This window comes from Gobius niger, assembly GCF_951799975.1.
Source record: "Gobius niger genome assembly, chromosome: 1".
Classification (NCBI taxonomy): domain Eukaryota; kingdom Metazoa; phylum Chordata; class Actinopteri; order Gobiiformes; family Gobiidae; genus Gobius; species Gobius niger.
The window spans coordinates 2,239,607-2,372,991 of record NC_136852.1 but is presented as its reverse complement, the minus strand read 5'-3'; the positions used below and the strand labels follow the sequence as shown (position 1 = coordinate 2,372,991).

At 43.3% G+C, this 133,385-nt stretch overlaps 3 protein-coding genes and 1 long non-coding RNA gene across 4 annotated transcripts; 1 reads left to right on the top strand and 3 right to left on the bottom strand.

The window, feature by feature from the left end:
* Positions 1 to 18,478: 18,478 nt before the first annotated feature.
* LOC306979360 (interferon-induced protein 44-like) lies at positions 18,479 to 109,586 on the top strand (the record flags this gene model as incomplete). The annotated part of the gene is made up of 8 exons (XM_079578264.1): positions 18,479 to 18,558; positions 19,505 to 19,534; positions 19,615 to 19,660; positions 21,219 to 21,420; positions 26,262 to 26,411; positions 26,481 to 26,649; positions 27,077 to 27,177; positions 109,413 to 109,586. The coding sequence occupies exons 1-8, from the start codon at positions 18,516 to 18,518 to the stop codon at positions 109,584 to 109,586; spliced, it is 915 nt and encodes a 304-aa protein (XP_079434390.1). The 5' UTR covers positions 18,479 to 18,515.
* Positions 37,282 to 39,623, bottom strand: LOC306977220. Its single transcript, XR_013793816.1, has 3 exons — positions 39,565 to 39,623; positions 37,440 to 37,545; positions 37,282 to 37,365 (listed from the first exon to the last, which is right to left on the bottom strand). It is a non-coding gene; the product is annotated as an uncharacterized lncRNA (long non-coding RNA).
* LOC306969165 (alpha-1-inhibitor 3-like) lies at positions 39,895 to 60,306 on the bottom strand (the record flags this gene model as incomplete). The annotated part of the gene is made up of 32 exons (XM_079564765.1): positions 60,223 to 60,306; positions 59,769 to 59,955; positions 59,015 to 59,171; positions 58,895 to 58,947; positions 58,654 to 58,674; positions 58,423 to 58,588; positions 57,458 to 57,542; positions 57,153 to 57,279; positions 56,392 to 56,506; positions 56,217 to 56,326; positions 55,730 to 55,885; positions 52,410 to 52,634; positions 52,108 to 52,165; positions 51,467 to 51,612; positions 51,255 to 51,404; positions 50,383 to 50,523; positions 49,291 to 49,411; positions 46,677 to 46,806; positions 46,248 to 46,473; positions 46,058 to 46,184; positions 45,874 to 45,995; positions 45,748 to 45,799; positions 45,139 to 45,222; positions 44,317 to 44,493; positions 44,073 to 44,148; positions 43,795 to 43,951; positions 41,302 to 41,376; positions 41,054 to 41,216; positions 40,589 to 40,770; positions 40,299 to 40,523; positions 40,105 to 40,217; positions 39,895 to 39,982 (listed from the first exon to the last, which is right to left on the bottom strand). Coding segments are annotated over exons 1-32 (4,092 nt in total), but the record flags the coding sequence as incomplete, so codon positions are not given.
* Positions 61,148 to 84,035, bottom strand: LOC306969154 (alpha-1-inhibitor 3-like; the record flags this gene model as incomplete). The annotated part of the gene is made up of 35 exons (XM_079564754.1): positions 61,148 to 61,229; positions 61,301 to 61,406; positions 63,101 to 63,169; positions 63,322 to 63,412; positions 63,535 to 63,647; positions 63,729 to 63,953; positions 64,013 to 64,194; positions 64,478 to 64,640; positions 64,726 to 64,800; positions 65,257 to 65,413; positions 65,535 to 65,610; positions 66,526 to 66,702; positions 67,248 to 67,331; positions 67,857 to 67,908; positions 67,983 to 68,104; positions 68,167 to 68,293; positions 68,357 to 68,582; positions 68,785 to 68,953; positions 70,042 to 70,162; positions 70,620 to 70,775; positions 72,136 to 72,285; positions 72,348 to 72,493; positions 72,967 to 73,024; positions 73,307 to 73,531; positions 76,184 to 76,342; positions 76,940 to 77,049; positions 77,201 to 77,315; positions 77,999 to 78,116; positions 78,240 to 78,324; positions 78,863 to 79,028; positions 79,096 to 79,116; positions 80,612 to 80,664; positions 80,732 to 80,888; positions 81,821 to 82,007; positions 83,959 to 84,035. The coding sequence occupies 35 exons, from the start codon at positions 84,033 to 84,035 to the stop codon at positions 61,171 to 61,173; spliced, it is 4,377 nt and encodes a 1,458-aa protein (XP_079420880.1). The 3' UTR covers positions 61,148 to 61,170.
* Positions 109,587 to 133,385: the final 23,799 nt, after the last annotated feature.

Below are 133,385 nucleotides of genomic sequence, written 5' to 3'. Positions count from 1 at the left end.
CGAGTGCAGATGGGACAGAACACCATCACCACGTCACAGCGGTCTGGGGCTTCACACTCGTCTGCCTGAATCCTCTGCAGGATTTGAGCTTCAGCTCCAAACGTTTTACCGGCAACAACACAGAAAACCTTCACTTTAGAAGATTTGGTATTTCCTGAAAGAAACAACAACATCAGCTCTACAGACGAACTCTCAGCTGAGGAGCAGGAGAGAGACTTTACCTTTAGGCTGGAGCTGTTCCTTTAATGCTTTAAACTCACGGATTATAGCTCTGAGGTGATCATTCATTTGAGACGAGGGAGGAAGATTCAACAGAAAAGTAGAAGCTGTCGCAGAAAAAGAAGATGATATTATATGAAGATATTAGCCCCTTAACTCGCACCTGAACCGAGCACATTTTCTCCAGTTTGGCTTTACCCCAATCCAAAAACTTCTGAAAAAAAGCTGTGAAAATAGAGACAGAACTGAGACGAAAACAAGGATGTGGCAAAAAAGTGACAAAAATTACAAAAAAAACAAACAAAAAATTACAAAAAATTACAAAAATGAGTTGGATAACCCTTCAAAAAAATAATCTGATGACGTGAGGAAAAAGATCCATTCAGATGAGTTTTGTAGATCTTAGCTTATATAACTATTGTCCATCTATAACTATTATAGATGGACATTACCCTTAAAGGTAACACTTTACATTACGGGCCGGTAAGTCCGTGGTACTTGCAGTGTAATTACAGTGGTTAGTACTAGTATTTACAGTGATAATTCTAGGTTATTATTGTGGTACTAAAATTCATAATTACTAGTCATTAGGGTTAGGGAGACACAGAGTTACCACTGTATCTCTCATTACTAAGAGATACAGTGGTAACTCTTAGTAATGAAGGTCATACTTCTATGTACTTTGATGCTTTAAGTGATAGTTTCTTGTAGTTTAAGTGATTGATCTATGATACTTACTGGTAACTCAAGAATACTACAGCAGCAATTCATAGGTAGTAAATGTGGTACTTCTACAAACAGAAGTAATTTCTAGGATTGTGTGACTATAAAACAACATAAAACAGCATTAGGGAAAACAAGAAGTACAACCTTCATTACTAAGAGTTACCACTGTTTCTAGAAGTACATCCATCCATCCATGGTCATTATCGGGAAAATAAGCACCGACAGGGCGAACCGGTCGGTGCTTATTTTCCCGATAATGACCATGGATGGATGGATGCACTTCTAGAAACAGTGGTAACTCGTTCTATACATTATCCCGCTTATTATACGGCCATTTGCCAACTGAACACACACAACATAAACTGTACACTTTTATGAAGGTCGAAAGGTTTAGTAGTTCCCAAAAGTTTGTGCGTTGCTCTGCAACGTTTGGCTAGACTAGAAGCAGCAAGGCTAGCAGCTAGCCTAGCTACTTAGCTGAAGGCGCAGTTGGAGGAATGATGGTGAATCTCTGGGTAAGTTGAAAGTCAGACTCACTAACTTCACGAGCGATTCCCCGACTTCTCTCTCAGTGACGGGACAGATAGTGTCGCTACTACGTACGAGCGGAGTGATATGAAAGCACCAACTCCGTTGCCATTGGCAGCGTCATTATTTTTCTCAGAGGTCCTTTATCAGAAAATAATGACCGGGAGAACGTTGGGAAATCCCATTCAAATCAACGGAGCTTCTACTTACGTTGTGAAGAGCCGGATAATAAGTACCTAGAATCACCACTGTAAGTACCAAGGACTTACCGGCCCGTAATGTAAAGTTTTACCCAATTGGAATATTTGTCCATTAATTTCATCAAATGTTCATGTTCCACCTGATGATGTCATAAGGTGGGACGGCTCTTCAGACATCTCCACTGGACTGACTCTCAGGCCCAGTTCTACAGCGGTGGAAAACCATCAGCGGCATCACAGTGTTCTTTAGTGACAAGAATTTCTACTTGAACCTCCTCCTCACCCGAAATCTTTATCATTTCAGCGTATAAATAGATTCATTTCTGGAAAAATCTTGGTGACACCAGTTTTTCAAAACTGCTTCTTTATGTGCAGCATGTTAAAGAGGGGGTGTTATGCTTTTTTCAGTCCCATAGCACCAGTCTATATCACACTACAATGATGACAAACCTTCTGTTGGTCTGTAAATGCAGTAAATTAGAATAACTGCCTTGTATAAAATGTCTCTCTCAAAATGGCTGCAGTGAATGTCTTGAAATAGGCCTCTGTCTCTTTAAGAACCTCTGAGCCTTCAGACACGCCCCCTCCACACGCTGTCTGTGGCATCAGTGGGGAGGGGGTTCTGCTGAGGAGCAGTGGTTGGTTACTCGGCTGGTGACGAAAGCTCGGAGGCGTCTCCAGGAGGTGGGGGCGTTCCTAGGAGGACTCAGGCAAACCTATCCCTAAAATGGCCGCCATCAGAGTTTTTACAGATTACTCAAAAATACGTGAATGTGCCAAGGCAACACTTCAGGCATGTTTTTAATGAGGGAGTGACATAATAACATGATGTAAAGCTTGACAAAGTCAATTTTGCATAATACCCCCCCTTTAACGTCTTTAGTCTGAATGATGCCTGCTGGTCAGTCCAAACCTACTCTTATACAGCTCCTCATTCAGTTCTTTCAGAGCTTCGAGAAGTTCCTCCGTTTCTTTCTGAAACACAGAATCACAACCTGAAGCTAACTCTTTGATCAGTTTCATACGGACACAAAATGAATACAGTAGAGACTCACAGACCTTCACATCATCAGAGGCAAAACCATCAGCAGGAGGAGGATCTGAGGGAGAGACACAGGTTAGTGCATTAGTTCTGTCTGCACATCTGGAGTCATGTGACCTGCTGGACAACATTTCACATTCTAAACTGTCTTCTCCTCAAACATAGACATTTCTCCAGGCTGCATTAGCACTCTGGCCAGCAGAGGGCATTGCAAATGTGGTATGTTCACTACAAAAAGTAAATATCAAGCATTGGCTTAACCCCTTAACTCCCGCCTGAACCGAGCACATTTTCTCCAGTTTGGCTTTACCCAAATCCAAAAGCTTCTGGAGAAAAGGTGTGAAAATAGCAACAAAAAAGTGACGAAAAATTGATGAAAAAGTGGCAAAAATGTCACAAAAATGTGACAAAAAACTACAAAAAATGGACAAAAAAATGATAAAAAATTGACGAAAAAAAGAGGAAAAAAAATGTGACAAAAAATGTCAAAAAAATGACAAAAATGTGATAAAAAATGGACAAAAGTTACAAAAATGAGTTGAACACCCAACAAAAAAATGATGGGAAAAAAATCAGATGACGTGAGGAAAAAGATCCTCTCGGTTCAGGCGGGAGTTAAGAGGTTAAAGCAGTACTAAGTAACTCTTGCCCCTAGAGGCCATAAGCGCAACTGCCGGTGTAGTAGCAAGTTACGATTTTTTAGCTTATTAATTGTCTTGGAGAGTAAATACTACGCTGACAGGAAAGGCGAAGGGAGAGAGGGTTACTGTGCATCCAATTATACAATGGAAATATTTTTTTTCACTCAAACTTGGCTGTAAATACTGTTTAAAGTGACGTTAGCTCGCAGTTAGCTTTGCCTGTTAGCCCGTTAGCCTGTTAGCTTCTTCTTTGTGATTCCATTAGTGTGTATTGGTGACTCCGGTCCGGTGGCAGCCAAGTTGCAAACGTGGTTTTCTGGCCAGAGACACCAGGGGGAGATGAAAGACCCTCCAATCATCCCATAAACACCTGTATTACCCCCACAGGGACGACGGAAAGGATTTATTAAGGTAAACACGTTACTTAGTGCTGCTTTAAATGACTTGAATTGAGGAAATGTGTCTTGTTTTGAGCGGTTTTCACTCATTCAGACCTTTTTCCTGATCTGACCAAGATTATTTTGCTTGTTTGAGGACATTTCAGACCAGCTCTAGGGTAAATCTCGCTTGAAATAAGAAAGTAAAATTGCCAATGGGACAAGACCATTTTTCGTACCCCATTGGCAGAGAAACGTACTTGAAATAAAGGCGAAATGTATTGAAACGAGTCAGAAACATCTCAGAACAAGTGAAATAATCGAGGTGAAATGCCCAACTAAATCTTAACTAGTCAAAACAACTAAAATTTGGATTATTACGCTCAAATTGATTCATCTAAACTAATCTAGTACTTTTTGCAGTGTTCTGTGTTACTTCTGCTGGGCCAGTGAGGGGCAGGTGCTCAGCCAAGACAAAAAGGGCACCCTCCCTCCACCCGTCGGGGGGGATAAGCACAATACAATTCCCTCATGATGTGAACACTGAACAAGATAGTCCTACCTCGTCCTGAGTCCATCATGAGGCTCTGCACTTATGATGCACTATATACACTTCAAACATATACATGGTTTGCCCAATGCCCGTGCGATGGGCCTGGTCTCTCTGCAGTGCCTGGGCCAGGACTACAACGGCCAAAGGGATGATGGGAAATGAAGTGTGGTCAACACATGCGCTGACAGCTGATTCACTGCAAAAAGTGGATTCTAAGTAAAAAATGTCTTACTTTAAGAAATAAGTTCTTATTTTTTCCCTAAAAAGTAATAATGTTTTGTGGAGCAAAGTTTTCTTGAGAAAAAAAAATCTTGTTTTAGGAAATAAAATCTGGCCATTTCTTGTTCAGATATATTTGCTAAAAACTTGCTAATTTTTCTTGTAACAAGAAAGAAAAACTTTTTGAATCTTCTTCAGTTTTAGACAAAGAATATTTTTTCTTATTTTTAAGAAAAACTAAGATCACAGCAACGCTTAATTTAAGAACTGATTCTCACAGACAGATAATACATTCCATTCTTTAAAGTGGGCGGCTCGGTGGCACAGCGGTTAGAGCCTCAGCTTCTCAGCTTTTGTCATTAACGAAAAAATGACAAAAATGTGACAAAAAAAAGACAAAAAAGTTACATAATTGAGTTGAATACCCAACAAAAAAATGATGAAAAAAAATCTGCTGACGTGAGGAAAAAGATCCTCTCGGTTCAGGCGGGAGTGAAGAGGTTAAGTTGAATTACAGAAATGAATGCACTTTTTAAGGCTATTCTAATTGTCCCTGTTTCACCTGTAACTCTCAGGGAGTTGTTTTGCTGTCGTGTTGTGTTCAGCACAACTGAAGGAATTTCTGAAGGTGCCTTCACAGAGGAATTAGTGGAAGTGGGAAGAACAAGGGAGTAGGAATTGGTTTTGGAAAGGGTGAAACTGAAACATGTCTTACCTTGTGAAGCTTCACCCGGGCAGGACCTGGAGTCTGACCTGAGTTCTGCTTCGTTTCCATCCTCTTGGTCTGCAGTGGCCATTCCAACTAAACATTCACATGTGTTTGAATCAGTATTAAAGATGAAGACGTTTAGTGATCAGCATCGACACACGTGACCAACACGTCCACTGTGTCATTTTGTATGCAACAGCGAGCAGCAGGGGGCGCCGGCTGAACAAGAGCAACACCACTTATGTATCGCACACCGATCCCGTCGGTGCTGCTGGGCTCGAAGGCCCGGCTTCTACTTACGTTGTGAAGAGCCGTATAATAAGTACCTAGAATCACCACTGTAAGTACCAAGGACTTACCGGCCCGTAATGTAAAGTTTTACCCAATTAGAATATTTGTCCATTAATTTCATCAAATGTTCATGTTCCACCTGATGATGTCATAAGGTGGGACCGCTCTTCAGACATCTCCACTGGACTGACTCTCAGGCCAGTTCTACAGCGGTGGAAAACCATCAGCGGCATCACAGTGTTCTTTAGTGACAAGAATTTCTACTTGAACCTCCTCCTCACCCGAAATCTTGATCTCTTATCATTTCAGCGTATAAATAGATTCATTTCTTGAAAAATCTTGGCGACACCAGTTTTTCAAAACTGCTTCTTAATGTGCAGCATGTTAAAGAGGGGGTATTCTGCTTTCTTCAGTCCCATAGCACCAGTCTATATCACACTACAATGACCAAACCTTCTGTTGGTCTGTAAATGCAGTAAATTAGAATAACTGCCTTGTTTAAAATGTCTCTCTCAAAATGGCTGTAGTGAATGTCTTGAAATAGGCCTCTGTCTCTTTAAGAACCTCTGAGCCTTTAGACACGCCCCCTCCACACGCTGTCTGTGGCATCAGTGGGGAGGGGGTTCTGCTGAGGAGCAGTGGTTGGTTACTCGGCTGGTGACCAAAGCTCGGAGGCGTCTCCAGGAGGTGGGGGCGTTCCTAGGAGGACTCAGGCAAACCTATCCCTAAAATGGCCGCCATCAGAGTTTTTACAGATTACTCAAAAATACGTGAATGTGCCAAGGCAACACTTCAGGCATGTTTTTAATGAGGGAGTGACAGAATAACATGATGGAAAGCTTGACAAAGTCAATTTTGCATAATACCCCCGCTTTAGTCTGAATGATGCCTGCTGGTCAGTCCAAACCTACTCTTATACACCTCCTCATTCTGTTCTTTCAGAGCTTCGAGAAGTTCCTCCGTTTCTTTCTGAAACACAGAATCACAACCTGAAGCTAACTCTTTGATCAGTTTCATACAGACACATAATGAATACAGGAGAGACTCACAGACCTTCACATCATCAGAGGCAAAACCATCAGCAGGAGGAGGATCTGAGGGAGAGACACAGGTTAGTGCATTAGTTCTGTCTGCACATCTGGAGTCATGTGACCTGCTGGACAACATTTCACATTCTAAACTGTCTTCTCCTCAAACATAGACATTTCTCCAGGCTGCATTAGCACTCTGGCCAGCAGAGGGCATTGCAAATGTGGTATGTTCACTACAAAAAGTAAATATCAAGCATTGGCTTAACCCCTTAACCCCCGCCTGAACCGAGCACATTTTCTCCAGTTTGGCTTTACCCAAATCCAAAAGCTTCTGGAGAAAAGGTGTGAAAATAGCAACAAAACTGAGACAAAAACAATGATGGAAATGTGGCAAAAAAGTGACGAAAAATTGATGAAAAAGTGGCAAAAATGTCACAAAAATGTGACAAAAAACTACAAAAAATGGACAAAAAAATGATAAAAAATTGACGAAAAAAAGAGGGGAAAAAATGTGACAAAAAATGTCAAAAAAAATGGACAAAAATGTGATAAAAAATGGACAAAAGTTACAAAAATGAGTTGAATACCCAACAAAAAAAGCGCAACTGCAGGTGTCGTAACAAGTTACGATTTTTTTTACTTATTAATTGTCTTGGAGAGTAAATACTACGCTGACAGAAAAGGCAAAGGGACAGAGGGATATTGTACATCCAGTTATACAATGGAAATATTTTTTTTCACTCAAACTTGGCTGTAAATACTGTTTAAAGTGACGTTAGCTCGCAGATAGCTTTGCCCGTTAGCATGTTAGCTTCTTCTTTGTGATTCCATTAGTGTGTATTGGTGGCTCCGGTCCGGTGTCAGCCAAGTTGCAAACATGGTTTTCTGGTCAGAGACACCAGGGGGAGATGAAAGACCCTCCAATCATCCCATAAACACTTGTATTACCCCCACAGGGACGACGGAAAGGATTTATTAAGGTAAACACGTTACTTAGTACTGCTTTAAGTGACTTGAATTGAGGAAATGTGTCTTGTTTTGAGCGGTTTTCACTCATTTAGACCTTTTTCCTGATCTGACCAAGATTATTTTGCTTGTTTGAGGACATTTCAGACTTGCTCTAGGGTAAATCTCGCTTGAAATAAGAAAGTAAAATTGCCAATGGGACAAGACCATTTTTCGTACCCCATTGGCAGAGAAACGTACTTGAAATAAAGGCGAAATGTATTGAAACGAGTCAGAAACATCTCAGAACAAGTGAAATAATCGAGGTGAAATGCCCAACTAAATCTTAACTAGTCAAAACAACTAAAATTTGGATTATTACGCTCAAATTGATTCATCTAAACTAATCTAGTACTTTTTGCAGTGTTCTGTGTTACTTCTGCTGGGCCAGTGAGGGGCAGGTGCTCAGCCAAGACAAAAAGGGCACCCTCCCTCCACCCGTCGGGGGGGATAAGCACAATACAATTCCCTCATGATGTGAACACTGAACAAGATAGTCCTACCTCGTCCTGAGTCCATCATGAGGCTCTGCACTTATGATGCACTATATACACTTCAAACATATACATGGTTTGCCCAATGCCCGTGCGATGGGCCTGGTCTCTCTGCAGTGCCTGGGCCAGGACTACAACGGCCAAAGGGATGATGGGAAATGAAGTGTGGTCAACACATGCGCTGACAGCTGATTCACTGCAAAAAGTGGATTCTAAGTAAAAAATGTCTTACTTTAAGAAATAAGTTCTTATTTTTCCCCTAAAAAGTAATAATGTTTTGTGGAGCAAAGTTTTCTTGAGAAAAAAAATCTTGTTTTAGGAAATAAAATCTGGCCATTTCTTGTTCAGATATATTTGCTAAAAACTTGCTAATTTTTCTTGTAACAAGAAAGAAAAACTTTTTGAATCTTCTTCAGTTTTAGACAAAGAATATTTTTTCTTATTTTTAAGAAAAACTAAGATCACAGCAACGCTTAATTTAAGAACTGATTCTCACAGAGAGATAACACATTCCATTCTTTAAAGTGGGCGGCTCGGTGGCACAGCGGTTAGAGCCTCAGCTTCTCAGCTTTTGTCATTAACGAAAAAATGACAAAAATGTGACAAAAAAAAGACAAAAAAGTTACATAATTGAGTTGAATACCCAACAAAAAAATGATGAAAAAAAATCTGCTGACGTGAGGAAAAAGATCCTCTCGGTTCAGGCGGGAGTGAAGAGGTTAAGTTGAATTACAGAAATGAATGCACTTTTTAAGGCTATTCTAATTGTCCCTGTTTCACCTGTAACTCTCAGGGAGTTGTTTTGCTGTCGTGTTGTGTTCAGCACAACTGAAGGAATTTCTGAAGGTGCCTTCACAGAGGAATTAGTGGAAGTGGGAAGAACAAGGGAGTAGGAATTGGTTTTGGAAAGGGTGAAACTGAAACATGTCTTACCTTGTGAAGCTTCACCCGGGCAGGACCTGGAGTCTGACCTGAGTTCTGCTTCGTTTCCATCCTCTTGGTCTGCAGTGGCCATTCCAACTAAACATTCACATGTGTTTGAATCAGTATTAAAGATGAAGACGTTTAGTGATCAGCATCGACACACGTGACCAACACGTCCACTGTGTCATTTTGTATGCAACAGCGAGCAGCAGGGGGCGCCGGCTGAACAAGAGCAACACCACTTATGTATCGCACACCAATCCCGTCGGTGCTGCTGGGCTCGAAGGCCCGGCTTCTACTTACGTTGTGAAGAGCCGTATAATAAGTACCTAGAATCACCACTGTAAGTACCAAGGACTTACCGGCCCGTAATGTAAAGTTTTACCCAATTAGAATATTTGTCCATTAATTTCATCAAATGTTCATGTTCCACCTGATGATGTCATAAGGTGGGACCGCTCTTCAGACATCTCCACTGGACTGACTCTCAGGCCAGTTCTACAGCGGTGGAAAACCATCAGCGGCATCACAGTGTTCTTTAGTGACAAGAATTTCTACTTGAACCTCCTCCTCACCCGAAATCTTGATCTCTTATCATTTCAGCGTATAAATAGATTCATTTCTTGAAAAATCTTGGCGACACCAGTTTTTCAAAACTGCTTCTTTATGTGCAGCATGTTAAAGAGGGGGTATTCTGCTTTCTTCAGTCCCATAGCACCAGTCTATATCACACTACAATGACCAAACCTTCTGTTGGTCTGTAAATGCAGTAAATTAGAATAACTGCCTTGTATAAAATGTCTCTCTCAAAATGGCTGTAGTGAATGTCTTGAAATAGGCCTCTGTCTCTTTAAGAACCTCTGAGCCTTCAGACACGCCCCCTCCACACGCTGTCTGTGGCATCAGTGGGGAGGGGGTTCTGCTGAGGAGCAGTGGTTGGTTACTCGGCTGGTGACCAAAGCTCGGAGGCGTCTCCAGGAGGTGGGGGCGTTCCTAGGAGGACTCAGGCAAACCTATCCCTAAAATGGCCGCCATCAGAGTTTTTACAGATTACTCAAAAATACGTGAATGTGACAAGGCAACACTTCAGGCATGTTTTTAATGAGGGAGTGACAGAATAACATGATGGAAAGCTTGACAAAGTCAATTTTGCATAATACCCCCGCTTTAGTCTGAATGATGCCTGCTGGTCAGTCCAAACCTACTCTTATACACCTCCTCATTCTGTTCTTTCAGAGCTTCGAGAAGTTCCTCCGTTTCTTTCTGAAACACAGAATCACAACCTGAAGCTAACTCTTTGATCAGTTTCATACAGACACATAATGAATACAGGAGAGACTCACAGACCTTCACATCATCAGAGGCAAAACCATCAGCAGGAGGAGGATCTGAGGGAGAGACACAGGTTAGTGCATTAGTTCTGTCTGCACATCTGGAGTCATGTGACCTGCTGGACAACATTTCACATTCTAAACTGTCTTCTCCTCAAACATAGACATTTCTCCAGGCTGCATTAGCACTCTGGCCAGCAGAGGGCATTGCAAATGTGGTATGTTCACTACAAAAAGTAAATATCAAGCATTGGCTTAACCCCTTAACCCCCGCCTGAACCGAGCACATTTTCTCCAGTTTGGCTTTACCCAAATCCAAAAGCTTCTGGAGAAAAGGTGTGAAAATAGCAACAAAACTGAGACAAAAACAATGATGGAAATGTGGCAAAAAAGTGACGAAAAATTGATGAAAAAGTGGCAAAAATGTCACAAAAATGTGACAAAAAACTACAAAAAATGGACAAAAAAATGATAAAAAATTGACGAAAAAAAGAGGGGAAAAAATGTGACAAAAAATGTCAAAAAAAATGGACAAAAATGTGATAAAAAATGGACAAAAGTTACAAAAATGAGTTGAATACCCAACAAAAAAAGCGCAACTGCAGGTGTCGTAACAAGTTACGATTTTTTTTACTTATTAATTGTCTTGGAGAGTAAATACTACGCTGACAGAAAAGGCAAAGGGACAGAGGGATATTGTACATCCAGTTATACAATGGAAATATTTTTTTTCACTCAAACTTGGCTGTAAATACTGTTTAAAGTGACGTTAGCTCGCAGATAGCTTTGCCCGTTAGCATGTTAGCTTCTTCTTTGTGATTCCATTAGTGTGTATTGGTGGCTCCGGTCCGGTGTCAGCCAAGTTGCAAACATGGTTTTCTGGTCAGAGACACCAGGGGGAGATGAAAGACCCTCCAATCATCCCATAAACACTTGTATTACCCCCACAGGGACGACGGAAAGGATTTATTAAGGTAAACACGTTACTTAGTACTGCTTTAAGTGACTTGAATTGAGGAAATGTGTCTTGTTTTGAGCGGTTTTCACTCATTTAGACCTTTTTCCTGATCTGACCAAGATTATTTTGCTTGTTTGAGGACATTTCAGACTTGCTCTAGGGTAAATCTCGCTTGAAATAAGAAAGTAAAATTGCCAATGGGACAAGACCATTTTTCGTACCCCATTGGCAGAGAAACGTACTTGAAATAAAGGCGAAATGTATTGAAACGAGTCAGAAACATCTCAGAACAAGTGAAATAATCGAGGTGAAATGCCCAACTAAATCTTAACTAGTCAAAACAACTAAAATTTGGATTATTACGCTCAAATTGATTCATCTAAACTAATCTAGTACTTTTTGCAGTGTTCTGTGTTACTTCTGCTGGGCCAGTGAGGGGCAGGTGCTCAGCCAAGACAAAAAGGGCACCCTCCCTCCACCCGTCGGGGGGGATAAGCACAATACAATTCCCTCATGATGTGAACACTGAACAAGATAGTCCTACCTCGTCCTGAGTCCATCATGAGGCTCTGCACTTATGATGCACTATATACACTTCAAACATATACATGGTTTGCCCAATGCCCGTGCGATGGGCCTGGTCTCTCTGCAGTGCCTGGGCCAGGACTACAACGGCCAAAGGGATGATGGGAAATGAAGTGTGGTCAACACATGCGCTGACAGCTGATTCACTGCAAAAAGTGGATTCTAAGTAAAAAATGTCTTACTTTAAGAAATAAGTTCTTATTTTTCCCCTAAAAAGTAATAATGTTTTGTGGAGCAAAGTTTTCTTGAGAAAAAAAATCTTGTTTTAGGAAATAAAATCTGGCCATTTCTTGTTCAGATATATTTGCTAAAAACTTGCTAATTTTTCTTGTAACAAGAAAGAAAAACTTTTTGAATCTTCTTCAGTTTTAGACAAAGAATATTTTTTCTTATTTTTAAGAAAAACTAAGATCACAGCAACGCTTAATTTAAGAACTGATTCTCACAGAGAGATAACACATTCCATTCTTTAAAGTGGGCGGCTCGGTGGCACAGCGGTTAGAGCCTCAGCTTCTCAGCTTTTGTCATTAACGAAAAAATGACAAAAATGTGACAAAAAAAAGACAAAAAAGTTACATAATTGAGTTGAATACCCAACAAAAAAATGATGAAAAAAAATCTGCTGACGTGAGGAAAAAGATCCTCTCGGTTCAGGCGGGAGTGAAGAGGTTAAGTTGAATTACAGAAATGAATGCACTTTTTAAGGCTATTCTAATTGTCCCTGTTTCACCTGTAACTCTCAGGGAGTTGTTTTGCTGTCGTGTTGTGTTCAGCACAACTGAAGGAATTTCTGAAGGTGCCTTCACAGAGGAATTAGTGGAAGTGGGAAGAACAAGGGAGTAGGAATTGGTTTTGGAAAGGGTGAAACTGAAACATGTCTTACCTTGTGAAGCTTCACCCGGGCAGGACCTGGAGTCTGACCTGAGTTCTGCTTCGTTTCCATCCTCTTGGTCTGCAGTGGCCATTCCAACTAAACATTCACATGTGTTTGAATCAGTATTAAAGATGAAGACGTTTAGTGATCAGCATCGACACACGTGACCAACACGTCCACTGTGTCATTTTGTATGCAACAGCGAGCAGCAGGGGGCGCCGGCTGAACAAGAGCAACACCACTTATGTATCGCACACCAATCCCGTCGGTGCTGCTGGGCTCGAAGGCCCGGCTTCTACTTACGTTGTGAAGAGCCGTATAATAAGTACCTAGAATCACCACTGTAAGTACCAAGGACTTACCGGCCCGTAATGTAAAGTTTTACCCAATTAGAATATTTGTCCATTAATTTCATCAAATGTTCATGTTCCACCTGATGATGTCATAAGGTGGGACCGCTCTTCAGACATCTCCACTGGACTGACTCTCAGGCCAGTTCTACAGCGGTGGAAAACCATCAGCGGCATCACAGTGTTCTTTAGTGACAAGAATTTCTACTTGAACCTCCTCCTCACCCGAAATCTTGATCTCTTATCATTTCAGCGTATAAATAGATTCATTTCTTGAAAAATCTTGGCGACACCAGTTTTTCAAAACTGCTTCTTTATGTGCAGCATGTTAAAGAGGGGGTATTCTGCTTTCTTCAGTCCCATAGCACCAGTCTATATCACACTACAATGACCAAACCTTCTGTTGGTCTGTAAATGCAGTAAATTAGAATAACTGCCTTGTATAAAATGTCTCTCTCAAAATGGCTGTAGTGAATGTCTTGAAATAGGCCTCTGTCTCTTTAAGAACCTCTGAGCCTTCAGACACGCCCCCTCCACACGCTGTCTGTGGCATCAGTGGGGAGGGGGTTCTGCTGAGGAGCAGTGGTTGGTTACTCGGCTGGTGACCAAAGCTCGGAGGCGTCTCCAGGAGGTGGGGGCGTTCCTAGGAGGACTCAGGCAAACCTATCCCTAAAATGGCCGCCATCAGAGTTTTTACAGATTACTCAAAAATACGTGAATGTGACAAGGCAACACTTCAGGCATGTTTTTAATGAGGGAGTGACAGAATAACATGATGGAAAGCTTGACAAAGTCAATTTTGCATAATACCCCCGCTTTAGTCTGAATGATGCCTGCTGGTCAGTCCAAACCTACTCTTATACACCTCCTCATTCTGTTCTTTCAGAGCTTCGAGAAGTTCCTCCGTTTCTTTCTGAAACACAGAATCACAACCTGAAGCTAACTCTTTGATCAGTTTCATACGGACACATAATGAATACAGGAGAGACTCACAGACCTTCACATCATCAGAGGCAAAACCATCAGCAGGAGGAGGATCTGAGGGAGAGACACAGGTTAGTGCATTAGTTCTGTCTGCACATCTGGAGTCATGTGACCTGCTGGACAACATTTCACATTCTAAACTGTCTTCTCCTCAAACATAGACATTTCTCCAGGCTGCATTAGCACTCTGGCCAGCAGAGGGCATTGCAAATGTGGTATGTTCACTACAAAAAGTAAATATCAAGCATTGGCTTAACCCCTTAACTCCCACCTGAACCGAGCACATTTTCTCCAGTTTGGCTTTACCCAAATCCAAAAGCTTCTGGAGAAAAGGTGTGAAAATAGCAACAAAACTGAGACAAAAACAATGATGGAAATGTGGCAAAAAAGTGACGAAAAATTGATGAAAAAGTGGCAAAAATGTCACAAAAATGTGACAAAAAACTACAAAAAATGGACAAAAAAATGATAAAAAATTGACGAAAAAAAGAGGGAAAAAAATGTGACAAAAAATGTCAAAAAAAATGGACAAAAATGTGATAAAAAATGGACAAAAGTTACAAAAATGAGTTGAATACCCAACAAAAAAATGATGGGAAAAAAATCTGATGACGTGAGGAAAAAGATCCTCTCGGTTCAGGCGGGAGTTAAGAGGTTAAAGCAGTACTAAGTAACTCTTCCCCCTAGAGGCCATAAGCGCAACTGCAGGTGTCGTAACAAGTTACGATTTTTTTACTTATTAATTGTCTTGGAGAGTAAATACTACGCTGACAGAAAAGGCAAAGGGACAGAGGGTTACTGTGCATCCAGTTATACAATGGAAATATTTTTTTTCACTCAAACTTGGCTGTAAATACTGTTTAAAGTGACGTTAGCTCGCAGTTAGCTTTGCCCGTTAGCATGTTAGCTTCTTCTTTGTGATTCCATTAGTGTGTATTGGTGGCTCCGGTCCGGTGTCAGCCAAGTTGCAAACATGGTTTTCTGGTCAGAGACACCAGGGGGAGATGAAAGACCCTCCAATCATCCCATAAACACCTGTATTACCCCCACAGGGACGACGGAAAGGATTTATTAAGGTAAACACGTTACTTAGTGCTGCTTTAAATGACTTGAATTGAGGAAATGTGTCTTGTTTTGAGCGGTTTTCACTCATTTAGACCTTTTTCCTGATCTGACCAAGATTATTTTGCTTGTTTGAGGACATTTCAGACTTGCTCTAGGGTAAATCTCGCTTGAAATAAGAAAGTAAAATTGCCAATGGGACAAGACCATTTTTCGTACCCCATTGGCAGAGAAACGTACTTGAAATAAAGGTGTAAATGTATTGAAACGAGTCAGAAACATCTCAGAACAAGTGAAATAATCGAGGTGAAATGCCCAACTAAATCTTAACTAGTCAAAACAACTAAAATTTGGATTATTACGCTCAAATTGATTCATCTAAACTAATCTAGTACTTTTTGCAGTGTTCTGTGTTACTTCTGCTGGGCCAGTGAGGGGCAGGTGCTCAGCCAAGACAAAAAGGGCACCCTCCCTCCACCCGTCGGGGGGGATAAGCACAATACAATTCCCTCATGATGTGAACACTGAACAAGATAGTCCTACCTCGTCCTGAGTCCATCATGAGGCTCTGCACTTATGATGCACTATATACACTTCAAACATATACATGGTTTGCCCAATGCCCGTGCGATGGGCCTGGTCTCTCTGCAGTGCCTGGGCCAGGACTACAACGGCCAAAGGGATGATGGGAAATGAAGTGTGGTCAACACATGCGCTGACAGCTGATTCACTGCAAAAAGTGGATTCTAAGTAAAAAATGTCTTACTTTAAGAAATAAGTTCTTATTTTTTCCCTAAAAAGTAATAATGTTTTGTGGAGCAAAGTTTTCTTGAGAAAAAAAATCTTGTTTTAGGAAATAAAATCTGGCCATTTCTTGTTCAGATATATTTGCTAAAAACTTGCTAATTTTTCTTGTAACAAGAAAGAAAAACTTTTTGAATCTTCTTCAGTTTTAGACAAAGAATATTTTTTCTTATTTTTAAGAAAAACTAAGATCACAGCAACGCTTAATTTAAGAACTGATTCTCACAGACAGATAATACATTCCATTCTTTAAAGTGGGCGGCTCGGTGGCACAGCGGTTAGAGCCTCAGCTTCTCAGCTTTTGTCATTAACGAAAAAATGACAAAAATGTGACAAAAAAAAGACAAAAAAGTGACATAATTGAGTTGAATACCCAACAAAAAAATGATGAAAAAAATCTGCTGACGTGAGGAAAAAGATCCTCTCGGTTCAGGCGGGAGTGAAGAGGTTAAGTTGAATTACAGAAATGAATGCACTTTTTAAGGCTATTCTAATTGTCCCTGTTTCACCTGTAACTCTCAGGGAGTTGTTTTGCTGTCGTGTTGTGTTCAGCACAACTGAAGGAATTTCTGAAGGTGCCTTCACAGAGGAATTAGTGGAAGTGGGAAGAACAAGGGAGTAGGAATTGGTTTTGGAAAGGGTGAAACTGAAACATGTCTTACCTTGTGAAGCTTCACCCGGGCAGGACCTGGAGTCTGACCTGAGTTCTGCTTCGTTTCCATCCTCTTGGTCTGCAGTGGCCATTCCAACTAAACATTCACATGTGTTTGAATCAGTATTAAAGATAAAGACGTTTAGTGATCAGCATCGACACACGTGACCAACACGTCCACTGTGTCATTTTGTATCATGTCGTGTCGTACAGCGAGCAGCAGGGGGCGCCGGCTGAACAAGAGCAACACCACTTATGTATCGCACACCGATCCCGTCAGTGCTGCTGGGCTCGAAGGCCCGGGCCGCCCGACTCTAACGTGTAAAGCACACGAGCCATGGCTTTTCCTCCTCGTTCATGTCCATGTAGAAGTGCAGCGCTACAGAGTTTAGTGGTTTTACCGTTGGCGTCGCTCTGTAAGAAGAGCCTCCAGTTTATATTCAGGGGTTGAGCTTGAGATGTTGCTCTATGATGCTTTAATCATTTGACTTGACATCACTAAACAAGCAAAAACATGTTTGGTGCCCAGTTATTGTTTCAAGACTATCCTTTATTATCTTGGCCAGTGACTTCCTCTTCAGTTTTCCTCTTTCTAAATCCTCACTCTCAGTTGTTAAACAGCTCAATCCTCAGCTCACTTTTCTGAATAAGAATAAATGACCTCAGTCTGTGTTGAGTTCCCTTTTTTCACTGCTGTAATGCTTGTTCACCACCAGATGGCGCCTTTTCAATGAAGCCTTCCAACACTGTGTGACACATTCAATGTCTGACACACACTTTGAGGTATAAAATCCGACTCCTTTGTTTGAATTCAAGGCTTTGCGGACTCAGTGAAAGCTTCTGATTGTTTCTCCTGCTTCTTTTTTTCTTTACCCTGACATGTGTAACCAGTTTCACTTTATTTAACAGCGTGGTACTGTAAGTCTGCAGTAATTCTGTTGCGCTAATGTCCGTTTCTGTCTGTGAATGGAGACAATGAAATTCTTTTGTAAATGGACTTTGTCCACTAGATCAAGTCTGACTTCTGTCCAAGTCACAGTTGGTAAGTCCACCTGCGGAACAGTAAAGACCCCCTGGTCCTGAACAAGACTAAAACTTTAAGAAGCTGCTTTGGGTTTAACAGATTTATTTAAGGGGGGGGGTATTATGCAAAATGGACTTTTTCAAGCTTTCCATCATGTTATTCTGTCACTCCCTCATTAAAAACATGGCTGAAGTGTTGCCTTGGCACATTCACGTATTTCTGAGTAATCTGTAAAAACTCTGATGGCGGCCATTTTAGGGATAGGTTTGCCTGAGTCCTCCTAGGAACGCCCCCACCTCCTGGAGACGCCTCCGAGCTTTCGTCACCAGCCGAGTAACCAACCACTGCTCCTCAGCAGAACCCCCTCCCCACTGATGCCACAGACAGCGTGTGGAGGGGGCGTGTCTAAAGGCTCAGAGGTTCTTAAAGAGACAGAGGCCTATTTCAAGACATTCACTACAGCCATTTTGAGAGAGACATTTTATACAAGGCAGTTATTCTAATTTACTGCATTTACAGACCAACAGAAGGTTTGTCATCATTGTAGTGCGATATAGACTGGTGCTATGGGACTGAAAAAAGCAGAATACCCCCCCTTTAAAGGCAATCTGCACCAAGGACAAAAACTAACTCTGACTTTTACTAACCTTGGTAAAAGTTGATGCCTAAGAAAGTAGCCTGAAAGTGTTGTGTACTTACCAGGAGTTGAGCTCAGAGTCAGACCTGTCTCTCCTCTGCCTCAGACACCGTTCCCTTCACCTGAAAACTCCTCTAAAGTGGGACGGCTCTACGCTCGGTGTCCACAGGGCGTGAGCTTAACACACATCAGGCTGTGACAAACACTTCCATCCTGACTGAAACAACAGAGTCGTCCTAAAGACAGGAGGGAGTCCAGCTCTGAAAGTCCAGACCAGTCTTTGAACTTGAGGCTGATGGAAGGTGTGTTCGAGGCTTTCAATTGGTTGTTCTCTAAAGGTAAGTGGGTTCAAACACTGCTTTTAGAAAATCACAACTGCTGGGTTTCAAAAGTGACTTGTTACTCCGGGTTTGAGCCTTCTGCCGCCTTGTTCTTCTTTGTTCTACGCATGCGCACCAAAGTTTAGCACCAAAGTCCATCTCTGACATGTTACAGCCGTATGAACCATCTCAGGGAGGGGTCTCCTGGTGGTTCCCAGAGTCAATAATAAACACGGTGAGGCTGCGTTTCAGTTTCATGCAGCTAAAATCTGGAACAGTCTCACGAGGATGTGAGACAGGCCTCAACTCTGACAATGTTCAAATCCAGGCTGAAAACAGTTCTTTTTACCCGAGCATATGACACTGAAAGTCTTTTATCTGCACTCTCGCCTTTTACACTGCAAAAAGTAATGAACTAGATCAGTATAAACATCTCAATTTGAGCACAATAATCTAAATTTTAGTTGTTTTGACTCGGTAAGTTGTTCTTGGGCATTTGTCCAGGATTATTTCACTTGTTCTGAGATGTTTCTGACTCGTTTCGATACATTTCGTCCTTATTTCAGGTCATTTTCTTTGCCAATGGGGTAAGAAATTGGTCTTATCTCACTGGCGATTTTACTTTCTTATTTCAAGCGAGATTTACCCTAGAACTGGTCTGAAATGTCCTCAAACAAGCAAAGCAAACTCGGTCAGATCAGAAAAAGTGTCTAAATTAGCGAAAAACGCTCAAAACAAGATACATTTCCTCAAGTCATTTAAGACAATGCTTGATATTTACTTTTTGCAGTGTACTGTAATTTATTCATTTTTATGTTGATGTTTTATTGATTTGATCTGTTTTCTTGTAATTTCATGCGATTGTGAAGCACTTTTGATAGATTAATTGATAACACACCAAGATTGCGTAAATCTGTGATTAACACGAGCAATCGCTGATGAACTCTTCTCTAACCTTTAACAGACGAGCCGCCTGCAGATACAACACCTAAAGGTAGGAACCTCTCCCTACATGAATCAGTCTCACAATACCTTCCAAACATAACGGCGTTTATCTGCTGCTTTTATCCTAAGTTGTGTCTGGTCTTTTTGGAGATCCGTGGAGGGCGATAGACTGGGGGTGAGTACAGCTGTGTCATGTATTGTTGCCTGTTGGGGGTTTTCTCATAGTGCAGCACCACAGAGGTCCAGGATGGAACGGAGCACAGAGGTTTTCTCAAACCCACAGTAGGAGTCCAGATTTCAGTTCAGTATTAGTGAGAAAAATCACCAGGTGCAGGACCAATGTTTTCAACTAAATATTGATACAGAGACAGGGAGAGGAGCAAAGTAGTTATTTTTTATTTATGGTTTATTTGGTAGGGACAGTGCAAGTTAATGAACAAGCCACACCGGATTGTAGCCTTAGGCTAATTTTCATCCGTCGTCCCCCATGCGCACTCTCAAACACACTCTCATACATCCTGGCCTATTGTACATGTTTTTAGTGGTAGGGGAAACCGGAGTACCCGGAGGAAACCTACGCAGACACGGGGAAAACATGCAAACTCCACACAGAAAGGCCCCGTCCTTGGTGGGAATCGAACCCGGACCTTCTAGCTGTGAAGCACGAGCGCTAACCGCTGTGCTACCGTGTCGCCCGTTTATTGGTAAGTTTTCTAGCATTTCTGTTAACCTCTTAACTCCCGCCTGAACCGAGAGGATCTTTTTCCTCACGTCATCAGATTTTCTTTTTCCATTATTTTTTTGTTGGGTGTTCAACTCATTTTTGTAGCTTTTTTATCACATTTTTGTCATTTTTTTGGGATTTTTTTGTCAATTTTTCAAATTTTTTTGGTCAAATTTTTATCAAATTTTTTTTTTCATTTTTTTGTCACATTTTGTTACATTTTTGTCATTTTTCGTCAATTTTTGTAACTTTTTTGTCAAATTTTGATCACATTTTTGTCATATTTTTGTAATTTTTTGGTAACTTTTTTGTCACATTTTTGTATTTTTTTTTCCACATTTTTTTTCATTTTTTCATCAATTTTTTTCATCAAATTTTTCTCATTTTTTGTCACATTTCCATCGTTGTTTTGTTGCTATTTTCACAGCTGGGGTGAAGCCAAACTGGAGAAAAGGTGCTCGGTTCAGGTGGGAGTTAAGGGGTTAAAGTGACCCTGCAAGTTGTGAAATGTGCCTATAAAGTCGTCCCTGTGAAGAATTGGGATGCTACAATAATGTTAGGAAAGTTAGGAATGAGTTATGATGACAACTACCATTGTAATATTGTGACATCCTCCTTCATTCTTTGTTAGAAAAAAAGATCAGATAAAGGGCCTTTAATATGATGACATCATCACACGACTAGTCGATTCCACTTCAACTGTTTTCACAGATAAGTCGATCTTCAAAAATCTGTAGTTGTTAAAGCCCGACTTGTGTTCATGTATATGGCAGAAAATACATCCATAATTCATTATTTGTTAAAGTAGCGGTGGAGCAGTCAGTGAAAGAGATGTTCTTTGTTTTCCCACTGGCAGCTTCGAACCTCACCCTTTGTGGGCACTGCTGATTTCCTTTTGGTGTTTTCAGGTGACAGCACAATATGGGCCATATACCACTGATCTGTAGATGGAGTTCACAACATCATCGCAGTCTAGTAAAAACATTGAAACTTCTTTCCTCTCCAACAGGACCAGAGATGATCTTCGTGAGCGTCTAAACAACTATAAACCTCCAGAAGGAGTGAGAGACCTGCGGATCCTTCTGTACGGACCAGTGGGAGCCGGGAAGTCCAGCTTCATCAACTCCATTCAAACTGCCCTCCGTGGTCAGACCGCCATCTTGGCTGCAAGCAACGCCACGGCCGACACGAGCAAAAGTTTCACGGCTGAAGTATTTCCTTTTTTATTATAATGTGGGTTGGTCTTTGGAGTTTTGTAGCCTCTTATTTATCTATTTCAAGGGTGTTAAATTAATTTTGGGTGGTGGGCCCACAGCGGGCCACATGTATCATTCAAAGAAGAACTGTCATTGTCATTTTAAAAACAACAACGACATTTCGTTGGAGCATTACAACACTTCACAGTTTATATGACGTAAACAAGAAAATACTATTGAGAAACATTTTTTAATCAGTCATTATTCATGGGGTCGGCCCATTAGTCCCGTTGAGCAGAGGTGACATTACTCTGACATCTCTTTGGTCAGAAAAACACGGGTTAGGGTGAAGGCCTGTTTTTTTCGGACAAAAGTCTAGGTCACAACCGGACGTACAACTTATTGGTCGTGCGATTTCTGGCATTTTCCAAATCGCTGTGTTTATTTTCTGTAGGTGGAGAGCATAGTTGTGTGTTCAGATCACCACACACTGACGTGCGTCACACAGAGCTGCTCGGACGAGTCACTTTGCTGACCGCGGGTTCATGCGGCTTCGTATGAAGTTTGAACTGCACATGATGTGTACGTCGTGTAAACTAACAGCTGTTGTGCTTTGTGCGGTTGATGCACTCTCGCTGAACGGGCAGTTCACCAACGACTTAAACCACATGTATAGAGGAGTAGAAGCATCGGAACATGCGTCGGCCGCACTAGAGGTTCACGTGTGACTCATACGAAGTCCTCAAGTGCAGCATATGAAAAAAACAAATTTTGTACGAAATGTAGGAAAGACATACGCAGACGTACAGTGCTCTTGCAACCTGAAATAAAGGTAAGTGCCCGTTTGTTTGTCGTGTCAAAGAACCTCTGTGGTCAGTCTCTAAGCCGGTCACATGCGCGCTCTCCGTGTGTTTTCTTTTCTTCGGCCGTAGAAGTCCGTACGGCCGGTTGTGACCATTATTCATACACTCCACACTCGGTGGGGTGTACGTACCTTTACACATTACCTGGTAAAGCTTACGGTAAGCGACTAATGTAGCCACAGCCGTCCTGGGGCAGACTGATCATATACCACATGGCTACAATGTGTTGTTTATTTTGGCTTTGCCTTAGCATATATATATATATATATATATATATATATATATATATATATATATATGTAAGGGATAATGTATAGAACGCTGGTCATTATCGGGAAAATAAGCACCGACAAAGGTCTACATTATCCCACTTATTATACGGCCATTTGCCAACTGAACACACACAACATAAACTGTACACTTTTATGAAGGTCGAAAGGTTTATTTAAAGACTTCCGCGACAAATAGTTCCCAAAAGTTTGCGTGTTGCTCTGCAACGTTTGGCTTGGCTAGAAGCAGCAAGGCTAGCAGCTAGCCTAGCTACTTAGCTGAAGGTGCAGTTGGAGGAATGATGGTGAATCTATGGGTAAGTTATAAGTCAGACTCATAATAACTTCACGAGCGATTCCCCGACTTCTCTCTCAGTGACGGGGACAGAGATAGTGTCGCTACTACGTACGAGCGGAGTGATATGAAAGCACCAACTCCGTTGCCATTGGCAGCGTCATTATTTTTCTCAGAGGTCCTTTAGCAGAAAATAATGACCGGTAGAACGTTGGGAAATCCCATTTAAATCAACGAAGCTTCTACTTACGTTGTGAAGAGCCGTATAATAACTATATATAAAAACTCTTCCTCACCCTCGGTCTCTTTCTTCCTCTTTCTTCCTCTACCAGAGGCCTGGGAGCTTGAGGGTTCTGCGCAGTATCTTTGCTGTTCCTAGAACTGCACTTTTCTGGACCGAGATGTCTGATGTATTTCCTGGGATCTGCTGGAGCCACTCCTCCAGTTTGGGGGTCACTGCCCCGAGTGCCCCAACGACCACGGGCACCACTGATGCCTTCACCCTCCAGGTTCTCTCCAGCTCTTCCCTGAGCCCCTGGTATTTCTCCAGTTTCTCGTGTTCCTTTTTCCTGATGTTGAAGTCGCTTGGTATTGCTATGTCGGTCACAACGGCTCCTCTGCTCTTTGTCACCACCACAATGTCCGGTTGGTTCATCACCATTTTGTCCGTCTGTATCTGGAAGTCCCACAGGATCTTGGCTCGGTCATTCTCCACCACCTTTGGAGGTGTTTCCCACTTTGACCTTGGGGTTTCCAGCCCATACTCTGCACAGATGTTCCTGTACACTATACCAGCCACTTGGTTATGGCGCTCCATGTAAGCTTTCCCTGCAGCATCTTACACCCTGCAGTTCTGTAAAGCTGGATTGTCTCATTGGCCTCTTTGCACAGTCTACACCTGGGGTCTTGTCTGGTGTGGTAGATCTGGGCCTCTATTGCTCTGGTGCTCAAGGCCTGCTCCTGTGCAGCCATGATGAGCCTCTGTGCTGTCCTTTAGTCCTGCTCTGTCTAGCCATTGGTAGGATTTCTGTATATCCGCCACTTCAGTTATGTTTGGGTGGTACATGCCGTGTAGGGGCTTGTCCTCCCATGACGGGACCTCCAGCACCTCATCTTCTGTTCCCCATTGTCTGAGACATTCACTGAGCACGTCATCTGTCGGAGCCTTGTCCTTGATGTACTTATGGATCTTGGATGTTTCATCCTGGATAGTGGCTCTCACACTCACTAGTCCTCGGCCTCCTTCCTTACGGCTAGCGTACAGTCTCAGGGTGCTGGATTTGGGGTGGAACCCTCCGTGCATGGTTAGGAGCTTTCACGTCTTAATATCTGTGGTCTGTATCTCATCCTTTGGCAGCTTATTATTCCTGCAGGGTATCTGATTACTGGCAGGGCGTAGCTGTTTATTGCCCGGGACTTGTTCTTGCCATTGAGCTGCTTCTTAGGACCTGCCTTACTCGTTGGAGGTTTTTTGGCCGTAGCCGCTTTCCTTGTCACCTCTTCGAGGTTGCCATTTGCTTGTGGGATTCCGAGGTACTTGTAACTGTCCTCAATGTCTGCTATTGTTCCTTCTGGGAGTGAGACCTTCTGTGTGGACTACCTTCCCTCTCTTAGTCACCATCCGGCCACACTTCTCTAGTCCGAATGACATCCCAATGTCTGCACTGTATATCCGGGTGGTATGGATCAGTGAGTCGATGTCTCGCTCATTCTTAGCTACAGCTTGATGTCATCCATGTAGAGGAGGTGACTGATGGTGGCCCCGTTCCTGAGTCGGTATCCATAGCCAGTCTTGTTGATTATTTGGCTGAGGGGGTTCAGACCTATGCAGAACAGCAGTGGGGACAGGGCGTCTCCTTGGAATATGCCACATTTGATGGAGACTTGTGCAAGTGGCTCGCCATTGGCTTCAAGGGTGGTTTTCCACAACCTCATCGAGTTTGCAATGAAGGCTCTTAGAGTCCTGTTGATGTTGTATAGCTCCAGGCATTCAATGATCCAAGTATGTGGCATTGAGTCGTAGGCTTTCTTGTAATCAATCCAGGCAGTGCTCAGGTTAGTGTGTCGGGTTCTGCAGTCTCGAGCGACTGTTCTGTCTACCAGGAGCTGGTGTTTGGCACCTCTGGTATCTTTACCGATTCCCTTCTGAGCTGTGCTCATGTATTGATCCATGTGCTTACTTATCTTAGCCGCTATGGTGCCGGACATGAGCTTCCACGTTGTGGAGAGGCAGGTTATTGGCCGATAGTTGGATGGGACTGTACCCTTTGAGGGATCCTTCAGGATCAGGATTGTGCGCCCTTCGGTTAACCATTCAGGGTGATCCCCATCCCTCAGCAGCTGGTTCATTTGTGCTGCCAAGCGCTCATGGAGAGCCGTGAGTTTCTTAAGCCAGTAGGCGTGTATCATGTCAGGGCCTGGTGCTGTCCAATTTTTCATACCTGAGGCTCTTTCTTGGACGTCTGCCACTGTGATGGTAACTGGATTCTGTTCAGGGAGGTTGCTGTGGTCCTCTCTCAGAGCCACCAGCCACTGTGCATCACTGTTGTGTGCTGCCTCCTTCTCCCATATGCCTTTCCAGTACTGTTCAGTTTCCAGCCTTGGTGGGTCTGCTCTGTTATTGTTACCCTGCCACTGAGCGTACACTTTCGCTGGTTGAGTTGCGAACAGGCGATTTACTCGTCTGGCTTCGTTGTCTCTCGTGTATCTCTTTAGGCGGCTGGCCAAGGCTTGGAGCCTTTGTTTGGCAGTTTCCAATGCTTCAGGTATGGGCATCTGGCTGTACCTTTTGGGTACTTGCTTTTTCATTGCACCTTTCAAGGCCTCTGTCAATTGACTCACTTCCCTCCATGCTGCCTTGATGTTATCCTCCAGCCTTCTTTTCCATGGTGGGTATTTCATCTCATGGTTGCTCTTACGATAGCCAAGCGTCTCTAGGATCACTGCTGCTGTGGAGTATATATATATATATATATATATATATATATATATATATATATATATATATAGATATATATAGATACAGATATATATATATATATATATATATATATATATATATATATATATATATATATATATATATATATAGATATAGATATAGATATAGATATAGATACAGATATATAGTGGCTCTGGCATTGTGGTTAGGAATGCACAATGCTCTACAAGTCGCAGGCCGGATTGAATCCTCTCATGATCTATTTGGTTTATTTGTCAGGCACACATACAAAAACATAGACAAACATAGCGCATCAACTTATTATAAAAGGTATTACTGCAATAGATACAATCCCCCCACAGAGTGTCATAAATATCCCCCCCAAATTTCTTCATGTACCTCCTGTGTACATTTTGCCAAACATGGTCACTGCTCTTACTGTTCTTGGTTTTAGCTTGTGTATAACCAGTTTACTCTCTCTCGTTCAGTTAGAGACTCACAGGATCCACAAAGTTGGTGGAGATGAATTTTTCCAGTTCGTGTTCACCGACACCATGGGGCTGGAGCCCGGGCCCGGTGGGATTCTACCTGAGGACATCAAGCTGGTGTTGGAAGGACACGTAAAAGAGGGTTACACGGTACGAGTGTCTCTCAGCACAAGAATGAACTTAACCCTGAGTTTAACGAGAAACACTGATGTTCCACAGTTCAAACCTGACTCTGCCTTGGCAACAAGTGACCTTTACTACAAAAAGGAGCCCACTCTGGAGGATCAGTTTCATCTTTTAGTCTGTGTTCTGTCGGCTGACAGTCCAGACATTGACAGGAACATTGTGAAAAAGATGAGCCAGATCAGAAGAGCAGCCAGAGACCTGAGTAAGAGATTATAGATTATAGATCTGCAGATTTATACCATGGTCTGGGTGAATACTTGATTCTGATTGGTTGGAAGGTGTCCGTTAAAAAGTTATAATGTACACCTAGCACATCAACAGTTAAATAACTGTAAAATCACGTTCTATATCACTCCACTGCAGCTGTTTGCATAGTAATAAACAATTGAGCTGAAACTATTTTCAGGTAAAACAGCTTAAAAAGTGACACTACTGAAATAAACAAATAAACAAACAGGCCCCAATGATCAGTTTCAGTTCACGGGACCATGGTATGAGCGGGATAATGCAGGATGAGGTGTCCATTATCAGAAATAAGTTATTTCTGACAATGGACACCTCATCCTTTATTATCCCTTACGTATCGTTCACACTCTGGTCCTGAAGTGTCTTTCTTTGATGATTTACAGAGATTCCTGAAATGGCCATTTTGACAAAAATCGACCTTGTTTCCAAGGAAATGGAGGAGGATTTACAGAACGTCTACAAATGCAAATATCTGCACAAAAAGGTGAAGCTTTTCTAACAGAAACACCTTCACATTTCAGCAGCTGTAACTGAACCTGATGTTCTGTGTGATTCTCTACAGATGAATGAGCTGAGTTTGTTGGTGGGAATCCCTCTGAACTGCATGTTTCCTGTGAAGAACTACAACACAGGAAACATTGAGCGCGTTCAGGACGATGACGAGCTGCTCCTGACTGCAGTGGATTACATGAAAGTTTATGGAAATGACTACATCATCAAGCGAATGCATACTGAGTGAGGATTCAGTGGGATCGTTCACGTTGTAGAATTTCATCATTTCATAAGAAGAAATGATACCGATCCAACTTTTTTCAATTTGTTTTTATTATTATTCATTCAACATAAAAGCACAAGATACACTTAATTGAGATAATAAAAACTCAAAACTCTAGTTTGACTCTTGTCTCTTATTTGACCACATTATTTCCCACATGCTAACCTGCCGGCCTGGGCTTAAGGTTTAAAGGTCAGATTTACCTTGTGCCCGACAACAACACAGGAGCTGGAGATAAACTTTGTGTTATTTGCCTGAATTATTTGTTTTCAGTCAGGGATGTAGAAGGAAATTTCGGGCCATGGGTATAAACCTTTTATTTTATTGGGCCCATAGCAAGTGTTTAACAGGATTTGAAGCAATGAACTGGCTTTTTGAGTAACCCTGATTGCTCTGGGCCTTTGGGGTAAACTGTCCGACGCCTGTTTTCAATGTTAATATTTTGACTGTGACACATAGAAAGTACTTCAATCAAAGATCGTTCAGACATTTCCAGTTGAAGGAGTTCTCACAATAGAGAAAGCATTTGGTCTATTTTTATATGTTTTGTTTGAAAGACATTCGGATCATTCCGCACCCACATGGCGTGAGATGTGACTGGCAAAACTGGCAGGATTGGATTTTTTGTCAATCACAGCCGTGGGTAAAAGGTGCCAGGCCTTTTGTATAGAACAGGAGAGGCATAGGCTTGGCTGTTAAACTAGAGCTTAAAAAAACAAAAGGAACAGGAGCTGGAGATATTTATATTTCTTAAAGTGCCCATGCTTAATGAAAATATGACTTTTACAGAAAAGTTACAACCCCGTGAGCCGCTACCTTAACGTGGCGGGTTGTTTGAGCGCCCGTATGATCCTGGAGCTCTGTTGTCTCCCAGGGCAAACAGGTCTTAGGTGACGGGTCAGACGAAGAGCAGTTCAGAAGACTCTTATGGACGTGCAACATACAAGGACCGTGATGTCGCCTGGGGTCAGGGCTCGAATGCGAGCACCTGGTGGTTGGGCCTCTGCCCATGGGCCCGGCCGAGCATAGCCCTAAGGGACGACGTGGGCCCTCCTGTGGACCCACCACCCGTAGAGGGATCCGTAGGGGTCAGTGCAGAGAGGACTGGGTGGCAGTTGAAGGCAGATGCCTCAACGACCTGGTCTGCGTGTGCAGCTTCTGGCGTTCGGGACATGGAACGTCACTTCGCTGGGGGGGGAGGAGCCTGAGCTTGACATTTTTCTGGAGTTGCCCGCGGGGAGAGACGGCGGGCTAGGATAGGTTTGCTCATAGCCCCCCAGCTCAGCCGCCACGTGTTGGAGTTCACCCCGGTGAGGGGTCGCGTCCCCCGTGGGTAACGACAGTGAGACCTGGGAGGGAGTGATTGGGAGGAACGGCCTCCCCGATCTAAACCCGAGTGGTGTTCTGTTATTGGACTTCTGTGCTAGTCACGGTCTGTCCATAACGAACACCATGTTCGAGCACAAGGGTGTCCATCCATAAGTGCACGTGGCACAAGGACACCCTAGGCAGGAGGTCGATGATCGACTTTGTAGTTGTGTCGTCTGACCTCCGGCCGCGTGTCTCGGACACTCGGGGTGGTGGTCCCTCTCTTTAAGAAGGGGGATCGGAGGGTGTGTTCCAATCACAGAGGGATCACCCTCCTCAGCCGGTAAGGTCTACTCCAGGGTGCTGGAGAGGAGGATCCGGCTGATAGTTGAACCTCGGATCCAGGAGGAACAATGCGGTTTTCGTCCTGGTCGTGGCACACTGGACCAGCTCTATCCCCTTCATCGGGTGCTCGAGGGTTCATGGGAGTTCGCCCAACCAGTCCACATGTGTTTTGTGGATCTGGAGAAAGCGTTCGACCGCGTCCCTCGTGGTGCCCTGTGGGGGGTGCTCCGGGAGTATGGGGTCCGGGGCCCTCGTGGTGCCCTGTGGGGGGTGCTCCGGGAGTATGGGGTCCGGGGCCCTCGTGGTGCCCTGTGGGGGGTGCTCCGGGAGTATGGGGTCCGGGGCCCTCGTGGTGCCCTGTGGGGGGTGCTCTGGGAGTATGGGGTCCAGGGCCCTCTGCTAAGGGCTGTCCGTTCCCTGTATTGTTCGCCTATCTACAGGTGCTCGCCATATAATTAGAATATCATGAAAAAGTTCATTTATTTCTGTAATTCAACTTAAAATGTGAAACTAATATATGATATAGACTCATGACAAAGTGACAAATGTCAATCCTTTATTTGTTATAGTTTTGCTTACAGTCCATTTTCAAAATATTCAATTTTTGTGATATTTTTCATTTGGGGTTTTTACAACCTGAGCCATAATCATCAAAATGATAATAAATAAAGGCACATTTGTCACTTTGCATGTAATGAGTCTATCATTTATTCATTTCACATTTTAAGTTGAATTGCAGAAGTAAATGCACTTTTGATATTCTAAAATCGCCTGTATGTCACTTCCTGTCAGTGTCCAATTAGGAAGTAAAACTAAAGAATGATTGGTACCATTTTTTTTTTTTTTTAGCATAATCTTATATATAATTGTGTTAATTATGTTTTAGCAAAAATGTAGTCTAATGTCAGATGCACTTTAAGCAATCCAATAGCTGATTTAAGAGGTTGTTCTGCCGCAGACAGATCCATAATAATAATGAGCCTTCACTGCTGAGGTTAGACAGTCGTTTTCTATTTTACTGCTGCATAACTTCAAAAATCATTCAGACCTTTCCCGTTAAAGGAGGAGCTTTGTTCTCTCGAAAAGCGAAAGAATCTGATCTATTTCTGTTGTCATTGTTTTAAAAATTCATGATGCGTCAGACGACAAGGCGTGACCGAACAGGCAGGTCTGGATTTACTCGTGTTGATGCAGAGCAGATCCAAAAGAACAAGACGTTTCATCTATTCACAGATGAACTTAAACACAGTCCAAAGTCACAATCTTTGCCTCGTCTTTCACATTTCATTCACCCCAAACAAAACTCAGAACGAGAGCTGGGAGCCGTTACCTCAGAACTTTAATACTAAAATATTTGTCGTCTGGAACCAGAAAGCAGAACAATAAGATTTACAATATCAGGTTCATAGCTAATGTCAAGAAATGGGGGGAAAATGGGGGGAAACTGAGGCAAAAATAAGGGAAAATGTGGTGTTTTTTTTTTATTGGGCAAAATTAGGGAAACAAATGGGAGTAATTTGGGGAATTGGGAAGATAATAGTAATAAAAAAATGAGGGGAAAAATAATAGCAAACAAAAAAATTGGAAAATATGAAAAAAAAAAAACAATGGGGGGGGGGGGGGGGGGGGGGGGCATGTATTTTGGCACCAGTAATGGAAACCCAAAAACTTTTCATAGTTGATTTGAACGTTTGTGTAAATGTATGATCATCAGCTGATCCTGAGGCTGTACACAGTTTGTTGTGTGAGAAAATGTTTGTGTATATTGTTTGGTCAGGTATTCTGCTGGACTCTGAACATTATTTGGGCTGTTTGATAATCTACAAGGTCAGTGAGTTTAATGACTTTTGATTCCAAGAACAATATGTTGGTTTGATCAAGATAACCAGATTTGTTGATAATCCTCACGGCTCTTTTTTGAAGACGAGTTAATGAAATCAGTGAACTTTCGTAATTATTTCCCCAAATCTCAGCACAATAGCTTAGATCGGGTAATACCAGTGAACAATACAATATATGAAGTGATTTATGATCTAAAAGGTACTTTGACTTCTGCATTATAGAAATGTTTCTTGATATCTTGTTCCCAATTTGTTCTATATGTAACGGGTGGTACCTCAGGGTGTCGCTGTTTCCCTTCGGGCCGGTGACGGGTTAAATAGGAAGTGGCCTGGCTGTAGCGAGGTGCTAGTTTCCGTGGGCGACCAGGAAGATTGCTGGGCTCACGCTGTGCTCACCCACGCCAGGTGTGAGGGCTGAAGTTGTTTGGTGAGTGACTTTTAGAATGTATATGTTGTGTGAGGTATGGTAGCAACAACGCTTGGTTTTTATTGTTTATTTTAATGGCAGGATCGATCAAAGCCGATTGATGACCAGCGGCGTGGGGGTTGTTGAGCAGACTGTGTGTGGGGCATTCACGACGCACAGGTAGTTTTAGATATTTTAGATATGCTTAATAATATTAAAGGTGTTTAAAGTAAGTTTGGTGTGTTTTATAATGTTCTATTTTTGTCTGTTTTTACAGTGTTGCTACCTGCTGTCCTTGTAGTTTTTTGTTTCCAGTTAGTCCGTCCCGCTGTAGCCCATGCTGGGGAGTTCATCCTGTAAGGGCGGACTAACTAGATTTTTTCAATTCTGTGTTTGTTTTGTTTTGTTTCGGGTCACTTCCCTTAAAAACCTGCATACGTCAGAGTCAGACTAGAGTTGATCCAATCGCATGTGGTGTGTTCACATTGCAGTGTTTTGCTTTGCGATTGCGGTGCCTTTTCAATATTGCATGTTCAGTTTCAATGTCGCATGTTGTTGGGTTTCCGGGGTTGCCCGCTTTATGTTATGAGTTAATTTGGATCATATCAGCGCTCTGTTGTCCAGCAGGTAAAATGGGCTGTGGTTTAACCCTACAAGAATAAATAACGTAAACCTTTCTTCTGACTCTGTTCGTTCATATTTCGGCATAGTAACATATATGACCTTTCCATCGAATTTCATCATCAATTATTACTCCAAGAAATTTGATTTTTTTCACAATTTCAATAACTGATCCATTTATTTGCAATTGTGCATTTAATTTCTTACTGCGACGACCAAATATCATTAATCTAGTTTTACTTAAATTTAGGTTGAGTTTGTTAGAATCAAACCATGATTTATTTAATTTTTAATTCTACGCTTATTACTTCTATTAGTTGATCAAGGTTATCACCAGAACAAAACATGTTGGCGTCATCTGCGAAGAGGACCATTTTCAAGCATTTTGAGACAAATCATTTATGTACAAGTTAAACAGTTTAGGGCCCAACACTGACCCCTGGGGGACACCACAAGCAACATTCAAACGCGCAGATGTATGATTACCCATCTTCACTTCAACTGTTGACGATTACACAATAACTTTTGATCCAATTTAAAGCAACTCCTCTGACACCGTATCTCTCTAATTTATTTACTAAAATATGATGATCTATAGTGTCAAAAGCTTTTGTCAAATCAATAAATAACCCGGCTAAATGTTTTTCGGAGTCAATGGAATTTGCTATGTCTTCAACTGTATCAATTATTGCCAGGGATGTCGATCGTTTTTTCCTGAAACCATATTGATTGTCAGTAATTGTGTTGTGCTTTTGTAGGAATGAGTCCAGTCTTGTGTCAAATATTTTTTCTATGATTTTTGAGAACTGTGGGAGGAGTGAGACGGGTCGGTAGTTTGTGAAGAGGTGTTTGTTACCATGTTTAAATATAGGAATAACCTTGGCTGTTTTCATGTTATTTGGAAATACACCAGATTCAAATGACGAATATATGTTAAAGGTTTTGAAATTGCAGAAATAACCCATTTGATTGTTTTCATATCTAATTCATCACATTGATACTTTTGTTTTACATTTCAAAACTGTATCAATGACCTCATTCTCATTTACACACGAGAGAAACATGGAACTCTGGTTTCTATTAATCAAAGTATAATCAGGAGTTTCAGGACAAGAGATTTTAGAGGCTGCGGACCAATGTTTACAAAGACTTTCCTCGTTAACTTTGAAATACTCAGGTACATTTTTCGGACAGGTAGCCTGATTTTTTATTATATTATTTAAAATACCCCACCAGTGTTAATTTTGTCGACTAAAATATTTAGTCTTAATTTTAGTCAAAGTGATATTTCTGACGACTAAAATTGGACTAAAACTAAATTAAAAGTTTCTCATGAGACTAAAACTATGAGTAACATGTCCAGATATTTTAGTCGACTAAAATAAGACTAAATAAAAATGAAAAGGAGAGACTAAAATCATCCAAACTTCAATTGAAAGAGCCTCAGATCATGTAAATCCTCTGCTAAAGGATCAGCTCTGAGCTTTGTTCATGTGGAGCAGCTCCATGAAGCAGAGGGACAAGATTAAATATGATTATAATGAATATTATAAATATAAGTCGACTAAATTAGTCTTAATTTTAGTCGACTAAAACTAGACTAAAATTTACAAGTTTTTTTTGACTAAATCTAGACTAAAATTAAATTACATTTAGAACTGCATGAATTAGAAAAACAAAATATCTCCAGAAATCAGGAACACTCTGGATAACGAGGAACTGAGGCCCTATGTCAAAAATCCTGACATATCCCTTTAAGGAGTTCAGTAAATCAGGCAGGATTTGAACCTCTTAACCCCCACCTGAACTGAGCACATTTCCTCCAGTTTTACCCAAATCTAAAAGCTTGTCGATAAATAAGCATCAAAATAGCAACAACAATAAGAAGAGGATGAAAACGCAACAGAAAAGTGATGAAAAAGATTTCGTAGGTCTTAGCTTTCAAATGAGCACAGTGAGTAACCTGGGTGAAGCTGAAACGGAGCTAATGTGCTCGGTTAATGTGGGGGTTAAGAGGTTAAAAACCCTCCGAACGCGCCCTGCCTCTCCCGTCTTTAGCCGCCGCCGTCTCCCACAGAGGAAATGACCATATTTGGATCACAGCCTTTCCTGCTACACGTGGACACCAAACGTGTCCGTGTTTGTGAATGAAAGAGTGTGAGAAAGACCAGGGAGCGACTCAGACATGATGGAGTCACTTCCTGGAAAACTCCGACACAAAATAAACATCACAAAGAGAGAGTTTGGTCGAGTTTCTTTATTCTGACGCTAAAAGGAGAAAACCTGCAGCGCCTCGACTGGAAGTTCTTCTTAAATTGTGTCCAAATTGTTCCTTTTCTTTTCGCAGTGTGTTACGTTTGGGGGGTGACAGAGAAGATAGAGATCATGTGACTTCAGATCATGTGACTGAGTGCTGTTTTTGTGCCTGCTGTATCTTCTATGCTACCTGTCAATAAACCGTACAATACAAACGATCTGTTTCTACATCTTTAAATCTTTAAAAGTGACAACATTTGACCCACAACTGGATATTTCTTATATTTGTGCACATTAGGGTGTCCCAGGCTATACAGGACATTTATAAATTGTAATATTGCAATAAAGTTTCACTATCCATGAAACTACACCATATTTTAGCTCATTTGGGCAACATTTCGAGGTCCCCCAAGATCACTGAAGTTTTACCATCATGACATATAAAATTGCCAATTTTTGGGCAAGAAAATCTTAATAATGGATTGAGCCAGATTAAAGTGTATGGTTTTATTTTATTGACATATTAGTAACTAAGATTTTTTCAGAGGGGATTTTGGATAAACTGTTGCTGTTATACTGTTTCAATGACTAATCACAAGTGAAAAGATCTATAAAAACTCAAATTCCGCCTGTTTTTTTGGGTTCAAATCTGAATAAATCAGGCTTGGAATTAGATATTAAAAAATCCCTCTGAAAAATCCTTCAAAATATTGTTAAATTGTTAAAAGTTTGAAGTCACTGACCAAGTGGGGCCTTTCTTCATTGCTTTTTATTTTTGTATTTCTATGTGGTTTTTTATTGTGTTCTCGTTGCTTTTCCAGCACGTTTTTGTCGCTCTTTTGTTGCTTTGCTTTAAGATGTGGGTAAAGCCAAACGAGAGAAAATGTGCTTGGTTCAGGTGGGGGTTAAGAAGTTAATAGTTATTTAGGAATAGCTTTTTCCTAGGGTTTACTGTTTAGGCCTTTAACGAGCTTGAAAAACTGACAAATTTATCCTAAACAGTAAAGAAGTTTGCTCACTGTGCACAGTATAATGTGTCTAACATTTATGTTTGTTTGCAAGAACATGGCCAAAACAATTAAGCATCACCTGGAAGTGGAAGTACAGATAAGGTCTGGTTGATCCATGCGAAACAATAAACGGAGCTCGCCTTCCATACGGTCCAGATGTTATGAAAGACTTTCTAGTTTGTATGCTGATGCTACGGTACTTTATTCTTCTAATTCAGACCCTTCTGTGCTACAAAATCAGTTGCAGCTTGATTTCAGTCGTGTTCAAAACTGGTTTTATAACAATAACCTTAAACTAAATCTGAAAAAATCATGTTGTTTGCTCTTTGGCACTCATCATAATTTACGTTCTTCTCCTGATCTACATATTCAGTTTAATAATGGCTCTACTGTTCATAAAGCTGACGCAGTAAAATATCTTGGACTGTGGCTCGATCCTGAACTCACTTTTAAACCACACATAGATTATATTATAAAGTGAACGAACGCCACTTTAAATCCTATTTTTCGTTCAGCAAATTGTTTTACGCAGGAAGTCAGAAAAAGAGTGATCACTCAGCTAGTTCTGCCCATCATTGATTATGCCGACACCATTTATCAAAACACATCTGATCTGTACCTTAAGCCACTTCATATTCTGTTTAACCCCCTGTGCAGATTTATTTTGAAATGTCCTTACAGAACCCATCATTGCATTTTGTTTGAAAATCTCAACTGGTTGCAGCCAAACAATAGACGTTTATTTTTAAATGTATTTACTTCAGCTGTCCGCAGTATCTGGAGCATTTTCTTATTCCATTTACATCCTCATATTCACTTAGAAGTACTCACTCTCTTACTTTTACTGTCCCACGTATTAATAAAGAAATAGGACGCAGAGCTTTTCAGTTCAAAGCCCCCTCTGATTGGAACAGTTCACCTTTATCCATTCGTTCTTTAACATTGTTTGGTTTATTTACCTTATTTTCTCACCTAAAAACACCTTGTTTATGTCTTCAGGTGTATTTGTAATTTTGTACTTTTACCTCATCTCTTGGAATTGTTTCCTTTTGACTATATTTCTGTTGTTGTTTTATTTTATTTTGTAAATTTTGTCTAAGTATCTTGGTGGGGTTTGGGAGGACTATAGATACAGACGGCATCTCGTCATAGAAGGGGGCGTGGCTTTGCCAAGGGGGAAAATAGAATCTTTAGAGAAACACAATTTTTCACTCTTTTTAGCCATTTTCTGGTGGAATATGAACTTATTTATCACACAAATAAAGTCGAGTGTAAATCGGGCCCATTTGGATATTTTCTCACAGCAGATTGTTCAGTAGAAGTGAAAAAACGGCAGTTGTAGCTAGCACTAGCTTACCGTTAGCATTAGTCCGATGCTAACATGTAGCATCATGTTAGCATTCTCCGTTTTTTTTATGTATTTATGGGCTGTTGAACCACTTTGCTCCTCCCCATGTCTTTGTATCTTTATTTAGTAGACACTATATTCATAATTCAGCATTTGTTACAGTAGTTTTTGAATAATTAGAGAAAATGTTCATTTTTTCAAAATTGTTTTCCCCCTTAACTGTTTTCAAAAATGACCATATATGGGCGATTCCAGAGATGCCGTCTGTATCTATGGAGCAAGTTTGTTTTGTCTGTGCGACTGTCCTTATGTGTGTTTTGTCCTGTCTGTATCCTGTCTTTTACTGTGTTTTGTTAACCGTAGCTAGTGTTTTGTGTTAATGGACCCCCTCGCAAACAAGATGGCACATCTCAAGGGGAATTCCATCAATAAACTTAAACTTTCCAAAGTGTAACCGTCACGATCTTGCGGACATGTAGTTCAGCTGAAGTGGACTATTGGGTTTATTGTGAGGCTTGTTGTTAGATTAGCAATAACAATAATACAAGACTGTTATGTCATAATCGTAAAACTTCAGTGACCTTGGGGGGATCTAAATGTTGCCCAAATGATCTAAAAGTTGGTGTGTAGTTTGATGGTGTCATAGTGAAACCTTTAGGGGGACTGCACTGACACCCTCGTGCACATTCTGTTACAAACGTGTTCAGTTCTGGTCTGTGGGAGCGGCGCAGGGCGAGGTGTACTCCGACTCCGCCCGGTCACCTGAGGGACACACAGGAACATGGATTAATGCAGGACTTTAAAGCAAAAGTACGTGCTGGCAGTTCTGGCAGTACTTGGTGAGTAGTAGTCGTATATCTTGACCACGGCAGGTTTGAGGTTTTGAACGTCCGTCTCCTTCCCCAGACGCAGACGGTACGACACGGTTTGGTCCTTGGACAACTGTGAACAGAGGAACGTGAGAAGGTCACAGCAAAAGTAAAGGAGGTCAGAGTAACGTCCGGCTCCAGAACTTTCCTAAAGGTTCTCTCCTGACGCAGGTTTAGATGAAAACACACACTCAGTTTGCAATGAGATCAAACTTTCAGTTGTTTGTCTAATGAAGCTAAAACAATATATTTTTGGACGTGATTACACTTCACCTCCTTAAAGGGATGTTTCAGGATCTCTGACATAGGGCCTCATTTCCTCGTTATCCAGAGTGTTGTTGATTTCTGGAGATATTTATTTTGTAATTCATGCAGTTCTTATATTTGAAGAGCTTTGTGGTGCAAGGCTAGTGCAAGGCTAGTGCATGTCTATGGTATCAGCTAGCCTGCATTAAAAACAGTGTAACCCGCTCCACAGAGCTCCTGAGGCAAATCACTTATAACACCAGACTAACCATATAAATGTCTGTGTCCATAGAATAATGTTTGGAATATAACTGACCTGCATCACATGAATGATCGCATTTTGAGGGACTATTTTCTAGCAGATCACTCCGCCGCGTAGCTTATACAACCACGAAGCTGATGCTGCTCAAATATAAGTTATTTTAAATGCAAAATGGTTAAAATTATTCTATGGACATAGACGTTTATATGGTTAGTCTGGTGTTATCAGTGATTTGCCTTCACAAAATTATGACTAAATATTTTAGTCGACAAAATTAACACTGATTACAAGAAACCACCGTCCTGTTTCTAAAAGGAATATCAATCAAATCAACCACAAGTGAATCTTATCTATAATATAAAACGCAAATGAAACTACCGCTTAACGAGCGCATGGCCTGCACTGCGCTGCTTTTTCTTTTTTCCTGTGGTGCCATTTCTTTTCTATTTTGCTTTCACGTATTGTGAGCCCAGAGGTACATTTTATTATAAAGCAGCTTTGAAAGCTTTGACAATTGTATTCTAAGATTATAAATACTGCCTAACAACGATCATTAAGCTATTTCATTTCAAAACCAACTTATTCTTTTGTAGATTGTTCTTGCACCGTGATGCACCAAACCGCGGGTCCTGCACCGTGAGCTGAACCCCCAATATTTACCCATAAATATTCCACTGTCTCTTGAATTCTATTTCCTGAGTTTAGTGAACATATCGTAGTGGCTCATTCTGCTGGTGCTCTGGACACCGGGCTCACTCCTTTCTGCAGCTGCAGGAGGAGGTCACTTTGCACTGCACTACACAGTCATTACAGTGGGGACAAAGGGTCAGGTCATGAGTAAACATCATCAAATATAAGACAGGAGTACGGCTGCATAAAACTCTCCAATTGCAGTTTGTTTGAAATTATTTTTAGCATTCAGTCTTTTATACATTTGTAGTGGCCATAGTTTTTGGAGTGGAATGTGCAGGGGGGGGCTTCCAGTCAAACAGTTAGGAACCACTGGTCTACTTAGTGCGGGTCTACAGCTATACTGAGTGACGGGTTACAGGGACCAGGGTGGACATTTCTTTGTAATAACTCATAATCTCATCAAATGTGGAGACTAGTTCATAATTATAAAAAAAACTACTCTTAAAAGTCATGTATTTGTGGGACAGTGCTGCCCTCTACTGTTCGGACTGAACTCTTCATCATCATTGGCCTCTGTTGAAAAGCAGGGCACAGTTACCTCATTAATGTGCATAATGTTGGTCATTAATGTGCAGGACATCATGAAAAGTATCGATATCGGAGTTAAAAAGTATAGATATCATATTGTCTGGCAATATATCGGAAAATTGATATTGTCACACCCCTGTTATATAATATATAATCCTTTGTAATAATAAAATGTATCACAGTAGTTGCACCAAAGTGGTCTATTTCAGGCCTGAACATGTAACGTTTTAATTTAGAAGGTAGTGCGGATTTACATAAAGGCTAAAATTGGGTTTTTACATTAAAACCTTAAAAAAGAGATATTACTGCAGCACTTTAAGCCCCGCCCTATTTTAAAGCTGTAAAAACACAGAGGGAACTCACCTCCCGGATGTAGATCAGAACATGGTCGTCTTTCTGCTCCACACGATCCACGAGGTCCTCGGGCTGCAGCTGCAACACAGACACAAGGATTAACAGTAGTAGTAGTAGTAGTAGTAGTAGTAGTAGTAGTAGTTGTAGCAGTAGTAGGTAGCTCCAGCAGTAGTAGTAGTAGTAGCAGCAGCAGCAGTAGTAGTAGTAGTAGTAGTAGTAGTAGTAGTAGTAGTAGTAATAGTAGTAGTAGTAGTAGTAGTAGTAGTAGTAGTAGTAGTAGTAGTAGCAGTAGTAGCAGTAGTAGTAGTAGTAGTAGTAGTAGTAGTAGTAACTCACATTGTTGAGGTCTCTTTGGTCCGGGACAAAGCCTGACAGCATCTTCACGTCCAGGATGATCATGTTGGAGCTGCTCTGTTCTCCAAAGTAACTGCAGAAAAACAACAAACGAGTTTCTGCCTGAATTATAGTTTGATACAGTGATTCTAAAACATCCCGGCCTGAGTAGAAAGTACTTCTACTGCCCCCTGCAGTAACTGTCCGTGTTCTTACTGAGCCGTGAGGTTGAGCGTCAGGACGGTGGAGTTACACTCCATGTGCGCCTCCGCCTTCACCCCCACGCTCTGCTCGTCCCGCGGCGTCGGGATGTTGTAGTGGGTCGAGATCTGAGCCAAACAGACGACTCTTTGAGGACAGGATTCACTCACTGAGACCCCCCCACATCAAAGGCCCCTCCCACCCCTCACCTGCACGGAGGCACAGGCGCTCCCCGTCACCTCCAGGCCGTACTGCCCCACAGCGCTCTCCAGTGGCCGCTCCTGGTACAGCAGCTTGTTGCTCTGGTCCACGGTGAAGGACATGGATGGGTCTGTGGCGCCGGGAGGAGCCTGCACCACCACAGAACTGGAGCCATCGGGACTGTAGACCAGAGTGGAGTACAGCGCCAGGGCCTGCAGCGCCACCACCGTGTCCTACAGAGGAATTACAGCTCATTAGCACTGCCGCTGATGCTGATGCTGAGAAAGAGAGCCGGTACCTGAGTGGACTTGAAGCCGCCGTAGGGGTTCTGTTGGCCCGTGAGCCAGCGGACGATTTTAGAGGCGTATCCCAGCTCCTCCACACCGACCTGGGGCTGCGTGAGGGTGGACAGCAGCACGTACGCGGAGGTCTCCACCGACAGGGAGGCGGAGGAGGCGGCGGACCAGTGCAGGAACCCGCCTGGAGACACAGAGGAGTGTAATACAGGCCCGAACACACCCGTACAGACGTCACAGGGTCACAATAGTTCCCTTAAGTCAAGCTTTATCTGAGCTACTGCTGTTTACCATCTTTGTAATGATTAGTGGTGATGGGCAGATGATTGTGGAGCTCTGGAAGTGACATGAGTAACAAAAATAAATGGCGTCTCCAAATGACTTCAAAATGTTTTCCAGAGATGACATGTTTCCAAAAAAGCAAGAAAAGGCTTAATATGTGAGGGACCATGATGCATCAGTCGTACCTCCCTCGTGCGCCTGTGAGTACAGCCTCTTCAGGAGCTGAGCTCGTGTCTCTGTGTCTCCGGCCAAACTGAACACGTAGGCCATGAGCGCCGTGGTGTAGACGTTCTCCATGTTCTCCGTGTGGTTCCTCAGGCAAGACAGGCTCTTCTGCAGCACCGGGTCCTACAAGAACACACAGAGGGACAGTGGTAATACGTAGATGAAGAAACAGCAGCAGTAACTGTGGTAGTGAGAGTTTATTCCTTACAGTTGTGGACACGTTCATCTCCAGGAAAGCAGCAGTGATGTAGGCGCTGAGCGCAACGTTGTCGGACACTCCTCCCTGAAAACAGCAGCAGAAGAACCAGGATTAATGAGAAGAATGTAAAGATGAGAGTTCACGAATATGGAACATGGTCATGGCAGCGATTTACGTTTTTCCCATTGGGCGCCCAGTCCAATGATCAAACAACCCAAATAAATAAAATAGATGAAAACTCCTGTTTATAGGTCGGGCGGTCTCCGTATTGAGCTGACCTTCATACGGATGTTGAAGAGTTTCTGACCTTCATACGGTTATTGAAGAGTTTCTGACCTTCATACAGTTGTTGAAGAGTTTCTGACCTTCATACGGTTGTTGAAGAGTTTCTGACCTTCATACAGTTGTTGAAGAGTTTCTGACCTTCATACAGTTGTTGAAGAGTTTCTGACCTTCATACAGTTGTTGAAGAGTTTCTGACCTTCATACAGTTGTTGAAGAGTTTCTGACCTTCATACGGTTGTTGAAGAGTTTCTGACCTTCATACGGTTGTTGAAGAGTTTCTGACCTTCATACAGTTGTTGAAGAGTTTCCTGACCTTCATACGGTTGTTGAAGAGTTTCCTGACCTTCATACGGTTGTTGAAGAGTTTCTGACCTTCATACGGTTGTTGAAGAGTTTCTGACCTTCATACGGTTGTTGAAGAGTTTCTGACCTTCATACGGTTGTTGAAGAGTTTCTGACCTTCATACGGTTGTTGAAGAGTTTCCTGACCTTCATACGGTTGTTGAAGAGTTTCCTGACCTTCATACGGTTGTTGAAGAGTTTCTGACCTTCATACGGTTGTTGAAGAGTTTCCTGACCTTCATACGGTTGTTGAAGAGTTTCTGACCTTCATACAGTTGTTGAAGAGTTTCTGACCTTCATACGGTTGTTGAAGAGTTTCTGACCTTCATACAGTTGTTGAAGAGTTTCTGACCTTCATACAGTTGTTGAAGAGTTTCCTGACCTTCATACGGTTGTTGAAGAGTTTCTGACCTTCATACAGTTGTTGAAGAGTTTCTGACCTTCATACAGTTGTTGAAGAGTTTCTGACCTTCATACAGTTGTTGAAGAGTTTCTGACCTTCATACAGTTGTTGAAGAGTTTCTGACCTTCATACAGTTGTTGAAGAGTTTCTGACCTTCATACAGTTGTTGAAGAGTTTCTGACCTTCATACAGTTGTTGAAGAGTTTCCTGACCTTCATACGGTTGTTGAAGAGTTTCTGACCTTCATACAGTTGTTGAAGAGTTTCCTGACCTTCATACGGTTGTTGAAGAGTTTCCTGACCTTCATACGGTTGTTGAAGAGTTTCTGACCTTCATACGGTTGTTGAAGAGTTTCTGACCTTCATACGGTTGTTGAAGAGTTTCTGACCTTCATACGGTTGTTGAAGAGTTTCTGACCTTCATACGGTTGTTGAAGAGTTTCCTGACCTTCATACGGTTGTTGAAGAGTTTCCTGACCTTCATACGGTTGTTGAAGAGTTTCTGACCTTCATACGGTTGTTGAAGAGTTTCCTGACCTTCATACGGTTGTTGAAGAGTTTCTGACCTTCATACGGTTGTTGAAGAGTTTCTGACCTTCATACAGTTGTTGAAGAGTTTCTGACCTTCATACAGTTGTTGAAGAGTTTCTGACCTTCATACAGTTGTTGAAGAGTTTCCTGACCTTCATACGGTTGTTGAAGAGTTTCTGACCTTCATGCGGTTGTGGAAGAGTTTCTGACCTTCATACAGTTGTTGAAGAGTTCCTGACCTTCAAACGGTTGTTGAAGAGTTTCCTGACCTTCATACAGTTGTTGAAGAGTTTCCTGACCTTCATATGGTTGTTGAAGAGTTTCCTGACCTTCATACAGTTGTTGAAGAGTTTCTGACCTTCATACGGTTGTTTAAGAGTTTCTGACCTTCATACAGTTGTTGAAGAGTTTCTGACCTTCATACGGTTGTTGAAGAGTTTCCTGACCTTCATACGGTTGTTGAAGAGTTTCCTGACCTTCATACGGTTGTTGAAGAGTTCCTGACCTTCATACGGTTGTTGAAGAGTTTCTGACCTTCATACGGTTGTTGAAGAGTTTCCTGACCTTCATACAGTTGTTGAAGAGTTTCTGACCTTCATACGGTTGTTTAAGAGTTTCTGACCTTCATACGGTTGTTGAAGAGTTTCCTGACCTTCATACGGTTGTTGAAGAGTTTCTGACCTTCATACAGTTGTTGAAGAGTTTCTGACCTTCATACAGTTGTTGAAGAGTTCCTGACCTTCATACGGTTGTTGAAGAGTTTCTGACCTTCATACGGTTGTGGAAGAGTTCCTGACCTTCATACGGTTGTTGAAGAGTTTCTGACCTTCATACGGTTGTTGAAGAGTTTCTGACCTTCATACGGTTGTTGAAGAGTTTCTGACCTTCATACGGTTGTTGAAGAGTTCCTGACCTTCATACGGTTGTTGAAGAGTTTCTGACCTTCATACGGTTGTTGAAGAGTTTCCCTGAAGGGAGGAAGCAGCCGTCCTTCCTCTGTCGGCTCTGGAGCCATCTCCGGGACTGGTCCAGCTTCTGTGGGTCGATGTAGACGAACTTGGACGCCTTAGAGAAGCACCGCAGCACGAACGTGGTCAGCCTGAAACACAGAGGAAGAGTGGTCATAGTAGGAACATAGAGCCAGTACTTAATCACTAAAAGTCGGGTTTTGCCACTGTGTGTCTCCTTCAGGCCCTGACCGGGTGGTTGAGAACCCTCACCATGTGTTTCCGTCGCCGCGGCCGAACGCGCTGTACGAGCCGTCTCTGTGCTTGTAGTTCAGCTGCCTCTGGTATCCTGCAAAGCAAAAGTCTCATAAGACCTTTTCATCTAGATTTGTTTGGCAAGTTGTTTGTGGAAACTCTCGCTGGATTTTCACGACAGAGTAATAATGTAGTGCTGTTGGCAGGAGGACATGTGGCAACAGGAGAACAGGGGAAGGAAGGGCATCAGGCTGAAGCTCACCGCTGCTGAGGAACTTGAAGGCGCGCTCCTTGACCTCTGGGCTGAGCTGCTGCGTGTCCTGCAGGTACTGGAGGATGTAGATGTTGGGGGCGAGCAGAGCCATGTTCTGCTCCCCACAGCCGTACGGCATCTGCAGCAGACCGTCCAGGTTCTTCAGGGCCCGGCCCAGAATGTCCCCTGGAGTCACAAGAGCAAAGGACACAGAGGTCTTTAAAGACAGAGGACACAGAGGTCTTTAAAGACAGAGGACACAGAGGTCTTTAAAGACAGAGGACACAGAGGTCTTTAAAGACAGAGGACACAGAGGTCTTTAAAGACAGAGGACACGGAGGTCTTTAAAGACAGAGGACACGGAGGTCTTTAAAGACAGAGGACACGGAGGTCTTTAAAGACAGAGGACACGGAGGTCTTTAAAGACAGAGGACACGGAGGTCTTTAAAGACAGAGGACACGGAGGTCTTTAAAGACAGAGGACACAGAGGTCTTTAAAGACAGAGGACATGGAGGTCTTTAAAGACAGAGGACACGGAGGTCTTTAAAGACAGAGGACACGGAGGTCTTTAAAGACAGAGGACACGGAGGTCTTTAAAGACAGAGGACAAGGAGGTCTTTAAAGACAGAGGACACAGAGGTCTTTAAAGACAGAGGACACGGAGGTCTTTAAAGACAGAGGACACGGAGGTCTTTAAAGACAGAGGACAAGGAGGTCTTTAAAGACAGAGGACACAGAGGTCTTTAAAGACAGAGGACACAGAGGTCTTTAAAGACAGAGGACACAGAGGTCTTTAAAGACAAAGTATAGTATGGAGAGTGATGTTTTACCGAGGACAGAGACAGAGGCTCGGTCTGATCCCGGGATGACGTTCGCAGGGAGAGACAGCTCCACCTGCTCCTTCAGAGTCTCCCCTGAAACAACCACAGTTTACAGGGTTAAACCAGGACTGGACAGAGACATGAAAGACATGATCAATGAATACAAGAATCCCAACATGTTTGTAGAGCTGTAAACTACAGGGTTAGCAGCTTGATTGAACACTCCCGGACCCTAAGCTCGTTTGCTTCAGACCTTGGTAGCACAAGGAAGGAGATGCTACAGACAGTACAGAGAAATACAAAGAGGAGAGCAAGACAAACGGAGGAGGAGAGGACATGCCTATGTTTATGGAAGAGCAAGGGAAGTTAAAACCTAGGTAATGAAAATAAGTCACTGTATTGTATATTAACTCAGAAAACAAGCTGCAAAAGTTGTGTGTGCCTACATTGTTACATGATGGATTTCTACCCATTTTTATCTTGGATCTTGCTCTCGGCCTGATTGGTCCTGGTGTTAAACGTTTGAACCACTGCTGCCTTTGGGATCTGCAAGTGACCATTCAAACTGCACTTTCCCCTCAGTGAACAACATTTCCCCCTAATATGAATGTGTTGGACCTTTGGGACAGAGCAGCCAGTTGTAGGTCTTCACCACCTCCGTTCCCTCAGCCTGAAACATGAAACACAGTGAGTTAAATAACGCTGTTGTTGAAGCTGGTTTCTGGTGCAGTTTGAGGCGCAGACCTTGACCCGCAGCTGTTTGGTGACCACATCCACGCGGCCTCTGTCCGGGACGCTCAGCACCTCGTTGTCGCACTGCACCTGAGACGGGACGGCCTCCGCCCTCACCGTCACGTTCACCTCACCTGCAGGAAACACACACGGTCATTGAGCTCAAACAGTCCGAATGGTAAAAGAGCGTCTGTACCGAGGGTCGTGGGGAGCATGGCCCAGCTCAGGGTCTTGGTCTCGCTCCCACAGAGGCAGGACGTGTACAGGTCTCCGGACAGAGGGGTCAGCGTGAAGTCTGAGGAGGCGGCCGGAGTCACGTGAACCTGAGGACACAAAGAAAGATGTTAAAGCAGTTTTCCCCTTCATTGGCCTGCCTGGACTCTCACCATGATGCAGGAGGAGAGGTAGTTGAAGACCGTGGCCTTCAGCTCGAAGCTCTCTCCGCGGATGATGGAGTAGGGCAGCGACAGCTCCAGGAAGAACGGCTGGAAGACGGTGAGCTGCTGACGAGGCGCGAGTCCGAACCCGTGCGGCGACAGACAGAAGGCCTCGGTCTCCCACGTGGTGATGGTGTCGGGGACGGAGAGGGCCAGGGCCGCACTGCCCGACGCCCTGAGGAACCAAGTCAGAGGTTACCATACGAGTTTAAGTTGTTTCGTGACTGTTTTTGTTCTGATGTTGCTTTAGCTGAATGTAAGTCACGCTCCTTGAAGCTCTCGAGTTCCGGAAAAGCACAGGAAGGAAATGCAAACTCCGCGCTGGGCTCCCATGTGATCCGGGGGTTGAACCTGTGACCTTCTTGTGAAAGCACTCACCCCACGTCCACCAGGTCCCAGATCCAGGTCTCGGGGAAGAAGGTCCGGACCGTCTCCAGCGGGGGAGGAGGGGGAGGGGGGGCAGGGGAGTGATAGTGCAGAGTTCGTTCGACGACCACAGATCTCTCTACTGGAAAACAGACGTCAGATCCATGTTTAAAGGTACACTACGCGACGTTTCCTGTTAAAATAAAGTGCGTATGTGACCTCTCAGTGACCCCGCGGCTGTATGGGTGGCTAGCTGTTAGCTTTGCCCCTTTACTTTCCATCCCGGTGACTGACCTGTGATGCTTCAGGATCAAACTTATTTCAGGTTTTCGGGATTGAATGTGTATGTAACCATGGATACGGGTCAATCAGCGGTGAAAACCTAAAAAACATTGATCCTGGAGCGTCCTGCAGGCTGTACAGTTGGGACGTCAGTAAAGGCGCTATGCTAAACGGTAACACTTTACATTACGGGCCGGTAAGTCTGTGGTACTTATAGTGGTAATTACTAGTAATGACAGTGGTACTTACAGTGGTAATTGCAGGATAATTACTAGGTTATTATTGTGGTACTAAAAGTCATAATTACTCGTCATTAGGGTTAGGGAGACACAGAGTTACCACTGTATCTCTTAGTAATGAGAGATACAGTGTTAACTCTTAGTAATGAAGGTCATACTTCTATGTACTTTGATGCTTTAAATCAGTGGTAGGCAACGTCAGGCCCGGGGGCCAAATCCGGCCCTCCAGCACAGAACCTCTGGCCCCCAAGATGATTTTGAGAAATATTATTGTGCAAATCAGAGATCAAATACCTGTTAAAGTTGTCTAAAAATGCGAAAAATAGTGTCAGTAATTTAAAAATGTCCTGTCAGAACAACCCGCTTGGTCATAATGTTAAACAGTGATTCTCCACAGGCGGGTTGGGACACGGAACCATTTTCAGTGGGTCGCGAGTCTATAGGGAACTTTTATTCAATATTTTCCATCTAAAAAATTGCATGGAAACACTAACTGTGCCTTCAGTTTCAGTCTTAATGGGAAATCTACTGCTTGTCCAACAAAAACCTGTGTGGAAAATACAATATTTTATACAATATATGGCTCTGCCACCTGAGAACTGTTGTAAAACATTGGCATTTGCTGGAAATAGTTCTTTACTTTAGGCTACAATGTTGAGGTTCATCCCTTGGGTGTTTTGGGAATGATGAAAATCGGCCTCCACGACGCAAACTTGTCGACCTCTGCTTTAAATGATAGTTTCAAGTAGTTTCAGTGATACATCTATGGTACTTATTGGTAATTCAAGAATACTAAAGCAGCAATTCATAGGTAGTAAATGTGGTACTTCTACAAACAGAAGTCATTTCCAGGATTTTGTGACTATAAAACAATATAAAACAGCATTAGGGAAAACACAAAGTACATCCTTCATTACTAAGAGTTACCACTGTATCTAGAAATATATAACTTGTAATTCTCACTATAGTATCCTATAAGTACCACAATACACTGCAAAAAGTAAATATCAAGCATTGGCTTAAATGACTTGAATTGAGGAAATGCCTCCTGTTTTTGTCGGTTTTCACTCATTTAGACACTTTTTCTGATCTGACCAAGTTTACTTGTTTGAGGACATTTCAGACCAGTTCTAAGGTAAATCTCGCTTGAAATAAGAAAGTAAAATTGCCAATGAGATAAGACCAATTTTCTTACCCCATTGGCAAAGAAAATGGCCTGAAATAAGGACGAAATGTATTGAAACGAGTCAGAAACATCTCAGAACAAGTGAAATAATCCAGGACAAATGACCAACAACTTCTTAACTAGTCAAAACAACTAAAATGTGGATTATTGTGCTCAAATTGAGATGTTTATACTGATCTAGTTCATTACTTTTTGCAGTGTAAGTACCTAGAATTACCAGTGTAATTACCACCATAAGTACCATTGTAAGCACCACTGTAAGCAACACTGTAAGTACCACAGTAAGAACCACAATAAGTACCTAGAATTACCAGTGTAAATGCCACCATAAGTACCACTGTAAGTACCAAGGACTTACTGACCCATAATGTAAAGTGTTACCAACTCTCTTTTTTTACACAAAAAGTTGCATAGTGCACCTTTAACAAGATTTAAACGCTTTGCTGACAGATTGGTAAGATACAGCCCAGATCAAAAGTTTAAGACTAATTGAAAAATGGCAAAAATTCACATTTAACCTGGTTGGATCTGAACAAGACACCAAGTAGAACTTCAGTGTGCAACAAGAAGAAATGGGAATTATACACACACAAAAAGAGAAAACATTTTACTGAAAACAACAAATACTCTGAACCAGTTTGCTTTTGCAGATCAAAAGTTTAAGACCACATGACTTTAAAAGGCCAAATCTGTGCAAAAATGTGGATTCAGTGTCATTTTCTGTCAGGTTTTCTCACCGTTTTCACACTTGATCAGCTGCAAAAACAGACTAACGGATTATCCGGACTGTGAGTCACTCCGGAGTTTAGGTCCCCTTTCTTCTTGTCCCAGACTGAAGCTCTACTTGGAAATTTGTTAAGATTAAAACCAGGCAAAATGTGATTTGTTTTGCCATTTTTCAACAACATAAGCAGCTTACAGATCATCTCCATCGCCACGGGGTAGAAGCTTGAATGTTGGTTGTGGTACTCTGTCCCTCTGTAGTTCACACAGGACGGAGTGCGGATGAACAGGTTGGTCGCCATTTTCAGTCCTTTTTCCTGTAAAAAAATAAAAGTAATATAGGTAATATTAGACTTGAGCGCTCTCAGCGGTTTACAAAAACATTTCACTACATGTAAACTGATTAGGACCTGGCTGGGATTGTCGCTCAGAGTCTGTTCTGAGGTGTAGCTGCATCTTGGAAGGAGCTCTTGCCTGAAAAATAACTGCTGTTTTGGGACTAACTAGTCCCTCTTTACCACTGCTATGTCCTATGGATCTTTAACTATACCCCCATGGTCTACACCAGGATCCCCCAGTATTTAAGCCTAAATCCAGCCCATACGCTTGAATAGAGGGACTATATTTGTTCCGGTGGACAATGGCTAGTCTTGGTTAGCCTGTTAGCTTGTTACAATCCGATAATAAATGATGAGAGTGGTGAATGGTAGCCGCCGCTGCGGTTGGGAAGGTGTGATGCGTAATAGGGCAGAGCACGCTTGGAGAGCCTTTGGCACAGCTGGACGTTCAGTTCCTCCACAGGTGTGGCAGGGCTGAACATCTGGGACTGCTTTACTTATTGCATGTGGGGCTAATTTTGCAAGTTTGTGATTTATTTCGTTGTGTTTGAGTTTTGGAATCGTCATCGCAAGTGGTCAAAAACACTACGTAAAATAAAGTTGTTTCTGAATTGGGTTAAATGTAATGTACATACCCTCGCTTGGGGGCGCTGTTTTAGCAAATGTCTTATATGGTCGTAATTCAGGGATAAGACAAACGACCACTTGTGTCATTTTCTGTTGGAGGACAGTCTCGCCTAAACACATTCCCAGCGCAGATTCAGCCACTCACAGGAGTTTTCTTGTCACTGCCTTTAATGCTGGGTGTTGACAGTAGTTAAAAGAACCACTGATGTGTCTTTGTAAAAGTCCCTGAGCTGCTGTAGCTCCTCCCCCTGTTGGGGAAAGCTCCTGATTGGTCAACACTCGCAAATTTCTCCGCCATAAAGGAGGATGGGAGGGCGTCTCACCTTGAGGATGCTGTAGACGTCGTTCTTGTCCCCGGATCCCCCCCGGATCCTTCTTTTGTCGCGAACTTTCACACACCCCAAATGGTCCTCCACTTGATCAGGGAAACTCTGCGCCTTCACCACCGGCAGGAGCCCGAAGAACTGCACAGGTCAGACCGGCTTTAGTCTGGGATTAGACCTATTGTAGTCCTGCTGTAGTCATGTTGTAGTGCAGTTCAGGTCATTCATCCCGTCAGTGGAAACATTGGTTTTAAACCAGGGGATCAAAGGAGGTGTTTTGTCTCAGCTGATCGTCTGATCGTTCTGTCCAAACCCGACTTAAACCTGAATCTGAACCCACTGTATCTGGAGTTTGATCGACAAAATCAGCCAAACTCTGAAACGATGTCAACAGACTGACGGGGAAAATATACAGATGGACAAACACAGAATGAGTCTTTTCTGTTTCCAAAAGCTCTTCTTTGTTTTGGCCACAACTTAAAACACGACAAACACATCAGCTCAGATGGAGAAGTCACTTTCAATCTTTCTATTTCAATGCCACAATCAAAGAAAAAAATCATGAATATTTCATTTCTTCAGAAGATTTTTTGAGCAAAGAAATGTGGTCAATTCCAGAAACACTGCAGCTAAATCTGTTTTAGACCTTAGCTGTGAGACTCTTACACAGTAAACGTTTATGAGCGATGTCATGATTTTCCAATAAATTTAGATTTAATGTCAGTTTGAATATTTAATGCTTTTTAATGACATTGAATGACTCGATTTGATCACTGCTTCTAAAGATCGCGCCAGCGACATTGAGGATGGGTCAAATGCAGAGAACAAATTTCTCTACAGAGATTAATAAAGGATAACTTAACTTAATGTACCATGTCTGCGGTCAGGGTTTTGCCTGGTTTCTGGATGAGGACGCTCTTGTCCACGGCGCTGAGTCCACACAGAGACAGAGGAGACGCCGAGACCTTCAGGGAACTGCTCTCCCCAGGCACCGAGGAGGGAGGAGAAAACTCCAGCTCCACCTGGATAACACACAAGTATAAGAACTCCTCACTCCTCCTGCCGCTCCATCCAGGACTCAGACCTTGTTACTGAAGCATTTCTCTGTTTTGAAGTCGTGGGACGCAGCGATCACACTCTCACTGGGCATCACGGCGTAGGCCACGACAGTCACTGCAGGAGCCATGTCCGGGGTCATGTCCATCCTGAACGTCAGACTCCCCTGTGTCACTGAGAGAACAGAACACACGACCTGCAGCTGAGCACTCACTCACTCAGAGTAAAGACTGTTCCTGAACATGGCTCTAGTTTTCTCAAAAGGAAATCAAACATACCTATGTCCAGTGGATTTGATAAGAAAAGGAGTTGGAGAGACACAAGGCACGTCTTTCTAACCTTTCTAACCTTTCTAACCTAACCGAGTAACGCCATAATTTTTATTGTATTTATTTGTTCATTTGGTCGAGACAGTGCATGCAATAAGATACACCTGCACCTACACCACCAACTTGAACCTTTTCTCCCTCCGCCTCCATGTTGTATTTGTTCTGCTGCTTCACGTCTCAGATGAACGACATCGCCTCATAAATCTGTGACTGTTTCTCTGTTGTTTGCAGTTTCATTACTAAAAAGTTACTGATTGTTACTTGATAAAGTCATTATAATCTAAAGGTTTGTAATTGTAATGAGTTACTGCCGGTCAGTGACGGTGCAGGGCGGTCGTACTTGTGTCCATGTAGTTGCTGGAGTATCCGTGTTTGACGATGACTCCTCTGGACAGGACCTGAGGAAGAGGAGGTTTATTCTCTTCAGTCGACACAATCACAAACACAAGTACTGCTCCCGTTACTACAACTATGTTTACAACTGCTGATGCTGCTGCATAATGAGAGATAATCACACTTTGATTGAATTGATTTCAGGTCAGCAGTTTTCTTTTATTTGTCTTAAAGCTTTCAAACATTGCCCCATTAGAAATACACTGTTTCTAATGGGGCAAAGAAACAGTGTGTTGATGGTGGTGGTACCAGGTACATGATGGTGGTGGCGCCTGTGTCCTCCCCGATGAAGGTGTACGTCAGGGTGAAGCTCTCCTCCCCCTCACAGGCCAGAGTCCGGTCCCCGCCCTGCACCTCCAGAGAGCTGGAGGTCTTCCTGTGGAGCGACGGCGGCTTGATCTCCGTGAGGTCCAGAGACGCTTCAGTGAAGTGAGGGTTTCTGTAGCTCGACACGTACTCACTGTAGAGACTCGCCTGAGAGGAAATGTACAACACATTGGGGTCAAATTATCAGTGAAACCAAAAAAACACAGTCCACAAATCCAAAGGTGCAAAAACCTCCATGACCCGGCAGGGATAAAGCAGAAGAAAATGGATGGATGGAAAAAACACTTAAAATGATCCATCCATCCATTTTCTTCCGCTTTATCCGGGGCCGGGTCGCGGGGGCAGCAGTCTCAGCAGAGATGCCCAAACTTCCCGATCCACACACACCTCCTCCAGCTGTTCTGGGGGGACCCCGAGGCGACACCAGGCCAGCTCGCAGACATAGTCCCACCACCGTGTCCTGGGTCTTCGACGAGGCCTTGTCCCACTAGGACATGCCAGGAACACCTCCCGCGGGAGGCGATCAGGAGGCATCCGGAACAGATGCCCGAGCCACATCAGCTGGCTTCTTTTGATGTGAAGGAGCAGCGACTCTACTCCGAGCTCCTCCCGGGTAACTGAGCTCCTCACCCGATCTCGAAGGGTGCGCCCAGCCACCCTGCGAAGGAAACTCATTTCGGCCGCTTGTATTCGCGATCTTGTCCTTTCGGTCATGACCCAAATCTCATGACCATAGGTGAGGGTGGGAACGTAGATCGATCGGTAAATCTAGAGCTTTGCCCCGACTCAGCTCCCTCTTCACCACGACAGACCGATACAGCGACCGCATCACTGCTGACGCCGCACCGATCCGTCTGTCGATCTCATGCTCCATCCATCCCTCACTCGTGAACAAGACCCCGAGATACTTGAACTCCTCCACTTGAGGTAAGGACTCCCCACCGACCTGTAGAGGGGAAGGAGAACCATGGCCTCAGATTTGGAGGTGCCGATCCTCATCCCGGCCGCTACACACTCGGCTGCAAAGCGCCCCAGAGCAGCTGAAGGTCCTGGTTCGTTGAAGCCAACAGAACAACATCGTCCACAAACAGCAGAGATGAGATCCTGAGGCTCCCAAACCGGACGCCCTCCGGCCCCTGGCTGCACCTAGAAACTCTGTCCATAAAAGTAATGAACAGAACCGGTGACAAAGGGCAGCCCTGGCGGAGACCAACACACACCGGGAACAGGTCTGACTTACTGCCGGCAATGCGAACCAAGCTCCTGCTGCTCATACAGGGAACGGATAGCCCTTAGCAGAGGGCCCCGGACCCCATACTCCCGGAGCACCCCCCACAGGGCACCACGAGGGACGCGGTCGAACGCCTTCTCCAGATCCACAAAACACATGTGGACTGGTTGGGTGAACTCCCACGAACCCTCGAGCACCCGATGAAGGATATAGAGCTGGTCCAGTGTGCCACGACCAGGACGAAAACCGCATTGTTCCTCCTGGATCCAAGGTTGAACTATCGGCCGGATCCTCCTCTCCATCACCCTGGAGTAGACCTTACCGGGGAGGCTAAGGAGGGTGATTCCTCTGTAATTGGAACACACCCTCCGATCCCCCTTCTTAAAGAGAGGGACCGAGGTGGTGGTCCCTCGGAGGGTGTGTCAATCCAAGGGCACTGTCCCCGACCGCCACGCGATGTTGCAGCCAAGACAGTCCTACAACATCCAGAGACTTAAGGCCACCGAGGAGCTTTCTCACCACCTCGGTGACTTCAGCCCCGGTGATGGACGAGCCCACCTTCGAGTCCTCAGCCTCTGCTTCCTCATTGGAAGACGTGACGACGGGATTGAGGAGGTCCTCGAAGTACCCCTTACACCGTCCGACAACATCCCCAGTCGAGGTCAGCAGCCCCCCACCCGCACTGTAAACAGTGTTGGTGAAGCACTGCTTCCCCCTCCTGAGGCGCCGGATGGTTTGCCAGAATCTCCTCGAGGCCGACCGATAGTCCTCCTCCATGGCTTCTCCAAACTCATCCCAGACCCGTGTTTTTGCCTCTGTGACCGCACGAGCTGCAGCACGCTTGGCCTGCCGGTACCTCTCAGCTGCCTCAGGAGTCCCACAAGCCAACAAGGCCAGGTAGGACTCCTTCTTCAGCTTGACGGCATCCCTTACTTCCGGGCGCCACCACCGGGTTCGGGGATTGCCGCCGCGACAGGCACCAGAGACCTTACGGCCACAACTACGAGCAACCGCATCGACAATGGAGGAGGAGAACAGGGTCCACTCGGACTCCATGTCCCCAGCCTCCCTCGGAATCTGGGTGAAGCTCTTCCGGAGGTAGGAGTTGAAGACCCCACTGACAGAGGGATCCGCCAGACGTTCCCAGCAGACCCTCACAACACGCTTGGGCCTGCCAGGTCTGACCGGCTTCCTCCCCTGCCAACGGATCCAGCTCACCACCAGCTCAGCCCCTCTCTTCACCCGAGTGTCCGAGACACGCGGCCGGAGATCAGACGACACAACTACAAAGTTGATCATCGACCTCCTGCCTAGGGTGTCCTGGTGCCACGTGCACTTGTGGACACCCTTGTGCTCGAACATGGTGTTCGTTATGGACAAACCGTGACTAGCACAGAAGTCCAATAACAGAACACCACTCGGGTTCAGATCGGGGAGGCCGTTCCTCCCAATCACTCCCGTCCAGGTCTCACTGTCGTTACCCACGTGGGCGTTGAAGTCCCCCAGTAGAACAATGGAGTCCCCAGTCGGAGCACCATCTAGTACCCCTCCCAGGGACGCGACCCTCTCGTTCACTGGGGTGAACTCCAACACGTGACGGCTAAGCTGGGGGCTATGAGCAAACCCACCCCAGCCCGCCGCCTCTCCCCGCGGGCAACTCCAGAAAAATGGAGAGTCCAGACTCTCTCCAGGAGTTGGGATCCGGAACCCAAGCTGTGCGTGGAGGTGAGCCCGACTATATCTAGCCGGTATCTCTCAACCTCCCGCACAAGCTCAGGCTCCTCCCCCCCCAGCGAAGTGACGTTCCAAGTCCCGAACGCCAGAAGCTGCGCATGCGGACCAGGTCGTCGAGGCACCTGCCTCTGACCCCACCCAGTCCTCTTAACATGAGATTTGCTTTAATTCTGCAGGAGGTTTGAGGGACACATTTAGCCCCAACGTTTGGAAATAACACATTGAGAATCTTGTTAAGTTTAATAAAGCGTCTGAATGAGGTGATGTTAAAGTTCACCGTGAGAGCGAAGTCTCCGGGGAAGCTGCTGGTGTTGACTTTGAACACGGCCAGTCCGTCCCCGTCGGTCCGAAGGCTCTGCAGGATTTGGTCGTCGGATTTTAGGTGAACCTCAGTGTCGGAGACCGGAGTGTCGTTGTGATGCACAGCTTTCACCTGAACACAACGCAGACACACAGACACACAGACACGCAGACACGAGACACACAAACACGCAGACAAGAGACACACAGACACGCAGACACACAAACACACAGACACGCAGACACGCAGACACACAGACACACAAACACACAAACACACACACAGACAAGAGACACACAGACACACAGACACGCAGACAAGAGACACACAGACAAGCAGACACGCAGACACACACAGAGACACAGACACGCAGTATGCATTATATTTGGTATATATACATTTTCTGAGAACAAATGTATATATTAGATTGAGCCAAGTGTGTGGAGTTGCGTGTGGTCTGTACCTTCACGTCCAGGATGTCTCCTAAGTTGTATCTCTTCGGCGCGTCCACAAACTCCACTTTCCCGATGTGATACGAGAGCTTCACCTTATGCTCCACGAGCCGCTCAACATCTGAAGGAAAAATATTGAATGAACCTGCTGAGCCGTGGTGTTCAGAGTTTGTAGATGGAGCTCACCTGTTCCTGCTTCAATCATCTTAGCTTTGATATAATATTCGTCGTTCATTCGGGAAAGAGATTCATTCTTGAACTGATCCGTCTGAACCATGAACGTGGCACAGCCTTTATCCACCTGAGAAACACCACAGGATATTGTACAACATTAGGGGAGAGTCGGGGAAAGATGAGCCACTTGTTGCTTTGGTGGTGATTGTGTAAAAGCAGTAGATTATACAGTGGCGAGAAAAAGTAAGTGCACTGTTTGGAATTTCTCACATTTATGTCTAAATTGGTCCCTAAATGTGGTCTGATCTTCATCAAAATCATGTAAACAGTGTCTGCTTAAACTATACTTTAATACAAGGGCTCACTCACAGTGGGATGCAAAAGTTTGGAACCCCTTTAACTTTTTGACATTTTGCCATACTGACCAACATCAGAAAAAATGTAACCTACATGTATAATTTTCTGTATCAGGCCAAAAATGTACTTTTCACTCAGAGTGGGGGTTATTTTACTGTAAAGGTTTTGTCTGGACAGTTCAAATCATGTAAAGATCAAATCTATAATCTTTCATAAAAATACAAATGTTTTATGGGTGGTTCACCTTACCCACTCTCCCCAATACACTGATGCAAACATATCACTCATTTTTGTACTTGCTTTTGTAAAAACAAATCTGCTAATGTCATAGCAGTAGTAGTAGTAGTAGTAGTAGCAGTAGCAGTAGCAGTAGCAGTAGCAGTAGCAGAAGTAGTAGTAGTAGTAGTTTTGTTTACCTGCTTCTGTTCTTTGTGGCACACAGGCTTTAAGTCCATCAGTCGGCGTCTGCTGGATCTTCTGGGTTCGTAAAGTCTGCACATCTGAACCTCCACTGACCCCGGCACCGACTGACCAAACGTGTATCTGCAGGAGATCAAGAAATCATCAAGAAATCATCTAGGAATCATCTAGAAATCATCAATAAATCATCAATAAATCATCAATAAATCATCAATAAATCATCAATAAATGATTAATAAATGATTGTGTTGGGAGTTTGTGTCAAAGCAAACTTCACAGATGTTTTATATGAGTGACTCACTTCGCACACACTTGGAGCTCCACCTGTTCCAGCGCGATGCTGACTTCAGCCGGAGCCTTGATTTCCACAGAGAACTTTGGGAGAACTGGAGGAGAAACAGAGCGCGGTAAAAACATTCAGAAACCGAGTCTTTCTGTTTCATCGATTATACATTTGTATCTTCATGATCGTCACTGATTAATCAAACTTTTGTATCAAGTTTTTAGTCTGAACTTCGAGCTGCTACTGAGACGGGATTGGCCGATTTAATTATTTTCAGGAAAAAAATTCCCAGTGATAAATCTGCAAATGCGTCGATGTTTCCACTAGGGATGTGACGCTTCTCGATATTATATCGAATCGCTCGACACGTCCTCTTCGATTCAATATGGAAGTCAGCATGTTTATTTAAACTCAATGTGCCATAAGTTCCATAAATGTGTTTGAAATAAACTGAAGAGAGATCACATTTAAGATCTGGTTTGATCTGGTAAACTCAGGAGGAATGAGCTGTATCAAATGTCAGAGTAATGTTCTTGTATGTGCGACGCTGACATGTTGTTATGAGGAGAGCTCTTCATGCATGTGTTACTATTAAATGCACGAGTCGAGTATAAGACGACTGAATATAGAGTCGCCACATTAGCTTCCTTTGGCTTTGACTCCTTTTGAGCCTCCATTACTGTGGAACAATGTCAGTTCAAAAAGAAAATAAGAACGTAAGCAAAACACTAAACTAAAGTCTTTTCAAAGGTCTACAGAGCTGAGCTCTTGAATATCTCGCACTAGAACCTGTTTTGATACAACACAGCAGTGAGTGAAAAAAACAAAAATAAGGTAAAAACATGTGAACTTCATGACATTTTGAAAGACGCTGCAGGTGTAGGGTCTTTTATTTACTGACATTAAAGCTAAGATGTTAAGGAGAAATGTAGTAGTAGCAGCAGTACTGTAGTACTGCAGTAGTACTGTAGTAGTATTCTCACCATATTTGTTGACCTGGAAGCCGTGTGTGGTGGTGGATCTGCCTGAGGTCACAGACACGCTGTAATCCCCCTGTCTGGCCTCTGGGGTGAGGTGGTAGGAGAGCTGCAGGATCTTCCCCTCGGAGCTGCGCTCTAACCACTGTGCCACGCGGTTGTCCAGCGGGTCCTGATTGATTATAATGAGTGATGATAATGTTCTGTCTAACACTCACTTCATTTCTGTGACTTTACCTTTATCTCAATGACGTCGTACTGAAACAGAAGCACAAATACGGTCAGATCCAACAGGAAATTCTAAATAAGGTTAATCTTGCCTCAGATTGTCCCGGGCCGGCCCTGCTGTTGTTTCTGAGTAAACATTTATTTACCAGAAATGCCCCAAATCTGGAACCGGCCCAGGCCTGTGCACTTTAGCCCGAGTCATTTCAACAGCTCCAAACATTTACTCAGACTGATAAACTGCTTCACTCACAGAACCCACGGCCGGACGCAGCCTGGAGTCCAGCGTCACCACCCGGAAATGCACTGGGGACAAAGAGAGACGGGTCAGGACACGAACCCCTGACCACGGGCTAACCACTCTGCCACTCACCCGTCTGTCCGGGCAGGTACAGCGGCTTGTCCGACTGCACGAACGTCCTCACGCCGTAGTTCCGGATCTGGATCTTTCTCGTCTCTTTCTTAATGAACCGTTTCCCCTGAACGTCCACCTCGAAGTTCTGGATGTCCGAGTTCTCCACCACCGGAGCCTGGAGAACATGATCCAACCACAGGGTTTTCTATGTGGAGCGTGTTTTGTTCTTCCTGTAGGGCTTTGTCCTCACTTTGTTGGGCTCATTAACCTCTGAACTCCCGCCTGAACCGAGAGGGTCTTTTTCCTCACGTCGTCACATTTTTTTTCCATCATTTTTTTATTGGGTGTTTTTGTAACTTTATTTGTCATTTTTTCGTCAATTTTTATCACATTTTTTGTATTTTTTCGGCAATTTTTCATCAGATTTTTGTCATTTGTTTGTTACATTTTGGTCATTTGTTTGTCAATTTTTTATCACATTTTTTTGTATTTTTTTGTCATTTTTTTGTAGTTTTTTTGTGAAATTTTTCATCACATTTTTGTAACTTTTTTGGTCATTTTTTGTCAATTTCTTGAGACATTTTTGTGACATTTTTGCCTCTTTTTCATCAATTTTTCATCACTTTTTTGTCACATTTCCATCATCGTTTTCGTCTCAGTTTTGTTGCTATTTTCACAGCTTTTTTCCAGAAGCTTTTGGACTGGGGTAAAGCCAAACTGGAGAAAAGGTGCTCGGTTCAGGTGGGAGTTAAGGGGTTGAAGGGCGTCTGACCTGGAAGGAGCTGCAGTCGTGCTTGTCCTCATCGTAAGACTGACTGTAGATGGTTTTCCTCTCTCCTCTGGACTCCAGAGTCACCGTGACCGTGAACTCCTGCTCCTCCGGCAGCTGCAGGAGGCTGACGCAGAACTGGACCTCAGTACCGGACTCCACCACCGCGGGCACCACCACCAAGAACTTCCTGCAACCACCAGCAGAGAAGAGCGTTAAGAATAGAAGAGTGATGGGATTAACGGCTCGAGTCTTTGGGAGCCGTTCAAAATATAAAACTTTGAAAACTCACAACATCTAAGACGCGATTGATAAAAGGCACAGCTGTTTTCTTTAAATCATCTAAAATTACAATGGAACTGATTGAACTTGAACTGAACTAATAAAATCTTGCGCCACAACTAATAGAGAAGCAGAAGCAGCATTTTAAGGTAAAGCTGAGAGATTTATGACTCACGGTTCTGCATTGGTCCTGAGGCTCAAAGCCGAGAACAGGAGCAGGGCCAGGGCCGCGCTGCTGCCGGGACGTCCCATCTCTGAGTGAGGCTCAGCTCCAAACGCTCTTTTCTGAACCTCGGCCCCTGAAGCCCGAGCTGACCCCGTCCCCTCTGTCCCGCCTACAGTGTCAAAAATCAATGAGCAAACACTGAAACCCTGTCAGTTCAATTCTGTTTGTTTGTAGAGCACAATTCTTACACAAGACAATTAAAAAAAACAGATTAAATCAATAAAAAATCAACATAAAAAATAATCAATTACAGTAAAAGGCAAGGGTGCAGATAAAATACTTTCAGTGTAATATTCACGGGCAAAAAGAACTGTTTTCAGCCTGGATTTGAAGATTGTCAGAGTTCAGGCCTGTCCCACATCCTCATGTTGTAGATTTCGGCTTGAGCCTCAGCGTGTTTAGTCCTGACTTTGGGAACCACCAGGAGGCCCCTCCCTGAGATGGTTCATACGGCTCTAACGTGTCAGAGATGGACTCTGGTGCAGAGCTGTTTTAAAGTCTCTCCTCTGAGCTGCTGAGAACAACCAGATTCAAAGACTTCAATCACAGCTCCAGGTCTGTTTTTGATGAGAGAACAGGAAGGAAGGAACAGGAAGAGCTGAATAGAGTTATATATGGTTTATTGTTGTTTAGAAGGAGGAGACGAATGAGCGGCTCAATAATTCCCACACACTGATTGATTCACAAAAGTAACTTTATTCACACATTTAACTCTTCATCAAACACTCGCCGGCCCGGCATCCTGAGCAGCAGAGGTCAAGATCAAGCGTAGGATTAAACCAGGTTTTATTTTGGGACCTCCCGCAGTGGTACCCAGTCTGGTTTGTCTGGCGTAGCCCTTGAGCTGTTCCTTTATTCTCCGAGTGCCCCCTACCTCGAGGATCTTTACAAACGTGTTCAGTTCTGGTCTGTGGGAGCGGCGCAGGGCGAGGTGTACTCCGACTCCGCCCGGTCACCTGAGGGACACACAGGAACATGGATTAATGCAGTACTTTAAAGCAAAAGTACGTGAGTATTCTGGCAGTACTTGGTGAGTAGTAGTCGTAGATCTTGACCACGGCAGGTTTGAGGTTTTGAACGTCCGTCTCCTTCCCCAGACGCAGAAGGTACGACACGGTTTGGTCCTTGGACAACTGTGAACAGAGGAACAGCAGGAGTAAAGGAGGAGGAGCCAAAAAACTGCTGAAGTGCAACATTCAGCTCCAGAACTCATCACTGCACCACCTTTTCTAAACTTTTATTCAGCAACTTGTTCTTCTCATGTAGCTGATGCAGGGTTTAAACGCAAACTCGCTGTATGAGTGTATTTTCGATCATGGCGGCCTCTACAGCGCTCCAGGATCAATTGTTTGATCTACAAGACCTGTGCAGACCAGCTCTCCGAGGTCCTCAGCACATCCACAACCTGAGCCTCAGCCTGGAGAAGGTCCCAGTCCTGTGGAAGACCTCCTGTGGAAGACCTCCTGTGGAAAACCTCCTGTGGAAGACCTCCTGTGTGATCCCGGTTCCTAAAACAGCGCATGGCAGGGAACCGGCCCACTACAGACCAGTCGTCTTGACCTCCTACTTGGAGCGCTGAGACGGTCATGTTCTTTGACTTCTTCAGTGCCTTCATCACCATCAGACCGGCGCTGCTGCGGGGGAAGCTGGAGGACGCGAGAGTGGATGAACATCTGGTTCAACTGGTGTGAGCACAACCACCTGTGCTTGATCACCAGTAAGACGAAGGAGATGGTGATCGACTTCAGGAGGAGGTCACGACCGCACACACCGCTGAACATCCAGGGAGAGGACACTGAGGAGGTGGACAGTTTCAAGTACCTGGGTGTTCACCTTAACAATAAGCTGGACCAAGAAGGGCCAAAGTCGCCTCCATCTTCTGAGGAGACTGAGGTCCTTCTGAGGAGACTGAGGTCCTTCTGAGGAGACTGAGGTCCTTCTGAGGAGACTGAGGTCCTTCTGAGGAGACTGAGGTCCTTCTGAGGAGACTGAGGTCCTTCTGAGGAGACTGAGGCTTCTGCTCAGGACTCTTTATGATTCTGTGGTGGCCTCTGCTCTCCACTACGCTGCCGTGTGCTGGGCCCCGGGCCGCACAGAGCGGGACAAGAACAGACTGAACAAGCTGGTCAGGAGGGCCAGCTCCGTCCTGGGCTGCTCCCTGGACTCTGTGGAGGAAGTGAGGGACAGGAGGGTCTCCTCCATCATGGACAACACCTCCCACATACTGCACGGGACTGAGCAGCTCTTTCAGTGGAAGACTGAGGCACCCTCAGGTCCTTCATCCCCACTGCCGTCAGACTGAACAACAAGACTGTGAAGTAACATGTGCAATAACCACATTGCAGAAATACACACAATAATCCTGTATTTAAATCACTTTATAAACCACTTGCTCTATGATGTAAACTTTACTGCTAATACTGACTATAACATTTTTTGTTATAGTCTGTTTACTTACTATTTACTGTTAATATTTTTTGGCCCCACAAAGTCCTTGATAGTTATTGCATAGAGGATATCACTATTTATTATTTACTCTAATCGTTTTTTCCTCACTTTTTCTGCGTATCTGCTCACCCCGAGTGTTTCTAAGAGCTGAATGTAACAAGTTCATTTCTCCAATGTGAGATCAATAAAGGCTTATCTTATCTCAGTTTAGTTTATTTGTTTATTTGAGCAGTTAAACTCTACTCAAAAGGAATGGGTCGAAGCAAGAGCTGATAAGCGCCCAGCTGCCCACCCCCAAAATCCATACAATAAAATAATACAAAAGAACATAGTGCAAAAGGAACAATTTAAAAGCTGTAAAAACACAGAGGGAACTCACCTCCCGGATGTAGATCAGAACATGGTCGTCTTTCTGCTCCACACGATCCACGAGGTCCTCGAGCTGCAGCTGCAACACAGACACAAGGATTAACAGGAGTAGTAGTAGTAGTAGTAGTAGTAGTAGCAGTAGTAGTAGTAGTAGTAGTAGTAGTAGTAGTAGTAGTAGTAGTAGTAGTACAAGTAGTAGTAGTAGTAGTCGTAGTAGTCGTAGTAACTCACATTGTTGAGGGCTCTTTGGTCCGGGACAAAGCCTGACAGCATCTTCACGTCCAGGATGATCATGTTGGAGCTGCTCTGTTCTCCAAAGTAACTGCAGGAAAACAACAAACGAGTTTCTGCCTGAATAATAGTTTGATACAGTGATTCTAAAACATCCTGGCCTGAGTAGAAAGTACTTCTACTGCCCCCTGCAGTAACTGTCCGTGTTCTTACTGAGCCGTGAGGTTGAGCGTCAGGACGGTGGAGTTACACTCCATGTGCGCCTCCGCCTTCACCCCCACGCTCTGCTCGTCCCGCGGCGTCGGGATGTTGTAGTGGGTCGAGATCTGAGCCAAACAGACGACTCTTTGAGGACAGGATTCACTCGCTGAGACCCCCCCACATCAAAGGCCCCTCCCACCCCTCACCTGCACGGAGGCACAGGCGCTCCCCGTCACCTCCAGGCCGTACTGCCCCACAGCGCTCTCCAGTGGCCGCTCCTGGTACAGCAGCTTGTTGCTCTGGTCCACGGTGAAGGACATGGATGGGTCTGTGGCGCCGGGAGGAGCCTGCACCACCACAGAACTGGAGCCATCGGGACTGTAGACCAGAGTGGAGTACAGCGCCAGGGCCTGCAGCGCCACCACCGTGTCCTACAGAGGAATTACAGCTCATTAGCACTGCCGCTGATGCTGAGAAAGAGAGCCGGTACCTGAGTGGACTTGAAGCCGCCGTAGGGGTTCTGTTGGCCCGTGAGCCAGCGGACGATCTTAGAGGCGTATCCCAGCTCCTCCACACCGACCTGGGGCTGCGTGAGGGTGGACAGCAGCACGTACGCGGAGGTCTCCACCGACAGGGAGGCGGAGGAGGCGGCGGACCAGTGCAGGAACCCGCCTGGAGACACAGAGGAGTGTAATACAGGCCCGAACACACCCGTACAGACGTCACAGGGTCACAATAGTTCCCTTAAGTCAAGCTTTATCTGAGCTACTGCTGTTTACCATCTTTGTAATGATTAGTGGTAATGGGCAGATAATTGTGGAGCTCTGGAAGTGACATGAGCAACAAAAATAAATGGCGTCTCCACATGACTTCAAAATGTTTTCCAGAGATGACATGTTTCCAAAAAAGCAAGAAAAGGCTTAATATGTGAGGGCCCATGATGCATCAGTCGTACCTCCCTCGTGCGCCTGTGAGTACAGCCTCTTCAGGAGCTGAGCTCGTGTCTCTGTGTCTCCGGCCAAACTGAACACGTAGGCCATGAGCGCCGTGGTGTAGACGTTCTCCATGTTCTCCGTGTGGTTCCTCAGGCAAGACAGGCTCTTCTGCAGCACCGGGTCCTACAGGAACACACAGAGGGACAGTGGTAATACGTAGATGAAGTAACAGCAGCAGTAACTGTGGTAGTGAGAGTTTATTCCTTACAGTTGTGGAGACGTTCATCTCCAGGAAAGCAGCAGTGATGTAGGCGCTGAGGGTGACGTTGTCGGACACTCCTCCCTGAAAACAGCAGCAGAAGAACCAGGATTAATGAGAAGAATGTCAAGATGAGAGTTCACGAATATGGAACATGGTCATGGCAGCGATTTACGCTTTTCCCATTGGGCGCCCAGTCCAATGATCAAACAACCCAAAAAAATAAAATGGATGAAAACTCCTGTTTACAGGTCGGGCGGTCTCCGTATTGAGCTGACCTTCATACAGTTGTTGAAGAGTTTCTGACCTTCATACGGTTGTTGAAGAGTTTCTGACCTTCATACGGTTGTTGAAGAGTTTCTGACCTTCATACAGTTGTTGAAGAGTTTCTGGCCTTCATACAGTTGTTGAAGAGTTTCTGACCTTCATACAGTTGTTGAAGAGTTTCCTGACCTTCATACAGTTGTTGAAGAGTTTCTGACCTTCATACAGTTGTTGAAGAGTTTCTGACCTTCATACAGTTGTTGAAGAGTTTCTGACCTTCATACGGTTGTTGAAGAGTTTCCCTGAAGGCAGGAAGCAGCCGTCCTCCCTCTGTCGGCTCTGGAGCCATCTCTGGGACTGGTCCAGCTTCTGTGGGTCGATGTAGACGAACTTGGACGCCTTAGAGAAGCACCGCAGCACGAACGTGGTCAGCCTGAAACACAGAGGAAGAGCGGTCATAGTAGGAACATAGAGCCAGTACTTAATCACTAAAAGTCGTGTTTTGCCACTGTGTGTCTCCTTCAGGCCCTGACCCGGTGGTTGAGAACCCTCACCATGTGTTTCCGTCGCCGCGGCCGAACGCGCTGTACGAGCCGTCTCTGTGCTTGTAGTTCAGCTGCCTCTGGTATCCTGCAAAACAAAAGTCTCATAAGACCTTTTCATGATAAGAAGGAGCGATGTGAGGCACAGGACTGTAGTGACAATAGTGTGAAGACAGACTCAACTAAAACTGAACAAACTGAATCCAGCACTTAAAGCTGCACCACCTGAAGTTTATTATTAAGTTTTAATTTTGAAAGTAGAAGAAGTTGAGTAAAATCTCTCAGTTTTTGCCTAAACTCGTTTCTAGTAGGGCTGCACAATTAACCTTTACCAAATCGAGGTTTGCGCTCCTGCGACGTAACTTAACCTGAGGATTTTAGAAATGTTCGCCAATCAGAATCATTGAGCCTCTTCCTTTGGCTCCTGCCAATAAAAACTCACTGCAGAAGAATCATGTTGGTCTGCTCTGCAGCCGCTTTGAACCAACTGCAAACTATTCTCACTAATAACAAACGAGTGTCCCACAACCTGCAGGGCGGATTGTTGCTGCCACTGCCTCCGCTCATCACCCTCTGCACGTACAGCATCATTGTGTTAAGGAGAGTCTAATTGTCTTTACAGACAAGATGGTTTAAATATGAGACAAATATCGTTTTGTAGCTTGTGATTCGGAGAATGCATTTATGCCGCTGAATCGGGAGAAAGTGTTTTTGTGACAACTCCCTGATGAAGCTGAAACGTAATGACTGAGACCCGTGATGTTAAACAGCAGTTTTAAAAGTTTATATGGAACTCAATGCTCACTTTCATGAAAAATAAAACATGCTGTAAATAAAATATAAGATTCGCAAATCGTGCCGTAGTTTCCAGCTCTCACAGACCCTTTGCATATCTCAATTGTTCACTTTCATAATATTAACTAATTTAGTGCAAAGGTATTTGACAGGAGGACATGTGGCAACAGGAGAACAGGGGAAGGAAGGGCATCAGGCTGAAGCTCACCGCTGCTGAGGAACTTGAAGGCGCGCTCCTTGACCTCTGGGCTGAGCTGCTGCGTGTCCTGCAGGTACTGGAGGATGTAGATGTTGGGGGCGAGCAGAGCCATGTTCTGCTCCCCACAGCCGAACGGCATCTGCAGCAGACCGTCCAGGTTCTTCAGGGCCCGGCCCAGAATGTCCCCTGGAGTCACAAGAGCAAAGGACACAGAGGTCTTTAAAGACAGAGGACACGGAGTTCTTTAAAGACAGAGGACACGGAGGTCTTTAAAGACAGAGGACACAGAGGTCTTTAAAGACAGAGGACACAGAGGTCTTTAAAGACAGAGGACACGGAGGTCTTTAAAGACAGAGGACACGGAGGTCTTTAAAGACAGAGGACACGGAGGTCTTTAAAGACAGAGGACACGGAGGTCTTTAAAGACAGAGGACACAGAGGTCTTGAAAGACAGAGGACACAGAGGTCTTTAAAGACAGAGGACACAGAGGTCTTTAAAGACAGAGGACACGGAGGTCTTTAAAGACAGAGGACACAGAGGTCTTTAAAGACAGAGGACACAGAGGTCTTTAAAGACAGAGGACACGGAGGTCTTTAAAGACAGAGGACACAGAGGTCTTTAAAGACAGAGGACACGGAGGTCTTTAAAGACAGAGGACACGGAGGTCTTTAAAGACAGAGGACACGGAGGTCTTTAAAGACAAAGTATAGTATGGAGAGTGGTGTTTTACCGAGGACAGAGACGGAGGCTCGGTCTGATCCCGGGATGACGTTCGCAGGGAGAGACAGCTCCACCTGCTCCTTCAGAGTCTCCCCTGAAACAACCACAGTTTACAGGGTTAAACCAGGACTGGACAGAGACATGAAAGACATGATCAATGAATACAAGAATCCCAACATGTTTGTAGAGCTGTAAACTACAGGGTTAGCAGCTTGATTGAACACTCCCGGACCCTAAGCTCGTTTGCTTCAGACCTTGGTAGCACAAGGAAGGAGATGCTACAGACAGTACAGAGAAATACAAAGAGGAGAGCAAGACAAACGGAGGAGGAGAGGACACGCCTATGTTTATGGAAGAGCAAGGGAAGTTAAAACCTAGGAAATGAAAATAAGTCACTGTATTGTATATTAACTCAGAAAACAAGCTGCAAAAGTTGTGTGTGCCTACATTGTTACATGATGGATTTCTATTCATTTTTATCTTGGATCTTGCTCTCGGCCTGATTGGACCTGGTGTTAAACGTTTGAACCACTGCTGCCTTTGGGATCTGCAAGTGACCATTCAAACTGCACTTTCCCCTCAGTGAACAACATTTCCCTCTAATATGAATGTGTTGGACCTTTGGGACAGAGCAGCCAGTTGTAGGTCTTCACCACCTCCGTTCCCTCAGCCTGAAACATGAAACACAGTGAGTTAAATAACGCTGTTGTGGAAGCTGGTTTCTGGTGCAGTTTGAGGCGCAGACCTTGACCCGCAGCTGTTTGGTGACCACATCCACGCGGCCTCTGTCCGGGACGCTCAGCACCTCGTTGTCGCACTGCACCTGAGACGGGACGGCCTCCGCCCTCACCGTCACGTTCACCTCACCTGCAGGAAACCCACACGGTCATTGAGCTCAAACAGTCCGAATGGTAAAAGAGCGTCTGTACCGAGGGTCGTGGGGAGCATGGCCCAGCTCAGGGTCTTGGTCTCGCTCCCACAGAGGCAGGACGTGTACAGGTCTCCGGACAGAGGGGTCAGCGTGAAGTCGGAGGAGGCGGCCGGAGTCACGTGAACCTGAGGACCCAAAGAAAGATGTTGAAGCAGTTTTCCCCTTCATTGGCCTGCCTGGACTCTCACCATGATGCAGGAGGAGAGGTAGTTGAAGACCGTGGCCTTCAGCTCGAAGCTCTCTCCGCGGATGATGGAGTAGGGCAGCGACAGCTCCAGGAAGAACGGCTGGAAGACGGTGAGCTGCTGACGAGGCGCGAGTCCGAACCCGTGCGGCGACAGACAGAAGGCCTCGGTCTCCCACGTGGTGATGGTGTCGGGGACGGAGAGGGCCAGGGCCGCACTGCCCGACGCCCTGAGGAACAAAGTCAGAGGTTACGATACGAGTTTAAGTTGTTTCGTGACTGTTTTTGTTCTGATGTTGCTTTAGCTGAATGTAAGTCACGCTCCTTGAAGCTCTCGAGATCCGGAAAGCACAGGAAGAAAATGCAAACTCCACGCTGGGCTCCCATGTGATCTGGGGGTTGAACCTGTGACCTTCTTGTGAAAGCACTCACCCCACGTCCACCAGGTCCCAGATCCAGGTCTCGGGAAAGAAGGTCCGGACCGTCTCCAGCGGGGGAGGAGGTGGTGGAGGGGGAGGATCGCCGCCAGGAATAGCCTGTGCAGCGATGCCAGGAAGAGCCTGTGGTACGAAGCTCCTTCTAACTCCAGGACTAGCAGCAACTAGAAAAGAGACGTCAGCTCTGCATGTTTAAAGGTGCACTTTTCAACTTTTTATGTTAAAAAAGTTGAGATCAGTGCGTATGTGACCTCTCAGCGACCCAGCAGCTGCATCATGATTAGCTTTGCGTCCGTGATTTTACATCTGTTTTCTAGGGTTTCTGGTTTTCGGAATTTAATGTATATGTAACCGTGGATACGGGTCAATCAGAGGTGAAAACCTAAAAAACACATTGGGCCAGATCTTGTGGCGGCGCACGGAGGGCGCAGGCTCTTGGCGAATTATTATCCGAGTGGTGGAGCGATTTACCCATTCGCCTCCGCCACTTGTGAGGGGCGTCACACGAGGAGGTGACATTCATGTCCTCGTTTACCTCGCGATGCCTTGTGTTCTTTCTTAAGCCGTCGGCTCTCACGGGTCAAACTAAAAACTTTTTTTACCCATCGTGAGCTAAACAATGTTCACGTCTCGAGAGAGAGAACGAGCAACAGCGTCCGCTGTGGCGCGGATCGGCCCAAGCTTGGCGTGAACACGAAACAAAACAAACGCACATGCAACCCCCCACCCCCCCAACATCACAAAGTGCTTCTACTGAGGCAAAATGTCACGCTCTCGTCTGGGTTTTCGGATCCTCCGGCTCCGAGCTGGGGACATTTTTACGGGTCTTCCACTTCACTTTTTTGTTCCATAGCCCTCAGGATCTTTTAAGAAATTCCAAATGCCTGTCATACTGCGATCCACCTCGAGAGCCTCTGCTTATGCAGCTCAACAACCCGACCACGATCAAAACAACACTTTGTTTTGCCTTTGCCATCTGGACAAAGTCACGACAGAAAATGGCTCTGAATCCACATGTTTGTGCAGATTTGGGATTTTAAAGTCATGTGGTCCTAAACCTTTGATCAGCTGTAAAAACAGACTATTTCAGTTTAATGTTTTCAATAATATCTTTACTCAAAACATTTTTTTTGTCTCCCTTTTCTTCTAGTTGCAGATTGATGCTCTACTTGGAAACTCGTTAAGATCTGTGACTTGTTTTTTCATTTTTCACCTGGTCTTAGACTTGATCGGGAGGGTATAAGCAACTCACCACTGGATGTCCACACAGGGTGGGTGTAGAGTACATGTAGGTGGTGGTACTCTGTCCCTCTGAAGTTCACACAGGACGGAGTGCGGAGGATCAGGTTGGTCGCCATTTTCAGTCCTTTTTCCTGTGAAGATATAAGGATTATTAATATTCATATTTGACATGCTCTCTCAGCGGTTTAACACAAGGTTTCATGGCCTCAACATCTAAGGCCTTTTTCTACTTTCATCAGGCCCAAAGCGCTTTACAGCAAGTAACCAGTCACCCATTCACTCTCTCATTCACACACCAGCGTACGCAGACACTGGAGGCAAGGAGGGTGAAGTGTCTTGCCCAAGGACACAATGACGGTGACACAATGACATCTTCAGGAGCTGGGATTCGATCCCTCGACCTTCCCATCATAAGATGACCTGCTCTACCAACTGTGCCACTGTCACCCCAAACTGATCAGAAACTGATTAGGACCTTGATGTTCATCTCCAAAAACCTTCTACTTAGCCTGCCTTCAAAAATCTAAAAACGGATAAAAGACCTTTAAGCTGCACAACAGGAGTAAAGGAGGATGGAGGGCGTCTCACCTTCAGGATGTTGTAGACGTCGTTCTTGTCCCCGGACTCTGGGTAAGGTCTCGGATACAGGACTGATCTTCTGTTTCGAACTTTCATACACCCCATATGGTCCTCCACTTCATGAGGGAAACTCCGCGCCTTCGTCACCGGCAGGAGCCCGAAGATCTGCACAGGTCAGACCGGCTTTAGTCTGGGATTAGACCTATTGTAGTCCTGCTGTAGAGGAGCTCAGGCAAACAGTTTCATCCAAGGTCATTCGTCTCTGTCAAACTAGTGCCACTACCACTAAAAACATGTACAACAGGTTCCACTCTGAGGCTAGGACTGCCCTGAAAAGAGATTCTTAATCTCAGCGGGACTTTCCTGGTTAAAGCAGTACTAAGTAACTTGTTTACCTTAATAAATCCTCCCCGTAGTCCCTGTGGGGGTAATACAAGTGTTAATGTAATGACTGGGGGGGGTCTTTCATCTCGCCCTGGTGTCTCTGGCCACAAAACCACACTTGCAGGTTTTCCTGCTCCTTTCCCGGAGCCCCAATACACACTAGTAGAATAACAGTTACTGGCCCCGAGAGGCCATAAGCGACACTGCAGGTGTTGTAGCATGTTGCGATTTTTTTCCGTATTAGTTGTCGGTGAGAGTAAATCCTACAGTGACAGGAAAGACAAAGGGACAGAGGGATATTGTTCATCCAGTTACACAATGGAAATATTTAGTTTCACTCAAACTTGGCTGTAAATACTGTTTAAGTGGTGCTAGCCTGCAGTTAGCCCGCTAGCCTGTTAGCTTCTTCTTCATGATTCTATCAGTGTGTATTGGTGGCTCCGGTCCGATGGCAGTCAAGTTGCAATTGTGTTTTTCTGGGCAGAGACACCAGGGGGCGATGACAGACCCCCCAACCATCCCATAAACACCTGTATTACCCCCAGAGGGACGACGGGAAGGATTTATTATGGCAAACGAGTTATTTAGTACTGCCTTAAATAAAGGTCAATTACAGGCAAATTTAAAAAAAATCGTGTCGACCTAAAATATCTGTTGTTTGAGTTTTCGTTACTTTTCTTCAGAAATATATATTTTAAAAACATTTCCTTTTGACGTGACTACTTTTACTTGTATTTTTGCTTGGCTACTCTACTCACCTCGGCTGTCTGTAACGGGGCAGTCACACCGTGACGATCGAGACATACGCTTCACATGCGAAGCAACTTTCCTTTGCGTTAATTCTGTTTATTCCAGTTAATTCCCGTGGAACATTTCTGGATTTTGCAACTCTGAATGAGACGCATTTCCAAGGTTGTTTGGATGGAAAAACCAGCGTGTTACTGAATTTCAGGACTAAAAGACTGAGATCCACTGGTCTATGGCTTCATGTCTAACACTTGACTTTCACTGGACGGTCAGATAAAGTGCTCAATGCTTTTCCTTCGCAGATTTTCCTCAGCAGTTCCTCATCGTCCATTACTGCCCTACGTGACCTTTTCAAACTCTCCTTTATATTCCTGCCCAAGTCCTGGTCCAGTACCTTGTCTGTGTTCAGGGTTTTGCCCGGTTTCTGGATGAGGACGCTCTTGTCCACGGCGCTGAGTCCACACAGAGACAGAGGAGACGCCGAGACCTTCAGGGAACTGCTCTCCCCAGGCACCGAGGAGGGAGGAGAAAACTCCAGCTCCACCTGGATAACACACAAGTATAAGAACTCCTCACTCCTCCTGCCGCTCCATCCAGGACTCAGACCTTGTTACTGAAGCATTTCTCTGTTTTGAAGTCGTGGGACGCAGCGATCACACTCTCACTGGGCATCACGGCGTAGGCCACGACAGTCACTGCAGGAGCCATGTCCGGGGTCATGTCCATCCTGAACGTCAGACTCCCCTGTGTCACTGAGAGAACAGAACACACGACCTGCAGCTGAGCACTCACTCACTCAGAGTAAAGACTGTTCCTGAACATGGCTCTAGTTTTCTCAAAAGGAAATCAAACATACATATGTCCAGTGGATTTGATAAGAAAAGAAGATGGAGAGACACATGGCACGTCTTTCTAACCTTTCTAACCTAAGCGAGTCACGCCATGATTTTTATTGTATTTATTTGTTCATTTGGTCGAGACAGTGCATGCAATAAGATACACCTGAACTTGAACCTTTTCTCCCTCCGCCTCCATGTTGTATTTGTTCTGCTGCTTCACGTCTCAGATGAACGACATCGCCTCATAAATCTGTGACTGTTTCTCTGTTGTTTGCAGTTTCATTACTAAAAAGTTACTGATTGTTACTTGATAAAGTCATTATAATCTAAAGGTTTGTAATTGTAATGAGTTACTGCCGGTCAGTGACGGAGCAGGGCGGTCTTACTTGTGGCCATGTAGTTGCTGGAGTATCCGTGTTTGACGATGACTCCTCTGGACAGGACCTGAGGAAGAGGAGGTTTATTCTCTTCAGTCGACACAATCACAAACACAAGAACTGCTCCCGTTACTACAACTATGTTTACAACTGCTGATGCTGCTGCATAATGAGAGATAATCACACTTTCATTTAATCGATTTCAGGTCAGCAGTTTTCTTTTATTTGTCGGTAACGCTTTATAATAAGGGTACTTGAATTCATGCATGATTCAAGTACCCTTATTATAAAGCGCTACACATTTGTCTTAAGGCTTTCAAACGAAACAGTGTGTTGATGGTGGTGGTACCAGGTACATGATGGTGGTGGCGCCTGTGTCCTCCCCGATGAAGGTGTACGTCAGGGTGAAGCTCTCCTCCCCCTCACAGGCCAGAGTCCGGTCCCCGCCCTGCACCTCCAGAGAGCTGGAGGTCTTCCTGTGGAGCGACGGCGGCTTGATCTCCGTGAGGTGCAGAGACGCTTCAGTGAAGTGAGGGTTTCTGTAGCTCGACACGTACTCACTGTAGAGACTCGCCTGAAGGGAAGAGGAATGAATGAACATGGTCCACAAATCCAGAGGTCATACCGTAGATGCAAACACCTCCATGACCCATCCATCCATTTTCTTCCGCTTCATCCGGGGCCGGGTCGCGGGGGCAGCAGTCTCAGCAGAGATGCCCAGACTTCCCGATCCACGCACGTCGCACACCTCCTCCAGCTGTTCTGGGGGACATAGTCCCACCAGCGTGTCCTGGGCCGTCGACGAGGCCTCCTCCCAATAGGACATGCCAGGAGCCGCCTCAGCTGCTCCTTTCGACAAGAAGGAGCAGCGACTCTACTCCGAGCTCCTCCAGGGTAACTGAGCTCCTCACCCGATCTCGGAGGGTGCGCCCAGCCACCCTGCGAAGGAAACTCATTTCGGCCGCTTGTATTCGCGATCTTGTCCTTTCGGTCATTACCCATATCTCATGACCATAGGTGAGGGTGGGAACGTAGATCAATCGGTAAATCGAGAGCTTTGCCCCGACTCAGCTCCCTCTTCACCACGACAGACCGATACAGCGACCGCATCACTGCTGACGCCGCACCGATCCGCCTGTCCATCTCACGCTCCATCCGTCCCTCACTGAGAACAAGACCCCGAGATACTTGAACTCCTCCACTTGAGGTAAGGACTCCCCACCGACCTGAAGAGGGGAAACCACCTTTTTCCGGTGGAGAACCATGGCCTCAGATTTGGAGGTGCTGATCCCCATCCCGGCCGCTACACACTCGGCTGCAAACCGCCCCAGTGCGTGCTGAAGGTCCTGGTTTGTTGAAGCCAACAGAACAACATCGTCCACAAACAGCAGAGATGAGACTCTGAGGCTCCCAAACCGGACGCCCTCCGGCCCCTGGCTGCGCCTAGAAATTCTGTCCATAAAAGTAATGAACAGAACCGGTGACAAAGGGCAGCCCTGTGGAGACCAACACGCACCGGGAACAGGTCTGACTTACTGCCGGCAATGCGAACCAAGCTCCTGCTGCGTCATACAGGGAACGGACAGCCCTTAATAGAGGGCCCCGGACCCCATACTCCCGGAGCACCCCCCACAGGGCACCACGAAGGACACGGTCGAACGCTTTCTCCAGATCCACAAAACACATGTGGACTGGTTGGGCGAACTCCCACGAACCCTCGAGCACCCGACGGAGGGGATAGAGCTGGTCCAGTGTGCCACGACCAGGACGAAAACCGCACTGTTCCTCCTTAATCCAAGGCTTGACTATCAGTTGGATCCTCGTCTCCAGGACCCTGGAGTAGACCTTACCGGCTGATGAGGGTGATCCCTCTGTAATTGGAGCAAACCCTCCGATCCCCCTTCTTAAAGAGAGGGACCACCACCCCGGTCTGCCAATCCAGGGGCACTGTCCCCGACCGCCAAGCGATGTTGCAGAGACGTGTCAGCCAAGACAGTCCTACAACATCCAGAGACTTAAGGCACTCAGGGCGAATCTAATCCACCCCCGGAGCCACCGAGGAGCTTTCTCACCACCTCGGTGACTTCAGCCCCGGTGATGGGCGAGCCCACCTCCGAGTCCCCAGCCTCTGCTTCCTCATCGGAAAACATGACGATGGGATTGAGGAGATCCTCAAAGTTCTCCTTCCACCGCCCGACGACATCCCCAGTCGAGGTCAGCAGCCCCCCACCCGCACTGTAAACAGTGTTGGTGAAGCACTGCTTCCCCCTCCTGAGGCGCCGGATGGTTTGCCAGAATCTCTTCGAGGCCGACCGATAGTCTTCCTCCATGGCTTCTCCAAACTCCTCCCAGACACGAGTTTTTGCCTCTGTGACCGCACGAGCTGCAGCACGCTTAGCCTGCCGGTACCTCTCAGCTGCCTCCGGAGTCCCACAAGTCAACAAGGCCAGGTAGGACTCCTTCAGCCTGATGGCATCCCTTACTTCCAGGCGCCACCACCGGGTTCGGGGATTACCGCCACAACTGCGAGCAGCCGCATCGACAATGGAGGAGGAGAACAGAGTCCACTCGGACTCCATGTCCCCAGTCTCCCTTGGAATCTGGGTGAAGCTCTTCCAGAGGTGGGAGTTGACAGAGGGATCTTCCAGACGTTCCCAACAGACCCTCACAACATGCTCGGGCCTGCCGGGTCTGAGTCCCAAGGACTCCAAGAAGGCCGGGCACTCTGGAGTCTGCACTGATGTTGGGCCTGTCGGCAGAGACAACGGTGAGAGACCTGTCCCCAACCCGAAGGCGGAGGGACGCGACCCTCTCGTTCACCGGGGTGAACTCCAACACGTGGCGGATTCCAACTCCTGGAGAGTCCAGCCTCTCTCCAGGAGTTGGAATCCGGAAAGTCTTCTGAGCTGTTCTTCTGATCCGTCACCTCGGACCTGTTTGCCATGGGAGACCCTACCAGGGGCATAAAGCCCCAGACAACAGAGCTCCATTCAGGCACTCAAACAACCCCACCACGTTAAGGTAGCAGCTCACGGGGTTGACCTCCATGACCCGGCCCGGATAAAGCGGAAGAAAAGGAATGGATGGAATAAACTCTTCCTATGAGATTTGCTTTAATTCTGCAGGAGGTTTGAGGGACACATTTAGCCCCAACGTTTGAAAATAACACATTGAGAATCTTGTGAAGTTTAATAAAGCGTCTGAATGAGGTGATGTTAAAGTTCGCCTTGAGAGTGAAGTCTCCGGGGAAGCTGCTGGTGTTGACTTTGAACACGGCCAGTCCGTCCCCGTCGGTCCGAAGGCTCTGCAGGATTTGGCCGTTGAATTTTTTGAGGTGAACCTCAGTGTCGGAGACCGGAGTGTCGTTGTGATGCACAGCTTTCACCTGAACACAACGCAGACAAGAGACACGCAGACACGCAGACATGAGACACGCAGACAAGAGACACACAGACACGCAGACACGCAGACACGCAGACAAGAGACACGCAGACACACAGACACGCAGACACGCAGACACGCAGACACGCAGACACGCAGACATGCAGACAAGAGACACGCAGACACACAGACACGCAGACACGCAGACACGCAGACACGCAGACACGCAGACACGCAGACAAGAGACACGCAGACACGCAGACACGCAGACATGCAGACAAGAGACACGCAGACACACAGACACGCAGACACGCAGACACGCAGACACGCAGACACGCAGACACGCAGACAAGAGACACGCAGACACACAGACACGCAGACACGCAGACATGCAGACACGCAGACACACAGACACACAGGGACCGATTCAAAGTGGCTCCTGATATCAATTTGAATCATTGAATAATTGTATAAAGATAAAACACCTTATGCATTAAATTTAGCCAAAAATGCAGATATTTTCAGAGACAAAATGTATATATATGTTTTCATACCACAGGTTTGTGGCATGAAAAGGTCAGTGTTTGTGTGTGGTCTGTACCTTCACGTCCAGGATGTCTCCTAAGTTGTATCTCTTTGGTGCGTCCACGAACTCCACTTTCCCGATCTGATACGAGAGCTTCACCTTATGCTCCACGAGCTGCTCAACATCTGAAGGAAAAATATAAAGAAACACAATTTTACACTTTGACAAAGAAGTTCAGGAAATTGAAAACATTAAAGCATTAAACCACAAGAATAAGTGGTTTATTTATATGAACCTGCTGGGCCGTGGTGTTCAGAGTTTGTAGATGGAGCTCACCTGTTCCTGCTTCAGTCATCTTAGCTTTGATATAATATTCATCGTTCATTTGGGAAAGAGATTCATTCTTGAACTGATCCGTCTGAACCATGAACGTGGCACAGCCTTTATCCACCTGAGAAACACCACAGGATATTGTACAACATTAGGAGAGAGTCGGGGAAAGATGAGCCACTTGTGGTGATTGTGTAAAAACAGTAGATTAACAAACACAAGCACAATTTTACTGTTTATTTTGTGGAGTCAGATGAACCATCAGATTTAAAGGTGAATCATAAAATCTTATGTTCGACATATTAACCTCTTAACTCCCACCTGAACCGAGCACATTTTCTCTAGTTTGGCTTTACCCCAATCCAAAAGCTTCTGGAAAAAAGCTGTGAAAATAGCAACAAAACTGAGACGAAAACAATGATGGAAATGTGACAAAAAAGTGACGAAAAATTAATGAAAAAGTGGCAAAAACGTCACAAAAATGTCACAAGAAATTGACCAAAATTGGCGAAAAATTGACAAAAATGTGATAAAAAATGTGACAAAAAATGAGGAAAATGTGACAAAATTGTGATTAAAAAAATGACGAAAAAATGAGAAAAATGTGACAAAAATGTGATTAAAAATTTGACAAAAATGTGACAAAAATGTGATTAAAAAAGTGATGAAAAAATGACAAAAAAGTTACAAAAATGAGTTTAATACCCAACAAAAAAATGGTGGAAAAATAATCAGATGACGTGAGGAAAAAGATCCTCTCGGTTCAGGCGGGAGTTAAGGTTTCCCATTAGTAGTTTTGTTTACCTGCTTCTGTTCTTTGTGGCACACAGGCTCCAGTCGGCGGCTGCTGTATCTGTTGGGTTCGTAAAGTCTGCACATCTGAACCTCCACTGACCCCGGCACCGACTGACCAAACGTGTATCTGCAGGAGATCAAGAAATCATCAATAAATCATCAATGAATCATCATTAAATCATTAATAAATGATTGTGTTGGGAGTTTGTGTCAAAGCAAACTTCACAGATGTTTTATATGAGTGACTCACTTCGCACACACTTGGAGCTCCACCTGTTCCAGCGCGATGCTGACTTCAGCCGGAGCCTTGATTTCCACAGAGAACTTTGGGAGAACTGGAGGAGAAACAGAGCGCGGTAAAAACATTCAGAATCCGAGTCTTTCTGTTTCATCCATTATACATTTTTATCTTCATGATCGTCACAAATGTTATTTTATTTCACCAGAGTCTGAGCTTCAAGCTGTGACTGAGGCAGGATTGGTTTGAATGATTTTCAGGAAAAAACGTCCCAATGATAAGTCTGCAAATACCGAGCCGATCGTATAAGCATTCATTTGATCGACTGAAGCAGGTCGAGACGTCCGAGATCAGATAAGAACCTTTTTCATTGTTTATCGTCTATAAAAGTGAAGAAACATCTGAATCTGTAAAAAATACTGTTGTTTTGTTCATTTCAACTTTATGGGTTTATTTAACGATGAGTCAGCATTAATTTAAGGGGAAAGATGGTATTTTACATGAAATATAAGAGATTACATTACATAGTAGTAGTAGTAGCAGTAGTACTGTAGTAATAGTAGTAGCTGTAGAAGTAGTAGTAGTCATAGAAGTAGTATTATGTAGCAGTAGTACTATAGTAGCAGTATTCTCACCGTATTTCTGGACCTGGAAGCCGTGAGTGGTGGTGGATCTGCCTGAGGTCACAGACACGCTGTAATCCCCCTGTCTGGCCTCTGGGGTGAGGTCGTAGGAGAGCTGCAGGATCTTCCCCTCGGAGCTGCGCTCTAACCACTGTGCCACGCGGTTGTCCAGCGGGTCCTGATTGATTATAATGAGTGATGATAATGTTCTGTCTAACATTCACTTCATTTCTGTCAGACTTTACCTTTATCTCAATGACGTCGTACTGAAACAGAAGCACAAACACGGTCAGATCCAACAGGAAATTATAAATACGGTTAATTCATCGATTCATTTATTTATTTGTTCATGTCATCACACAATACGTTTCTCTTACAAACATAATCTCTTACATCATCAATATGAGCTTGACTATTTAGTTTTAGAAACGTAACTTCTTTGACTCTTTTTATAAAAACTCTACAAATTGTGATTTTCACATTTTCAGTTTTGCCGATTACTGAAAATCAGATCGTTTGTTTTGTCCCAATCAGTTAAAGCTGAAATATTTATTTTTGTCTCAGATCTTGGCGTTTGGTCACATTTGAGCCCCGCCCACTCTGAGTCTCTGTGATCTGATTGGCTGCAGAGTTACACTGTAGGTCAGACACGTGAGTCTGTAAAAAGCTGAGGCCTCATTGCTCTTCAGTCACAGACTGAGAAGTGAAGAAGGAAGTCATGGAGACTCTGCTTTATGTTACCCCCGTGAAGACAGACACAGGCTGGGATGGAACATTTGGGCTTTATTCTGTAAACAGACAAAATATAGTTTTCAGACGCGGCTCTGCCTTTGCTGACTTCAGCTGAAAACCTTACGCAGAACTGAGCTAACTCTGCGCGAGACCGGGGACGTCAGTCTCCTACGCACGGGCCGCTACTGCCATCTTGTGGCGCAAGTTAGCATAGCACCAGAAATTACGCCTTAACAGGTAAATTGTACATAACCAAAATAAACATTAGTGATGAATTAAAGGTTAAATAAAAATTAAAAAATGTTGGGGGTGTCTTTTTATACTTGAACAGTCCTGGGGCCACACCCTGCTTTAGAACATTACACTTCTGCTGGATGCAACAAGAAAATATTTAAAAATCCAGTACATAATTAAAATACTAGTTAATTATTAATGACTCTCATTCTACAAAACCAACCCTTGTCATGTGTATCTGCTGTAGAGTCATGTTTGTCCCAGCTCTTACAGCAGATAAAATATATACATATTTCTTCAACATTCATTTGCATCAATCATATGATTTCTAATGTTAAATTATCGTCTCTATTTCTTTTTTAATTTACTGATGACTTTAGTTTCAGAATGTACCTCTTACAGCACATGTATAAAGTTCTGTCTAAAGCAGAGTCTCCATGACTTCCTTCTTCACTTGAAGAGCAATGAGGCCTCGGCCTTTTACTGCAAACCAAGAGCTCACTGTGTTTAGCTCATGTTACTGTGACTCACGGTTTCTGACCTGAAGTCTAACTCTGAGGAAAGTCAGTTCACATTTACCCTGAGAAGGTTGGAAGAGCGCCCCCTTGTGTAATAATAATAAACACGCCTACTGTTCTTTCAGTTGTCCCGGGCCGGCCCTGCTGTTGTTTCTGAGTAAACATTTATTTACCAGAAATGCCCCAAATCTGGAACCGGCCCAGGCCTGTGCACTTTAGCCCGAGTCATTTCAACAGCTCCAAACATTTACTCAGACTGATAAACTGCTTCACTCACAGAACCCACGGCCGGACACAGCCTGGAGTCCAGCGTCACCACCCGGAAATGCACTGGGGACAAAGAGAGACGGGTCAGGACACGAACCCCTGACCACGGGCTAACCACTCTGCCACTCACCCGTCTGTCCGGGCAGGTACAGCGGCTTGTCCGACTGCACGAACGTCCTCACGCCGTAGTTCCGGATCTGGATCTTTCTCGTCTCTTTCTTAATGAACCGTTTCCCCTGAACGTCCACCTCGAAGTTCTGGATGTCTGAGTTCTCCACCACCGGAGCCTGGAGAACATGATCCAACCACAGGGTTTTCTATGTGGAGCGTGTTTTGTTCTTCCTGTAGGGCTTTGTCCTCACTTTGTTGGGCTCATTCACCTCTGAACTCCCGCCTGAACCGAGAGGGTCTTTTTCCTCACGTCATCACATTTTTTTCCATCATTTTTTTGTTGGGTATTCAACTCTTTTTTGTCACTTTATTTGGCATTTTTTCATCAATTTTTTGTCACATTTTTGTCATTTTTTGTCAATTTTTTATACATTTTTTGTCATTTTTTTGTCAATTTTTATCAAATTTTTGTCATTTTTTGTTTCATTTTTTGTCAAATTTTTATCAAATTTTTGTCATTTTTTTGGTAATTTTTTGTAATTTTTTGTAGTTTTTTTAAATTTTTTGTAGTTTTTTTTAAATTTTTTGTAGTTTTTTTTAATTTTTTGTCAATTTTTTTTAATTTTTTGTCAAATTTTTATCACATTTTTGTCATATTTTTGTAATTTTTTTTGTCACATTTTGTAACATTTTTGTCAATTTTTGTTTCATTTTTTGTCAATTTTTTATCACATTTTTGTAATTTTTTTTGTAATTTTTTTTGTAATTTTTTGTAATTTTTTGTAGTTTTTTTGTAGTTTTTTTGTAGTTTTTTTGTAGTTTTTTTGTAGTTTTTTGAAATTTTTTGTAGTTTTTTGGTCACATTTTGTCACATTTTTGTCATTTTTTTGTCATTTTTTGTCAATTTCTTGTGACATTTTTGCCTCTTTTTCATCAATTTTTCATCAATGTTTTCTCTCTTTTTTGTCACATTTCCATCATTGTTTTCGTCTCAGTTTTGTTGCTATTTTCACAGCTTTTTTCCAGAAGCTTTTGGACTGGGGTAAAGCCAAACTGGAGAAAATGTGCTCGGTTCAGGTGGGAGTTAAGGGGTTAAAGGGCGTCTGACCTGGAAGGAGCTGCAGTCGTGGTCGGTGTCATAGAAAGACTGACTGTAGATGGTTTTCCTCTCTCCTCTGGCCTCCAGAGTCACCGTGACCGTGAACTCCTGCTCCTCCGGCAGCTGCAGGAGGCTGACGCAGAACTGGACCTCAGTACCGGACTCCACCACCGCGGGCACAACCACCAAGAACTTCCTGCAACCACGAGGAGAGAAGAAGAACGTTTAGAATAAAATAGTAATGGGAGTCTTTGGGATCCGTTCATTTCAAAGAGCCGTGTGTTTGGTACAAGCCTCCGTCCGTTTACATCTGGTGCACAGTGGGCTGATCTCAGGGTACATTGAAGACAGTCTGGACTTGGAAATATGTGCCCTGTGCACAATTTTAAACTGGATTAACCTGTGGCACAGAAAGAGGAATCGTGGACTAGTTTGAGCGCACCAGCCCAAGCATCTTCGGTCAAACTGACGCCCAAATGCTCCTCCCAAGCTTTTTTAAATTTGTCCATCAAGGGGCTTTTAAGTTCAAGCATAGTATTATATAACCTAGAAATTAGCCCTTTGGTTGGCTTTAAGGACAGAATTTTGTCAAGTGCAGCTGTTTGTGGAGTAATTGCAGAATTAGATATGGCTTAAGGAAATGTCAAATCTGAAGATAACGGAAAATATCAGATTGTAAAAGGTTAAATTTGTCTCTCAATTCTGAAAAAGCTACAATGACAAAAATCGAGCAAAAAAGTGACAAAAATCCAGCAAAAAAGTGACAAAAATCCAGCAAAAAAAGACAAAAATCCAGCAAAAAAAAGACAAAAATCCAGCAAAAAAAGACAAAAATCCAGCCAAAAAGTGACAAAAATCCAGCAAAAAAAGACAAAAATCCAGCAAAAAGTGACAAAAATCCAGCAAAAAAAAGACAAAAATCCAGCAAAAAAAGACAAAAATCCAGCAAAAAAATTACAAAAATCCAGCAAAAAAAAGACAAAAATCCAACAAAAAAGTGACAAAAATCCAGCAAAAAAAAGACAAAAATCCAGCAGAAAAATGACAAAAATCCAGCAAAAAAAAGACAAAAATCCAGCAAAAAAGTGACAAAAATCCAGCCAAAAAGTGACAAAAATCCAGCAAAAAAGACAAAAATCCAGCAAAAAAATTACAAAAATCCAGCAAAAAAAAGACAAAAATCCAACAAAAAAGTGACAAAAATCCAGCAAAAAAAAGACAAAAATCCAGCAGAAAAATGACAAAAATCCAGCAAAAAAATGACAAAAATCCAGCAAAAAAAAAGTCAAAAATCCAGCAAAAAAAAGACAAAAATCCAGCAAAAAAATGATAAAAATCCAGCAAAAAAAAGACAAAAATCCAGCCAAAAAGTGACAAAAATCCAGCAAAAAAAAGACAAAAATCCAGCAAAAAAGACAAAAATCCAGCAAAAAAAAGACAAAAATCCAGCAAAAAGTGACAAAAATCTAGCAAAAAAAAGACAAAAATCCAGCAAAAAAGACAAAAATCTAGCAAAAAAAAGACAAAAATCCAGCAAAAAAATTACAAAAATCCAGCAAAAAAAAGACAAAAATCCAACAAAAAAGTGACAAAAATCCAGCAAAAAAAAGACAAAAATCCAGCAGAAAAATGACAAAAATCCAGCAAAAAAATGACTAAAATCCAGCAAAACAAAGTCAAAAATCCAGCAAAAAAATTACAAAAATCCAGCAAAAAAGTGACAAAAATCCAGCAAAAAAAGACAAAAATCCAGCAAAAAATGACAAAAATCCAGCAAAAAAATAGCAAAAATCCAGCAAAAAAATGACAAAAATCCCGCAAAAAAGTGACAAAAATCCAGCAAAAAAGTGACAAAAATCCAGCAAAAAAAGACAAAAATCCAGCAACAAAAGTGACAAAAATGCTTCAAAAAAGTAACAAAAGTGCCATAAAAAAGTGACAAAAACACATAAGGGAAACAAAAAGTGAGGACAATGGCAAAGATGAGAGAATGCGTTTGGTTTTGGCCGGTGGTAAGAGGTTAAAATCCTGTATTAAAAGTTTTTCTTTGAGTTTCCACTGAGAGATAAAGGAACTTCCCGAAGTGCTGGGTTGAGCTCATGGGGGTAAACACTGAAATATTCATGTTTGTAATGTTTATTACTCACGGTTCTGCATTGGTCCTGAGGCTCAAAGCCGAGAACAGGAGCAGGGCCAGGGCCGCGCTGCTGCCGGGACGTCCCATCTCTGAGTGAGGCTCCAAACTCTCCACTGCTGTTCTGAACCTCGGCCCCTGAAGCCTGAGCTGACCCCGTCCCCTCTGCCCCGTCAGCCCCGACAAAAATCAATGTGTTTGGGCAAAAAGCTGAGCAAACACTGAAACTAAGACAAGTTCAACAGTGTCCAGAGACATGTCAGCGCTGGAACAAAAGATACGCTTTATTTATCTCACAAAGGAGAAATTCACTTGTTACACTCAGCTCTCAGAGACACAGGGCGCAGAATAAATGTGCATTAGAAGCCTTCACCCAAAAAAGTTATTTAGGTAACACAGAAGAACACACTGCGGAGAAACCTTACAGCTGCTCTATCTATGACCAAACCTTTGTCCAACAATCGACAGAAATGAAAAAAAAAAGCCACAATGTAGTTTTTTGTTGGTCTTCAGAGTAATACAAAGACAGACATAGATGTAAAACATGTATAAAAATGTATTGTTTGTTAAAGGGACTATCGGGAGTTTAAAAATGTTCAAATTCTGTATTCTCCTCCCCTACATGTTCCTCCATGTCCTCATGTGTAGAATGAGCTCAGACCTGTTCCTGCCGCTAAAATCTTGTCTCTCAGAAAAGTTGTTACTTCGGGTCTGAAGCGCCGTCACGCACCAGCTTAATATAGAAGCTGCAGTTACACGTATGACCAGAGGTGGCAGCAGTGTGAGAAAAATGCGATAAAAAAGCCACCAAAAAATCAACAAGAGAGAAACGAAAAAGCAAGAAAGTGACAAAAACACAACAAGAAAAGTGGCAAAAATGAGACAAAAAACAATTTTTAAAAAAGCCACAAAAAGAGCAGCAAAAACGCGACAAGAATGTGACAAAAAGTGACATGGACGACTCAAAACCCTTCATTGAAGATGGACAACTCCTGTACGACTGAGAGCCTACACAGACTACGAAATAGTGGCAAAATTGAGATGAAAAAGTGAGTATAAAATGGCGAACTTGCATCTAGCCCCTTTAACTTAAATCCTTATAATTTTGATACTTTTGAATTCTGTAAATGTTTAGAACATGTTCATGTCTGAGATGTTTATATAAATGTTCATTGTGAGTGAATTTTTGCCAATGTTTGTAACTTTGTGCAGATGTTTTAATCTCAGATGGAAAATAAAACTGTCCAAAAACCTCACCTATGCGACTTGAGTGGTTTCTTATGTACAACGACAAGGACTTTGTGGGTACAAATGTATAAACAGTAAATAAGCAGTGCAATATTAGCAGTGCAGGTTTACATCAGAGAGCAAGTGGTTTATAAAGTGATTTACATACAGGACCTCGCTAGTCTCCACATTTGATATTCTGAGATTATCAGTGATTACAAAGAAATGTCCAACCCGTCACACAGTTCAGCTGTAGACCAGTGGTTCCCAACCCATTCCAAAAACTATGGCCACTACAAATGTTTAAAATAATGAATGCTAAAAATAATTTCAAACAATCTGCAATGGGAGTGTTTGATGCACCCGTACTCCTTTCTTATAAACTACATCGACAATATTTTCGCTAAACTCAGGGAATAGAATTCAAGAGACAGTGGGATAATTATGGATAAATATTAGGGGTTCAGCTCTAACGGTTTAGTTCACGGTGCAGGACCCGTGGTTTGGTGCATCACGGTAGTTTACAATAAAAAAAATAATGAGTAGGTTTTGAACTGAAATAGCCTAATGATCGTTATTAGACAGTATTTATAACCTTACAATAAAATTGGCAATGCTTTCAAAGCTGCTTTAGAATAAAATGTACCTCTGGGCTCACAATACGTGAAAGCAAAATAGAAAACAAATGGTACAGCAGCAAAGTAAAAAAAAAGAAAAAAAACTACGCAGTGCAGGCCATGCGCTCGTTAAGTGGTAGTTTCATTTTCGCTTTTACTCACACGGAGGATAAATCAGTCGGAGCAGCGCGTTTGATTAGAGGCTCGTGTTTGAGCAGGTTTTGGGCAATGTTTAGCGTGTACTGTTTTTTCGGAGACAAAGCTTTGGAGACGTATATGGGCAGGATTGGATGTTACGCATTTGTCTGCGTCTCTAACATTACGCAGCCCTGGATGTAAAATGAACCACAGCCTCGGTCACTGCAGGAGAGACTTAAACAAAGACACGCAGATGTCATGGAGGATGTAACTGTACCTGTGCGGAGCGTCTGCAGCAGCAGGTTAGCGGTGAGTGACGATGACTCACATCGCCCTGGTTGGATGCGCGCACACACACACACACACACACACGCGCGCGCGCACACACACACGCACACGCACACGCACACGCACACACACACATACGCAAACACTGCCCTGTTTGGATGCGCGCACACGCACGGCAGCACCAACCACGCACACACTCAGTATTGTCGCCAGGCTTCCTGGTGTTCCCAAACGGTCTCCCATCCCAGTCCTAACCAGGCCCGTCCCTGCTTAGCTTCAAAGTCGGTATGGGAAATAAACATGGCGGCGCCCAGGCGGCCATTGAGATAGCGTTTTCTATAATAGATAGCTATTTATCATATACTATGCCATACACACAATGCCATTCTGTTTCTTTCACTACTATACGTATATAGTAGTCCTGTACATTTGTCTAAAATGTCTCAATAATCCAAGATAATTCCAAAGGTTTGTCTTTGTAGAAACCACATGGTTATACCAAAAATACCATATTTTACACTAGATACTAACTTAGTTGTTAATGTATTTGCTGTAGAAAGTTTTTCTGAAGCTGAATTTGCCATAAACCACACGTTTGAACAACACCCTTTTTTACTGATTAGTAAATTAAGTAAATCATTTTGTAAGGTCATTTCAGTAAAGTTGTTTTATTTCACTACTAATAAATCAAATATAGTAGTATAAAGATGGTGAGGTGTGAGGTGTTAAAACCAGGACATGAGGAGTCAACACAAAACTACGCAAAACAGTCTATATTTTTGTTTGATTAAACAATTTCTCCAGCTTTTCTAAAGTTATTTTAAGTGAATTGTTTTTGTGTGTGTATATGCTGTATTAACGTATTTGAGTTTATTTTATTTATTTTATGGTGTGTAATTTATTTATTTTCTTCCCAGGCATATTGAGTCTGTGCACATGAAATATGCAGTATAAATGAATAACAAATGTTTACTTATAAGTATTATGGACAGAACTTAAAGACACAGCCAGGAACCGGAGGGTGTCCGGTTTGGGAACCCAGGATCTCAGGTGTTGTTCTGTTGGCTTCATCAAATCAGGACCTTCAGCTGCCCTGGGGCGGTTTGCAGCCGACTGTGAAGCGGGATGAGTATCAGCACTTCCAAATCCGAGGCCATGGGTGGCTTCCCGTCTACAGGTCGGTGGAGAGGCCTTGCCTCAAGTTCAAGTATCTCAGTGTTGTGTTCACGATTGAGGGACGGATGGAGCGTGAGATCGATAGACAGATCAGTGCAACATCGGCAGTGATCGGTGTATCGGACTGTTGTGGTGAAGAGGGAGCTGATTTACTGATTGATCAATGTTCTACCCTCACCTATGGTCATAAGATCTGGGTAATGACCGAAAGGACAAGATCGCAGATACAGGCAGCCGAAAGAGGAGCTTGGAATAGAGCCGCTGCTTCTTCCCATCGGGGGGAGCCATCTCAGTTGGCTCGGGGACACACTTGTGATCCAGCAAGTGACTTGGGATTTTATTTTGTTTTTATTGTGTGCTGTGTTTTTAGTGTGTTTTTATATTGTTTTATCTTTGCAGTGCATTTTAACTTTATCTATAGTTTTAAGGACCCGCCCTCGTCACATGCTTTTACCACCTGGTTTTATCACATGACTTCACCCCAATCCCCGAGAGGCAACAATCACGGCACCTGTGTCTGGCGGGAACGGAGGACAAACAAAAAGCGCACGGTGGAACGAGAAGGACACAGAGAGAAACGAAAGGAGCGACGCGGCCGCATGGGCCGCATGGGCCGCATGGGCCGCATGGGCCGCATGGGCCGCTGCGGCCGCCGCAATCACGGCGTGGGAAGACATGAAGAGAGAAACGAAAGCAGGACGCACGAGCAGGAGCAGAAAGGCTGCAGTGCCACCACCAGTTGGAGAGCAGGACGGCACACGCATCGGGGACCACGAGCACGCTGGGACCGCAAGTGTTACGAAGCGACGTACACGCAGGGGCCTCCAGTGTGAGTACCCTTTGGGAACGTAGTAGCACTTGTCGGATAAAGCTAGCTGGAGAATACGATTGGTTAGAACTTTTGACTGCCGCTAGTTGTTTCCGCGTAGGTGTCTCAGCGTGCGGAGGACGGGAGCCGGCCGGGAGGGATCGAGACTAGTGAAGGAGTGTTGTGACGTTGAACACACGCAGGGGCAGAGGATAACTCTGCCTGGTGTGTAAGTATTGTAGCGACACTCCACCAGCGTAGCCTAAGGCCTTATTGTCTCGGACCCCCGTGCTGGCGTATGCTTTGCATTTACAGGTGACCCGGTGCGTGTGACCAGAGGATCCACTCCCTGGGCTGAGCGGAGCAGGAGGACCATAAGCACTTTACTGTGGACGGTACCCTTTTAGCGCAGTTTTATCTTCTTTTAGCCCACCTTGTTTTTAATGGACTTTTAGCATAACGTTTTTACCTGTGGGCATTTTTACTGTTTTTAATCATTCTGTAATAAATTTTAGTGCACCTGGCCACTTCTCTGTCCTTCTAGGTAAACAGTGTGCTGTCACCCGGTCATTTCACCCCCTTTTCGTTACAGTAGCTATTTTTCTGGTTTAATTTCATTCCACTGCAAACACCTCCATAGCCCCCCCCCTCTCTTACACACTGTCTCTATGTGGCCTGGGAAGCTTCGGGATCGCTTCACAAAAGCTGGAGGAAGTGGGGAGGGATGTCTGGAAATCTCTGCTTTGCTGCTGTCTCCATGACCTGACCATGGGTTAATTATCTTACCAAGTGTGGACTGAATGAATACCTTTGGGCGACTTGTCTCATGTGAAGAGTACTCCTTATACTCATATTCTATCCTTTCTGCCCTCACTTAGGAACTAGATCTCAAGATATTTTAACTTGACCACTTAAAGCATGCCTCCTCTAAGACCCCAGACCTGCCGATGCCAATCGGTACAGTAACACAGTAAATCCATGGCATGCCAAGTACAAAGTTCAAGACTGAAGCGACAATTGTGGTGTTCTACGGCACATGCCACACTCCACTGTGCAGCAAGGCTGTAACCACTGGGGACATGAGGAAATATATGGCCTTCAGGCCACCCTTGTGAGGTCTGTTCCTGATGTTTTAGTCAGGCACACTCACCAGAGGTCAGTTTATGTTCATTCTTTTGGGCTATGGCAGCACTTGTGTCATCCTGCTTTCAAAATGTAGCAGGTAACAAACCTGTTGATGATTGTATAGGTTTAAATGTAGAGTTGTGCCCATGTCCTGAATTATTCTTCATGCTCTTCAGAATGCTGGGAACAAATCTTTGGCACTTATTGAGTTGTCATCCTGGAATGTGCAACCTCTGTCTGCAGGCTCAGCATCACCTCAGGCAGACAATAGTTATATCGAGCCCTGTCAAATGCAACTAGAAAACTGTCTCTCAGAAGCTCAGCAGGCTCCACCTCTGAAACCATTGGGATTATCTCTTATTGCCTCTTGTGCACATTTTATCTCAACACCAGCATCTTTTATATTAATGGAAGAAACCAAAGCACCCAAAGAAAATCTGTCCTGACACAGACAGAGGATGTAAACTCCACACAAAAACACCTAAATTGAGCTTCATGCTGAGAGGTAAGAGAACGCTAAGCACTAAGACTAACCACTGAGGGCCTGCAATCTCTCCTGCACATTCAACACTATTTGGGCCAGATCTTACACCTGGCGCAAGGACAGTGCTGCTCCAAACAAGACAAGACCCACATTCTTTTCCTAGGTAACATCGTGCTGCCTCATGTTCTTCCTTTAGTGTTATGGGCTTCTACAAGCTCTATCAGGTCAAACTAAAAACTTGAGTTAACCACTGTCCGTGTCTGAGAGAATAAGATGTGAAGCCGGTCCCGCTGTGGTTCCAGTCTGTACTCAGCCGTAGTTCACCCCCACTCTTACACCACCTTTCTCCCTCGCCCCTTCATGGTCGCAGAGTCTGGTTGGAAGAAAACAAAACATTGCCATTGGCCACGGGTCGCTATTGTCAACTGTTGAAGGAAAAGCTTGGTTCTTGGATAACCAACTGTCAAACCAACTACAGTTCGTGTCTCTGGGAGACAGCTCTGCCAGATCTCCCTCAGCTGCAGGAGTTATGCAGGACATTTTTTTTTTACAATTTCCACAACTTCTTGGACATAAAGGTATTCCCTTCGCCCTTTTCTATCAGCATAATGGTTTTTGTACAAGGGGATTCAAGAGTGACTGAATGTCTAGCTGTCACCTCACAGCAAGAAGTTCCTGATATCCCAGGCCATGTGGGACCTTTCTGTGTAGAATTTGCATGTTCTTCTTTTTGTTTCATGTCCCCTGAGTCAATTTTCTGTAGAATCCAGTTCGAGTACGGTAGAACACCTTGGTACTTCTAACCTAGCTTTTAGTAAACCCCCTTTTGTCTTTGTCCCCAGGGCCATTCAACGGCACAACTCTCTAGAAGCAAAAGACAATGGTGTCTGCAATGTTATATCGCTAGAAACTTTATTTATTTACCAATTACCAATGTAAAATGATTTATATAATACAGAATAATTGTATATTTTATAAATGTAATTTCAAGTTGCATTGGCCTGTCCTGGACAGAAAGTCTCACCAGCTGTTCCAACCTTAGAATGGCAGATATAGGCTTGTTTCAATGGGAGAGGCTCATGTGAGGTGGACATTCTTTTACTTCGTGGCTCACTGTGAGGCCTTAAGCTGAGAAAGTACTGACATGTTATACATTTCCTGAATCCTCAGAGTCTAGAGAGTTCCCCAGTATCAAACATTTGTCTCTGTGATGTTCCTTGAAGAAACCGTGTTAAACATAGTAAAACTGTTTTTATGAAAATGTTGAAAAAACATCCTCAGGTTTGAGTTTGAGGAGCTATGGTTACCACGGTAATAGTCACAGCGTAGTACATTTGGGCTCAAATGAAACATGAACATGTCTTCTTTACAATGATACCAAATACAATGTGTAAATCAGTATCTAATGGGCTGGAAATGGCCTAAACCAAAAAAAGGACCAGTGTCAAAAGCGACTTTTTGAAACTGAAAACTATGATAAAGCTGTAACTCTGAAAAGGCTATATCATACAAAAATATAAACCTCAGACATGGACCTACTTAAAAATCAACGATAGCCTTTGCCACCTTTTCGGTACCAATATGCCAGATTTTGGGGTTTGGCCCATGGACTATAATACATTTGGACCTTTTGACAGAATTTGAAGCTTAAAAGTTGATTTTAGGTGGAGGAGGAAGAGACACAGATCGACCCGAACTCACTGCCTTGTGCAGTGGTAAAGACTTTAGTACAGAATGAAAGAGAAAGTAAGTCTGCAGGTTTAAACACTGACGCACCCAGCGCCTGAACATGAAAACTTATCAACGTTTTCTTTCTTGTTTAAGTGCCAATCAGCATATTAAGTACAAACAGTTAGATAACTATTGCCTAAATATTCCCTTAAACCCTATAAGCTGTTACTAAGTCAAGATCTAAATTTCAGCCTATGAAAAAATACATATATATCACAAGATTTCTTCACACTGTGAGGAGAAGTCTCGCAGCAATTTGATCTTGCAAGATCAAATTGCTCGGCCAATCCCTAATACAATGCATTCATTTTTTCATCTTCAGGGGTGTTTATTGATAGATATGTTCATTATACATTTCAACGCTTTCCGAAATAACTTTGCAAGGCTACAGGAAAAAGTGTCTTTAACCAGGGTTTTGTGATTTCTTGTTGTATTTTCTTGATGGCTTCTTCGTTCCTAGAACATTTCAGAAGGCCACTCTCAGTCTCATGATACAGAACACTGACAGATAACTTTATATTGTCATGTTTAAGTGTCCAGTCCGCTGAAGAAACTGAAAACTCTTTGTTTATTGTGTGATACATCATCACCAGAAACACAGGTCGTCCGACTTCACCTGAAAAACACAAAAGTTTCAGCTTTAGTTTGACCAAACTCCTAAAGTCTTTCCATCACAGGCTTTTATACATAAACCGTGATATTGTTGGTTCTCAGACACGTGAGCAGCTGCTCAGGCTCAGGCGGACATGAGACATGGCAACTCAACAAGTTACTTTTAAAAGTAACGTTACCCAACACTGATGGTATTATGGTATGCTTTTATTTGACAGGGGACAGTGCACAATAACACACTGACAAGGACAAAGTCAGGAAAGATACTCAGTGCAGTTTACAGCACGATATGCTAATTTACACCTGTAGTCCTAGCAGGTTAATGCATAGAAAACAAAACGTATGCATTTACAGAATGAATGAAAGGTGAACTATATGACCACTAAGTATTTTATTGATAACATGTTATATATGTATAAGATTCACTCTGAAATCGTTCTCTTAGTTTCATATCTTTCTTACTATTCTCTGCCTTACCTTATAGTCTTACCGTGTTTTGTGCAGTTTAGTTGTGTCTGTTAAGAATGTAATTTGCACGTCAGAATTGCTACACCTTCGATTCATATGCTTTATTATCCACGTTTCAATATAATTATAGTGCATGGTGTAGTTTGGAACATAAACTCTGTCTCTATGCTAGTTTTGAGGTTTTCATTGTGCAGAAAATGGGAGCACATCACTCCCATTCTGTCCTCTTTACGTTGGCTACCAGTTCCCTTTTGAATCAAGTTTAAGATTCTGCTGATTGTTTTTAAATGCCTAAATTCGCTGGCACCTCAGTGTCTGTCAGAACTGCTGCAGCTCTACTGTCCTTCCAGAGCTCTGAGGTCTGACCAGCTCTACTGTCCTTCAGAGCCCTGAGGTCTGACCAGCTCTACTGTCCTTCAGAGCCCTGAGGTCTGACCAGCTCTACTGTCCTTCAGGAGCTCTGAGGTCAGAGGACCAGCTCTACTGTCCTTCCAGAGCTCTGAGGTCTGACCAGCTCTACTGTCCTTCAGGAGCTCTGAGGTCTGACAAGCTCTACTGTCCTTCAGGAGCTCTGAGGTCAGAGGACCAGCTCTACTGTCCTTCAGGAGCTCTGAGGTCTGACCAGCTCTACTGTCCTTCCAGAGCTCTGAGGTCTGACCAGCTCTACTGTCCTTCAGGAGCTCTGAGGTCTGACCAGCTCTACTGTCCTTCCAGAGCTCTGAGGTCTGACCAGCTCTACTGTCCTTCAGGAGCTCTGAGGTCTGACAAGCTCTACTGTCCTTCAGGAGCTCTGAGGTCAGAGGACCAGCTCTACTGTCCTTCAGGAGCTCTGAGGTCTGACCAGCTCTACTGTCCTTCCAGAGCTCTGAGGTCTGACCAGCTCTACTGTCCTTCAGGAGCTCTGAGGTCTGACCAGCTCTACTGTCCTTCCAGAGCTCTGAGGTCTGACCAGCTCTACTGTCCTTCAGGAGCTCTGAGGTCTGACCAGCTCTACTGTCCTTCCAGAGCTCTGAGGTCTGCAGACCAGCTCTACTGTCCTTCCAGAGCTCTGAGGTCTGCAGACCAGCTCCTTTTGTCTGTGTGTCCAGAGGTGACCGAGCCTTCTCAGTGGCCCCTAAACTTTGGAACAGCCTCCTCTACATGTGTGCTCGGCTTAGTCTGTAGAGGAGTTTAAAACCAAATTAAAAACTCATCTTTTTGCTTTTGCCTTCGGTTCCATGTAGACCAGACACAGTTTGTGGGCCCGATCTTGTGCATCAAAACGGAGACGATAGCGTGACATTTTGCGCTCAGTCGGGGCGCACTTTGTGATCTTGCCACTCCAGACTTGGCGCATTTAAGTGGGTTGAGACATACACATTTTCCTCCAACCAGATCGACTCCGCGTCCAGGAGGAGGTTGTGTGGTTGTGTGGGGTGAACATGAGCTTTTGTTTTGCTTCGCGTTCACGCCAAGCGCGGCCGATCCGCGCCACAGCGGACGCTGTAGCTCTTTTTCTCTCGAGACGTGAACATCGTTTAGCTCACGATGGGGTAAATAAAGTTTTTAGTTTGACCTGTGAGAGCCTAAGGCTTAAGAAAGAACGCAAGACAGCGCAATGTAAACCAGGAAGTGAATGTCAGCCGTGTTTCCATCAGTGCAGTCGCCTCCTCTTGTGACGCCCCCTCACAGGTGGCGGAGGCGAATGGCACATATAGCAACGCCACTCGGAAAATAATTCGCCAAGAGCCTGCGCCGCCCCGTGCGCCGCCACAAGATCTGGCCCTGTGCCTTTATATCTGACCTGTGTTTAACTTTTATTGTGTTTATTGTACATATTGTTACTGTTCTTGTACAGCACTTTGGTCGACTATGGTTGTTTTTAAATGTGCTTTAAATAAAATTGACATTGACAATAGGCCAGGATGAATGTCAGTCTCCCCCAGAGGAAACTAGAGTGAAAGTAACATAGTCTCATCTAAAACACTTTTTGACCATATCTGTGAAAGGCGCTATACAAGTAAAGTCCTTCCTTCCTTCCTTCCTTTCTTGCCTCCAGTGTCTGCGTACATTGCTGTATGAATGAAAGTGTGAATGGGTGAGCAGTGCTTTGATGTACAATGCTTTGGGTAAACCACTATATTAGTTGAGACCATATATACCTTTGGCCCCTGGGCCGCACTTTGGACAGCCCTGTATTTGCTGCTCTATTAGTCTCATTTGTTTAAGGACTATAAAACTATGAAGATCATGAAGTACCTGGTATTTTCCTCAGGGCTTCAGTGACGTCTGCAGCCGCTCGAGTGCAGATGGGACAGAACACCATCACCACGTCACAGAGACCTGGGGCTTCACACTCGTCTGCCTTAATCCTCTGCAGGATTTGAGCTTCAGCTCCAAACGTTTTACCGGCAACAACACAGAAAACCTTCACTTTAGAAGATTTGGTATTTTCTGAAAGAAACAAATACATCAGCTCCTCAGACTAACTCTCAGCTGAGGAGCTGCAGAGAGACTTTACCTGCTCTAGGCTGGAGCTGTTTCTTTAATGATGTACTCTTGTCACTTATGCTTGTGAGGAGTTTAATAACCTCATGTAAGTCAGGATGATCCGGTGGAAATAAAGCAGCTGTTACAGAAAAGAAAATCAATGAAATTCACAGTTAAATAAAGCCGAGGACACACTACAGCATTATTTCAGTCTTAAAATATGTGATAAAGAATGAGGGGTCCACAAACAGACTGGATTTAGTGCGATTATAGAACGACTGGTGGTTCACACATAACGACTGAATCATGAGAGCGACTCACTGCACCTATACCTATAATTCTCTCTCCTGCTTCATTTCTCTTTGGAGAAAAGCTGACCTCAGATCAGCAAAGATAGGCCTCTGTTTGTGAGCGTGGGAAACGTGTGTGTCCTGATTGGTCAACATTGTCATGTGATCACTGTCACAACAACACAGTTCAGTGTCACAGGTTCAAGTCTTCAACTTGTTTATAGTTCTGTCAAATGGAGATAAACGTTGGGACGTATTTCAGTCAGTTCATTTAGTTAGAAAAGGAGGTGGACCTCAGCCCAAAACTGAGGAGAGAAGCTGAACAGAAGTCCAACTCCAAACACAGTAAGTGTAGCTGGAAAAAGTGGTTCACCTTTAGGTGATATAATGTTGTTTGCCGTGGTCTGCGTGTAGCTATAGCTATGTTATTTATTTGTTTATTTGTTGGTTTATTTGATTATGACAGATAAATGAAAATGGACGAGCTACAGTAGTTCTGTCTGTATTCCACTGTTTTCCATATGTTCACATTTGGGTGAAAGAAGAAATTGTGTTTGTAATATTTTACAGTTTATTTTACATCATAACTAATCGCCTAATGTCATAATGTGTATATTTGTTGTAGTTTTATGAATCTGATCATGATTTTTGCCACAAAGAACAGAAAAAGGATTAGTTCATATTATCCCACATATTAACCCAAACAGGACAGTGAGTGCCACATGGTTCCAGCACACACACACACACACACACACACACACACACACACACACACACACACACACACACACACACACACACACACACACACACACACACACACACACACACACACACACACACACACACACACACACACACACACACACACACACACACACACACACACACACACACACACACACACACACACACACACACACACACACACACACACACAGGGACCATTGTTTCACAGTTAACTCTGTGTTCCACATCTGCCTGTGCTTCTGTTGTTAACCTTCAGCAGGACGTAAACGACGGCTTTCTGCTCTCTTATGATCATATCATTGTGCTGAGGGTAAATGCTCTTAGGCTCAGTCTGCTGTTTAAATGATGTTATGCTGTTTGTCAGTTTATAGTGAAAACCTTTGCCTTGTTGTGTCTGTCGTCACACGTCTGATGCTCTGAGTCTGAGTGAGAGTCGTCTGTAATGTGAGCTCTGTGGGTATTTGCTGATCCGTGATTAAACATTTATTTTAAGTCGGAGAAGCAGCAGTAAATAAAAGTGAGAAAAGGTACTGTACTGATTGTCTGTGGATCCATTTGAAGCTTCTCTTTAATTTCTCTCAGAGTTTCAAGATAATCCTCTCTTTGTTTCTGAAAAACAAAATCATGACTTCAATCCAACTCTTCATCAGTTTCACACATGATAAATACAGCAGAGACACAGACCTTTTCTTCAGCCGTCACATCATCAGGGCACTGAGGTGCCTTGTTTACTAAATGTGGTGCATAAATAATGTTTCCTTGCGCCGCCTCGCCAGGGCCATCTGCAGAACAAACATCTGCAAAACATGAACTGGAGGTGAGAGACTGTGGACTTACTTCAGTGGAGGAGTTCTATCTGTACTAATTAATGTAAACACTCACAGCTCTGAATGACTGTGGGCTCAATTTAAACATGTGAAGGTCTTTATCCTCCAAAAATATACTATTTTTTACTAGGCTGTGTGTTAGCACTCTGGCCAATAGGAGGCGACAGACACTGCATGCTTTGTGTGTCTTTTGTGACTCGGGAGTCTGCTGGAGAGACTGAAGCAGGTCTTACCTGGTTCTGAAGCTTGGCTGGGGCCGGAGTCTGACCTGGGGTCTCTATCTCCTTCATCCAAATTGGGCTCTTTTTCTGGAGTGTCTTCCATCAGTTTATGTTGTGTTGACAACCCAGTCCAATTTCTTTAACACAAACCTTGTGAATCAGCTGGTTTGTTCAGTTATTGCTAAGTGAGCTTTCTAGTTAAACTCTGCTACTTTCTAGAGTTTAGTGTTTCGTCCCCAGAGAAACACAACTTAGTAATTGATTCAAACCTTTGACCAGGAAAAACCTCATTGAGATTAAGAATCTCTTTTACAAGAGTGTCATGGGCCAAGAGAAAAGCTGCGAGAGAATTAATTAATGCGAGCAAAAAGAAAATGTATGTGATATTTTATAATGAAGAAACTAACATTTAGCTTTTGAGACACTGAGACACAAACTAACTGGGGACGATGACGTCACATCTCCCCAGTTCACATGAACGCAGCACAAGTCAAATCCCACGTCCTCTATTTCAATTCTGTCCATTCAAGTCTTGGCAGAGTCACTGCTTCTGATTAAAGTGATTTTTCTCTGAATATTTTGACTGTGCAGCGCAGAAAGAGTTTGACTAGAGTTAAAGAAATGGTATTATAGATCATGCAACTACAACAATAGGTCTTAAGTCTTCGTATGTAGATAAATGAGGGCCACTGACTTTTACTAACCTGTTGATTAACACATGAAAAGTAAAATGTGAAAGTGTTGTGCACTTACCAGGAGTCGAGCTCAGAGTCAGACCTGTCTGTCCTCTGCCTCAGACGCCGCTCCCTTCAGTCTGATCAGGAAACTCCTCTAAAGAGGGCCGGCTCTACGTTTATTGGATGATTCATGTCAGGGCGTGAGCTCAACGATAAAACAATACGCTGTGATGAGCAGCTTCATCATTCTTGATCAAATTCACCGACACATCCTGACTGAAGACAGTTTGGAAGTCCAGACCGGGCTTCGAACTCGTGCCGTCAGAAAGAGGCTGATGGCAGGGTTCTTCAGGCGTTTGAAACTTTCTGCCATGGGAAACAGATCCAGCAGAGGTAAGACCGGGGTTAAAGGAGACTGTAGGAGGTGGAAAATTACTATACACTCAATCTGGAACGCCACCATAAAAACAAATTCATATTTGATCTGTTTTATTAATACATATGATTTACATAGTTAATTTTGTTATTTGAACTCAATTCACAAATCTATACTCAAGAGTTCACTCAATTATTGCATAAAATTCAATTGATTTTTCTTTTTATATCTTGAGATCATGATCTCCCAGGGGTTCCAACCCTCACTTATATGTAATGGACTGAAACACACCATTAACCGAGAAAGCAACAAATACTAACGCTGGATCAAAGGGTGATGGAGATCAGAAAGAGAAGCACTTTCACAATGAACAGAGCTGGAGCTTAAACCTGTTAATGGCCACTCCTTCAGTTCAGTTCTGGTCTGGTCTGGATGGACTGAAGCCTTCTTCCTGAGGGGGAGGGTTTGGGGTTTTTTGTTGCTTTTCCATCGGGCTAATGAAGAGGAAATGTGTAAAAAGATCTGCATCAGGTCATGTATAGGTGCACTGTGTGTGGAGCGAAACATCACTCTAAGTTACTTTTTACTCCACAAATAAAAGGTAACTTCATCAGACAAAACATCTGTGACTTAGGGGTCAGTTATGACAAAAAAAACGTTGTTTTGGTATCGCTTTATATTAAGGTGTCGTCATTAAGTATTAATGAGCATTAGTAATCTTTTTAGGTTAAAGGAACAGGGCACAGTTTTTCCACACTGAGATCTGTTCTTACCTGAGCGTAGACGAGTTCATACATACCTGTCTGGTCTTTGTGCTCGTGGAAGAGCGCCCCCGTTTGGAGCTGAAGGAATACACTGGAAGAGGCAAAATGCTAACAACATCTTTGGTCGTTTTGCGTGACTGAGCGCACACCCAAAGACCAGGCAGATATAGAGATTTACGTTTTCTTTTAATCTTATACTTTGTAGTGTTGCAGAGATAAAAATAAAATGTGAGAAGTGTTGTCTACATTTATGGATTAGTTTTGTGTTAAATGCTGATGTTGAGGAGGAACATTTAACCTGAAGCTTCTTCCCTCTGTGAGTCATGTGCATGAGGACAGCTGCACTTTTAATGTGATTATTTCTCCAATCTCCTCTGAGTAGACTTCTATCCAGCAGTTTCAGCAAATTAATAAGAAGCCTCATATACATATACTGTTTATTTGGTGAGGCAATAGATTTATTGTCATGATCTGAGGTTCTGTAACTATACCTGACTGTTCTGGCCAACTTTAACCCCTGTGTGAGACACATTACAGCTCTAAACACATTTACATTTTGAGTAGACTATATTTAGGGTTTGATTTATTGACTTTTATCTAGTCTTTCAGAACAGTCAACATCCATTAACCTCTCCATTATTTCGCTATGAACGCTTCTCTTTTTCTGTTTGTTTGCAGAAGCTGTTGTAGAACCTGCAGGTAAGAACCTTCCCCTTAAAGGATCTATGTCATGCTATTTTAGCCATTCCAAATGGCTATATGATATATTGTACCTCTACCACTATGGAGCACTCATTTTTGTGATAAATATATAAGTGTTTTCTGGAGGTATTTTTCAAACCCGGAAGACAAAACGCTTCGATTCAGTTAACTCCGCCCCCTCTCTCCGCACATACTTTACCGTAATATAAATAAACAATAAGTGAAGATACTTCACGATGCAGTTATACGGAGTTGACATCTGCAACACAGCTTCATAAATGGCTAACACACATGCTAATATGCTAACACACATGCTAATATGCTAACACACATGCTAATATGCTAACACACATGCTAATATGCTAACACACAAGCTAACCCGCGTTTGGACTGACTCACCCTCTGGTCCATCGCTGTTTACATTATGGGACTCGCGTTGGTTATAAAAGTTAATCCACTTTGATTCTGGCGAAGGTTCACAAACATCCGTCAGTAACAGTCACAGAAAAACAATATTTTGGTGAAAGTCGCCGAATCCCGGAGAAAAAAACAGCTGAGTGGCCTCTTCCTGAAAAAGGTTGAATAAACACCGTAGCCAAACGCGCTTCTTTTTCTCCGTGACATTATCGTTAGTTAAGAATAAAGAACAGGTGTGTCCAGTTATAACGAGCTCCATCTTCAGCTGCAGCGCAAACATGACGTCTGTTCAGAAGCTCAGGGTTTGTTTGTTTTGGCCACAGCTGACCTGGAAGCACCTCGGGCACATCCTTTTTATTTTTTATTTTTTATTTTTTTCTCTCTTTCATCTCTCTTACGACAGAAATAATGAAAACGCTGTTTTACAAATTAAAATCAGGCCGTAAGCATAGAAGTAAGACATTACATTACAGACGTCGAGCACTTCCGTTCCGCTGTGACGACACAACTGAGCAGGTCAGTCGTTCACCAGGAGAGGGCGGAGCCTCAGAGAGCAGGATTCAGGAGGATTACTGAGAGCTGCGTGAATGAAGCCACAAACCACTCTGGGGGTGTTTTTGATCAGGAAATAGCAAAACAACATGGCTAAAAGCTCCAAAAAGTCGATTTTGCATGATATAGGACCTTTAAAATCTGCCTCTTTCATTGTCCCAGCATTGAGCCCATAACTAAGTTTATATGTTGCTTGTTTTCTCCTAAGATGTGTCTGGAGTTTTTGACGAGCCGTGGAGGCCGAAAGGTCGGGGGTGAGTAATAGTATACTTACTTTTGTTTAATGTATTATTATGTTTATGTTACGGATGGGGATTTTCAGCCCCGTTGCTTACATGGTAAAACCAAGGGGCGACGGAAGCTCTTCACTTTGGTCCTCATGGCAGGGGGGCGATACCACCCCCTAGTGGCTAGGGGCAACTCCAGGTGATTCAATAATACATGGAACCCAATAGAGACTTTACACGTGTCAAAGACGACTTTAAAGCGTGATGCGCGCCCCGGGGCTGGTCGAGTACCTCAAATATATGGCAAACTTCATGTGCAGGTGGGTCGTGTTAGAGAGCTCACGTTTATTTCCTACATTGTTGGACTACAGCATAGATACAAACGGCATCGTGTCATGGAAGGGGACGTGGCCTCGCCGAGGGGGAAGGAACAATGGCCACTTGTAGGAGAGTTTCATGATGACGACGCTGGGTGTCGCCATTGCCCTCCATTGCTATAGTACCTCCATATGTGGGCGGCAGAACAAGCTAGTTTTGCATTAGAAAACATTGCTCTACAATGAAAGAAACCAGGCTGGGTTTTGTAAGGAACATTTTAGAAATCTTGTATACTAATGAGGGCCGGACTTTGACTGACAGGCCGTTAGCATTACAGCTAATGCCGTTTTAGCATTAGAACTCCTACAGGGAAGATCCTGTCCTTTTGCCCTTTTTAGGAACATGCTACTTCAGAGCTGGGTAGGAGGAGTCTGTAAATGTCATGCTAGCATTCTCTGTTATTCATATATTTATGGGCTGTTGGACCACTTTGGAGAAAGTTTTGATTTTTATCCCTTGTTTTCCCCCTCAGCTGCTTTAAAACATTACCATATATGGGTGATTTCAGAGATGGATCTATACAGTGCATTATCATCCATAATGCCATTCAAAGTCGGCTATGTTTTGTTGAATGCCCAGTTTTATGGAGACTGTCCTCCAATAGAAAACGACACAAGTGGTCGTTTGTTTTATCCCTGAATTACGACCATTTAAGACGTCTACTAAAACAGCGCCCCCAAGCTCCCATTGAGGGGATGTACATTACATTTAACCCAATTCAGAAACCACTTTATTTTACGTAGTGTATCTGACCATCTGTGACGACGAGTCCAAAAGTCAAACGCAAAGAAATTAATCACAAACTTGCAAAGTTAGCCCCACATGTAACATATGAGGGCCAATATCAGCTCCAGGTCTTCAGCCCTGACACACCTGTGGAGGAACTGAACGTCCAGCTGTGCCAAAGGCTCTCCAAGCGCGCTATTACGCATCACACCTTCCCAACCACAGCAGCCACAATTTACCGCTCTCATATTATAGTGTAAAGTGTATTGTATTGTATTGTACTATAGTATATTATATTATATTATATTATATTATATTATATTATCCATCCATCCATCCATTTTCTTCCGCTTTATCCGGGGCCGGGTCGCGGGGGCAGCAGTCTCAGCAGAGATGCCCAAACTTTCTTATTATATTATATTATATTATATTATATTATACCATACTATATTATATTATATGTGTAGGCTCGGTTATCGCCTTTTTATTCACAACAACAGCGACACCAAAGCACTCCTCACCACTGATGTCTTTGTGAGTCCTTCTTCTCCTCCAGATGCGTCTCCAGCTCCATATCTCTCCTGTCACTTCCATCTCTGTCCTCAAACGTCCTTGTGTCTCAGACTCCGTGTCGCCCGTACGTCCGGTGACCGCGGCGAGCCTCAGATCCGCGCCGGGTTCCAGTGCGTTTGATGCGGGGAAACACCTCTCGTCATCCCGGCAAAGTCGGGCCTCGGCTCCGCTGCTGTTCTCCACAAAGTCCTGCGTCTCTGTCAGAGTTCCTCTGGAGAACCTGCTCCAAATGTCCTGATGAAACTGATGTCAATCATTTCTCCGCAGTTTCCTCATTTAAAATAAAAATATATAAAACATCACAGCTGTGTTTAGCTCGCGGGTTTTTGAACTAGATTTGACGAACACTCGCTCCGTCCAATGAAAACACGTGTGTCAGACAGAGGGCGTTTGGGCAGGTGAGCCTGCGCTCTGATTGGCTGAAGGGTCAGCTACGTCATATCCAGTAGTATGTCTTATCATCGTTAAATCATAAATAAACTGAAATAAACTGCAGTAAAGCATTTCCTTTGATGCCTGTGATTTATATGGACAATGTTACACATTTTATTATTTTTCGATTCAAAATAAATGTCTTGGTCATAATAATCATTCTACCCATATGTATTTCTATGCATGACATAATGGGCTGAACACATGATGCAGATTAAAGGCTAAAGAGGGGGTATTATGCAAAATGGACTTTTTCAAGCTTTCCATCATGTTATTCTGTCACTCCCTCATTAAAAACATGGCTGAAGTGTTGCCTTGGCACATTCACTTATTTCTGAGTAATCTGTAAAAACTCTGATGGCGGCCATTTTAGGGATAGGTTTGCCTGAGTCCTCCTAGGAACGCCCCCACCTCCTGGAGACGCCTCCGAGCTTTCATCACCAGCCGAGTAACCAACCACTGCTCCTCAGCAGAACCCCCTCCCCACTGATGCCACAGACAGCGTGTGGAGGGGGCGTGTCGGAAAGGCTCAGAGGTTCTTAAAGAGACAGAGGCCTATTTCAAGACATTCACTACGACCTGCTAATTCTTCATGGACCACTGTAGAGTTTGCCTTCCAGCCATACACTCCTCCTTTCTGTTCAAAAGAAGAACTAGTACATCACACCAAGAGACAGACTGCTCAGCCCGCCTCATGGGGGTGCAGTTTCCCACCTTTTTGTCCTTTTATTAGAACACTAGCCTCGCTAGTCTCCACATTTGATATTCTGAGATTATGAGTTATTACAAAGAAATGTCCACCCCCGTCCCTTTATCTTATCTTATCTTATCTTATCGTCCTGCGTGGATGCGCGCACACGCACGGCAGTCAGACCTCGTGCACTCGCGATGTTGTGACGGCGGGTTGTCCTCGGACAGCAGCACCACGGTCCAAATGGACCCGTTGAGCTGATTATCAGAAGAATGCCCACGACTTGACAGAAGGGCAACACACTCATGACTTAAGTCAACTTCTTTCCGCTGTTGTGCGTAATTTCCTCGTCCAGACTTTCACTGCTGGAGGACTAAGTCTATTCTTTAGCTTTACGCCGCTGTATCAAACGCGCACAATAATAACCTCCGATTTCTGTTCAGAGCCAGAGGATCAGAGTCTGACTTTATTGTCAGTCTAACTTCAGCTCATTGATCAAACTTTGTGAACGACTGTAACGGCCGCATTAACCATGTTAAAGATAACATCTGAATGTTAAGGGTTTCTCTGAGGCTCTGTAGCACCTTGGGTTGATTACCATCCTGTTCAAAGATGTAAAGACACACTTAAAAGGCTATTGCTGTGTTTCAGGTGACATCACCCCATTCCAGAGGCCATATTTAACAAGCAGGTTAAGCAATAATACTGGTGTACAGTGACGTCCTGGGCCACATCACTGGCCAATTTACGTTTTGTGAATTCTCGCTTTTGGGAGAATTATAAAAAAAATAATAATAATTGCATCTTTCCTCCTCTACAGGAGCAAAGATGATCTTCTTATACGTATAAATGCCTATAAACCTCCAGAAGGAGTGAGTCATCTGAGGATCCTTCTGTACGGTCCAGTCGGAGCAGGAAAGTCCAGCTTCATCAACTCCATTCAAACTGCCCTCCGAGGTCAGGCCGCCAACTTCACTGGAACCAACGCCATGGTTGCCGGAGGCAAAAGTTGTACGAGGAAGGTATTTTGTTTTCATACAAAGTGGGTTAGAGTTAGTCTAAAACAGTAGTGTGCCAGAGCTTTCTCTGGTCAGAGAGTCAGGTCATTAGAAGAAGAAGAAGTTTATATGTGGAGAGAAACATAACAGCAGACACTCACCATCGGATTCTGCTCGTTCTGTTCTGTACTCGGCTTCAACCTCTGTTTGGACAAATTACTAAAATGTGTAACGGTTACACATTTCAGTAATTTGTCAAAACAGAGGTTGGTTAAACTGTAGCCAGTTCACTCTCTCTGATTCAGTTACAGACTCACAAGATCTTCAAAGTCGATGGACAGGAATATTTCCCGTTTGTGTTCACCGACACCATGGGTCTGGAGCCTGGGCCCATTCAGTATCTGCCTGAGGACATTAAACAGCTGTTGGAAGGACACGTGAAGGATGGTTATAAGGTACGAGTGTCTCTATAAGGTACGAGTGTCTCTATAAGGTACGAATGTCTCTATAAGGTACGAGTGTCTCTATAAGGTACGAGTGTCTCTATAAGGTACGAGTGTCTCTATAAGGTACGAGTGTCTCCATAAGGTACGAGTGTCTCTATAAGGTACGAGTGTCTCTATAAGGTACGAGTGTCTCTATAAGGTACGAGTGTCTCTATAAGGTACGAGTGTCTCCATAAGGTACGAGTGTCTCCATAAGGTACGAGTGTCTCCATAAGGTACGAGCGTCTCTATAAGGTACGAGTGTCTCTATAAGGTACGAGTGTCTCTATAAGGTACGAGTGTCTCTATAAGGTACGAGTGTCTCTATAAGGTACGAGTGTCTCCATAAGGTACGAGTGTCTCCATAAGGTACGAGTGTCTCTATAAGGTACGAGTGTCTCTATAAGGTACGAGTGTCTCTATAAGGTACGAGTGTCTCTATAAGGTACGAGCGTCTCAATAAGGTACGAGTGTCTCTATAAGGTACGAGTGTCTCTATAAGGTACGAGTGTCTCTATAAGGTACGAGTGTCTCTATAAGGTACGAGTGTCTCCATAAGGTACGAGTGTCTCCATAAGGTACGAGTGTCTCTATAAGGTACGAGTGTCTCTATAAGGTACGAGTGTCTCTATAAGGTACGAGTGTCTCCATAAGGTACGAGTGTCTCCATAAGGTACGAGTGTCTCCATAAGGTATGAGTGTCTCCATAAGGTACGAGCGTCTCCATAAGGTACGAGTGTCTCCATAAGGTACGAGTGTCTCCATAAGGTATGAGTGTCTCCATAAGGTACGAGTGTCTCCATAAGGTACGAGTGTCTCTATAAGGTACGAGTGTCTCCATAAGGTACGAGCGTCTCTATAAGGTACGAGTGTCTCCATAAGGTACGAGTGTCTCCATAAGGTACGAGTGTCTCCATAAGGTACGAGTGTCTCTATAAGGTACGAGTGTCTCTATAAGGTACGAGTGTCTCTATAAGGTACGAGTGTCTCTATAAGGTACGAGTGTCTCCATAAGGTACGAGTGTCTCCATAAGGTACGAGTGTCTCTATAAGGTACGAGTGTCTCTATAAGGTACGAGTGTCTCTATAAGGTACGAGTGTCTCTATAAGGTACGAGCGTCTCTATAAGGTACGAGTGTCTCTATAAGGTACGAGTGTCTCTATAAGGTACGAGTGTCTCTATAAGGTACGAATGTCTCTATAAGGTACGAGTGTCTCTATAAGGTACGAGTGTCTCTATAAGGTACGAGTGTCTCCATAAGGTACGAGTGTCTCTATAAGGTACGAGTGTCTCTATAAGGTACGAGTGTCTCTATAAGGTACGAGCGTCTCAATAAGGTACGAGCGTCTCTATAAGGTACGAGTGTCTCTATAAGGTACGAGTGTCTCTATAAGGTACGAGTGTCTCTATAAGGTACGAGTGTCTCTATAAGGTACGAGTGTCTCTATAAGGTACGAGCGTCTCAATAAGGTACGAGCGTCTCTATAAGGTACGAGTGTCTCTATAAGGTACGAGTGTCTCTATAAGGTACAAGTGTCTCCATAAGGTACGAGTGTCTCTATAAGGTACGAGTGTCTCTATAAGGTACGAGTGTCTCTATAAGGTACAAGTGTCTCCATAAGGTACGTGTGTCTCTATAAGGTACAAGTGTCTCTATAAGGTACGAGCGTCTCTATAAGGTACGAGTGTCTCTATAAGGTACGAGTGTCTCTATAAGGTACGACTGTCTCTATAAGGTACAAGTGTCTCTATAAGGTACGAGCGTCTCTATAAGGTACGAGTGTCTCTATAAGGTACAAGTGTCTCTATAAGGTACAAGTGTCTCTATAAGGTACGAGCGTCTCTATAAGGTACGAGCGTCTCTATAAGGTACAAGTGTCTCTATAAGGTACGAGCGTCTCTATAAGGTACGAGTGTCTCTATAAGGTACGAGTGTCTCTATAAGGTACGACTGTCTCTATAAGGTACAAGTGTCTCTATAAGGTACGAGCGTCTCTATAAGGTACGAGCGTCTCTATAAGGTACGAGTGTCTCTATAAGGTACGAGTGTCTCTATAAGGTACGAGTGTCTCTATAAGGTACGAGTGTCTCTATAAGGTACGAGCGTCTCTATAAGGTACGAGCGTCTCTATAAGGTACGAGCGTCTCTATAAGGTACGAGTGTGTCTATAAGGTACGAGTGTCTCTATAAGGTACGAGCGTCTCTATAAGGTACAAGTGTCTCTATAAGGTACGAGCGTCTCTATAAGGTACGAGCGTCTCTATAAGGTACGAGCGTCTCTATAAGGTACGAGCGTCTCTATAAGGTACGAGTGTGTCTATAAGGTACGAGTGTCTCTATAAGGTACGAGTGTCTCTATAAGGTACGAGTGTCTCTATAAGGTACGAGTGTCTCTATAAGGTACGAGCGTCTCTATAAGGTACGAGCGTCTCTATAAGGTACGAGTGTCTCTATAAGGTACGAGTGTGTCTATAAGGTACGAGTGTCTCTATAAGGTACGAGTGTGTCTATAAGGTACGAGCGTCTCTATAAGGTACGAGTGTCTCTATAAGGTACGAGCGTCTCAATAAGGTACGAGTGTCTCTATAAGGTACGAGTGTCTCTATAAGGTACGAGTGTCTCAATAAGGTACGAGCGTCTCTATAAGGTACGAGTGTCTCTATAAGGTACGAGCGTCTCTATAAGGTACGAGTGTCTCTATAAGGTACGAGTGTGTCTATAAGGTACGAGCGTCTCTATAAGGTACGAGTGTCTCTATAAGGTACGAGCGTCTCTATAAGGTACGAGTGTCTCTATAAGGTACGAGCGTCTCTATAAGGTACGAGCGTCTCTATAAGGTACGAGTGTGTCTATAAGGTACGAGTGTCTCTATAAGGTACGAGTGTCTCTATAAGGTACGAGTGTCTCTATAAGGTACGAGTGTCTCTATAAGGTACGAGCGTCTCTATAAGGTACGAGCGTCTCTATAAGGTACGAGTGTCTCTATAAGGTACGAGTGTCTCTATAAGGTATGAGTGTCTCTATAAGGTACGAGTGTCTCTATAAGGTACGAGTGTCTCTATAAGGTACGAGCGTCTCTATAAGGTACGAGCGTCTCTATAAGGTACGAGTGTCTCTATAAGGTACGAGTGTGTCTATAAGGTACGAGTGTCTCTATAAGGTACGAGTGTGTCTATAAGGTACGAGTGTCTCTATAAGGTACATGTGTCTCTATAAGGTACGAGCGTCTCTATAAGGTACGAGTGTCTCTATAAGGTACGAGCGTCTCTATAAGGTACGAGTGTCTCTATAAGGTACGAGTGTCTCTATAAGGTACGAGTGTGTCTATAAGGTACGAGTGTCTCTATAAGGTACGAGCGTCTCTATAAGGTACGAGTGTCTCTATAAGGTACGAGTGTCTCTATAAGGTACGAGTGTCTCTATAAGGTACGAGTGTCTCTATAAGGTACGAGTGTGTCTATAAGGTACGAGTGTCTCTATAAGGTACGAGCGTCTCTATAAGGTACGAGCGTCTCTATAAGGTACGAGTGTCTCTATAAGGTACGAGTGTCTCTATAAGGTACGAGTGTCTCTATAAGGTACGAGTGTCTCTATAAGGTACGAGTGTCTCTATAAGGTACAAGTGTCTCTATAAGGTACGAGTGTCTCTATAAGGTACGAGTGTCTCTATAAGGTACGAGTGTCTCTATAAGGTACAAGTGTCTCTATAAGGTACGAGTGTCTCCATAAGGTACGAGTGTCTCTCAGCACAAGATTGAACTTAACCCTGAGTTTACCTCTTCCAACTGTTGTTCCACAGTTCGACAAAGATTCTGCTCTGACAAAAAACGATCCCTACTACAGAAAGGAGCCCACTCTGGAGGATCAGTTTCATGTTTTGGTCTGTGTCCTCCCTGCCGATACCCCATACATTCACGAGACCATTGTGGAAAAGATCAACCAGATCAGAAAAACAGCCAGAAATCTGAGTAAGAGACTACAGATGTTTACAGATGTATCACTCGTACATTGCTCCTGAAGTATATATTTTGACCTGTCCTTGTGTCTGATGATCTACAGATATCCCTGAAATGGCCATTGTGACAAAAATCGACCTTTCTTGCAAAGAAATGAAGGATTTAAAGAACGTCTACAAAAGCAAATACCTGCACAAAAAGGTGAGGCTTTTTCCAGAGAAAAACTTTCTCCATATCTGCTCCTGACCAGATCCTGATGTTTTTCTGTGCTTCTCTACAGATGAGTGAGTTTAGTGCGTCGGTGGGAATCTCTCTGAACCACATGTTTCCTGTGAAAAACTACAGCCATGGAAACACAGAGGGAGATGGCGACATGGATGAGCTGCTCCTGACAGCTTTAGATCACATGAAAGTTTATGGAAACGACTTTGTCATCAAGAAACTGCATGAGTGATCATCAGAGATGAGAGAATTTAATGGGATTCTGATCTCCTGTATGCAAATTATGTTACATTACAACAAATACAAATCATTTAAGCTGTAAAGCTCGTAGAAATGACACAAAACATAGCCCTAACTAACTGTTAAAACCCAAACAGTGTGGTCATATTTATAATCTAATACATCTGGTCATTATCATCTTATCATGCCTCACTTTGACTTTACTGCGCGGACGTCGAAGTGCTCCTCAGGTGTTATTACGCCTTACAATATAGTTCCCCTTTTTAACCGTTTAAAAAATTGACATGTTTAATTTTGTGGGTCGTGTAAAGGCTCACGTAACCGCATTTAAATCATGGAAACTCGTCTAAACTCAGGTAAGAACATATCTCAGTATGGAAAAACGCTGGCCTGTTCCTTTAATATTAAACAAAAGCAAAATGTGTCATCTCTGGAACTGTCTTTAGTGTCATTTGTTATTTCAAAGAATAGCCACCATTATACAGGTTCTAGATGGCAAATGTAATGTTGTTTAATGTTATTTTAATGCTTAAATATTATGTAATGCCCCAAATGCAAAACATATTGGCAGATTTAATTTGGTTAGATTTGTATACATTCACTTAGAATAATTATGGGAAATATTAATATCCATCGATTCATTTTCTTCCGCTTTATCCGGGGCCGGGTCGCGGGGGCAGCGTCTCAGCAGAGATGCCCAAACTTACCGGTCCACACACACCTCCTCCAGCTGTTCTGGGGGGACCCCGAGGCGACACCAGGCCAGCTCGGAGACATAGTCCCACCAGCGTGTCCTGGGTCTTCGACGAGGCCTCCTCCCACTAGGACATGCCTGGAACACCTCCCGCGGGAGGCGACCAGGAGGCATCCGGAACAGATGCCCGAGCCACCTCAGCTGCTCCTTTCGACGTGAAGGAGCAGCGACTCTACTCCGAGCTCCTCCCGGGTAACTGAGCTCCTCACCCGATCTCGGAGGGTGCGCCCAGCCACCCTGCGAAGGAAACTCATTTCGGCCGCTTGTATTCGCGATCTTGTCCTTTCGGTCATTACCCAAATCTCATGACCATAGGTGAGGGCGGGAACGTAGATCGATCGGTAAATCGAGAGCTTTGCCCCGACTCAGCTCCCTCTTCACCACGACAGACCGATACAGCGACCGCATCACTGCTGACGCCGCACCGATCCGTCTGTCCATCTCACGCTCCATCCGTCCCTCACTCGTGAACAAGACCCCGAGATACTTGAACTCCTCCACTTGAGGTAAGGACTCCCCACCGACCTGTAGAGGGGAAGGAGAACCATGGCCTCAGATTTGGAGGTGCTGATCCTCATCCCGGCCGCTACACACTCGGCTGCAGACCGCCCCAGAGCAGCTGAAGGTCCTGGTTTGTTGAAGCCAACAGAACAACATCATCCACAAACAGCAGAGATGAGATCCTGAGGCTCCCAAACCGGACGCCCTCCGGCCCCTGGCTGCGCCTAGAAATTCCGTCCATAAAGGAAATGAATAGAACCGGTGACAAAGGGCAGCCCTGGCGGAGACCAACACGCACCGGGAACAGGTCTGACTTACTGCCGGCAATGCAAACCAAGCTCCTGCTGCGTCATACAGGGAACGGACAGCCCTTAGCAGAGGGCCCCGGACCCCATACTCCCGGAGCACCCCCCACAGGGCACCACGAGGGACACGGTCGAACGCTTTCTCCAGATCCACAAAACACATGTGGACTGGTTGGGCGAACTCCCACGAACCCTCGAGCACCCGACGGAGGGTATAGAGCTGGTCCAGTGTGCCACGACCAGGACGAAAACCGCATTGTTCCTGAAATGTTAATATTCAAAACCAAATTGAATACAGCAAAAAATTGTGTCAAATTTGAGCCAAAACTGCAGCTGAATGAGTTTTGTTTTTTGTGTTTTTGACGAATGTCTGCAGTAATACTAGTTGACCGATGGGTTCCGTCTCTAAGGAAAGAATGCTTTTTAATGACTTTTAATGTTTTTTAATGCCCCACAGAAACCCTGTGATAATCGGAGTTTGCATTTTGTTTGTAATTGTGTGTGTTTGGTTGTTAGGCTGCAGTTATGGCGGCTGTGGTTTAGCGTGGGTGCAGCAGGTGCCAGAGGCTGAGCTCTTGGTTAAAGCTGAACGTTGACTTTCACAGTTTCTCTGACCACGTCCTGTTCTCTGCACCTTCTCAGAACGCTTCTGCAGCAACAACCTGGTCTAACCGGGGTTTTCTGATGCCGCAAACTCACGTCCTGGCACGAAACTGCATCAAAACAGGATGAGATTAACTTCAAACATCAAACAACACAATATTACTTTCTGTTTCCCTCTGACTGTTCAAGGACGTTTGTCGCCGCCTCACCTGAGACATAATGGTTTGGCCTGAACTTGGATTTACATTAACATTAAGTGGAAATCCAGCAGAAATGGACTGTACTACTACTGCTATACTACTATTGTGTCAGTTTCCTTATGTTGATTCTTTTTCTAAAGGCTCTGTACCTGATTATATTTTGCCCAAACCAAACTCCAAACACTTTTCTAACAATCCCAGTTCTTCTGTGTAATAATTATGAATGGCTGGTGAGTGGCGTCGTTTACATGGAGACCAGAAATCTGATCATGATGGAGGTCTAACATTATTGAAGAGACAAACTGAATAATCTGATAAAGATGTAAATGATTTCTTTCTGATCTTTCACACCTCTATAAAGGCCAAACTAATGTCCCAAAGATTCAAAGACAGTGAAAGTACAGTGTGCAACCGATAGTCGAGTGGTTAGAGCTGCTGCACAATGTTTTTTTGCTGCCTCTTGTCCAGGACTCCCTTGAAAAAGAGGTTTTTAATCTCAGTGGGACTTTCCTGGTTAAATAAAAGGTTAAACAAAATTTAAAAAAAAAATGCAGAATATTGCTCCATTCTCATAGTTCGGGGTTTGAGTCCAAGTTTGAAATAGTTACTGAAGTGTCTCGCGGGCTCTTGCCTCAGAAGATTTTAGTCAAAGTTAAAGCGTAGTTTGTGTTTAACTTTGCTGACTTCAATGCTACTACAATAAGGAAGAAAAAGAATAGTTTGAGTTTGTAAACCAGCCGTCTCCTCAGACTCAGAATCCAAATATGGAGGTGCAGTCACTTTGTATCAGCTCCTGGTTCTGCAGGAGGGTCTGACTGAGGGGGAGGCACTTCAGTCGCTCTAACAATCCAAACTGCTCTGGCTCAGGAAAAACACAGCGTTTTGGAAGTGAATATAAACATATATAAACTCTGGTTATTGGGTTATCTGATTTCTCCAGTTCTCTGATTGTTCTTGTCATGTAAACGTAGCCAGCGATACATGTACTTGGGTATTTAGGCTCTAACGGGGGGAAAATGCAGATGCAAAGATCAGTATTTGTAATAAGAAAAGGGAATGAATATTGTGATAAGATATTGTGATATTTGACTGAACCAGTTGGGAAAAAGGCCTAAAAATGCAACATCAGGACAGGACCAAAACAAGACAAAAAGCACTCAATCCTAAGTGAAACTAAACTTGTGCACTCACAGTCCCTGTGTTTTTTGTGTAAGGTTGTAAGTGCGACAGTTTCCCCGACCTCTGAGGTTATGCCGGTCAGTTTGACCCACAGTGACAGCGGCTCAGTCGCAGCGGCTCAGGACTAGCACGTGAACACTATTTCATTGTACGCTACAATGACAACAAAGCAAATGGCAAGGCAAGCCAAGGCAAGTTTATTTGTAGAGCACAATTCATACACAAGGCAATTCAAAGTGCTTCACAGTTGCATAAATACAAGAAAACAAATAGAATCAATAAAAACATCAACATAAAATTAATCAATTACAGTAAAAGGCAAGAGTGCAGATAAAATACTTTCAGTCATATGCATTTTTAAGTCTTGTTTAGATTCACTCTGTCTTGAGCACTATTTTGCTCGGTCTTGAGCACTATTTTTCTTGCTCGTTCACACAAAGTTGCCTAACCTCTGTTTTTGTCGCTCCTTCTCCTCTGGACATCAACATAAAATTAATCAATTACAGTAAAAGGCGAGAGTGCAGATAAATACTTTCAGTCATATGCATCGGTAAAAAGAACTGTTTTCAGCCTGGATTTGAACATTGTCAGAGTTGAGGCCTGTCTCACATCCTCGTGAAGACTGTTCCAGATTTTAGCTGCATGAAACTGAAACGCAGCCTCACCGTGTTTATTATTGACCCTGGGAACCACCAGGAGGCCCCTCCCTGAAGTTCTCAGGGCCCGAGATGGTTCATACGGCTGTAACATGTCAGAGATGTACTTTGGTGCTAAACCATGAAAAGACTTGTACACGAGCAGAGCTGTTTTAAAGTCTATTCTCTGAGTGACAGGAAGCCAGTGCAGAGACCGGAGCACTGGACTAATATGGTCGTATTTCCTGGTTTTTGTCAGGACTCGAGCAGCAGCGTTCTGGATGTTCTGTAGCTGTCTGATAGCTCGTTTAGCTCGTTTAAATCCCGTTCGACCTCAGTGAGTGATATAGTTTCAAGGCCATGGGAACCCAGGGTGCTGAGGGCGCTGCAGCACCCCCTGGTGGATAGTTTGTGAACTGCAGGCAATATTAACCCCTTAACTCCCACCTGAATCGAACAAAAAAATGCAAATAATTTGACGAAAAAGTGAGAAAAAATGTACAAAAAAGTGAGAAAAAATGGACGAAAAAGTGATAAGAATTTAACAAAAAAATGAGAATAATTTGACGGAAAAGTGACAAAAAAGTAGGGCTGCACGATATTGGAAATTAGTGCGATATGCGACATGGGTGTCTAGTATTACAATTATTGTGATATTATATTCTTTCACCTAAAAATGGTATCTGCAGGAATCGCTAGAGAAAATCTATTAAAAAAACATTGCAATTAAGATCACAACTCAATTATTTTCAAATCTAGTAAGGTACAAACATTTATACTAGCGTTGATCTTAAAAGTCTTGCCTAAGAAATAGGTTCTATGGCACTTGATATCGCCTGTCGAACTCCTTTGCCATTTCTAAAAAGCCCTCTTTACACACCACGTTAACGGAGAGTGTGCATTTGGCTATGTATCGCGGAATGGCTGCAGTTAATGCTTTGTGTCGCTTCGATGTTTTCGCATAAGGAGTGACAGAAGCGAAACTGTCGCTAATGTTTGTTTGCGGGTTTGCCTTTCGTTTCAATGACTTTACCGGAGTTGGCTGTGGCGTTTTTATACACAGCGTAAAGTTCCTTGTGATTGTGTTGCAAGTGGCTGTGGAGATTAGTTGTGTTCCCCCTCGTCTTGTGCACTAAAACCGAAGTAGTCCCATATTCTCGAGGTACAATGTCTTTTTGGAATAAGTTGCTCTCCGCGTTCGTCCTCATTCTCTTCGTCACCCGCCATGCTTGTTTTTCTGATTGCACGTCCTCCGCCGCGCATGTGCTTGTTCTGGGCAATAGCGAGGCAGCAACTGAGAACCCATTTAAGGTCGCAGCGGATTGGTCAACGTGCGTATAGATACAGACGGCTTCTCAGGAATCGCCCATATATGGTCGTGTTTGAAAACAGTTAAGGGGGAAAACAATTTTGACAAAATCTAAACTTTCTCTAATTATTCAAAAACTAACGCAACAAACGCTGAATTATGAACATAGTTTCTACTAAATAAAGATACAAAGACATGGGGAGGAGCAAAGTGGTTCAACAGCCCATAAATACATACAAAAAAACGGAGAATGCTAACTTGATGCTACATGTTAGCATCGGGCTAATGCTAACGGTTAGCTAGCGCGAGCTACAACTGCCGTTTTTTCACTTCTACTGAACAATGTGTAAAAAAAAAAAAATCCATATGGACCCGATTTACACCTGACTTTATTTATGTGATAAATAAGTTGATATTCCACCAGAAAATGTCTAAAAAGTGGGAAAATAGTGTTTCCCTAAAAGATTCTATTTTCCCCCTCGGCGAAGCCACGCCCCCTTCTATGACGAGATGCCGTCTGTATCTATATAAGAATATGCATGATTTAGACATTAAATTATTTGAAATTATCGTGCATCTTTTCGATATGGATATCGCATGTGCCAATATCGCGATGGCGATGTTTTTTCGATATATCGTGCAGCCCTACAAAAAAGCCACGAAAATTTGACAAAAATGAGACGACTGCCCAGTAAAAAAAGTGATGAAAACAAATCTGACATGAGGAAAAAGATCCATTTAGTTTTGTAGGTCTTTCAAATGAGGTGTTAAACTGGCCTACAGGATTTGGGTAAAGCTGAACTGGAGAAAATGCTCTTGGTTCAGGCGGGAGTTAAGAGGCTAATAAAAAGGATTTATGCACAGAAGAAGTATTTTGGGGTAAATTTTGTCCCTCAGCGCCCCCTATCTAAAATATCTTCCCACGGCTCTGTATAGTTTAGCTTTTTGTGATGTGGATATTTCGTCGCCTAGTATTGCAATAACGAGTCTTTACCAGAGAAAAGATCAACAAACACTGGTATAATCTCCCCAGTGCTACTTGCAATTTGTTTTGCTCTAAAAGATCTTAATACACAGTTATAAACATCATTTAGTGTCTTAGTGAGTGATGTCACCTTTCCACAGCGTAAGTAACTCATAAAACACTCACAGGTTATAACATTTTAAATCTTTATAAAGCGAAAATGACATTACAAATCAATCTACAATGAGAACACAATAATAAAATGAAAAAGGATTTAACCCCCACCGGAACCGAGTTCACTTTCTCCAGTTTGGCTTCACCCAAATCTAAAAGCTTCTTGAAAAAGAGTCAAAACAGCGACAACAATAAGATGGAGAAAAAAAGGGAAAAGACAAAAAGGTTTCCAAAGAGGTGTTACTCTGGCCTAGAGGCTTATGGATTTGGGTAAAGCTGAACTAAAGAGTTAAGGAGGGGGTTCAGAGGTGAAACATTGGACAGTGTTATTGCTCTTGTGTCCGTGCTTAGTTAAAAGTAAGTATATATATATTTCATATTAATCTGTGAATGTGTGAATTACATGAGCCTGAGAGTTATTTCCAAACCATCCAATATCATTAAACTAGTCTCTTCTCCTCTGCTGCCCCCTGGTGGCCTGGAAACCACACAACAGCACACTCAATGGGTCCATCCAAATTCCTCATATATTAGCACCTACTGTATGTCCTAGGGATTGGTAGCTCCTCCCCATCGCTGGTGAGGAACCACCAGAGGTCCCTATGCTAAAGCAGCCATGATAGTTAGCATACAGGCTCCTTCCCCTCCTTCCTGACTGTCCTCATCATCTTCACTTTGAGACTTTAACTTTTGAAATTGACCTGGATGATCAAGACACATTACAGGATCAGAAACAGCACTAAAATGGGCCCATGGACTAAATAAGTTTAACCTCTTAACCCTCGCCTTAACCGAGTGGATTTTCTCTGGTTCGGCTTTACCCAAATCTAAAAGCTTCCCGACTGGAGCTTACAGCCTATAGGCCGGTGTAACGCCTCATTTGAAAGCTAAGACCTACAAAACTGATCTTTTTCATTGTATTGTCGTCACTTTTTCCCATTCTTTTCCATCTCCTTTTTGACAGTGAAGCCTCGTAACACTTGGAAGCTTTTGTAGCAAAAAACTGTGGACGCTTCGAAGTCTCTGAGCTGTTTCATTCTGTCTGTAGCGTTAGCCATTTCTGCAGCAGTCTACCGTGAGTGCAGTCACCAAAGTGGTTATCTAGTAGCTAGCTTTTACGGGAGGAAAATCACACACCGCCATCGTTGCCTTGGCCTGAGAACTTCACTGACCGTTTATTGCGCATGCTCAGTACAACATCGCAGGCACGCATCACGTCAGCCGCGTATGCTGATTTACATGGCTTTGTAATATGAACTAATATGCTTAACACACATACAAAAAAAAGGGAAATTGTATGATTGTAAAAGCCAGCACAGTATCAAGAAAGAAAGACAATAGAGTAAACATGCACCAAAATATGAGCTGTATATTAAAATCTTCAACTAAATGAGTAAGACTTTAATATATTCTTGACTAAAGAACCATTGTTTAGTTGTGGTTTAGTGTAGGTGTTACATTGGTTAAATCCTTGCATTTACAAAGTATAGTAGCTGAAATGACTTGTGGCTCCTTATACATCAGAAATGTGTGTTTTGGGTTCACAGTGTTTCAGACCCAAGCCTTTAGGTCAGGGGTGTCCAAACTTTTTTCACAGGGGCCGCATTTTGAAGCCTCCTCAGGGTGAAGGGCCACAGATCGGTGGCTAGTACCGTGAAACCTTGACTAGCAGAGGTTTAAATTGTGCCCCGTACCTTTATTTATGCTTAAAACCTTCATACCAGCTCTGTCTCCCAATACAATATTAGGTTATTGTGTAGAATGATCACATTTCCAAATCAAAAGGACCACCTCTGATGTTGTGCACCAATTCAGCAAGAAGGCCGAGGGCCACCAAAAATTGGTCTGAGGGTCACATTTGGCTCCCGGGCCATACTTTGGACACCCCTGCTTTAGGTAAACATGACCCTGATCATTGTGTTCTCTTCAATGACAATGACAAACTGAACCCTATTTCACAAGGACGCAGTGTTCCTGCACAATAATTATTATTTTGAAGATTTTGTTTTTTGTGACATGTTTTGTGCATTTTACTGTGGAAGAAAAACAAAATAAAGCTTTATGATCTATAATAGTCACGTCTCTATACCTCACAACACATTCTCTGCTGGGGACACTGAGTCACAGCCCACATCAATAAGTCTACATCCAAAGTAGATCGGTAAAATCTGAAAGCCGTCCGTCAGCTTTGTTTGGGCTGCTCGGTGTGTTCGGTCCCTCAGCCGCTGTAATACTAGCCTAGCACCACGTTAGCGCAGCTCTCTCGACACACGAGAGACATTCTCGTGACTAAATTAGTCCTAGAGAATTAGGACTAATATAGCATTAAAACGCGGGTTGACGTTACCTGCGCAGACATGACGGAGCGCTCGAACCGGATGGCCCGGAGACCAGGGGCGGAAGTGAGAGGTCAGAGGGCGCGTGACCTGAACCAGCTGCACCAAACATGACAACAATGAAACAACAAAGCCATCGAATGCCCAAGTGTAGTGTCCAGGCAAACGTCATGATAATGAAGTGAAGACAAATACTACAGATTCACAAAGGTAATACAGTTCTAATGATCACCACCAGGGGTCACCTTTGGTCTGTGTTAAGTAACGGAGAAGCACGTTTCACTTTCATCACCTAAAACAGACCAGACATAGGTTGGTCTTCATGTTATAGAAATCTCACTTTGCATCAGTCAGTGTTTTTGGTTACAAATATAATTCATGAATACAAATCTCACAATAACGTGAAATATAGAAACTATGAGTTGTTTCTTTGTTAAAAAATATAAGCTAACTGTTGCTTCAAGGGTGTCCCATTTATGAATATGCATTATTCCTAGAACGAATATGTAAATGTTTTTACTGTATATGGATAATAAATAAACTGAACTGAAGTAAAGATATTACATTCTTCATCCTTCATATATGATCGCCTGCTGAACACCTGTTAAAGGGTCAGGTGAGAGCGTCTCAGAGCGTGACAGATGTGAAAGATGTCAATAACGACCTTAGCCCTTTATTCAAAGATTAGTTTGTCCATAAACACAGATTTATTTGATGTAGATATATTTTTAAAGGGTGTGTGTGTCCTGATTATGGTCCTATCTCTCTGTATAAAGGTAAACTATAAAGATAGACTTGTGCTGAGTGTGAAACAGAAAGGACAAACTTTGAAACAGAAAGGACAAACATAATAAGAGGACTTTGAGCCTGTTGATTTGGAAACTTTCCATCCAAAGTTGATGAATAAGCCTCACAGTGTTGGCCACTCTCCCTGATCTGCTTTCAATGTTATTTTGATTTGAACTCAGTCATTTTATTTAAATACATGTGAACCGTAATACATAAGTATCAGCTTTTCTATAAAACCTCCCACAGACACTCCAAGCACCACCAACCACCCCCTCACAGCGGCCTCCTGGTATCCCTCTGTGATTTCCCATCAATGATGAGTTTGGCACCATTTCTCGAAATGTTTCCATCGACTGAACAATAAAGATAATCACTGTTTAGGCGTTTACTGTTAATTTATTGTTTCGTTCATTCCAGTGTAACAGGAGTTTCCTCACAGCTGCACCAAACATGAAAACAATGAAACAACAAAGCCATCGAATGCCCAAGTGTAGTGTCCAGGCAAACGTCATGATAATGAAGTGAAGACAAATACTACAGATTCACAAAGGTTATACAGTTCCAATGATCACCACCAGGGGTCACCTTTGGTCTGTGTTAACTTTCACTTTTGTCACCTAAAATAAACAGTTTAAGACATTTCACTGGCTGGTCTTCTTCATGTTTGAGAAATACCCTCATGCAACATGGAAAGAGGGTCCAAAAAGAGAATCTGTAGAAGAGCCAAATAAAGGCGACTGTGTTTATGGTAGTTCCAGATGTTTTCAAAGACCTTAGCCTTAGATCATGTCCTCATGAAACTGAACAGGTCGATGAGAGTCGTTGTGTGGTTGTATAACAGAGAAAAGCAAAGTTCAAAGTATCTTATTCAAACTGTATCATAAAAGAAAACGCTGATCTAGATTTGAAACATAAAGTTCACACTTTATCAGGGACTTTTAAACCTGCTTTCGAAACTTTCTGTCTGCTCAACCTGCATTGTCATTATAGAGGGGTCATGGCCTGTAGATATAATGTATGAATGCAAATCTCACAATAACATGAAATATAGAAACTATGAGTTGTTTCTTTGTTAAAGATATTACATTCTTCATCCTTCATATATGATCGCCTGCTGATGAATCCTACCATATTGATTATTTAAAGCTTTACTACTATATTATTTTAATGCAAATATAAGTCTGTGTTCCTCAAATTGTGGAGTTATAGGTTAAGGTTATTAAGCAATATTCACAGAAAGTGCTTCATCATTATTCATCCACTCGACTCAGTGGAGGTCAGTTCCACATGTAGCCTCAGCTGCCTTGGGGCAGACTGACAGCACCACATTCATGCATCTGTTAACTTTATATCAAAGTATCGGAGTTTTGTTCACACACAGGTCTCTCAGACCTGGTCCAGGCCTTTTCTGGTCTGAGTTTGGAGCTGCTTATCAGACGTTTATCCCTGTAGTCACTGAACACGATATGATTCTGACATGAGGTGCACACAATACATCAGCTTTACTTAAAGCACTTTTCATACATAAGGAATAAACACCTGTTAAAGGGTCAGGTGAGAGCGTCTCAGAGCGTGACAGATGTGAAAGATGTCAATAACGACCTTAGCCCTTTGTTCAAAGATTAGTTTGTCCATAAACACAGATTTATTTGATGTAGATATATTTTTTAAAGGGTGTGTGTGTCCTGATTATGGTCCTATCTCTCTGTATAAAGGTAAACTATAAAGATAGACTTGTGCTGAGTGTGAAACAGAAAGTTCAAACTTTGAAACAGAAAGGACAAACATAATAAGAGGACTTTGAGCCTGTTGATTTGGAAACTTTCCATCCAAAGTTGATGAATGAGCCACACAGTGTTGGCCACTCTCCCTGATCTGCTTTCAATGTTATTTTGATTTGAACTCAGTCATTTCATTTAAATACATGTGGACTCTCTTACTTCAAACGTCTCTGTTTGAAGTAAGAGAGATTTCTTCAAACAGAGAATCTGTGAAGCTGCCAGCGACAGTAAAAAACTGTGGAAGACCCTGAATGTTCTGATGTGTAAAAAGAAGAAGTCGACTCCTAGGTTTGTGGAATGTGAGGGGAGATTTATCACCAGCCCAGCAGATGTTACCAACTATTTTAATAATTTCTTCATAAACAAAGTAAATATTCTGAGGTCCCAGATGAACTCAACAGACAATTGTTGCAAAATTATCAATGATTTGATGCTTGGTAAACCATGCCACTTCAATCTGGAGACAGTGGATCACAAGACAGTTGAAGAGATGCTACATAGTCTCACAGAGGACACGTCACCTGGCGTCGATAACCTGGATGGAAAAATAATTAAAGTTGCTTCCAGTATGCTTATCAAACCAATTCATCACATTTTTAATCAATCGATCTCCAGCGGAACATTCCCAGACCTTTGGAAACAATCAAAAGTTATTCCCCTACCTAAAGATGGAAACTCTGCATTCACTGGTGCAAATGAGCTCCTTACAACAGCTCAGCATGCGCACAGACCGGACCACAAACACTGCTCTAGCACAGACGAATGGTTAACAGCTTTTGATGAAAAGAAATCAGGGGGAGCTGTATTACTGGACTTCACAGCAGCCTCTGATGTCATTGACCATTGTAGTTTAATTGACAAACTCAAATCTTATGTTTTTTCTCAAACAGCTCTTAAATGGATCATCTCTTACTTTTCCGATTGTGTGCAACAGGTGTTTTTAATGGAAGTTTGTCAGATACCACAATGACATCATGCGGTTTGCCTCAAGGGAGCTGTATGGGCCCACTGTTATTTTCTATATTCATAAATGACTTTCCATTTACAGTTAATAAGGCCAGTATTATAATGTACGCTGATGACGCCACTCTGTTTTCCTCGTCACCCACAATATCTGAGCTGAACAGCACCTTACAGCATGAGCTCAACCAGGCAGTGAAGTGGGTCAATACGAATAAATTGGTACTTAACACGTCTAAAACTAAATGTATTGTATTTAACAAAAAGTGATCAATCAGACGCCAATGCTCTTCATCTGTTACTAGGGGAAGCACTAGTGGAGCAGGTCTCAAAAGTAAGGCTGTTGGGTGTCAGACTGGATCAGTCATTGTCTTGGTCAGATCAAATTAATCATATTGTTTGTATGATGGGTAAAGGTATAGCTATGGCAAAGAAATGTTCTGCTTATTACTGCCCAACTCCTGTTCTGAAAACTGTTGTCCAAAGCATAGTATTGTCTCACCTACATCACTGCCCCATAGTGTGGTCCAATGCTACACAAAAGCATCTTCAGAAACTTTTCTCAGAACAGAGCAGCTCGAGTTGTGCTTCACTGTCCTTTCCACACTAATGTCTGTGAGATGCACAAGAGGCCGAACTACAGGCCAGTCTCCTCATGTTCATGCACAAAGTTGTGATGGACAAACAGCACAGTTTTTTGTTTAACAAACTCTTCTTCAGCGGGTTTGGTCACAGATTTGTGACTCGCCAAGTGACGACAAACTCTTTGGTTGTTCCCAGACCCAAAAGTAACGCAATGAAAAGAACTGTTCTGTACAGAGGAGCAAACGCCTGGAACTCGTTTCCTTTTAATATTAGAAACACTAAAAGTAAACCACACTTCAAGCTGACAGTAAAAGGTCAATTAGCTCAGTACATGTGAGCATAGTCACCGTGTTTTATATGTGTCCTATAAGGCTGTATGATTATATGAAATGTGTAACATTCATGTATTCTATTTTAATTGTTTTGTAATTTTTTATTGTGTCAGGACCCCAGAAAGACTAGCAACCACTTGTGGGAGCTAATGGAGATCCTAATAAAGAAGAAGAATAAGGTAATACATTTGCATCAGCTTTTCTATAAAAACCTGGCACACATCTGTGCCCATAGGCCCTCCAAGCAACACCAATCATCCCCTCACAGCGGCCTCCTGGTATCCCCATGCAGTCCACCTCTAGCACTAAGCAGAGGACTTAGTTATTCTGAGGCCAAGCAGAATAGCTAAGTGGAAAAACACTCAATAGCTAGTAGAGATGCGCGGGTCTGCTTTTTTTTTGTGTGACCCGCACCAACCCGACCTGCTGTAAGTTAAACCCGACCCACCCGACCTGGAGAAAAGCCTGTCAGTTTGCCAACCCAGCCCGCACACATTAAAAAAGTGCTGCATGAGTCACACTGCAGCTGCTGTCACTCAAACGGGAGCGCGTCACGTGACGCCGAGTTCACAGGAGAATTAGCACTTAATGCTTTGTTTTGCTACTGCACCGCTGAGGAACCTTTGAAATCACAAATGGACTTATCAGGAAACAAGGAGCAGAAACTATCATGAGGCTTTACTTCCACCACGTCATGGACGAGTCTTTCTGTCAAGTAAATGGAGTTTGGACTAAAGTGGAGCAGCTTCACATGACGCTAAGAAGTTTCCCTCCTCAGGTTAGTTAGATGCTGTGTCTTTGATTTTAGTTTGACCTTGCTTCTTGTTGATGCATTACTTTCATCACATGTGCGTGTCATTATGTGCTATTGTGACGCATTTGTAGCAGTGATCAAAGTCATACAGAAGCGATAGGCCAGGTCTAAACATAACATAGTTTACCCCATAAAACTAAACATTCAAACAAAATACAGCTGACTTTGTGTGGCCTTTATGAATAAGAATCCACTGTATGTTGTAAACCAAGAATATAAGGACAAAAAAAAAGTGTGCTTTGTGACCCGACCCACCCACACCCAAAGTTGGCAGTAATTTTGAGGTACCCGACCCGACAGAATCCATGGGCCCCGTTGGTTGACCAGTGTATCACTAACAGCCAGTATACCTTAACCTTAATCCATCCATCCATTGTCTTCCGCTTTATCCGGGGCCGGGTCACAGAGGCAGCAGTCTCAGCGGAGATGCCAAAACTTCACGTCCTCCAGCTGTTCTGGGGGGACCTCAGCTCTGAGACATAGTCCCACCAGCATGTCCTGGGTCTGGGCCTCCTCCTAGAAGAAGAAGAATATCTTCATGTAAATAGCACCGACATAGTCACAAAGCGCTTTACATGAGACAGTTGTACATTCACTCCATACTCAGTGGTGGCAAACTACGTTTGTAGCTTCAGTTCCCCTGGGGGAGACTGTCAGAAGCGCTGTCGCGACTCGTCTGCGCCAATGGACCCTCTGACACCACCATACATTCACTCACACACATCATTCATCCTGAACTATTTGGCCATAATACATTTCTTTTCTACAATTTCTTTTTAATATGGCCATATTATAAGTGTTTGCTCATGTTCGAAATGAGAACCACAGCCAAATGTGAATCAGCTGCAGAGTCATTGGTGCACTTTTAGTTATGCAGTGTTTTTTCATTCACATCAGATCTAGGGCCCTAATAAAATATGTGCAATTTCAAATGTTAAAGGTCAACATGCCCACAATATAGCAAAGGCCTGCGCCCTCTGTATATCACCTGTGTGATTCGTGTATTATAATGATTTAATGTGTGAGGGAGTGGTCAGATGTCTCCCAACTTTCTGCAACCTTAATTTACCTATGTGTTGGGTACATCTCAACCTGAATCTAGAAATGCCAGCATCAGGTGACTGATTATTATTTAGTTTCTTTTGCTGCATTTTCCTCTGACATGATCATAATGTCATCAGGATTGAACTAAATCTGAACAAGCTTCTGACTTATGCTTTGCTTGCACATACAGAACACGACAGCCATGTCAGAGAGATTAGCTGATAAATGATGGTCATCACCATAGTCATTATGCATATAACGTGAAAAAAAAAAATCTAAAATGTTAGACAATGGCTGAATTAATTAATATTATCAGTTAATAAGAGGGATAACAAAAGACTTATCAAAGCAAAACTGAGATGACCTCAAGCAGTTGTTTTGACTCTGATAAGTTAGCAAGTGCTTTATTATTTATTATAAACTGTAAATGTAGTTTGTCGAAAAGGCAAGGGCAGGGAATTAAATAACTGCTATTCTTTTGCTATTAGAACTGAGTCCAGTAAACAAGAACTAGCATTTCAACCTGGATAGACTCAGAGAATAAAGCAGCCGTACAAAGATTTATTGACATAAACATTTTGATGTCCCCCTTTCACTGTACTGAATGGTATTAACCTACGCCAAAAAATGTGTGTCCTGAATTACATAGGGATCAACATTGACAACAATTTGCCAGTTTTCATTTTTTTTGGGGTCAAAAATGCAATTGTTGTTGAATAAGAAACCACGCAAAAACAATAGTCTCTTTCTGGGACTGTGTCCGGCTCAGGGTGAAATAATGGCTTACGGTGATATTGCGCTTTACAAATTTCTCAAAGCACCACACATTCACAAAATACTCAGAGGTGGTAAGTTACCATTGTACCCAATGCTGTCCCTGGGGTAGACTGACAGAAGCAAGGCTGCCAGTCTGTGCCATCTGCCATCTGGGTAGTGGACCAAGAAAACTTTCAGATAAGCAGAGGCGCAGGATGGTGAGAACAGTCACAGTCAACCCACAGACCAGCTCCAAAGACCTACCACATCATCTCTATTTTACTCCCTAGGCTGCAGGCCTCATGAACACTTTATTGTAGCTTCTTCTCATGCTTTTTTCTCTCTTACAAATGTTATATTAATAATTAATATATAAAAAAATAAAATAAAGAAAGAAATGCATGCATTTATTATAATAAGTGAATTTATTTATTTATATATTTATTCATTTATGTATTTATTTATTTTGTGTTCATTTATTTATTTCTGTATTTCTCTTAATGTATGCAAATCATGGGGTGGGTCTTGAGGCCGCTGCTGTAAGCTCATTGGTTAATCTTTCTTCATGCACAAAGACTGATTTCACACTGCCAAACATGAGCTCTGCTTCAGTCTAGTGACAGTGGCACAGATAGAGCGGGTCATCTTGTGTCCAGCGGTTCGACTCCTGCAGGGGCACTTGTCCTTGGGCAAGACACTTCACCTCCCTTGCCCCCAGTGTCTGTGTACATTGGTGTATGAATGAGTGATCCTTCCTGGAAATGTATTTGCAAACATTAAAGAGGGGGTATTCTGCTTTTTTCAATCACATGGCACCAGTCTATATCACACTACAATGATGACAAACCTTCTGTTGGTCTGTAAATGCAGTAAATTAGAATAACTGTCTTGTATGAAATGTCTCTCTCAAAATGGCTGTAGTGAATGTCTTGAAATAGGCCTCTGTCTCTTTAAGAACCTCTGACCCTTTCCGACACGCCCCCTCCACACGCTGTCTGTGGCATCAGTGGGGAGGGGGTTCTGCTGAGGAGCAGTGGTTGGTTACTCGGCTGGTGACCAAAGCTCGGAGGCGTCTCCAGGAGGTGGGGGCGTTCCTAGGAGGACTCAGGCAAACCTATCCCTAAAATGGCCGCCATCAGAGTTTTTACAGATTACTCAAAAATACATGAATGTGCCAAGGCAACACTTCAGGCATGTTTTTAATGAGGGAGTGACAGAATAACATGATGGAAAGCTTGAAAAAGTCGATTTTGCAGAATACCTCCCATAATGAACATACAGAAATAAATACAGAAATAAATAAATGCACTTATTTTAATAAATGCATGCATTTCTTTGCAAATTGGATCTACTTATTTATTTAAATATTTATTTATTTATTACTATATTTATTATCGGTCCTCCATAGCTGTGCACTGATGAAACTGAAATAGAGTTATTTGGGCAAAACAAGGGGTGGAAAAAGAACACAGTATTCCAAGAAAAACACTTGCAACCCTACAGTAAAATGTGGTAGTGGTTCCATCATGCTGTGGGGCTGTGTGGCCAGTGCAAGGACTGGGAATGTTGTTCAAGTTCAGGGTCGCATGGATTCCACTCAATATCAGCAGATTCTGGAAGTTGAAATTGTGCCGGGGCTGGATCTTTCCAATAGTCAACAACCATAAACACTGCTCAAAATCTACTAAGGCATTCACGCAGGAACAAGGACAACATTCTGGAATGGACATCTCAGTCCCCAGACCTGAATATTTTGAACATTTGTGGTGTGACTTAAAGTGGGCTGTCCATGCTCAGAAACCATCAAACCTGACTCTTTTGTGGTGCCTTAGTTTATGTACATGCCTAAATTTGTGTAAATAATTCTTGCACACTTTCCATAAATCATACAAACTTTATTTCATTTCTCAAAGATCATGGTGTTTGTCTCCTACATGATTTATTAAACTGAAATTTCTAATCCAGACACCCAATGATTTATAAAGGAAAATCATGAAAGTTTGCAGGGGTGCCTAAACTTTTGCACACCACTGTATATATGTCGTATGGTACAGTCTTTACTTGCTACAATGTTGTCAAAAGGAGCGCTGCTTAAAAATGTGTATGTATATCATACATATATGTATATGGAAGATTTTCATATTGATTTATTTTTATTATTTAGGTATTATTAATTATTAATCTCGTGGAGGACACCTGCTACATGCACCAACACAATCGGAGGTTGGCCATTTCTAAAATATCTCCTTGTATCAAACTCTCTCTTCATGAAAATATCTTTTCACAAAACACAAAGAGGGAACTCTACACCTCTTCCAGTCATAAGTCAAACAATAGAACAAAACAAGAAAAATCAAGATTTTTTTTTACCATCATTCAGCATTGTTTATCACCATCTATTGTATTACAATAATACATATTTAAACAAGAAAATGCGCTGACAGCAGATGAGAATAATATCATTACAATAGGAATCACTGTAATCACTGTGTATCAGCCAACTCAAGCTACACTGAGAAAAATAAAACATTGGCTTAATCTGCAAATTGTTTAGAAATCATTTACATCTGCATTTTACTAGTTGTTCATAATGATATATATTCATTAGTCCAACTATAAATGTTTCATCTGTAACTGTGAACATTTTAAATTGGTTCAACAAAAAAATGTTCCTGACTTGAATGTTCAAAGGTTAATTGAGTCAATTTAAAACTCTTCATTAGCAGATATGAGCCAATTTAAATTTTTTCATTGAACCAATGTACTTTTAATGGCTTAATCAATGCCATTTATTGATTTCATTTAAATTGATTAATTTCATTAAAACACATTTGGATTAATTTACTTTTTTATTGCCAAAGACATTGTATGTACAAATGCAAATTGCAATATTTTGTAATATGAGTAATGTAGGTACACAAACATTTCATACTTTCTAATTTTTCAATTCAAGGTTCAAAAGCTGGTTAAACATTTTGAGAAAAAGTGTTAAAACTGTAGTATAATGTATTTAGCCACATTGTTATGCATTTTCAAACACTTGCACAGCAAAACTGGATGAACAAGAATTTTCAAAAAAACAACAACTGTGCAGCCAAGGTACAGCATACTAATCACTGCATCAGTCTCCCTGTGATCCGTGTTCATTTCTTGTTATCCAGTCCCATGAGTACCTTCAGGATGAATTCAACTGTGCGTTCACATTTCTTTGGGTACTTCATGTTGAGGCGTTATGAGTCCGAATTGCAAAGTCTTGAACCATTGAATGCAGATCTGTCACAATCTTCACGATGGGTGTTACGACGACTGCCATCGGCTCTTCCTCCACACGGAAATCTTGCTGAATCTGCAAAACATGAGGGGAATAACACATATTAGAATTGACAAATAATGCAATGATTTTCATGGTTGGGTCTAAACCCGGCTAAACTAAGCCTTAACCAAGTTAAACAGAGTCTGAATGAGCCACTGGTATTTTAACTTTGTAATTACAGTATGAGGGTTTTGTAAATAACATTACTGCAGCTGTAGATAAAACTGAAAATACATGTATTAAAGGTGAGCTCTGAGAAAGTATGTAAGTAAGTATGTCCGCTCTCAAAATACCCAAATCAGTAATAAATGTGCACTTCATGTTAAACACAAACCAGAATCTTACAATATTTGAAATGTCGTTCATCTTCTCTTTCTATGAAAAAGCCTGATTTCCCCCATTTTGTAAAGTAAAGTTAGAAAATGATACATTCCTATGGTATTTCTTAATTAAAATATAAAGAAGCATATATACACCAACTTTCGACAAAAGGACTGGCTCCAGTATTTACATGATATTGATCTTTAGCAAAATTTCAGGTATTGCACAGCACTACAAGAGAACTAATTTTAGTTTTTAGGTAAAATAAAACCATATTTCTCCTGCAACTCTAATATCTTCAGCTTTCAGTTCATTTTCTAATATTTGTTCAATACCCTTATTCATTTATTTGTTTCTTTGACAGGGACAGTTCAAGAAAACATTGCCAACTCAGTGGCCGATGTTATGTACATAACATCCAAAGGCTTATTTGCAGATTTATTTCAAATGCATTATAGTACATGATTGGCTCTATATGAGGGACTTCTGACTAGATTCTCCGAGAGTCGCTGCTCTTCCTCTCCCGTTATTTCTTTGTCGGGGATTAGCAGTGTCTCGTCCAAATTAATGAAAAGCTCTAGATTCCATGGACAGTGAATTACCCATGAACAGTTGAAGGTACATGTTAAAACATTATATTGGATGTAAATTCTTGACTGAAGAAAAAAGTGAGCCCTTAGCTTGAGGACAAAAACATCTACCACGATGGAACACTGACGTGTCCTTCAGTGAAGCCTTTACATCTAGTATGATGTTTATGTCACTGACTGTCAGTAACTTACAGCCTGCCATGTAATCTAGAACTATTCATTTATTTGGATGAGACACTTTTAATCCTCCATAGGGAAATAATGGGAGAGGAAGAGCAGTGCCTCCCAGAGAGTCCAGTCTGAAGTCATGTGTCACTTGTGTGAATAGAGCTAATTGTAAGCTTGCACACTTGTCAAAAAAGATCCATTTATTGGCTCTGATCAAATGTAAAACTACAAGATGCACATGTTATGTAGGCCATCAGGAACCCAGAGAACCAATAAAGAACCGATCAAATAGAGAAATGATTAATAGCATTGATGTTGCTCAAATCTGAACAGTTAAGTTTTGTAAATTATGTAAAATTGGCGGTTGTTAATACCATACCTAATATAATAAGAGATTTTACAGTAAGAGCACAAGCACTACAAAGACATGGTTATTTTCAAGCCCAGTCATACCTGATGTTCCTTAAATGCGCGTCCACTGGAACAGCATCACTAACTTCAGTACACATGGTGTGTACCTGCATCCAGTGTACCGCTCATGGAAGCCTGTAAAATAATGATTTAACTGTAAACAAGTATGTACAGACATTGTAGTAATTTAAATATATAGATATATTCTTGAAAATGTGCTGGTACAATAAGGTTGCATAACATTATGCCTTTCAAATAATGCATAGACCTACCTCCTCAAATGGAGATGACCAGCAAACAGGTGTCCTTGTCCTAGTACTGGTGTCGGGGACGGCTCCTGTGCAGATGAGACACAGAAAAATACATTACTTAACTGTAAATGGTCTGTCATTTTTTCAGCAAATTTAACAGACTAAAATGCATATAGTCTTGTGAATTTAATAAATAAGTTAAGAAAAAAAGTGCAACGCATATTCATGCTAAAATTACAAAAAGTACACAATAAAGAACAGCTGAACATTATTTACATTTGCTTGGTTCAGCTTTTTGAACAAATTATTTTACAAATGACTTTTTATGACTTTATGACAGTCACTTTTGGAAGTTGGGTCAAACATTTTCTGTCCTTTAATTGTAATTACAGGTCATATAATAGTGTTTCAACGCGATCTCCTCGTTTAGGGGCTCGTCTGCCCCTAAACAGTTGTTTATTATTTCATTAGGACTTTTATTTCTCAAACTCGTTGCTTCATGCTGCTCACTCTGAGCTCCCTGTGGGGCAGCAGCAGCGGTGGAGGTGACCGGGGCGGAGGAGGCAGTGGGCGCGGTGATGTCGCTGCCGTTTGGAGGCGACCAAGAGCGGAGTGGAGCTGAGCGAACAGGTGGAAGACGTTTCGTGTCGGGGCGCCTGTAGCCGCCTCCTCAATCACCGACCCCGCGCACCTTTCCTCTCCCATGGCCCGGGAGAGCTGGTGCTGGGAACGTTCGGCCGCGCTCACTCACTGTTTCCCCAGAGCCGTGCTCTAAAACCCTTTCCCCGCAGGCCGCGCTCACGTCCCGGTCTGTCCCTGTGCCACTCCTCTCTCCGCCCCACTCCAGCAGTCACACTTGTTTCGCAAAATAATCATGCACAACTTAAGCGCGAAGAGGAATAATAAAGAAAAAGAGTTCATGTTCTCTACAGGGACTTGGCTCCGCTCGGCTCCCGTCGTTCTCAGTGAAGAGACGAACAAAGACTCGATTCGTTCGTGAACGTCACATCACTGGTTTAAGCGCTTGCAAAACACGTTAAGGAATAATATTCATGTCAGCTTAAAGCACAGTAAAGGTAGATAGTATTTATTTTATGCGAGTTGCATTTCAAAGTCCAGGCGATGTCACGACACAAAATGGCGGCTGCGCTTAACCCTCCTAAGTTAGTGTAATATCTAAATCATAAGGGTGCAATTGGTCAAAAATAAAACGTTCAACCTAATACTCATAGCCTACAATATTTTAGAGATTTGATGCACAATCAATTTATTCAGTTTCAGTGCCAAAACATGTTCAATTAAAATTAAAATTCTAGTTGACGCCTCTGTGCATACATACAGGACACATGTATTAAGTTTACAAGTCTAAATATGCTTTTAACTTACCTTTTCTCGCTGTAAAGTTCCAACAGTGGGTCTGGCCAGATCTTGAGTGAAAAGGTCTTGGCCACATTTGAAATCTGGAACACGTGGTGTGTCATCTTCTTCAGCGTTAATTGGTAGAGTCAAGTGCTGCGGTTGTTAGTGCTGCCCCCTGTGTTCGATGGCTCGACGAACGATTGTTCATTAGATCAATTAACTTTTATAAATAACTGTCAATTTGCAATAGACCATTAGATGTACATACAAAAATGTATCAAAACACAATGTTCAATCTATATGGTTTTAATTGGACTAACCAATTTGATTTTCTTTATTTAAGCCAATAGCAAAGAACATATTGAATCAACAACAGCAGTGTTTCACTTTTTTCAGTGTACAGGAAAAGCAAGTTTATTTGAGCACAACTAAGTAAGGCTACATAAAATGAGAAGATTCAAAACTCAAATCTACAAAGGCTCCTTCCAACATAGTGTATAAATGATTAGTAGAGTTGATTCGGGTTTTAGTTTTCAACGAGAACTGCAGCCAAAATCACACTCATCAAGAAAGTCATCTCCATAATTCATCAGGTTTCTTATTGTGGTCAGAAAGAGGGTGTCCACGTATTCCCTCTGCTCTCCTTCATAGTTGTTTATCACTGGGAATATGTAGTTCACTGGAATGGCCACAGCTGAGCTGATCTGGTCCACCTGCAACAGAGTGAAACTTGTATTAACTTTCAATATGTGCTGCAGTAAGTTTTTTTTTATAAGTGTTGACAGCGTAAGCAGTGGACATGATATTTTTTGGGTTCTGCCAGTGAATTCACATATGAAAATAAATCAAATAATTATCTAAAATTAAATTGTTAAAATGTCAAATCAGTCTGTAAAAATACTGGCAGCATAAAGAAAGGTTGATGGAAAAAGGTGTAGAAAGATCCAAACATGAACTGAAACCTGTTAACTCGGTAGTGCAGGTTTTTGAGGGTCAGATCTTTAAAAGGACATGGACAGACTTAAACTACTAGTGATGCAATGGATGATCATTGATCCGTGATCTGTTCGGATCAATATCTTCGCACACACGTGTTCCCCGGATTGCTTTATGGAAAAAAAAAGTTGTGCACACACAGCGTGGTGAAGGCGAGTGGAGGAACGGAGGAGCTTGAACACGCCGCGTCATTTAAATGGGAACATTTTGGCTTCCCTGTCAAATTGAATGATGAAGGAAAGAGGTTGGATAGAGCGCACGGCTCCCGTGTTGTCTGGGCACAAAACAAAACCCTGAGACTATCTGATAATGATAGAGGCTAATTAACGATCCTCTTCAGCTCGGCGTCTCCCCTGTCAAC